Source organism: Phyllobates terribilis, unplaced genomic scaffold (assembly GCF_046119375.1).
Source record: "Phyllobates terribilis strain yellow unplaced genomic scaffold, ASM4611937v1 Scaffold_2__4_contigs__length_985480577, whole genome shotgun sequence".
NCBI lineage: Eukaryota > Metazoa > Chordata > Amphibia > Anura > Dendrobatidae > Phyllobates > Phyllobates terribilis.
Genome location: NW_027362762.1, coordinates 905,085,327 through 905,229,505, shown reverse-complemented (window position 1 = coordinate 905,229,505; position 144,179 = coordinate 905,085,327). Strand labels below are relative to the sequence as shown.

At 43.4% G+C, this 144,179-nt stretch overlaps 1 protein-coding gene across 3 annotated transcripts; it reads left to right on the top strand.

Annotated features, from left to right (window-relative positions):
• The first annotated feature begins 45,931 nt into the window (after positions 1-45,931).
• SAMSN1 (SAM domain, SH3 domain and nuclear localization signals 1) lies at positions 45,932-143,786 on the top strand. Of its 3 annotated transcripts, XM_073668243.1 has the most exons (10): positions 45,932-45,988; positions 47,841-47,946; positions 55,932-56,287; positions 119,144-119,215; positions 123,841-123,996; positions 126,006-126,141; positions 126,617-126,768; positions 128,334-128,534; positions 134,031-134,181; positions 138,583-143,786. In XM_073668243.1, exons 1-10 carry the CDS (start codon positions 45,986-45,988, stop codon positions 138,780-138,782), a joined length of 1,533 nt encoding a protein of 510 aa, XP_073524344.1. In that variant the 5' UTR covers positions 45,932-45,985; the 3' UTR covers positions 138,783-143,786. The 3 variants fall into 3 exon arrangements, with proteins under 3 accessions (XP_073524344.1, XP_073524346.1, XP_073524345.1); XM_073668245.1 differs by lacking the exons at positions 45,932-45,988; positions 47,841-47,946; positions 55,932-56,287 and adding an exon at positions 60,591-60,823; XM_073668244.1 differs by lacking the exons at positions 45,932-45,988; positions 47,841-47,946; positions 55,932-56,287 and adding an exon at positions 98,520-98,796.
• The last annotated feature ends 393 nt before the right edge of the window (positions 143,787-144,179 follow it).

Here is a 144,179-nt window from a genome sequence, read left to right as displayed (position 1 = left end):
AAGTCCCACACACAGCTAGAAGCCCAATATTTTTTCAGAGGTAGATGCAGAAAAAAATATATTCAGTTTGCAACCTGATGGAGGTCTGTATAGATGGATTAATAGAACAAGTCCCACACACAGCTAGAAGCCCAATATTTTTTCAGAGCTAGATGCAGAAAAAAATATATTCAGTTTGCAACCTGATGGAGGTCTGTATAGATGGATTAATAGAACAAGTCCCACACACAGCTAGAAGCCCAATATTTTTTCAGAGGTAGATGCAGAAAAAAATATATTCAGTTTGCAACCTGATGGAGGTCAGTATAGATGGACTAATACAACAAGTCCCACACACAGCTAGAAGCCCAATATTTTTTCAGAGGTAGATGCAGAAAAAAATATATTCAGTTTGCAACCTGATGGAGGTCAGTATAGATGGACTAATGCAACAAGTCCCACACACAGCTAGAAGCCCAATATTTTTTCAGAGGTAGATGCAGAAAAAAATATATTCAGTTTGCAACCTGATGGAGGTCAGTATAAATGGATTAATAGAACAAGTCCCACACACAGCTAGAAGCCCAATATTTTTTCAGAGGTAGATGCAGAAAAAAATTATATTCAATTTGCAACCTGATGGAGGTCAGTATAGATGGACTAATAGAATGATGCTATGCCCTAAAGATTTTACTTCACTAGGTGCAGTAAAAAAAATGGTATTCTATACACAGGTGGTATATCTTGCAACACAGATAGGCTACTCCACTGACTAACACACTCTGCAATAGGCCAAAAAGGATTAGCTTTGCTAGATTCAGCCAAATGCTGTGAAAAAAACTTGCACAGCACTGGCACAGACCTGCCTGGCAAAAACTGATAGGAACTGATGTAACCTAGTCCTGAAAAGGACTCCAATTACAATTAGTCTTTACTCCCACAATCTATCTATTTAAGAGCACAGACCTGCCTGATAAGTCGTAGGAAATGCTGTAACCTAGTCCTTAAAAGGACTGCAATCACAACTATTCCCTACTCCCAAGCTATCTGTAGATTTGTGCGAAAATTGGCTTGAAATTAACAAGGTATAGCGCACACAGCAACAGCGGTGCCGTCTAACACGCAGCTGCAGCAGTGAGAAAATGGTGGCGACGGGGAAAATGGCTGGGTCTTATAGGGCAAGGACATGTGACATACACTGCCAATGACACATGCACTTGCTTGTGTGAAAAAAAGCACTTCGCTCCGTGTGTGTGCTGCTGATAGGCTGACAGATTTCACCTCCCCACTGCAAATGCGGGAAAGAGAAAAAAAAATGGAGATCTTCATTGTTCCTGCAGAGATCCATCCCCTGCCCCTCCCCCCACCCCGCTGTACACTCAAACTGCGTATTAACATTAATTTTCATCATTACTGAGAAAAAATCCAGTTATGATTTTGGTGCACGAACAGTTATCGAACATAACCTCGAACAGCCGAATTTTTCTCAAATTGTTCGTGTTCGCCGAACGGCTCCAACACCGCCCAAAACAGCTCGAATTTGAGATTGGCGAACAGTTCGAGTAGAACAACGCTCATCTCTAGTCAGGAGGGAGTTAAAGAGATGGACCCTCCCTTAAGTGAGTGTAGTTTACTGAAGGATTACTGGGAGTTTGGTTTGGCCATCTTAGTTAGTTGAGGAGTTAGTGAGTACCTGTCAGAGAGGACAAATGTGTGAGGAGCATCGGAGAAAAGAACAAGAGAAGGGTGTGTGTGTCCATCAAATACTGGAGTAAAGGAACAGCGGGGGACAGTCAGAGCAGATTTACTTGAAGAGGCCAATCTCAATAACTAATCATGGAAATGTAGTAAGTGATCCAAAAATTGTATCCATGTGGTTTAAGATGTTGTCAGAATTTCAGTCTTCAGGAGCATGCCGCTCCTATGCATGCCGGATTCCTGCTTGTGGGGGCTGTGCACTCCAGATGATTGCAGGGGAAGAAAGGATATGATCCAGCTCCCAGATTCATATTTCCGCGCTGTGTTAAAACCAGTAGTCTTTTATTATAAACATTTTAAAAATTAAAGGGAAATATGACAAAATTAATAACAGGCGGTGAAACCTCTGGCAAGAGGTAGAGGGGGGACGGAGGCAGAAAAAAAATTATGCAACCAGACGCATTTCAAACGCCAAGCGTTCTTAGGCGTTGTTATCAGATTTGGATAATAGGCCCATGTTCCTCTTCCTTAAACCGTTACCATCTGTTTATTATGTACTGTACATTTGTACAGCTGTGTTGTAATAGTGGTTTTTCTTCAGATAGTTATTATGATCTTTTGGACAGTAACTTCTACCATATGTATCATTTTGTACAGAATGGTGTCCAACTTTATAAAAAGACATCCTCTAAAAAGCCGATTAGCTGATTGCCATGGGTCCGGCTTCACAAATTTTGGAAGCCATGTATGGCAATTCATGCCGTCTACTCAAATGAATGGCTGCTCATGTAATACATAGATACTAGTAAGTCTGCCAGAGCAGGAACTTCTCTCCCTTCTGGTTCAACAAATGATCCATTTGGAGACGCAATAAATATCAACTTGTTACATAAAGTGATATTTGGGCTTTTTCTGAGCCTTGTTCACACGTATCACAAGAGGAAGGTGAAGGAGAGGATGGAGCACATCCAGCGCTATAGACCTCCAAGTTGATGTTGCTCTATGGCCACTGGCAGAGAGGCTTTGTGGAGTGCCTCGATCCATGGACTGGTGGCTGTATGTAGCGGACAATTGGAGATAAGGCACCTCTTTGTTCAGTTATGGTATCATGTATCACATCAGTAGAAGATGTCTATAATCAGGATCCTTTGCCAATGCTGTCTGACCATCTTGATCTACAGTGGGTTACCATATAGTAATATCTGATCAATAACATTTGTGCCCAATATGATTTGGCACAGACCACACTTAAGCCATTAGGACTTAAAAGAGAATCGTGGAAATGTAATCAATAGTGTTGAGCGAGCAAGCTCGACACTGCTTCGTACTCGCCCGAGCATCTCACTATTCGGGATGTTCGGCGAGCACCGAGCATTTCCGGGTTAGTCGGGCGGGAGCTCGGGTCTACGCCCAGCATGTTTGGCGCTCTTTACAGAGCCAATGAAAATGCAAGGTTTGCCAGCCAGTCAATGTAATGCCGCAACCATGTTGTTTGTGGTCATTACAGTGATTGGCTGGCCGCACAGCGTCACCTCGAGTATTTAAAACCGGGCGCCGCCATCTTGGACACAGTCGCTCCGGATCAGACAGTGTAGGGAGAGTGCTGCTGAGCTATTGATAGATTTATACTGCAAAATAGGTAGTGTAGGGTCTCTAAAGCCTGCAAAATGAAACAAACAGTCCTTCTCAGGACTAATATCCATCCTAGATATCAGGCAGGCAGGCTGTATAGGAGACGCAGTGGTTATACCAACAAACACTGCATTACAGTCCTGTGTGCTCCTGCTGGTCAATTTGCTCGACTTATCCCCAGGTCTCAGGGGCCAGGAAAATCCTTTTTTTTTTTTAATCTAAATCCTGTTTTGTTTTTTTTCCCTCAGTCAGACTGTACAAATATGTGTCTTATTAACCTTTTGGTATTCCCCCCCCCCCAAAAAAAAAATAAAATTGAGTGTGTCTGTGAGTGTTCAGACACCAATATATCTGTTTAAAATATTCTGGTGTAGGCCAGAGAAATAGAACTGTGGTTTTCCTCTTCCACGGTTCTAATCTCCTTTTTATTACCCTTTTGCCATTGATAGTGCGAGTGTAAGCTATTTTACTTCATTTACAATGGGCAAGGTGCGTGGCAAGGGATGTGGAACTGTTACGTTCTGGTGATGGTGCGTGCAGAGGATGGGGCCACGGCCAAGGTAAAAATGTGCCACAAACAACAGCCACATCTTCTCGCTCCCAGTTCTTGACCGAATTACTAGGGAAGCACACAACAACAAGACCACTATTGCGAACTGATCAGTGTGAACAGGTTATTAATTGGATAGCAGATAATACTTCCAGTCACCTGGGCACCACCACCTCCGGTCTGTCTTCCACACGGTCAAGTGTTAGTAGCCGTGAGTCTCGACCGCATACTCCTCCTCACCCTGATGCTCCTTCCTCCCACCATGCCGAGTGTCGTCAGACAGCAACTGATCCCACAGTTGGACACTCTGAAGAGCTGTTCACTGGTCCAATACCATATTTGGGCCCCTCGCCTGCTCCGCTTGAAGTGGTGGAAGAGGAGATTCCATGTAGCGATGGCCAAATATTTGAACAGCCACGGCCACAGGAAGGCGACGCTGGCAATTTGTCACAAGAGGTGGACGATGACGAGACACAATTGCCACAAAGTGAGGAGGAGGACCGTGGTGTGGAAGTGGAAGAGGAGGAGGTGGTGGATGATCTAGTAACTGACCCAACGTGGCAGGAGGACACGCAGAGCGAGGCCAGCAGCACACAGAGGGAGGGAGGCAGAGTACCCCAACAGGCAGGAAGAAGCAGTGTGGTGGCCACAGACAGAAGGCGGGCAACCGCTCCCCGTAACACCAACACGAGGGACGTTGCCAGTACAACCGGTAGGTCTTCCAGAGTCTGGAATTTTTTTAAAGACTCTGCTGATAACCCCAAAAAGGCCATTTGTACCACCTGCCAGGCCAGCATCAGCAGGGGTGACAAAACTACCAGCCTGACCACCACCAGCATGATCAGGCACATGTCAGCAAAGCACCCGACTTTGTGGGGCGTACCCCCGTGTCCACGACAAGTGTCAGCGGGTGTCACCACTGCTTCTTCCGCTGTTGTGCATGTAATAGAACCCCCTGTTGTGCGTGCAAGGCAATCCCCTGTCAATACTGCATGCAAAGATGTCCCCTCCTCTCAGTCTTCACTTGTTATGGCAGTTTCTCAAGAAACAGCATCAACGTCCACGTCCCACTGCAGCGTTCAATTGTCCATATCCCAGACCTTTGAACGAAAGTGCAAATTCGCAGCCAGTGCCCCACAGGCCACAGTCCTAAATTCGCACATTTCACGACTGCTTGCATTGGAAATGCTGCCTTTTAGGCTGGTGGAGACGGAATCCTTCCGCAACCTTATGGCGGTGGCCGTCCCTCGGTACTCAGTCCCCAGCCGACACTATTTTACCCGGTGTGCCATCCCCGCACTACACAAGCACGTGTCCCAAAACATCTGCCGTGCCCTCAACAACACAGTTACTGGGAGAGTCCACCTGATAACGGACACGTGGACAAGTGCTTGTGGCCAGGGACGGTACATCTCCCTGACGGCACACTGGGTAAACATAGTGGAAGTCGGGACCCAGTCGGACCTTGGGACGGAACACATCCTCCCCACACTGAGGATTGCGGGCCCTATGTCAGTCAGAGTTGCCCCCACAGTGTACAGCTCCTGCGCATCCTCCTCCTCCTCCTCCTCATGTTCAGCCTCCATCTCATATATCACCACATCAGTTACAATCTGGAAGCACTGCAGTACTGCCTCAGCCAAGCGGCAACAGGCTGTACTGAAACTCATAAGCCTAGGTGATAAACCTCACACTGCTTGTGAGTTGTGGACAGCTGTGAAAGAGCACGCAGATCTGTGGCTGAGACCGCTGAACCTACATCCAGGCATGGTGGTCATGTGTGACAATGGCCCAAAAAAAAAAAACCTCTTTAAATCTCTTAGTTTGCGAGTGTGAACGAGCTGAGTGTGTCCGGAGCATAAGTGCGAACGAAAGTAAGTGTGTGACTTGTTTTTCAGTGACTTTGGATTCAGGGAGTTTGGAAGGGAGGACTTTGGACTGAATTGCTGTCTGTATTTCATTAATTCTTTACTTTTCTTTTTACTTAACATTCTGTCTATTGCAATCCCCATTAGGAAATGAGCTCCATTATTGACAATGCTATCCAGTGTACATCTTGCCACATGTATGTATTCCTTGAACAGTCGGTCGGGGTTGCTTACTGCTGCGCGAGATGTGTGCACGTTGTGCGTTTGGAAGCCCAGATACTGGATCTAAATGAGCAGCTGGCAACACTGAGATTCATTGACAACATGGAAAGGAGTCTGCTGCTCACTGAGCAGCAGCTCACTGGGGTAGATGTGGGGGAGGGTGGTAGTCGGGAGCAGCAGGACAGTGAGGTCGCTAGTTGGGTGACAGTTAGAAGGGGTGGTAGAGGGAAGAGTGCCAGGGATGCTAGTCCTAATCTGGCACACCCCAATAAGTTTGCAAAGTTGGCAGATGAGGGGAGTGACGGTACAGGGGTAGCACTACTGCAGCAAGGCATGTCCCCTGAAAGCTGGAGGAGTGTCAGCTCCAGTAAAGAGGGATATAGGAGAGTAGGGCAGGCCAGGCAGGTGCTGGTAGTGGGGGACTCAATTATTAGGGGAACAGATAGGGCAATCTGTCACAAAGACAGGGATCGTCGAACAGTGTGCTGCCTACCTGGTGCTCGAGTCCGGCACATCGCTGATCGGGTTGACAGATTACAGGGAGGGGCTGGTGAGGACCCAGCGGTCATGGTGCACATTGGCAAAGTTAGAGGTAGGTGGAAGGTCCTTAAAGATGATTTCAGGGAATTAGGCTGCAAGCTGAAAGCAAGGACCTCCAAGGTGGTATTCTCTGAAATACTACCGGTACTACGTGCCACGCCAGAGAGGCAACGGGAGATTAGGGAGATAAATAAGTGGCTCAAGAACTGGTGTAGGAAGGAGGGATTTGGGTTACTGGAGAACTGGGCCGACTTCTCAGTTGGCTACAGACTCTACGCTAGGGACCGGCTGCACCTTAATGGGGAGGGTGCAGCTGTGCTGGGGGAGAAAATGGCTGGAAAGTTGGAGGAGTGTTTAAACTAGGGATTGGGGGGGAGGGTATTCATTTTATAGGTGGGGAAGATAGTGCAGATAGTGACCTGGGCAAAAATAAAGAAATTTCAGGTGGGGTTAGAACAGTCAATAAAGTAAGAAAAAATAGAGGTACAGAGAGATACATAAAATGAATGTACACTAATGCCAGAAGCATCACCAACAAAATGGAGGAATTAGAATTAATTTTGTTGGAAAATAATTATGACATGGTGGGAATATCTGAGACGTGGCTGGACGGGACCCATGACTGGGCAGTTAATTTACAGGGCTATAGTCTGTTCAGAAATGACCGTACAAACAAGCGAGGGGGGGGGGTGTTTATATGTAAAATCACCCTTAATACTTGTCTTGCGGGAGGATATATGTGAATCTAATGAAAATGTAGAGTCCCTGTGGGTGGAGATAAGGGGAGGGGGAAAAAATAATAAATTTCTGATAGGGGTTTGTTATAAGTCTCCAAAAATAATGGAAGTAGTGGAGAATATCCTCGTAAAGCAAATAGATGAAGCAGCGACTCAAGGAGAAGTCATTATTATGGGGGACTTCAACTACCCTGAAATACATTGGGGGACAGAAACATGTAGTTCAAGCAAAGGTAATAGGTTTTTGACAACTATGAGAGACAATTACCTTTCACAACTGGTTCAGGACCCAACAAGAAGGGGGGCACTGCTAGACCTAATATTAACCAATAGGCCAGACCGCATATCAAATATACGAGTTGGGGGTCACTTGGGTAATAGTGATCACAAAATAATACGTTTTTATGTAACCTTTAATAAGATGTGTAGTAGAGGGGTTACAAGGACACTAAACTTCAGGAAGGCAAATTTCCAACGGTTAAGAGATGATCTTAGTGCAATAAACTGGGACGATATCCTGAGACATAAAGCTACACAAAGCAAATGGGAGACATTTATTAACATCCTGAATAGGACCTGTGCACAATATATACCCTTTGGGAATAAACATGCTAAAAATAGGAGGAAGCCACTATGGCTAAATAGAGCTGTAAGGGGCGAAATAAGTGACAAAAAGAAAGCATTTAGAGAACTAAAGCAAGTAGGTAGTGATGAGGCATTAAATAAATATAGAAAATTAAATAAATTCTGTAAAAAAAAAATCAAGGCAGCAAAGATTGAGGCAGAGAGAATCATTGCCAGAGAAAGTAAAAATAACCCCAAAATATTCTTTAACTACAATAATAGTAAAAAACTAAAAAATGATAGTGTTGGCCCCCTTAAAAATAGTCTGGGTGAAATGGTGGATGAGGATGAGGAAAAAGCCAATATGCTAAATGATTTTTTTTCAACAGTATTTACACAAGAAAATCGCATGACAGAAAACATGATTAGTGATAACAAAAATTCTCCATTAAATGGCACTTGCTTAACCCAGCAGGAAGTACGGCGGCGTCTGAAAATCACTAAAGTTGACAAATCCCCGGGCCCGGATGGGATACACCCGCGAGTACTGCAGGAATTAAGTAATGTCATAGATAGACCATTATTTTTAATCTTTAAAGATTCCATAATAGCAGGGTCTGTACCACAGGACTGGCGTATAGCAAATGTGGTGCCAATATTCAAAAAGGGGACAAAAACTGAACTTGGAAATTATAGGCCAGTAAGCTTAACCTCTACTGTGGGTAAAATCCTGGAGAGTTTCCTAAGAGATGCTATAATAGAGTATCTGAAGAAGAATAACCTCATGACCCAATATCAACATGGGTTTACGAGGGACCTTTCCTGTCAAACTAATCTGATCAGTTTTTATGAGGAGGCAAGTTCTGGACTGGACCAAGGAAATGCAGTGGATGTTGTGTATATGGACTTTTCAAAAGCTTTTGATACGGTTCCACACAAAAGGTTGATACATAAAATGTGAACAATGGGAATAGGGGAAAATATATGTATGTGGGTTAAGAATTGGCTCAGTGATAGGAAACAAAGGGTGGTTATTAATGGAAAACACTCAGACTGGGTCTCAGTTAACTGTGGGGTACCACAGGGGTCAGTATTGGGCCCCCTTCTTTTTAACATATTTATTAATGACCTTGTAGGGGGCATACAGAGTATTATTTCAATATTTGCATATGACACTAAACTCTGCAGGGTAATCAATACAGAGGAGGACAATTTTATATTACAGGAGGATCTATGTAAACTAGAAGCTTGGGCTGACAAATGGCAAATGAGCTTTAATGGGGATAAATGTAAGGTAATGCACTTGGGCAGAGGAAATAAAATGTATAATTATATGCTTAATTGTAAAACACTGGGCAAAACTGTAACTGAAAAAGACCTGGGTGTATTGGTGGACGACAAGCTCACGTTTAGTGGCCAGTGTCAGGCTGCTGCTGCAAAGGCAAATAAAATAATGGGATGCATTAAAAGAGGCATAGATGCTCATGAGGAGAACATAATTTTACCTCTATACAAGTCATTAGTGCGACCACACTTAGAATACTGTGTACAGTTCTGGTTTCCGGTGTATAAGAAAGACATAGCTGAACTAGAGCGGGTGCAGAGAAGAGCGACCAAGGTTATTAGAGGACTGGGGGGTCTGCAATACCAAGACAGGTTATTACACTTGGGGTTATTTACTGTGGAAAAATGAAGGCTTAGGGGTGATCTTATTACTATGTACAAGTATATGAGGGGACAGTACAAAGACCTTTCTACTGATCTTTTTACTCTGAGGCCTGAGACGGGGACAAGGGGGCATCTTCTACGTCTGGAGGAAAGAAGGTTTAATCATAATCACAGACGGGGATTCTTTACTGTAAGAGCAGTGAGACTATGGAACTCTCTGCCGCATGATGTTGTAATGAGTGATTCACTGTTAAAATCTAAGAAGGGCATGGATGCCTTTCTGGAAAAGTATAACATTACAGGTTATAAACACTAGATTCCTTGATAGGGCATTGATCCAGGGAACTAGTCTGATTGTCGTATGGAGTCGGGAAGGAATTTTTTTCCCCAATGTCGAGCTTAGTGTTTGCCACATGTTTTTTTTTTTGCCTTCCTCTGGATCAACATGTTAGGCTATGGGTTGAACTAGATGGACTTAGTCTTCCTTCAACCCTAAAAACTATGTTACTATAACCTGTTTGCGGCTCTGAGGCGAGGCGAGATCACACACGTACCATGCCTGGCTCATGTGCTTAACCTCGTGATTCAGCGGTTTCTTAAATCGTACCCCGAATTGCCAGATCTGCTCGTCAAAGTACGCCGCCTGTCAGCTCATTTTCGGAAGTCGGCTACAGCTTCCGCCGCTGTTGCAGCAGCATTTGCAGCTACCGGCACACCCACTGGTGTGTGATGTCCCCACACGTTGGAACTCTACCCTCCACATGTTGCAAAGGATTTGTGAGCAGAAGAGAGCAGTTGTGGAGTACCAGCAGCAACAAGGCCGTCGATATTCAGGTCAGACTCCACACATAAGACCTCAGGAGTGGACCTGGATGTCTGACATATGTACCATCTTGACAAACTTTGAGGAGTCCACCAAGATGGTGAGAGGCGATGACGCCATCATTAGCGTCAGCATCCCACTTGTCTGTCTTTTGCAACACTCTCTGCAGAGAATTAAAGAGGAGTCATTGCAGTCAGAGTATGATGAGATGGATCAAGAAACCGTAGCGGGCGATTACACACAGCCCAGCCTCATCTCATCCCAACTGCATTGGGGGACAATGAGGGAGAGGAGGAGGAGGAAGAACAGGAGCTGGTATCATGCGCTGTAGATGGTAGTACCTGTACAACTGTCATACCGTCGGTTCAGCGTGGATGGCCTGAGGACAAGGGCAAGAGGAGGAGGAGGAGAGCATGATCAGTCGTCATCTTGGTGAGGACACGGAAGTCTTGCCCATTACCAGTCTGGCACGCATGGCTGGCTTTATGTAACGCTGCCTTAACCGTGACCCTCGCGTTGTCAAAATGTTGGGTGACAGTCATTACTGGTTGGTGACACTTTTAGACCCCCGCTACAAGGAGAACCTTCACACTCTTATTCCTGAGGTGCAGAGGTCTTCAAAAATGGGGCAGTACCAGAAGGCCCTTGCTGCAGAGCTGTTAAAAAAATTCCCATCTGAACACGCTAGCGGCAGAGGTCACAGTTCGTTGACCAACCAAGGCGTACAGGCGAGAGAGAAGCAACTCCAATCGAGCAGAGGCAGGGGAACACTGTCAACGTTCTGGGACAGTTTTCTGAGACCCGCCCAGCTTACAGGCCCTGAGGCGTGGGGTACTGTTACAAGGAGTGGAAAGTTTCAAAAGATGGTGAGGGAGTACCTTGCTGACCGTACCAGCGTCCTCCGTGATTCCTCTGTGCCTTTTAATTCTTGGGTATCCAAGCTGGACACTTGGAATGAACTCTCTCTGTACGCCTTGGAGGTCCTGGCCTGCCCTGCCGCTAGCGTGTTATCGGAGCGTGTTTTTAGTGCCGCTGGGGGAATTATAACTGATAAGCGCACTCACCTGTCAACTGACAATGCTGACAAGCTGACCCTTATCAAAATGATCAAGGGCTGGATTGGGCCAGACTTCTCATCACCACCAAATGACAGCAGAGTAACATAAAGTCAAATCCACTGTGTTATTTCTGGAGGTGTATTCCCATGCACCACTTCACACCCACACATGGTTATACGCTTCATTTCGGCTGTTTTTTGCTCTTTTCCTTATCCTCAGCCTCCACCACCACTATACCACCAGGGTGACCGTGGTCCGTTTTGCCAGCATTGCAAGTTTCTCCTTCCTAATTTTTGGCAGCTTTTGCTTGGAAGGCATAGGCAAAGACTATGGGAGACCCACTCCCCAATAATGGAAATAATGTTTTTAATATGCTGTACTGCATGGCTCTTGTAAGGGGCATTAAAATCATCTTGTTAAGCTACTGTGACCTCCACGTCTCTTCCACGGGCATTGATATTGTCTTTTTATTCCACTGCGACCTCCACCACTCTTCCAAGGGGCATTGATATTGTCTTTTTATTCCACTGCGACCTCCACCACTCTTCCAAGGGGCCTTAAAACCATCTTGTTAAGCTACTGTGACCTCCACGTCTCTTCCACGGGGCATTGATATTGTCTTTTTATTCCACTGTGACCTCCACCACTCTTCCAAGGGGCATTGATATTGTCTTTTTTATTCTACTGCGACCTCCACAACTCTTCCAAGGGCATTAAAACCGTATTGTTAAGCTACTGTGACCTCCACGTCTCTTCCACGGGGCATTGATATTGTCTTTTTATTCCACTGCGACCTCCACCACTCTTCCAAGGGGCATTGATATTGTCTTTTTATTCCACTGTGACCTCCACCACTCTTCCAAGGGGCATTGATATTGTCTTTTTATTCCACTGCGACCTCCACCACTCTTCCAAGGGCATTAAAACCGTCTTGTTAAGCTACTGTGACCTCCACGTCTCTTCCACGGGGCATTGATATTGTCTTTTTATTCCACTGCGACCTCCACCACTCTTCCAAGGGGCATTGATATTGTCTTTTTATTCCACTGCTACCTCCACCACTCTTCCAAAGGGCATTGATATTGTCTTTTTATTCCACTGCGACCTCCACCACTCTTCTAAGGGGCATTGATATTGTCTTTTTATTCCACTGCGACCTCCACCACTCTTCCAAGTGGCATTAAAACCGTCTTGTTAAGCTACTGTGACCTCCACGTCTCTTCCACGGGGCATTGATATTGTCTTTTTATTCCACTGCGACCTCCACCACTCTTCCAAGGGGCATTGATATTGTCTTTTTATTCCACTGCGACCTCCACCACTCTTCCAAGGGGCATTGATATTGTCTTTTTATTCCACTGCGACTTCCACCACTCTTCCAAGGGGCATTGATATTGTCTTTTTATTCCACTGTAACCTCCACCACTCTTCCAAGGGGCATTGATATTGTCTTTTTATTCCACTGCGACCTCCACCACTCTTTCAAGGGGCATTAAAACGGTCTTGTTAAGCTACTGTGACCTCCACATCTCTTCCAAGGGGCATTAAAACAGTCTTGTTAAACCACTCTGAACTTCACAGCTCTTCCAAGGGGCATTGAAATGTTTTTAATTACCTCTAACCTCCACGACTCTTCCAACGGGCATTGCATTTCCTCCTAATTTTAGTCAGCTTTTTCTTTTCAATGCATAGGTGAACACTAAGGGAGACCCACTCCCGAATAATGGGTAGAAGGTTTTTAGTATGCTGTAATCCACGTCTGTTTCAAGGGGCATTGCAGTTCCTCATAATTTTTGGAAAGCCTTCCATTCACTGCTTAGGCCAACAGTGTACAGGAGACCCAGTTGCTATAAATGGAATAAACAGCTTAGTTAAGGCCCTCTGACCTCCATGTCACTTCCAAGGGGCATTGGAGTGCTTCAAAATTTTTGGTAGGCATTGCACTCACTAAATGCCCTATAACTGTGTCACCGAACCGCTCCTTTTGGCACAGAAACATATCCTACAAGACATGTGTGGTTGACTGGCCTGATATTGATGTGAATGGTCCCTGTTCCTCCTGCTCTTTCTCCTTTGCCACCAACTCATCCATCATTCAACACTTGAAGCTTTGTTTTAACAGGAGTCATAGAACTGGGATAGTAGCAGGAAAAAATCCAGCAATCCTCGGAGGAGGTAGGATATGCACCAAAACGCTGACCACCTCAGGCCTAGCCGCTACTACATACATGCGCTTGCATTCCAAGGAACAGAAAGCTAAGGAGATGGATGGCCTCATGATCATGAATAATTTACTCGTTGTGTAGGAGGCCGACCACTGCTTCTGTCTACCTTCTGAACTTTGTGTTGAAGCCTGATTGACCCAGGACCCGCAATCCTCTATGTCTGGAGGACGTGTAGCATCCCAGTGTCCAACTGTGTCCAGGCTTCCACAATATTAACCCAGTGTGAAGGCGTCAGTGAGATGGACCATCCCTGGCCACAGTCTCTTGTCCACGTGTTTGTGGTTAGGCTGTCCTTCCAACTAAATGCACTGGGGAGGGCACAGGTAATGTTTTGGTATGCGCGCTTGTGTATAAGGCGCACCGGGACAAATAGGGGCGGCTGGGGACCGTTTATGGACACCCGGCCGCCTCCAGGCGGCTGGGGACCGTGTGTGGTCACTCGGCCGCGGGGCGACTCGGGACCGAGTATGGACACACGGCCGCCAGGCGGCTGGGGACTGAGTATGGATACCAGGCCGCCGACGCAGCCATGACGTGGTGGCCAGATTCCGCCTCCACATGCATAAAAGGCCTCATTTCAAGTGCAAGCAAGCTAGCAGTATGGTATTGCAGCCTGGGGGTGCACACTTACGCTTGCATTCCAAGAAAACAAAGCAGATGCTAACTTCTATCAAGTGCAATTTCAATTTCAAGTGCAAGCAAGCAGTATGGTATTGCAGCCTGGGGGTGGGTGGGTGGCAGGCTGCATACTTGCGTTTGCATTGCAAGGAATGGGGAAGGTACAATTGAACACTGCCCTGGGACAAGGACTTGCACGGGGATAGTTGCAAGTCTGCATCTTCTGATGCGGCAAGGATCACTTCTGATGGGCACACTTTTAGGCAGTGACCTGGGTGTCAGAGATGCTTCCAGGGGTCTTCCCCATCCTGTTCCCATGTCTTTTCAGCACTGTATGCATGTGTTACACAGCACATGGCCAGATAAGGTTGTAAAATGCTAAAATGACATTTCCCGGTGAATGCATTTGTCACGGTTGAAAGCAATACAAAAGTGCAAAAATGCATAAAAAATGCTACTTGTGAACATAGCCCAAGGTGTGGAGGAGTATTTTTGTTTTTGGTTATTTAATTTACCTTATACACAAGTCTTTACCCTGGAAAGGATGTTCCTTAACATATTTCACAGGAAAGCAGTTTCAGTTTAGTTTTTGAACGTTTTATTGTGATCCTGTAAAAATGGCTTAATACCTCTGACCACGTTGTTGACAGCAGTGACCTGGGGGTCAGAAATGCTTCCTGGGGCGATCCCCATGCTGTCCCCATGTCATTTGAGCACTGTCACTATCGTTTTGGGCACTTTTTAGGCTTTCTACAGACTGCCGGGGGTGCCGCCGCAAAAATGCTCGGGTCTCCCATAGACTAACATTGGGCTCGTTGCTCGAGTCGAGCACCCGAGTATCACGGTGAGCTCGGCCCGAGCTTCGAGCACCCGAGCATTTTAGTGCTCGCTCAACACAAGTAATCAGTGATCTAAAATTGTGTCCATGAGGTTAAAGGGAATTTAACAGTAGGATCAACCCTCCTAAGTCATCTACATGGATATACATGTCACAGAAAGCTGAATAAAATGATACCTTGATATCTGCAATCCAATGTCTTATTCCAGAGAAACCCACATTTTTCTTAATACGTAAATGAGCTGTTTAAATCTACAGACCAGACATTGATCTCCCTGAGTATCTGCATTCAGAGCTTATTTTAAATGAAAGGGGGCATTACCAGTATGAGACATGTAATGACTGAAAGTCTGCTCTCCTGATCTACATGTCTCACACTGATAAAGCCTCATTTTATTTAAAATTAGCCCTGGAGGCAGATTCACAGGGAGATATATGTCCCGCCCATAGATCTGAACAGCTCATTTACATATTAATAAAAACGTGGATTTCTCTTGAATAAGAAATTGGATCACTGATATTGAGATATCACTTTAGTCAACTATCTAAAACCTGCGTGCCCCTATAGATGTCTTAGCAGGGTTGATAATACTGACAGATTCCCTTTAAATGTGGTGAAATAGGAATTTATAGCCTGAGAGCTATCCAGGACTGAATGTTTCTAAATGTACAGAAGAAAAAACAGAAGCCAGTTGTAATGTTACATGTAACTGTCAGAACCCATAGTCATAGGGCTGGACTATGCTGAGCAATAGCCTGACCAGTATTACAGAGCATGTATATTATTTTACAATCTATATGTATATCCTTACAGATTATTTTCTGCAAACTCTTTAGTAGAGAGTTAAAGGAGTTTACTTGTGAAAAAAATGGAAATTTGGTGAAAATTTTGAAAATGTAGCAATTTTCAAACTTTGAATTTTCATGCACTTAAATCAGTGAGCTATGTCACACAAAATAAAACATTTTCCACATGTCTACTTTACATCAGAATAATTTTGGAACCAAAATTTTTTTTTGTTCCGAAATTATAAGGGTTAAAAGTTGACCAGTAATTTCTCATTTTTCCAACAAAATTTACTAAACCATTTTTTTAGGGACCACATCACATTTAAAGTGACTTTGAGGGGTCTATATGACAGAAAATGCCCAAAAGTGACACCATTCTAAAAACTGCACCCCACAAAGTGCTCAGAACCACTTTTAAGATGTTTATTAATCCTTCTCGTGCTTCACAGGAACTGGAGCAACATGGAAGGAAAAATGAACATTTAACTTTTTTTTCACAAAATGTTTACTTCAGACCGAATTTTTTTTATTTTCATAAGGGTAATGAGAGAGAATGGATGACAAAATCTGTTGTACAATTTCTCCTGAGCATGCAGATACCCCATATGTGGGGGAAACCACTATTTGGGCACACGGCAGAGTTCGGAAGGGAAGGAGCGCCATTTCACGTTTTGAATGTAAAATTTGCTTGAATAATTAGCGGATGCCATGTCGCGTTTGGAGAGGCCCTGATGTACCTAAACAGTGGAAACCCCCCACAATTGACACCATTTTGGAAACTAGACCCTTCAAGGACTTTATCCAGGGATATAGTGAGCATTTTGATCCCACAGGTACTACACAGAATTTAATTAGGTCGTCATACTGAAAATTTTCATTTTTTTCACGAAAATTTAGTTTTAGCCCCAAATTTGTAATTTTTGCATTGGATAATAGAAGAAAACGGACCCCATAATTTTTTATGTTATTTCTCCCGAATGTGATGATGCCCCATATGTAATCAGAAAGTACTGTTAGGCCACATATCAGGGCTGAGAAGGAAGGAGCACTATTTGGTTTTTGGAGCATAGATTTTGGTGACAGTAGGGTGACATTTGCGGAGCCCCTAAGGTGCCAGAACAGCAGAAAAACCCCAAAAGTGACCCCATTGTAGAAATTACACATCTCAATGAATTCATCTACTGCTGCAGTGACTATTATGTAACATCCACGCCAGGCTTTATTCTGGAGAATTCCAAATATGCCAGCTTAGTGCCCATACATTGTGCCCCCATAAAGTGTAGTGACCCCGTACATTTCTCCTGGTGACACAGACCCGTAAATTAAGTGCTCTCCCCTCTACAATAATGCCAAACATGTGGCTGCTTACTGCGGTTTAGGCACAGTTGGCCTCAGAAGGAGGGGGCATTTGGATTTGAGAGCGCAGAATTTGCTGGATTTTGAGGGGGCAGGAGCTGTCGCTTTTCCAGAATCTTTGTTCTACCAGTAACGTGAGAACCCCCAATAGTTCCAGTGACAGATGACCGACCTGAGAGGGGGCTGGTTTTGTGTAGGATAAATTAGAGGTTTTATTGGTAACATTTTGGGGGTACATCATTTTCGATTGCTTCCAGAATAAGACTGGATCGTCAGTCTACGCTGAGCACTTATGATGGGGTTTCCATGTAAATCCCACAAAAATGCGATTCAGACGAAACCCCCAGCGAAACCACCCACCACAAAAAGGCAGTGTTAGAACCCTCCCGTTTTATTTTTTCCATCTTGTGTTTTGCGGTCACGTGACCATCTGCCTTTATATTCCAGCTCCGCCCTTTTGGCTGTGCTGGACTTCAGTGTTGTTTGACTGTTTTGCTAGCCAGGTGCTTCTGTGCTTCTGTGCTGACTTTTTGTCAGTTTATCTTTTTGTGTTCTGCAACAACTTCTCTGTTTAGGAGGTGTCCCATTTTTGTTCCAGTCATTAGTCCTTTTAGGGACACCTCCCCTTATGCAATAGGTCTTCGTTCAGACTAGCCGAGGACTAAGGCGGGTCTGTTCGCTAGGAACAGGCAGCCCGCGACATCGTAGGGATTCAGCTTAGTCTTACTTTAGGGATAGCTTTCCCCTTTTTTTCCTTAGTACTTGTTGCAGATCATAACAGGCAGATGGAGACACTTTGGTCTCCAGCTTTTTAGGTGCACACAGATCTGTGGTCGTCCACAGTTGTGTGCTAAAAAAAAGCCTAAAATGATGGTACGCTGCCGGAACAGAGACCAGTCCAAAGGGACTCCATCGGCCTCATAAGTGAGTGGCTCCATCTGGGTTTTTGTCTGAATTGCGGTTTTGGTGAATTTACACGAAAACCCCAAAGTGAGCGCTCAGCGGAGAGCGCAGGATAAACTTGAGCCAAGCCTTATTATTTTTTTGAGGCAGAATGAAGAAATAGACAGCAGTACCAGAATAGTTCTTATTTTTATTTTTGTGCGGTTCACTGTGCGATATAAGTTATAAGGCAGATTTTTTCTTCGGGTCGGTGCGATTACAGCGATACGAGATTTATATGGGGTTTTTTTAGGTTTTGTTGCTATCACAGAGTAAAGATGCTTTTTTTTTTATAAAAAGTAGTTATTTCCGTTGCCATATTCTGAGAGCTGTAACTTTTTTATTTTTTGGTGAACAGAGATGTATGATGGCTTATTTTTTGCGAGATGATTTGCAGATTTTTTTGTTACCATTTTGGGGCACATAGCAATTGATTGCTTTTTATTCAGATTTTTCAGATACAGAATGAACAAAAACCATAAATTCAGTTATTTTTATTTTTTGCGCCATTCGCAATGCAGTAAAAGTGATAAGACAGATTTGTTTATCGGGTCAGTATGATTACAGCGATACCAGATTTATATTTTTTTTTATCCTTTGCTATTTTTACAGACTAAAAACAGTATTTTACAAAAAAGAAATTGATCTTGCATCGTCGCATTCTGAGAGCTGTAACTTTTTTATTTTTTTGCCAAATGAGCCATATTATGGCTTGTTTTCTGCAGGACGGTTTGGCGTTTTTACTTATATAATTTATTTTTACATACAACTTTTTGACCGCTTTTTATTCACATTTTTTGTGAGTCAGTATGATGAAAAAGCGTCATTTTTGGGGTGTTTTTTATTAATTTTTTTTTACGGCATTCGCTAAATGGAATAAATAACACAATAGTCTTATAGAGCGGGTCAATCCGGACGTGGTGATACCAATTATGTGTACGTTTTTTTCTTTCATTTTTGCTTTATTACAAACGCTGCGTTTTGAGCAGATTTTAATGATTTTTGTCTGACTATACAGGGACATGGTCTGATCATACCACATCTCCTGGGCAGGGGAGGAAGCAAAAGAGTATACAGACATTACAGCAGGGGATCACAGCTGAATCTTTGAAGTAAAACATTATTTAAAAACAGGCAGTGAAATGTTTTATCACACAAAAAGAATCAGCTGTGATCCCCTGCTGTAATGTCTGTATAGTCTTTTCCTCCCTCCCCTGCCCAGGAGCTGTGGTATGATCAGACCATGTTCCTGCACGGTCAGACACAGCCATTACACAGTACACAGCAGGGGCACATTTATAAGATTATCTCAGCACAGGAACATTTTATTTAAACACATCCAATTGTGGAAGTTGTTATTACTCCAAATGTCGCAGAGTGCATCTTCTTACAGTCACCACTGTACTTACGAGAGTTTCAAACAGCAAGATATCTTGAGTAAACAGTATTTACTTCATACTGGATAAACATGAGATACAATTCAGTGTCACACAGTCCGTGTGCTGCTGACCTAGCACATACAGAGAAAAAAACACACAGGAAGTAAAAACAACCAACAATTGAGAGCTTCCCTCCCCACATTACAGCAAGCATATAACTTTACACACTATCGCCATCTGCTGTCTGGTTAGTATAAAGTCCTCCTTTCACTTATAATAAGTCCTAATCTGTTGCATATGCCAACACCAAAATCTATTGATTTAAAATCAACTTTTGTTTGTGGGAAAATCCCTTTAACTATAACTGAGTCTGTTAGCCACCTTTCTCTGGTACGTTACAGGAAGACAACCCTTTTAATGTTACTTAAGGGCTTAGATTTGAGGTCTACATGGACTTCATGAATTTACATCTAAAAAACTAACCTGGGTCTTATGGTGCTCGGAATGACTAGAATACAAATAGACACGTGGTGGAACTGCTTATTTGTTAAATCTTCTTAGGTGGATCCTCACACAACCCCAAAGGAAGCCTCTCTAACACTCTCTCTATGTCTTCGCTGCTAAACAAGGTGATCCTCAGTTTCTCAGCTGCCGGACATTGTAGATAAGATATATTTTTTGAAGGTAGTTTAGTTTAGTTGTTTGAAGGTAGCGCTGTTGTACCTATTGTGTTTTCTTTGGGAACAAGCAATAGACATTTTGGTGCAATCCTTCAATGTATATTATCCTTGTGAATAACCTCACGGGAGAGTTTGTTCTTTACATTTTCAAGAATGGATTGCTGCAGAATGAAATACTCAAATTTAGTTAGGGCTGGGAATTGGACTGAGTTGTCCAGTGTTATTTCCAAACCCCTCTTTGGCTTTTGGAGGCCATCGCTGAATAACAGATTTTTAGGGCTATGTTCACACGGTGCATTTTTGGTGTGTTTTTTCTCTGCACCAAAACCTGTTCTCTTGGCTGTCAAGTTTGTGCCTCAAAAAAGCATGTTTTCCTTGATTTTTTGCTGTGTTTTTGTCACTGTCCATTTGTCTCTTGCGCATGCTGATAAAGTTTAGTGATAAAAAAATAACCTAATTCAACTTCCTCAGGTTTTGGCACCATAAACGGAGCAAAACCTGATACTTGTGTTTTTGCAGCATTTGTTTTGCCTTTTTTGCAATACCCATTGCTTTCAATGGGTGAAAAACGCTGAAAGAAGTGACATGCTGAATTTTGAAAAAAACGCAGTTCTTTGATAAAACAGTCAGGAAAAAGACCAATGTGTGTGCATGTGATTTCTGAAAACTCATAGACTTTTCGGATACTGTAAAACGCTGCAGAAAATTAGCATAAAAAACACTTAAAAAAAACCGCACCAAAACTGCAACGTATGAACATAGCTTTACAGTGGTGACACGTGACCTGATCATCAGGAATAAAGGTGCAGGCTCAATCATATCAAAAGTGGAGTAATACATATTCTTCAGAATTGGGAATTATTACATTTAATGTATACCTATTATCCCAAGTGAGTTTTCAGTCTGACGCACAAAACAGTAGGACTTTCTTCCAATACAGGAGTTGGGAAGCGACATTCTCACACTGACAGTGATGGGGGGAGGCCACTAGTTATTATTTAGGCCCCTCTTTTGACAGGTCCCCTTTGGATTTTAAACCCAGGATATAATATAAAGGAGGCAGAACCACATAAGCTTCAAGGCTGCGCTGCTGTCTATGACAGGATCTGATCTATAGGATTCATTTCTAGCTTGAAAATGATGGTCACCCTTAAATTTTTCCCTCATGATTGTGTTCCCAGACCACCGCTGTGCAAGGACCTGCAGCATGGTCCTTTTACTTCAAATGGATCTGTGTTGCACTACCCCTGCACATACAGTAGGTGATAGCAGCCCTCTGAGCAGGGAAAAGCAGTCACTCATTTCTAGGATTAGTAGTGGTCACAAAGAGGGGTCTCAATCATAAAGTGATAGCATATTACTTTATACTGTAGCATGCATGTCAAACTCTGGCCCGATGGCCAAATCTGGCTCACAGGGTGGTTTTATTTGGCCTGTGACATCAGAACCACCACTCCTATGTGGGGCCATTATTCTGTATGGAGGACTATGTGGGGCCATTATACTGTATGGAGGACTATGTGGGGCCATTATTCTGTATGGAGGACTATGTGGGGCCATTATTCTGTATGGAGGACTATGTGGTGCCCATTATTCTGTATGGAGGACTATGTGGGCCCATTATACTGTATGGAGGACTATGTGGGCCCATTATTCTGTATGGAGGACTATGTGGGGCCCATTATACTGTCTGGAGAACTATGTGGGGCCCATTATTCTGTATGGAGGACTATGTGGGCCCATTATTCTGTATGGAGGACTATGTGGGCCCATTATTCTGTATGGAGGACTATGTGGGCCCATTATTCTGTATGGAGGACTATGTGGGGCCATTATTCTGTATGGAGGACTATGTGGGGCCATTATTCTGTATGGAGGACTATGTGGGGCCATTATTCTGTATGGAGGACTATGTGGGCCCATTATTCTGTATGGAGGACTATGTGGGGCCATTATTCTGTATGGAGGACTATGTGGGGCCATTATTCTGTATGGAGGACTATGTGGGGCCATTATTCTGTATGGAGGACTATGTGGGGCCATTATTCTGTATGGAGGACTATGTGGGGCCATTATTCTGTATGGAGGACTATGTGGGCCCATTATTCTGTACGGAGGACTATGTGGGGCCATTATTCTGTACGGAGGACTATGTGGGGCCATTATTCTGTATGGAGGACTATGTGGGCCCATTATTCTGTATGGAGGACTATGTGGGGCCATTATTCTGTACGGAGGACTATGTGGGCCCATAATTCTGTATGGAGGACTATGTGGGGCCATTATTCTGTATGGAGGACTATGTGGGGCGATTATTCTGTATGGAGGACTATGTGGGGCCCTTTATTCTGTATGGAGGACTATGTGGTGCCCATTACACTGTATGGAAGACTATGTGGGGCCATTATTATGTATGGAGGACTATGTGGGGCCCATTATTCTGTATGGAGGACTATGTGGACCCTTTATTCTGTATGGAGGACTATGTGGTGCCATTATTCTGTATGGAGGACTATGTGTGCCCATTATTCTGTATGGAGGACTATGTGGGGCCCATTATTCTGTATGGAGGACTATGTGGTCCCCATGAACCTTTTATCAGCACCGCTCCAATCCCGCAGTGCCATCTTATAACTGCAACTTCTGACTGGCCGGAAGTCAGAAACTACGTCACAAGCTCTTAATGTAAGACTATTTAGAGCCAGAACGAGGCTTTCATAGACTTGTATTGAAAAGTGACCTCCGCAAAGCTCCATGAAACACTGGGGTGATCAAGCAGGCCACAAACTGCTGGATACCAACAGGAGCGGCGGTGATAGAAGATGAAGACGGCGGTGAGTGAATATCAGACTAGGTGCAGGGAACTTACAATAGATGCTGTAACATCACTAATGTGAATGGTGGATCCTCTGTTATCTACTGTATACAGATCAATTGTAATCATGTCTGTGATAATGAGATAGCTGAAAAGTGTACAGAACACAAAGTATAAGTCTAGTATTAGGCGTATTAGGCCTAGAGCCAGTGTAAAAGTTGCAAGATTTTTTATTTTCTTTCTCTTATATAGATAATATAGGAAATAAAAAAATGGCATAAAAATTGTAAAAAAAAAATACATTTAGTCTAAAAACGTGATTTAAAAAATTAGTTATTTTCTGATAACACATTCCTTGTAATTTTTTTTTTCTTTTCCACATGTCCCCATGTCTATCTACGGTATATACAGTGCTGTGCAAAATTTTTACTCAGATGTGGAACAAAAAGTACTGCCCAATACTTTTTACACAGGTGTGGAAAAAATGCTGCAAAGTAAGAATGCTTTCACAAATAAAAGTGGTAGTTTATTTTTTATCAATCAACAAAATACAATTATCACTTTTATTTGTCAAAGCCTTACTTTTGCAGCATTTTGTTCCACCCCTGCGTAAAAGCAGTGTACAAAGTATTGAATTAAGTATTTTGAACTTTTATATTGCCACTAGTGATAAGCGAGCATGCTCGTTACTCGAGATTTACGAGCATGCTCGGGTGTTTTCCAAGTATCTTCGGGTGTGCTCAAATTTTATGTTTGAGTCACTGATTGTGCATTATTTACGACTGTTTGACAGCTTTACTACCAGTGAGGATTGCCTGTTTGTTAGGCAATCTTCACATGTATTAAAGCTGTCAAACAGTTGCAAATCATGCACAAGCAGTAACTCATACATAAAATTCGAGCACGCCGAAGATACTCGGAAAACACCCGAGCATACTCCAGTAACGAGCATGAGCATGCTCGCTCATCACAAATTGCCACATAGTTTAATTTAAATCCCCATTCCTCCCACTGAATTTATGCTCTCATTTAGATCTACACATTGATCTCCACATTCTGATCTCCCAGATCTGAATCCACTTGTAAAATACCATCTCAGATCTGACTTTTTGGCGTGGGCGGCCTCTGTTCTCCAGCTCTTTGTCTTATATCTCTGCTCTTTCAATTGGCCAGGAATAAGTAGAGTCATACTGCGATTAACAGGATCTGCTCAGGAGCACGGCCAGATGAAATACCAGCATCTACCACCATCTGGAACCCTTGGATACAGACTAAGCTCCCTATAAGCGCTGTCTACAGAGCCATAAGGTTGCTACAGTCTGGGTTAATTGTCCATTTTATAATCTTGCTATTCTTTCTAATGGAAAATTGAATTCATACATATTCTGCTTGACTCCATTTCCCACTGCTGATACATGGCCCATCACCGAAATAATCAATATCTGGTCCTGGCACCCTCTAAGCTATTGACTACCTGCTGGGTGCTGTAGCACAGATGGGCAACCTTACAGGCAAAGGCTATTGCTGGATTAAAAAAAACTAATAATTAAAAAAACAAAAACAAAACATAATTAACTTATATGAAATAAATTGAATTAATGACATTTTTCCGTAAACTGACCTAGGAATACATACCGAGCAGAAAGCAGATGGGGCTTTGGTGACTTTCATTTAGAATATGTAAGATCTTAATCCCAAATTGCTTTAGAGACCTCTTTGTAAAAGTTGTTAACAGATGTTCAGCATCAGTAAGTTAAGCCGAGCTATACTAGAACTAGAAATAATGTCACCGGGAGAAAATTAATAAGCAGTGTAAGATGAAAAAAAAAAAAGGAATTGCCTAGTTCACAGATGCTTAAGAGCCTTGGTTACCAACCTATTTCTCTCCAGCTGTCAAAAAAAAACTACAATGGGGGTCCATTTTTTTTTTTTTCCAGAAACAGCGCCACTTTTGTTGATAGGCCATGCCTGGTATTACAGCTCACACTACTGTAGTGAATGGTGTTGTGATGCAAACAAACAACTGGAAAGGAAAGACTTTTTTAAAACATATATTTCATCATCAAAGAATAAGTATAAAGTTAATTAAAACAAAGTTTTAAAAATATATAGAACATAAAAGTTTAAATTACACTTCTTTACCCAGTCTATTAATAACAAATATTTGGTATTGACCCATTTGTAGAAATCTGATCTGCCAAAATGCAAAATTAATTTAAAAACATGTAGATGCCAAAGTTAACATCTTTTGATTACTGCCGCTCCTCTAAAAATGCAATAGATCACAATGTCGTACCTAAAATGGTAGAAATGGAAATTATAACTCAGCAAGCAAAAAACAAGCTTTTACAAAGCTCCATCAGAGGTTTTCAAGTCCTTTATATGATTATGTTGATAGAAAAATAAAAAACATATATGGCTCTTCAAAGAAGAGGAGAATAAAACGAAGTGCAAAAACAAAAATAGGCTCTGACAGAAAAGGATTAAAGGGGTTGTCCGGTTTTGAGGTGAAAGTCTGCAGTCACTCTATGTGACTGCAGACTTTTGAATCTTACAGCGCGCACACTGCATGCTGTCAGGATTGTCCAATGTTGCTACCGAAATTGGGCAGTCATGTAACCGCAAGTATGTGATTTGAATATATGTAGTCACATGCTGACTAGACGTGCTCAGCCTCGCTCAATACAAATGAATTGAGCGACGTCAAGCACGTCTAGTTGGAATGTAGCCGTAAGTATGCAAAGCGCATAATTGCGGCCGAGTGAATGCCTGTTTCAATAGTGTCACCGGACAATCCTGACAGCATGCAGTATGTGCACTGTAAGGATTCAGAAATCTGCAGTCACACAGATTTTCACCACAAGACTAGACAACACCTTTAAGCATAAGTCAGCAGTGTCACACTCCTGGAAAACTCTTTACACCTAAATCTTAGAATGGGAAAAACTGACTTTTTGTACTTTCCTTTGTACCCAGTAGATGGTGACCAGGGTCAATGCATTGGCCTTGTTGTTATATCCGTATATAATGTAACCATTATTTTTCTTAATGTTACATTAAATCTTAGTACAAACCTGTTGTAAGTAATTGTCCTTTTTAGGTTTTCCATAGCATTTTCATTTGGTAATTCTTTTGGAAATATAGCTATTTACTGACAATGATGAGTATTGGTAAATGTAAAGGCTCGCTCAGATGAGCGAATAACTCAGATGAGTGTAATCTTATAAAAAAAAGGATTGCACTCGGACCAATGTTATTCGATGAGGCAGTGCACATCTGCGTATTTTTTTTCAGCTGTATTCGGCATGAGTAAAAAAATCGCAGCATACTACGATTTCACTCCGAAATCGGATGGGTGCGAGAAAAAAAATAGGGTCCCATAAGGTCCAGCAGAGTTTCATCCGATACTTATTTATTTGTTTTACTCACTTATATAGTGCCATTAATTCCACAGCTCTTTACAGACAATATCGGCACTGTCCCCATAGGCAATCTAGATTGTGAGCCCCAATCAGTAAGTCTTTGGAGTGTAGGAGGAAACCGGAGAACCCGGAGGAAACCCACACAAACACGGGAAGAACATACAAACTCCTTGTAGATGTTGTCCTTGATGGGATTTGAATCCAGGACCCCAGTGCTGCAAGACTGCAGTGCTAACCACTGAGCCACCGTGTTGCCCTAGTTTTTATGGATACTTTGTAATTCTGTAAGATGGGAAACTGTAAATGAGGCATTAAAGGTGGAGGCCATAGTTTATATTGGGAAAACCTTGTCTTATAGGCAAATAAAATGGATTATTATTGCTTTCAACTTCATTACTTTATTTTACTTTTTCTTTAAAAGGAACTTTCGGACATGAATGCTACTGATGCAAACAAAATGCGTAAAAAGTAAGTGGAGAACAAATGAAAATTACATCCATAGCTGCCATAAATGAATCTGATGCTGAAATATAGGTACAGTATGTCCCCTACTACAGCTGATGACATGATTCAATTTGCACATGACCGTGTACGGCCAACACGGGTTCCATGGATCAACATGCCCCCACCTTCCAGCACTCACCTTCCCCCACCAAATAAAAACACTGCACCTGTATTTCTTTGGATAAATTTGGCCACAGCGGCCATTTTATTAACAAACAACATTAACGTATTAACAGTGTTATAAAATAAATAAGAAGGGAGGGTTCTTGGAGTTAAAATTAGATCTGGCATAAATTAAACCGAACTCGAACCACCATATTACCCTCAGCCGTCCATCACCAGCTCAAGGGCACCAAAAGCTCCCAGGGTAAAACCCCGTCCAGAGCCCAAAACCAAATGCCAGATCATCCCGGTTAATCAAGGCACTGCCTGTGATTATCCAATATTCTTTCCACCGACACTTCTGTGCCAACTCCAAGAACCCCACCCCCCGCCAAGCCACTGCGACAAACCCTCATAAAACTTTACATGTCCTTTTTTAATATAACCCATCGATAATACACAATAGTAATAACTCCTTTATCTCCTCTTCAGTAAAACCACCCTTTCACCATTAACTTCACAGAATACCAACAGAAAGAAGGGGTGGGTGGGTGGGAACTTTCCCCGCTGACTTCCTTCCTGGACTGACCATTTTCCCGCACTTTTCCTTATTATATCTCCCCAGCCCCTTCCAATGCCCGCCCCTCCAGGCTTATAACCAATCCGGATATTGGGATTAAAATTACACCCTCCTGGCACATCCCGGTCATGTGGGGCTTCCTTCTAGTTACACTTGCTTCCAGCCCCCTTCTTGACCGTGTACTGCCAACACGGGTTCCATGGATCAACATGCCCCCACCTTCCAGCACTCACCTTCCCCCACCAAATAAAACACTGCACCTGTATTTCTTTGGATAAATTTGGCCACAGCAGCCATTTTATTAACAAACAACATTAACGTATTAACAGTGTTATAAAATAAATAAGAAGGGAGGGTTCTTGGAGTTAAAATTAGATCTGGCATAAATTAAACCGAACTCGAACCACCATATTACCCTCAGCCGTCCATCACCAGCTCAAGGGCACCAAAAGCTCCCAGGGTAAAACCCTGTCCAGAGCCCAAAACCAAATGCCAGATCACCCCGGTTAATCAAGGCACTGCCTGTGATTATCCAATATTCTTTCCACCGACACTTCTGTGCCAACTCCAAGAACCCCACCCCCCGCCACCAATGAACAGCCCTGACCACCTCAGGCTCGTGAGCGCCCCAACACAGCAAAAGCCCTTTCGATCCCCTCCTGTATGGCCAATGCCCATAAATCAATGCCAATATCATTCAAATGTACGCCGTCCTTTTCCCAAAAATTTTCAACTCCCGCTTCCAGATCAAGATGCCGCATGCTTACTCCCCCGTTCCCGGTAGCAAAAGCTGATATAGCTCTGTCCAACATTATACGTGCCCTATTAATTCCCTTCAATGATTTGGCCTCCCTCCATTTTTCTCTGGGCACAATGTCAGACCACACTGTCAACACCTCAGGAAAAGATGTCCATAACCTTAACCGATCGATTCGAATGTCCCTCATCAATTCCCTGACCGGCCGAGCCCTCCAAATCATTTCCCCCCATATGCACCACCAAAATATCCGGCGCCCGATCCAAACGAGCTGCTTTATGGAATTCTGGCAGCACCCTTCTCCAAACCATCCCTCGAAAACCCGACCACCGAACCACCGCTTGCTCCCTGCTAAAACCCAATTGCCTACCGTCCGGCCTCACGTCCGCTTCACCCCTCCCAATGGACAAAAGAGTGTCCTAGCATCCAAACTAACAACGGGACGCCACCAGCAACAAGACAACCAAAAGGTATTTGAATCTCAAAAGGCAAATTACCTAAGACCGCATACCTAATGCCTTACATAAGACAGGTAACGATCAGAACTCCACCTCCCAATACGTTTTATCACATCCTTGCCTAACCCCAAGCCATCCGCTTCTGATGCCGCACCAATTCTGAATGAATGCGACCCATATACCTCAGGGCTAAGGCCCAGCTCAGCAATCCCCTTTTTAAACACCGCTATGAATTGAAAACGTGACAAAAAGTCTCCATTTTCATGACACAATAATGGGCCCTTCCGCCCTGACCAAACCTACCAATAAACATCTCCTAGGACAAAGAAAAGATCCCATAACCTCACCCAATATTACTCGTTTACCTTTGCCCAATTGATCCGTCTTTTCCCACCTAATCCAAAATTCAATACCCCCATCTCGACCACTCATATCCAAACAAACCCCCAACCTTATTCCTGCTTGGTGCCACCAATTCACCTACTCTTAGCGCGCCAAAAAAAAACGCCAATGAAAAAGCCAACCTAAATAGTGTGGCTTCAAAAACTGAACAACAAATCTTATCCAATACAAAACCCAAACGTTCCAAAATACTAAAGGTTACAGGCCTCCGTTTATCCAACTCTTTACCTCTTGTCCTAAAGCCCTTGAGAGCTTGCTTCACTAAAAAAGGACTTTGTAACATCCTTTATCCCCTGCAATTTAAAACCAAACGCTAAACCTGCAACAAACTTGCCAACTTTTGAAACCGACCATCTGCTCTCCACTGCCCTTCCCATGAGAAACAACACCGCCATCTCTCTATCTCCATCACTCTCCAACACACCCCACTGCATAATCCAACTTTGCCATACTCGCCACGATGCCTCGTATGATGCCCAGGTCTGCCTTGTAATGGACTCCCGTATTAACCGTCCCGCTCTTCCATAACCAGCTGCCACAAACGCGAAGGGCATTCCTGTCCCACGTCCTCTGCCTCTGGAGCTACCGTCCGAAAACGATCCCACTGAAAACGAGACAAGGCATCTGCTATGGAATTTTGTACACCTGGAACATGTACCGCTGTAATCCAAGCATTCAGCTTAAGACAACAATGTACTAGTTCCCTCAGCAACCTAATCACAGGCGGAGACAAGGCTGACAAACTGTTGATGACAGACACCACTCCCTTGTTATCGCAGTAAACCGAATTCTCCTGTTGGCGAAACACTCTCCCCAATTAGTAACCGCAACAACAATAGGAAACAATTCCAAAAATGCCAAGTTCCTCGTAAGACCCCTCACTTTCCACACCTTCGGCCACTCGCCAATGCTCCACCGCCCTTTCCAGTAGGCCCCGTAACCAGCACCTCCTGCCGCATCCGTAAATATCTCACAATCAAAACTGTTCAAGAACTGCTGCTGGATTACTGACCTGCCGTTATAACTTTCCAAAACAATTTCCAAATTTTTAGATCCTCCTTGTGGTCCTTATTAAGGCGAATGAAATGATGCGGCGCGCGCACTCCTGCTGTCGCTCCTGACAACCTGCGACAAAATATTCTGCCCATTGGCATAATCCTGCAAGCAAAATTCAAACGCCCTAACAGCGACTATAGCTCCCTCAGGGTCACCTTGCGCAACTTCCTGATCCTATCGACCTCCTGCTTAAGCAAACTCAATTTATCATCCAGTAACCGACACTCCATTCTTTCGGCATCAATTACAATGCCCAAAAAACTTAAATGGTGCCAGGTCCTTCCTTTTTTTCTTCTGCTAACGGCACGCCAAAATGCTCCGCTACCCACACCATAGTACCTAACAAATTCCTACACAACAACGATTGCGGGGGGCCTATAAACAAGAAGTCATCCAAATAATGAATGACCAACTTAACAGAAGCCAGGTCCTTCACTACCCATTCCAAAAAGGAGCTAAATGTTTCAAACAAAGAACACGAAATCGCACAACCCATTGGCAAACACCTATCCATATAGTACTCCCCTTCCCAAAAAGAACCTAACCACAGGATGCTATCCGGGTGAACTGGCAACAACCTAAAGGCTGACTCGATATCAGTCTTAGCTAGCAACGAGCCTGGCCCGTATCTCCGTACCCAATGCACCGCCGCGTCGAATGATGTATATTCAACCGAACACAACTCCTGCGCAATACCATCATTAACCGAAAGCCCCTTCGGGTACGACAAATGCTGAATTAAACTAGACTTATTCAGCTCTTTCTTGGGCACAACCCCCAACGGCAAGATAATCACCTTGCTAATAGGCAATTCCTGAAACGGTCCAGCCATCCTGCCCAATTCCACCTCCTTAGCCAACTTCACACTAACCACTTCCGGATGAAGGGAAGCCGACGTCAAATTTTTAACTGAAAAAGGGGGACCTCATGATCAGGAGGAGGGATTCTAAACCCTTCCAAAAAACCATCTGCAATGACCTTAGCCTTCAACTGATCCGGATACCTACTTAGAAAGGGGGCCATCGCGTGAACCCTCACCGGAGTCACCCCTTTGACCGGTACCCACTGTCGGCTTTCCCTTACCCTTCTTAAAGCATTTTGATGCTCCGAGCGAACTTCCGTTACAATGGGAGCACACATGTTTAAATTTACAGGAGGTCCTGAACTTGCACTGGCCATCATTAAATTGCCAGCAAGTTCCCGCTTCCTTTTTTGTGCTGTGTGCCCCTTGACTACTTCGCCCGTGTCCTGCTGACTGATTCCCGCTACTGTTGCTCCCGTGAAAGGACTGCCCATACCTCAGTGGGGCCATAACCTTCAACCACAACCCAATGTCCTTTTGATCCCATCTGATCTCCGGGCGGACAGCTTTCCTCTGCCTAACTTGCTCGTCATATCGTAACCACGCCTGACCCCCATAAGTACGATGAGCCTCCCCAATAGAATCAAGGTAGCAAAATAAACCTGAGCAATTATCCGAAGCATTTTCCCCAATAACGCTAGCCAATATTGCAAAAGCCTGTAACCAATTAACAAACGTCTGAGGAATCAACCTCCACCTACGTTTCTCTTCTTCCTCTTTTTTACTATCGTCCTTTTTACCCTTATCCAGATTAAACTTTTCCAGCGGAAGAAGGGAAAAATTTCAACATAGTCATCCCGCCAAACTTTTCCTTTACCTCTTTTTTTTTTTTTTAAGTGTGCCCCCAACGGCCCCTCAAAGCACACATATACCTCCCCTTTTGCCCTATCATGCAGCTTTACGGTATCTGCTTTGTCCTTCTCTGTCTGTACGCAAACCGATGCCCCAGAAGGTGTCCCGGCTGCATTCACCGCCGACCTGGCCGACTCTCTCCCCACCTGCGACAACACCGGTTGACTAGGTACCCTTGCCGCCGCAGGTAACAAACCTCCTTGATTAACTCCACCACCGCCTATTCTAGCCAAAATTTGCGACATGCTAAACAAAATGTCCCTAAGACCCACTACATCTGACCCATGACCTCCCCTAGTATTTTCCCCGCTGGGCCCAGCCAACTGCCTATCACCTCCCCCATCCACTAATGACCCAGCGGGCGACAAACAATACATGGACGCATGCTCACCAAGCTGCGCAGGTGCTGTGTCCCTGCCAGCCGAACGTCCCGAGTCCTGATGAATCCTGGATTTGCTTTGATCCTCGCCACACTCCGATTCGCCAGACTCCTGCTGCTGCTCAAGGCCCGCGCCCCTGGCCTCCTCGTCACCAGGGGGGACCTGAGCACGTGCCGATGTCCCCGCCGATCGTCCCCCGTCAGTCCCGGCTCCGGTCCTCCCCGCCATCCGTGGCACTCCGCGACTTCCAGACCCGGACTCCCTAGCCCGATCCGTGGTGGTCCGTGGGTGACTGCCAGGCAGCCCCATGCTGCTTCCCGCCGCTCCACCGCCCTGGATGTGCTAACTCGAGCCTGGCAGCAGGTCCTCGAATTACTGCTGCCTGCCCGTGCACCTGCGCTGCTGTATCCCTCCGCTGATGTTTTTGGCAGGCACCCCGACTGGTACATCGCCAGGTGCGCCTGCCGTGCTGGTGGTCCCTCTGGTCCCCTCATCCGCTCAGGCACTCCGTTTTCTTATGGGCAAGCGGCTTCGTGAATCGCCGACTCCTGCTGCGGGGGGGTCTGTCCATGCACCCACCGCTCACTTCCTGAACGCCCCTGTCACATGACACCGGGGCCGGAAGTGACGTAGGCCGCACTTCCGGTGAAGCCCCGCCCCCCGGATGATGACGCGGCTGCAGCGCGGGCCTTGCTTCTGGCGCGGCCCGGGCTCTGGTATTGCGGCGCGCCGCCGGAGCAGGCCACACTACAGCTGAGCGGGGCACTTCAGTCGCGGACCGCGACCCGATGCTGGAGGAGCCCGCAGGCCGGCTGGGCGGATTCCTGCCGCGGCGGGCCCGCTGGCGGGGAGACAGCTGGGACTCAAGCCACCCTCCACGCCTGGATCTGGCAGCCTCCCTCAGCCTGGCGATCAGGGAATCAACGGTTTCCATAAGATTGGTAAGTGTATTCCAACAATGGGAAAGCTGTAGTTTTTTTTTTTTTTTGAGTTCTGCAACTTTCCCCGCTGACTTCCTTCCTGGACTGACCGTTTTCCCGCACTTTTCCTTATTATATCTCCCCAGCCCCTTCCAATGCCCGCCCCTCCAGGCTTATAACCAATCCGGATATTGGGATTAAAATTACACCCTCCTGGCACATCCTGGTCATGTGGGGCTTCCTTCTAGTTACACTTGCTTCCAGCCCCCTTTTTGAAACATGGTCTACCAACACTGTGGAAAATAAGTAATCACAATAAATTGTGTATAAGTCATGCACTAAATTTTGATCATTCTGACAGAAGTAATCGCCTCTCAAAAATCAAAATCCATAAGATTGAATCAGCCATTGATAGTTAAAAGTTCAATGTGCACCGATCCATTCTGTTGCTTTTTTATTTAACTATCTCCCTGACCTGCCAGTTCAGACTGGGATCTTGGCCAGTTGATGGGACACATTCTGACTCGTAAGACTATTGTCCTGATTTGTCTGAATTTGTGACAAAGGCTTCGAATGGAGGCTCCAACGAAGACAAACAGATTGTTATGTGTATGGCCAGCTTTTATCATGACGTTTTTCCTACAAGAAATAAGGCAATATTCACACGTCCCGTTGGCATTTCTATTTTTCGATCCGCTTTTGAATGACAAAAACAGAAATAAGATGATCCAGTACAGGACCTGCTCATAGGAGGCAAGGAAGTGTCCTAAAATGTCTAAAACGGCGATAGTCTATACAACTCTATTGTCCAGCCAAAAAAAACAACAAAAACAAATAGCAACTGGGTCAATTTTTTTAAGTATATAGGGAACAGATCATAACTGATGTTTTATTTGTCTTTTTTTTAAAGACACAACCATCCAAAAGCAAACAGTTTGGTTTCTATTTTGCATCTGTTTTTGCTTCGTTTGTAGCAAATGTAATATTTTTGCAAATGGATAACAACTGGACATGTGAACAGAACCTCAGTGATGTTCCTTGCTACTGTCACCATAAATACCTATCTTAAAGCCCCATGCACACACCATTTTTCATGCATTTGTTCTATCCCGTTATAGTCTATGAGGCCGATTGTACAAAAAAAAACAGGAGAAATTTCTGTTTTTGATCTCATTTGAAAATTAATTCAAGTGAATGGGTTGCCAAACAAATGGATAACACCAGGATGCCTTCTGTGTGTCATCTGAGTGCTGTCTAATTTTTTTACTGTCTAATAAATCAGAGAAGCTTACAATTTTTTTTTTAGCATACAAGAAAAATGGATGCCATAGTGATAGTAAAAAGCAGAAACAAAGACCAAGGATGGATGAAAATCCGATACAGCACACCAGTTAAAAAAATGGTTCTTGTTTCTTTCACATGCAAAAAAAGTGGGTATCTAAATAAGGTTTAACTCATCTGGAGCTCGGAGATAATAAGCAAGTATCAATGCTACCACTTTCTAATTATCTTACTTATTTCAGTAGGAACCTTGCATTTAATGGGTGAACATACAATATGTGCAGCTGCACATGACCCCAATAAGTAATATTATTTTTGGGCTCACTGCCCAAAAATTAGCATCTTACTGTCGTAGTGTATCACAGTGTCATGTCCAATGCTGCACCTTATGTAACTTTGACCATAAATCATAGCTATCAAGGCTAATTGATATTCTCTTTATTCAGGTCACTCATACAGAAATCCATATCAGAAAATGAAGCATTTGGTAAGTGTTAATATTTCATTGATTGCTGTGCACAAGATGAACTCTTTTATTAAAAGGAATTACATTCAAGATTGACTAAACTAACAGTGCCAGTTTGATCTCTTCCAATATTAGAGTAAAGCCATCCTCACACTAAAGTTAGCTAAAACCACCAATATTGTCAGGCTCAGCCTAAAGTGCAGGGGGCTTCCTGACTCTCCCAAGACAGATGATGTTAGGGGAGATAAAGATCCAGTATATGTGATTTTGGACTGCCGATCCTTTTGTATTCAGCCAAGATAAGCCAGAGGAGTCTGGTAGTGTCCCTTTCGCAGAGAACACAGGAGTGCTTGGCAGAGAAATTGCTCCTGTGTATGGAGGAATTGGGAGAGTTAGTTGCCGACTGAACCACTGTTCGGCCGACAAATATCTAGTGGGTATGGGATATTTTTACTGAGAAGTGCAAATTTAAATGGGTCACGTACTGCTATTGCCAAGGATTCTGCCGCTTTCGGTGAAGTAACATCAACAGGGCAGTTTCTTTTCTTCTGCTCCGCTTTGTCAACGGTGCGTCACTGCCGACGTCATGCTAACTGCCAACTGCGGGAAGGCGGCTGTCAATCAGCATGACGTCGACAGTGATGCCCTATCGACAGAGCAGCCTAGAAGGTGTAGAGCTACTCTTTTGATTCTGTGAGGTCTAATGAAGCACCATGATCACTGCTTGAACTGGTAGAGATCATTGCCAGGCAAAACAGGCAGGTAGTTAGCAACCTGCCTGCAAGTTCTTACCTCCTTATGAAAAAAATAAGCCCTTCAAGTCATTTGTTGATCACCAAGTCTTTGAAACAATGGCATTGTATAGACAGTATTACTAGATACGATCAATACATCCATGTAATACTCGTCAATGTATGGATATCTTCACTGTTATGAACGTGATCACACTCACACCAGGGAAATGCTGCACCTACACCCAACTGGTCCCTGTACAGACTAGAAAGGCCCTAGCCACACAACTATAAAAAAACACCTTGGACCTGGCTCCCTAAAAGACCGTCAAGGGGTTTTTCGTACCTCCTGAGGAACCAGAAGGGAGGACGCAAAACACTACCAACAAGAGAAAAGTAAAGTGTGAGGAAAAATATAAGAAACCAAGGTGAGAAACAAAGACACATACAAATAAGATAGAAGGGTGAAAGTTAATGAGTACCAAAAATAAAAGGAATAAGAAGGACCTCACAAAAACCTAATAGTGGTAAAAGAAAAGGGTGCTTGGAGGGAAAGCAAACCAACTTGCAGCAAAATACAACTGGAGTTTACCCAGCAAGGTAAACCCCTAAGATAAAGAGCTGGAACTCCTAAGTATACATCCACCAGGAAATATAGCCAGCAAGGTAGTGCAGAGAAGGGATACTATATAAAGCCCCACCCAGACTGTGATAGAGCAAACCAAAATGGGAAAATGGAAAATAGCTGGAAAGGAGCAACCAAGAAGGGAGAATACGGACAAAGAAAAAAACAGCATTTGGATAGAGAAGGAAAAGAGCCAAAGCTGAACAGGAAGAACCAACTACAAAAGTAACAGGTCACGGGATCAAATCTCCAAACCGAGCCATGACATTCACAAATATATAAGAATAGTCTGCAGAGGGACTAAAGGTGCAGCAACACTAAATAGTTTAACATTATGCTCACTATGAAGCAGAGTCCTTAGAATTTCTCACGGCTGAAGCCATCGATATCTTTGAAGAAAATACATTTGAATCATGTAGTGATTGCAACTTTTGCCTCTTTGATGCCAGACAGGAAAGTCGGGACAACAGCACATTACCTTACCTCCAGGAGACCTGACCATGATTCCTACCTCAGAAGGCACGGTCCCATCGAAGGTAACATGTTCATAAGTGTAATGCCATAGGTGTCCATATGTACTTCTTTGTGATCGCCCAAAGACTCATCATCCACCTATATTTTTAGTTTCTGTATATTTGCATACAGTACTCAAGTAATGCCAAGTTCAAACTTAGGTCAAATGGGCCCTTAAGGTAAATGATTCTGCAATCCATCCCTGTCTATGCAAAACGTCTTCATTCATACTGTTTTGTAATCTAGGGGGCAGATTCATCATTGCTTTTGCTCATTTGTTTCTGCAGAAAAAATAGTGACTTTTTTATTTGTACGTTATTCCTTATGTAATTTGTGACTTTGTACGGTTACTCTGTACTCGATTTCTTCAGTTTTTTTCACAATTATGACCTTGGTTTTGGTTGTCCTGTGCCTAATTCATTGTTTGCCACTTACTTTGTGCAGTTGTACTTCAGTAACCAAGTGGAGTACAAAATCTGTTTAAATTTTATTCTTTGTCCAGCTGAAGACTGTCCAGTTTATTGAAAGGCGCAAAAAAGAAAAAAAGTGGCCAAAAGACTCTCTGTGCATCTGCGCCAATTTATATTACACGGCAAAAAAATGATTTAAAAAAGAAAGCACACATAAGACATATAATCAATAGTATCATTCCCTAAGAAATAGACCCAAGATGCTGGGGACTGGCTACAAAATCAGTTCCAAATGGGATTGGCTTATACTGGACTTTTGGATCAGAACCTGGGCCAATCAATAATATGAACGACATAACATATAGACAAGGAGACATTCGTCTGTGTAGCGGGTGCTATCTGATCTATCTCCTGTAAGTCAATATTGGAGCCCAATAAACCAGCAGCAGTCAATGGTATACAAAATATCAGCACTGCTCCAGCCTGTGATATGTAATCTCTGAAGCGTCCCTTCACCCTGGGACTGAAACAGGACTGAACATTTATCGTGTTTAGTCTCCCCACATGGCACCCTCCATTTACCTCCCGCTGCCTTCATTACTCAGATCGGCGTTCCGCTTCCTCTGCTTTCAGGATGTCCACCACAGCAGTATGGGGAGTTCAGTGGTAAGTCTAGACCATGCCTTCTCTGCCTTTCCTATCTTGGCTGTGGAATAAGGAAAGGCAAGGAGACGTGGTTTAGACTTAGCCCTGCTCTCCCCATGCCATCCAGAAAGCAGAAGGAGCGGAACGTCAGCCTGAGCGGAGTAGGCAGGGAGTGGTAAATGGAGGGCGCCAGGTAGTGCAAGTCATTTTTCAGTCTCAGGCTTAGTGCCCACGATGCAGAAATGAAGCAGAAATTTTCCTGAGCATTTCTGCATCTCCTCGGCAGAAAAACATGCGTTTTTTACATGCGTTTTTGACGCGTATTTGCATGCATATTTGCCATGCGTTTTTCCAATGCATTGTATAGGCAGATACACATGCAGAAGCGCACAAGAATTGGTCATGTCCGTATTTTTTCTGCGAGTAAAATCTGCGCAGAAAAAATACGGACCATGTTGTGCGTTTACGCGCTGCAAATACGCACCAAAATACGCACCAAAAACGCATCGTGGGCACACAGCCTCAGGGTGGAGGCTTTAAGCTGTAAAAAACATTTAGGAAGTAAACTTTACTCTCTATATTGTAGATCTCAGTGAAGAAGAATTTATGATGGGAGACAGAAATACTTTACTTACCCGCAGGAAAGCTGAAGAAAATCTCTGCCAGGTAAAAAAAAGTTCCTAATAATAATATACAGTTACATGGACTGGTGGTCAGAAGAAAAAAACATTCCATAGTATGTACAGTACATTGCTTTTTTTCCTCAACGTTGCATGGAAATTTTTATGAGGTTTGTCTTTAAAAGGGGTTGTCCCAGGTTTGGGATAAAAGTCTGCTGCCTCTCAGAGTGTGTACTGCATGCTGTCAGGATTCTCTGGTGCCGGCAGTAGGACCAGGTGGTCACATGACCGTATGAGTGTGATTTGCGGCCACATTCCAACTAGACGTGCTCAATACAAGGGAATTCGATGAGGCCAAGCACATCTAGTTTTGACACATGACCGCATGTATGCAAATCGCCTACTCGCTCTCGCTGCAGGCCCGGAAGATCTTTACAGCGTGCGGTGAGGATTCAGAACTCTATGTGACTGCAGACTTTCATCCCAAACCTAGACAACCCCTAGTTGCGAGCCTGATAGTCATTCATTAGGAATTAGGATTATTTCATGAAAGACATTTCTGGCAAATCCTCTGGAGACTACCCATTTAACCTTTACCATCCAGAATCTGTTTCAAAAGGGGTTGTCCACCACCTATCCACCCTCTTAACTAACTTAAGCTAAAGGAAACACTTTTCTAAATAGATTTATGGTTTTTCCTTCTTGCCTCCAGCCTTTGACATAGTAACGTCACTCGAGAGGCTAACTCAGCAGGCCTAAAGAAGTCCACACATGCACGCCTCATTGACAAAGCCTATCCAGTGACCTCACTAAGGCATTCCAACAGATGCTGCAGAAAGAAAGTAGAAACCCCCAGACAAGATCATGTGATCGCTACCTGCACAGCGAGATCAAGGAAACATAAGTAGATAAATGTATATAGAAAAGTAATTCATTTGCAAGTGAATAGTTAATAGAGAAGATTGTGGAAGCTTAGTAGACAACCCCTTTAACTCCTCAACTTAAAGCATTATATAGGATTTGAAAACAATATGCTTTATAAGGAAATCCAAAAACATTTGCTCACCTGCTAAATCTTGTGCTGTTCCAGCCATGCCACTCTGGTGGAGCCAACCAGTCTTTATTGATTTTCCTGTAGTAATGACGTGCTGTACATCTACGCGACTACTTCATCTAATTACTGACCTCTGTGGTTTTGTGCTGAGCATGCTAACATGACAGCTGAAGACAGTGATTGGCTGCACTGGTCAATTGGATTTTGCCAGTTCAGGAAATCAACAGTGAATGAGAAAATGGTGGCATTGGGGAAGCTGGGTAGATTTATCAGTTGTCTATGTCGTATACATTGATGACCTAATCATTAGTATAGGTCATCAATATAATATCGGTAGATAACTGACATCTAGCACCACAATTGATCAGCAATTTGCAGTTGCCATTGTGGATGGATGTACACAGTGTACAGAGCTGGAACAGCACAGCTCCTGACACTACATAGTGGCCATTCTTGGGTGCTATAGCTTAGCTCTTATTGAAGTAAGTGGGAGCTGTGGTACCCAATAATGCCAGCTACCCAGAGTACAAAGTGTACAAAGCCATGCTGTTCTCACTGTGTATACTGTGTATTTTTTGTTACATTGCGAGCTTAAAGCAGATGTTCGGTGGCAGTGCTGGGTGTGTAAGTTCTAGACAAACGCTTTAATTATTTCGTTCTTGGTGAACTATATGGTGATCATTTAAGCCATGCATTTCTTGGTTGCACTGGGTCCCCCAGAGTGGAATAAACTGTTACATTATGATGTTTTTTATACTCTAATGCTATCCAGGAGACTTGGGTGACCCTAAGGGCGAAAAGGATGAAGGAAACATTATGTTAGTTATGTTTTTCAATAAAGGAAATTAGGCTTCAAAAAGTTTAGGAAGAATTGACTTATAATGACGAAGTGCATCACAGATACAGTCATGGCCGAAAGTGTTGGCACCCTTGATATTGTTCCAGAAAATGGAGTATTTCTCCCAGAAAATTATTGCAATTATACCTGTTTTGTTATACACATTTATTACCTTTGTGTGTATTGGAATAACACAAAAAGAAACAGAGAAAAAACATCAAATTGGACATAAATTCACACAAAACCCCAAAAATGGACCAGACAAAATTGTTGGCACCTTTCCAAAATTGTGGGTAAACAACTTAGTTTCAAGCATGTGATGCTCATTCAAACTAACCAAGTAACAGGTGTGGGCAATATAAAAATCACACTTGAAACCAGATAAAAAGGGGAGAAGTTGACTCAATCTTTGCATTGTGTCATGGAGAACAGAGAGAGGAGAAGAGAACTGTCAGAGGACCTGAGAACCAAAATTGTTGATCAATATCAATAATCTCAAGGTTACAAGTTCATCTCCAGAGAGCTTGATGTTTCTTTGTCCATGGTGCGCAACATAATCAAGAAATTTACAACCCATGGCACTGTAGCTAATCTCACTGGACGTGAACAGCAGAGAAAAATTGATAAATATTGCAATGAAGGATAGTCCTGATGGTGGATAAGCAGCCCCAATCAAGTTGCAAAAAAATTCAAGCTGTCCTGCAGGCTCAGGGTGCATCAGTGTCAATGCAAACTATCCGTCAACATTCGAATGAAATGCTATGGTAGGAGGACCCAACTGCTGACACAGAGACATAAAAAAACTAGACTGTAGTTTGCCAAAATGTATGCGAGTAAACCAAAATCCTTCTTAGAAAGCATCTTGTGGACAGATGAGACCAAGATAGAGCTTTTTAGTAAGGCACATCATTCTACTGTTTTCTGAAAACGGAATGAGGCTTACAAAGAAAAGAACATGGTACCTTCAGTCAAATATGGTGGAGACACTGGGTGTCTTGACTGTATGCAAGGCATCATGAAATCTGAAGATTATCAAAGGATTTTGAGTCGCAATGTAGTGCCCAGTGACAGAAATCTGGGTTTGCGTCCTAGGTCTTCCAGCAGGACAATGACCCTAAACATACTTCCAGAAGCCCCCAGAAATGGATGGAAACAAAGCGCTGGATAGTTCTGAAGTGGCTGCAATGAGTCCGGATCTAAATCCCATTGAACACCTGTGCAGAGATCTTAATATTGCTGTTGGGAGAAGACAGCCTTCAAATATGAGAGACCTGGAGCAGTTTGCAAAAGAAGAGTGGTCCAAAATTCCAGTTGAGAGGTGTAAGAAGCTTGTTGATGGTTATAGGAAGCAACTGATTGCAGTTATTTATTCCAAAGGGTGTGCAACCAAATAGTCAATTGAGAGTGCCAACAATTTTGTCTGGGCCATTTTTGAGGTTGTGTGTGAAATTATCTCCAACTTGCTTTATTTCTCAGTTTTTGTGTGTTGTTCCAATACACACAAAGGAAATAAACATGTGTATAACAAAACATGTGTAATCGGAATAATTTTATGGGAGAAATACTTCATTTTCTGGAACAATTGCAAGTGTGACAACACTTTCGGCCATGACTGTAAATGTTGGGCCTAACCACTTAGGACCCCCATCCACTCTCCCTCCATGCAAGGATGGCCACGGTTAAGAATGAGTTAAATTATTCATAAGATGACACCTCACTTTCTTCATCCTTCCGGGTACAAATGGGGTTTATCCATTCTGGATATCTGTGTAGGTCATGTGGCTAGGTGATAAATATTAATATCCGGAGCACCGCATCAATCACCTATGGCTTATTAGCAGCCACTAATTTAATAAGGCGATTGAATGTAGAGTTTAATGGTTTTAAGTTAGATGACAATAAAATCATATTTTGATGTTCTGTTTGTCCCATTTGTAGAGATAACGTTAGAAGATGGAAACGGAAGTCCTGGTTATCTATCGATCTTTATCGTTATTTTTTTTGTCTTGTGTTAGTGTTTCAGATTAACCATATTAAGAGGCATGAAGTTCATAAATAACTATAAGCGGTAGATCTATAAATTAGAGATGCAATGCCTATAAACAAGAATAACTCTTTTGGGCATTTTCATCTATTCATGTGTATAACAGTGTATTAGAATGGATTAAATGTTCTCAGTAATCTTACCAGAAAGAGTTTTTAAAGGGGTACTTCGGGGAGATATAAATAATATATTCACATTGACATAAGGTACCTTCAAAAACAATAAAGGCTCGCAATCATAATAGTGCTTTCAATGTTCACAGTATATCCTATGTAGAGCTATTTACTGTGACAGACGCAGCTCCTGAGTGATCCCCCTCCTTTCTAGGACGCTACATCTCAGATCGGGGAGCGAAGCTTGCTACTGCCTTCTAAAACAAGCCAGCCCCCTGATAATACCTCCTTCTACCCAGTCACAGATCAAGTGGTGTGGTTTGCATCTTGCATGTAATTCAAGCTAGCCTCCTGACCAAGTCTGATGTCTTGTGTAACATCCCTGGCGGCGTGCTTGCATAGTGCACCACCTCCCACTATGCAAGACCGCAATCTTACCTGTCAATCCAGCCTACAAACCTTGCTCCAGTTCATGCTGTGTGCTTGTCTCTTGACTGACTGACTGCTTAGGGCGGCGGCCCGGTTACTTCCTGATTCTTATAGCTGCTGTGGGAGCACCCCTAATGCGTCTCCAGCCTATTGCTGTGAGTCACTGGATATTTAAACCCCCTCCACCCAGAATGAGGTGCCTGAGCAACACCTTCACTCAGTTAGTCTTTGCTACTAAATTGCCAGTTCCTGTCCTGTTTCTAGTCTGTTTCCGCCACGCTGGGGGCTGCATACCCAAACCTGTTATCTCTGACTTCTAATCTGTTTCCGCCACTCTGGGGGCTGTATACCCAGGCCTGTTACCTGTGACTTCTTGTCTGTTTCCGCCACTCTGGGGGCTGTATACCCAGGCTCATTCTTGTATCTCATTGCAGTAGCAGTTCCTGTCTGAACTGTATCTTAGCCTGTTACCTGTTTGTCTCTATGTCCGTACCTTCCCTTTTCCTGCAGTATCTGAACCTGCACCTAACTCCAAATCATTGTCTCTGTACTTCTGTTTGTGAGTTTTGTGTCCACTCGCTACTTCATAGGAAGTACCTTGTGTGTATCTGGTTCTGCTTGTCTCTTTTCCCTTCCTCCGTATCTTCCTCCTGTGTTCTAGCCATCATCTTGTATTTTCCAGTCTGTTCCATGTGAACAGAGCCCTGTCCTCTCTGCCTTGTCCACCGCACCTGCGTTTTTTCTTCGCTCTGTCTTGCCCACCGCTTCGGCGGTTTCTCTCTGCTCTGACTTGCCCACCGCTCCGGCGGCTTCTCTCTGCTCTTCCTTGCTCACCGCACTAGCGGTTTCTCTCTGCTTTGCCTTGCCCATCGCTCCGGCGGTTCCGCTCTGCTCTGCCTCGTCCACCGCACCTGCAGTTTCTCTCTGCTCTGTCTTGTCCACCGCTCCGGCGGTTCCGCTCTGCTCTGCCTTGCCCACCGCACTTGCGGTTTTCGCTCCACTCGGCTTGCTCACCGCACCAGCAGTTCCTCTCTGCTCTGCCTTGTCTCCGCTCCGGCGGTTTCGCTTTACTCTGCTTGTCTACCACATCTGCGGCTCTGTACCTGTCTCCCTGTCTGTACTGGACCCTATCCAGCCTGTGCTCCAACCTGCTAGTACCTCCCTGTCTGCACTCCAGCCGTGCTTGCCAGTATCTCCCTGTCTGTATACCAGCAGTGCTTGCCAGTGCCCATCTGTCTGCATACCAGCCGTGCTTGCCAGTGCCCACCTGTCTGCATACCAGCCGTACTTGCCAGTACCCACCTGTCTGCATACCAGCCGTACTTGCCAATACCCACCTGCCTGTATGCCAGTCTAACATGCCTGTTCCTGCATTCCCCTGTGTGGGTCTGACCTGGAGTCGTACCTGGTCCCTCTGCTCGGTTCCTCCTTGGTCCACGGAGTCGACTAAGCCGCCGTGCGACCTTGGTCGGATCGGGTTGATACTTAGTTACGCCCCTCCAGGCACTCCCCGGTTCATGGTACAGTGGGATCACTGATCACGCTCACGCCAGTCTGTCCGGGCGCGAGCGTAACATCTTGAATGCGGGCTTGTAATTTCATTCAATCGTTTGTGCGCTGCCTAGGTCTATGAAAGCGTCTTCACAGCTTATCTGTGACAGTCATAGTTTCCTCTACATTCCTTGAAATGTCACAGACAAGCTGTACAGCTGCTGCCTGTATCCCTCCCATAGTACATTTCACGCCATCATCAGCACGGCCCCCCTGTATACTCCCTTGGTAGTTTTACACCCCCTGCAACCTCTTTATGGCACTCTTACCACTCCAACTTCAGGACGTCTGCTGCAGCATCTATCAGACATGGTATAACCCCCAAGTTGCACTCACCAAATTCCACAGGAAATTCACCTTCCAGCATGACAACAATCCTAAGCATTCCCCCAAATAAACTAAAGAATGGCCATATTAGAAGATCAAAATTTGGAATGGCACAGCCAAAGCCCGGACCTGAATCCAATTGAAAATCTGTAGGTGACCTGAAGTGGGTGCTGTACTCAGGAGATGCCCTCACAATTTGACAAATTTGGAGCACCACTGCATGGAAGAGTGGGCAAAGATTGCCAATTCTAGATGTCCCATGCTGATAGACTCCTACCCAAAAAGACTGAATGCTGTCATAAATTCAAAAGGTACATCAGAAACGTATTAGTTTAGGGGTGTGCATATTTATGCAACTGTTATTTTAGTTCATTATTTTTCTTTTTCCACCCAAAAAAAGTTTTCAGTTTATTTTTCAATTGAACTGTACAGATTATGGGTGACAATGAAGGTGGAAAAAGTTCTGAAATTTTGTTCTTGGCATGTTTTTTTCCTACATGACATTATATTTTAACAGGGGTGTGTAGACTTTTTATCAGCACATTAACTCATCAGTTTTTCTCATTTTTTTTTAAATACGGAGAGAGCTCAAGGATTCATGGAGTTTAATGGAGCTGTTTTTTACGGATCCTTGTGTTTGTAAATTTATACTCTGTGCATATCTTATTTTCATTCCATTTTTGCGAATCAGAACCGGCCATTAAAGTCTATAGGAATCCACTAAAAATGGGTGGAAGACCATTTGTTTTAACTGTATTCTCATTGGTAAAAATTAGTAAAAATACCAGTTCAGGCAGTTTATCTTCTTTATTGTAAACCGGTTACCACATTAGAGGAAAGTTGTCCATTTTTGGAGACGAAAAATATGGAACCTGATGTGTGAATGTGCTCACAGAAGAATGATTTCTCCAAAAAGGTTATTCAGACATTATTTTGTACAGAATTTAGGATATATTTAGATGTCATCTCTGAAACTATCTAATCTGTAATATCTGACAGATCCCATCACACGAGCCATGGAACCCAACACGGAACCAAGGGTCATCTGCAAATACTAATGAGATGGTGAGAACACATACGTGGATACAATAATATTAAGATTTCAAGATAAGTGTATGGAATTATTTTTGTTTGACTGAGCACAAAAAGTCCAACCCCTCAATAAATGCCAATAAATCTTTTTATTGACCTGAGAAATAAGACAATAGCATCCCTTCCCGGGTGAAAATGCAGCAGGTGCCAGATTTATACTATAGCTGTCACCCGGCTGCATTGCCCACAATCTGAATTGGCTCCGATCATGGCCATTTAACCCTCAGGATGCTGCTGTCTATGTTGACAGCAGCATCTAGACTGTTAGCAGGGGGAGGGAGCTCCCTCTTTAAATCCATTGCATTTCTGTTGTCCCAAAGGTTGTCATTGCAATCTGCTGCCAAGTTATGGCCTCAATGTATACCAGCTATGGTGGACTGTTAGGAAGTTAGCAAGTTAGCAAAATTTTAGTGGAAAAAATATCATTTTTCATTCCATTTGTTCCATTTGGTGTTGGTTCCTGTGAAGAATCAAAAGGGTTCTGAAGAGTTTTGAATATTTTAATATCAGTTTTAGGGGTTGTCCAGTATGAAGGCCCCTCAAATCCTCACTTTAAAACTCGATAGCTCTCTTAAAGTTTAAAAAAAAAATTTTCTAACCTCTCTAACATCCTAGCAAAATAAAAGGACATTTGAAAAATTGTGTTGACGTAATATAGACACATGGTAAATGTTATTTATTAAAGGGAACCTGACACCTGATACAGGCTGCTCAATCCACGGGCAACATGTATCAGACACAGGCTGTATGATGTCAGCCATCCATGTTTGACTCTGAAACACTGTGGTATTTCAGAGAAAAACATACTTTAAATGCTGCCGAGGATCAAGACCATGTGGGAGACAAGATGGACAGGGGCTCCCCAGTGGCTTCTCCACACCCGACCTTCTTAAGTGACAGGTTTCTCCTCCCTGATTATGTGCATTGGGACAGACCTGTCAGTCATTGGCAACAGGCGGGGAGAAACTGCTGGGGACCTGCCAGACTAGCTGAATCCTTCTAATCTCTATGTAGAAACAGGAGGTCAATTTTCCCTGTATGAGTCATGAGTCACTGCAATAGTCCCAGGCAGGTGGTGGAGGGAGCAGCTGGGTCAGGAGTTGAAGAGGGGTATGATAAATGTAGGGACAAGAGACTTCCTGTTTCTACATAGAGCAGAGAACTGAGAAGAACTATCTGGGTAGAAAGGCAAAATGAGCAATTGTAAGTACACAGTGCTATATAATATGATGACTGCAATATATTAAGAGGATAAAAACTTTGATGGGAGGGGTGCTTTAACTACTTAGAGTGGTATGACTAATTTAGGGGTATAAGCACTAAAAATGTGAAAATTGATTATTTTTTTACATTTTCATCGAACTTCCGATATTGTCATAAAAAAATGCAATTATATCAATCTAAATGTACCATTACCAAGTAGAATATGACATGAAAAAAACAATATCAGAATCATTGGGATATGTTGAAACATTGCAAATCAATGAGTCCATTGAACCATCGGACAGAACTAAGATGACATCTGAGCGCAGTCTGATTTTCATGGACAGACAGAATGGAGAAGATGGAGAATTTTTTTTATCCATCTTCATCTCATCTGAGAGAATCGAATCACACTATGATCACACTCTGGTCAATCTCTGATAAGAGTGTGATATGCATAATCGGCCTGATTCTCTCGGATGAGAAAAATACATTGGTGTGACCCTAGTCTAAGTCTTGCGAATATGCCATAATTACCTGAGACGGAGATGCCCCCTTTAACGAGTGAAAAATACTCCATAGATATGCAGTGCCCTTACATTGCTTGTTTTTTTTTTTACAGGAGATAGATGACAGCAAATCCAAGTCGATGGGGACATTAAAAAGATTGCAGAAGATAGTCCGAAATAAAAAGGCCACTGATGATGTGAGACACTCTCTGATACAGTGTAAGGACCTCATGTGATATATTCAGATCTAACCTGTACCCAGTGTCAGACGGGGGGGGGCAAGAGCCCACCAGTAACACTGACGTGGGGGGCCCACTGTTCAGCTTCATGCAAATATTACACTAACCTCTTCCACAAGTTTACTTCTGCTTCTATATAAAAATAAACTAGGTAGTTTGTTGAATGAATGATGAAATCCTGGTTTTGTCTGTATACAGTGAATTAATGCATTGGCCAACTACTGATCATGTTGGGGGTAAGTGGCTCACTCTTGCATAGGAGCCCACCGGAGGTTTCTCCTGTTCTCCTGTGGGCCAGTCCAAGCCTGCCTGTACCTATAGATTATTTCTGTCAGTGCTGTCTTTGGCGGGTTCCCTTTCCATTCTTAGCATAGAATTTTAGTCCATATCCAAAAAGTACAGATACTCTGAGCTTAGTACATAGTATAGAAATGAGTGCATATAGTCTGTGAATGGAGCATTACTGGGGAAGCAGAGTATAAAAATACTAGCACTATAGGAGGGACTGGAGACGTATCGGCATATGTTACCAGGTCTGTGTACACGGCTGCAATGAGGAGCTTCAGATATATTTATGCATGTAGCTCATCAATAGAAATGTATACAAAGAAACATTACATGAAAATAAACAACTTTGTAATATATCTTTATCAGAGACATCTGCTTATTTCTTCTGTTCGAGTAAAATCTGTATTCAGTGATTTTCCCATTGCTGAGAAAGGAGTTGACAGTTGGTGCTTTTAAAATTCTATGGAGGAGGGAGGAGCTAGAGGCGGAGACAGATATTCTGTTCCAAGTTCCATAAAAGTTTATGAGCACCACCTGTTATCTCCTATCTCAGTAATGGGAAAGTCTGAAGACATTGAAGACAGATTTTACCCGTGAATTGAGAAATTGGAGAATAAAAGATCCGCCCAGGCGGAGGAAGAAGCGGATTTCTCTAATAAGTGATCTGACAACGTTTCTTAATTCACATGTACTATTAACATAAAAAAATGTAAATAATGGTTACTCTGTAACAATCTGTAAGTGGCACAAGGCAATGGGGAGAGGATCCTGCTGCAGAGAGTTACATTTTACAGTTAGTCAAAAGATTCAGAAAAGGAGGGGGAACGTGGCCAAGGTTAAGGGACACAAATACAATTTGTTAAAATATTTTCTTTAGTTTTAATTGCAGCATAAAATAAAATGAGATCAAAGTAACAGCAGAAATGTAAGGGAAAGATTGCTGAGAAGGGTTTTTAATTTTTTGTATATTTTCAGTTTAGTGTTTTGTAAGTGACTTACATCCTGTTTTTTCATTTGTAATCATTTTGAATGAAAATTTGTTTATCACTTTATACTCAGACTTTACTCATCTGTGCAATTCACTAGAGCATTACTCCAGCAGCCGTAATTACAGATATTGCAGTCATTTTATATAATAGTTAAAAAAAAAAAGAAAAATTCAAAATCTTATTCCAACAGTTAAAGGGGGATTCTAGTTTTAGAAAATACATATTTATACAGCACAGACCAAAAGTTTGGACACACCTTTTCATTTAAAGATTTTTCTGTATTTTCATGACTATGAAAATTGTACATTCACACTGAAGGCATCAAAACTATGAATTAACACATGTGGAATTATATACTTAACAAAAAAGTGTGAAACAACTGAAAATATGTCTTATATTCTAGGTTCTTCAAAGTAGCCACCTTTTGCTTTGATGACTGCTTTGCACACTCTTGGAATTCTCTTGATGAGCTTTTTTACCATTTGGTAAATTCTAAAAAGTTCATTTTTGTTCTCATTAAAGTGCACTCTGCAACCCATCTTGACTGAAAAAAACAGAAATGTAGAAATTTTTGCAAATTTATTAAAAAAGAAAAACTGAAATATCACATAGTCATAAGTATTCAGACCCTTTGCTCAGACACTCATATTTAAGTCACATGCTGTCCATTTCCTTGTGGTCCTCCTTGAGATGGTTCCACTCCTTCATTGGAGTTCAGCTGTGTTTAATTAAACTGATAAGATTTGATTTGGAAAGGCACACACCTGTCTATATAAGAGCTCACAGTGCATGTCAGACCAAATGAGAACCATGAGCTCAAAAGGAACTGCCCATGGAGCTCAGAGACAGAATTGTGGCAAGGCACAGATCTGGCCAAGGTTATAAAATAATTTCTGCCTTACTCAAGGTTCCTAAGAGCACAGTGGCCTCCATAATCCTTAAATGGAAGAAGTTTGGGACCACCAGTAGTCTTCCTAGACCTGGCCGTCCAGCCAAACTGAGCAATCGCGGGAGAAGAGCCTTGGTGAGAGAGGTAAAGAAGAACCCCAAGATCACTGTGGCTGAGCTCCAGAGATGCAGTAGGGAGATGGGAGAAAGTTCTACAAAGTCAACTATCACTGCAGCCCTCCACCAGTTGGGGTCTTTGTGAGAGAGTGAACTGTGATAGCAGCAGGAGAGCATTAGGACCCTGTGACTTTTGCCGGGCTGAGCTCAGAGCAGGGGCAGAGCTGGAGACCCTGTGCGTTCTGAGAGTGTCTGCGGTGTGAGAGGCGAGACAGGAAGTCTGTGAGAACTGAGCTACAACAAGACGCTGTCTCTACATGCTTCCCTGTGGAGTTTATTAACCCCTGTCCCTGCTTAAGAACAAGTGCTGAGCTGGGGAAAGCTGTGTGGCTCTGTGGAGTTTTGTGGAAGTCCATGCTGAGTGGACTAGAGACTTTGTGCTGAAGGAGCCAAGTGTCGAGTGAGAAGGGAAGAGACTGAGGAATCCATTTCTGTGACTGAACACATGGTCGGTGGTCTGGAAAAGAGTGAGTGACTGCAAGAGGAAAGAAGGGGTCCGGTGCCATTCCCATTGAGAGGATACTGACAAGCCTTGTGAAGAGATCTTCCCAGACCTTAACTAAAGTCCCCGGCGTGTGGGCTCGGCATCGGCCGACAAGACAAGGAACCTTTGCTGTTTTTGTGAACGTTGCTTTTGTTTTGGCGCCAAACTTTTCCAGGACTAGCTGCAGCCACCGTGATTCACAGGCCTGTGATAGACTACATCTGAGGTTAACGGTACCGTAACTTTAAGATACCCGGGTATCCTTGTAATAGGGGTATAAGAGCAATTGGTATAGTTTCATGCATTGTTATTGTTAATAGTGATAGGATTGTACTCAGTGTGCCATCTCAGGGGATCCCCATAGACCGCCCTCACTAGACTGACACTGTGTTTAGGTAAAATTGTCCCTAGAATAATTCACATAAGCTGGAAACCTTGAGATTGGCACATTGATTTCAGCTTTTGCTGATTGTGTGTATTTAGTAGGGACAGTGTCCCAGGTAGAACCTGAGGCTGATTCATGCAATACTGAATTTTAGTCTTATCCCTGTTTTAGTAAAGAAAGTGTTGTTTATTTCTGTCTCTGTCTCAGTTCGTGACTCACTGGATCTCTCTCGGACCTCCGGTCATTACATTTTTGGCGTAGTCGGCAGGATCCAGTGCTTGTCATGGACGGAGGTGAGGGAAGAAATTACTCTGCCGCACCAGCAGTCCCCCGCTGGTAGTGGAACCCCTGGCAGCCGCGACGACTGTGGGAGGATATGTGCCCGTAGGAGCTTTACTCCAGCACATGCCGAAATACGACGGGCGTAACATGCCGTTGCAGGATTGGGCTAAGAGGGTCCGGAGTGTCCTGCGGATGTGTAATCTGGCCCCCACATTGCGAGCAGAGTTGGCATTAAATGCACTAGAGGGCGACGCTAGGCGGATGGTGATGGTACGTCCAGAGTCAGAGAGGAGCACGTTAGAGAAAATCTTGGAGCTGTTAGAAGGGAGTTCAGGAGGCCGGGCTCGTGTGGCCCAGCTTCGTTCCTTGTTTTTCAATCGGCCCCAAAGGGAATGTGAGACTTTGATGCAGTACTCGAACACTTTACAGGAAACGTTGAATGAGGTGCAGCGACTAGACCCAGGGGCAATGGGGGCATTCCGAGAGGTAGACCACTTGCTCCGGGATCAATTCATAACGGGGTTAGCCAATAGACTCCTTCGAGACAAACTGATGGAGATGTCCCGAGCTACCCCGGAATTATCCTTCTGGCAGATTTATCGGGCCACAGTGGAAAGGGAGGAGGAGTCTACTCTGGTGGCCGAGGGGGCAGCTGACAGTGCACAGCTGGAGGGAGATCCGGCGCCAGTTTCAGGAGGGGGAGGACTGGTAAACATTGTACAGGCTCTGCATGCCGAACTGAAGGAGCTAACGCTGGAGGTGTCTAAACTCAGAGCTGGGCCGGTCCCTACTCCTACGGAAGGGCCACCCGCCCCATCCTCTGGAATGGTGGTTCCACAGTCCGCCAGGTAGCCCTACTCGAATGATCCAAGTTCTCATCCACGAGGAGCAGTCACTTGCTGGAGGTGTGGGCGTCGGGGACACATCTCCCGGTACTGCCGGATGTCTGCAGCCCCGGTGCCTCCTTAAACTCCCAGCCGCTGCCATGAAAAGGCGAGCAGCAGCGGCCCACCCCCCACAAAGCCCTCGATGGGAAGAACAAGATTTGTTCGCATGCAGTCCAGTGCTGGAAGTAGAGTTTGAAGGGCAGAAGATGAGATGCTTGGTTGACACAGGATCCGAATGTACCATAATGCCCTTAGAGGTGTACGAGAGGCACTTCAGTCAACTCGTGGTTCCCGAGGACGGCCGAGTGATAAGGCTTACAGCCGCTAACAATGGCCAACTGATGGTGTAGGGGATCGTGTGGATGCAACTGAAATTGTTTGGTCAAGAGCTGGGTCAGAAAGGGATAGTGCTGGTGGACCACCCTCATAAAAGAGGGATGGAGGTGACGCTCGGAATGAACATTCTGCGAGATTTAAATCATCAGATGTATGCCAGTGAGGGACCCCGATGCTGGGTGCGTGCTACCCACCATCGACCCACCCAGAGAATGTGACACCGTCTAGTGCTGAGTTGCGATCTCCTGAAGAGTGCGGTCCCTGGGGGTCGTGTGGGCCTGGTCCAAGTGCCATCACAGACCACGATCTCGCTAGCGCCCCGACATGAAGAATTCTTAATGCTACCGGTGGGGGCTGCGCAGAGACTAAATGGGCTTGAAGTACTCATCGAGCCAGCCCCAGAGAAGTCCTCGTTCGCCAAGGCGCATGTGACCCGGTCTCTGGCGATTGTGAAGAGTGGACGGGTGCCAGTCAGATGTATCAACGTTTTAGATGAGGCTGTTACAATTCCTGCTGGGACCATTCTGGCTGAACTGTTCGTGCCAGCAGGGAAGGTGCCTGACAAGACAGTGTTCGAACTTCGCCCAGATGAACAGTCTCCATGGACATTCGCGGTTGAAGTAGGCCAGACTGAACCTCCTACCGAAGAATGGAATGGTCGTGTAATCATGGACCAGATGGGATTGGATCGGGAGGAACTGACCCCCGTGCAATTGGAGCAGCTGGAGAAGGTCTTGTGGGAACATCAAGAGACCTTTTCGCGACATGCGGAGGATTTCGGCTGTTCCCGGACGATTGAGCATGAGATTCCCACGGAGGATACTACTCCAATTAGGGAACGTTATTGTCAAATTCCCCCAACGCTCTATCAAGAGGTGAAGCGCATGGTGGCCAGTATGCTTGACAACCAAGTGATCCGAGAGAGACAGAACCCCTGGGCGGCCCCTGTGGTTTCGGTGCGGAAGAAGGATGGGACCCTTCGGTTTTGTGTGGACTATCGCAAATTGAATGCTCACACAGTGAGGGACGCATATCCATTACCTTGCATAGAAGAGTCTCTGTCGGCATTGGGTAGGGCCAAATATTTCTCGACGTTGGATTTAGCAAGTGGCTATTGGCAGGTACCAATGGCCGAAAAAGATCTATGAATTCAACCGGATGCCCTTTGGGCTCACTAACGCCCCGGGAACTTTTCAACGCCTGATTGAACATTGCTTAGGCGATCTGGATTTTGAATCAGTCCTGATATACCTAGATGACATCGTGGTGTTCGGGACCTCATTTGAAGACCATCTTGAGAAGTTACGTCAAGTTCTCTGGCGGCTCAGTTGTTATGGCCTAAAAATAAAACCAAAGAAGTGCCAATTGTTACAGAGTCAGATTGAGTATTTAGGCACTGGATCTCTCTCGGACCTCCGGTCATTACACCTTCATGGCAGAGTGGCCCAATGGAAGCTTCTCCTCAGTGCAAGACATATGACAGCACGCATAGAGTTTGCTCAAAAACACATGAAGGACTCCCAGACTATGAGAAATAAGATTCTTTGGTCTGATGAGATGAAGATAGAACTTTTTGGTGATAATTCTAAGCGGTATGTGTGGTGAAAACCAGGCACTGCTCATCACCTGCCCAATACAATCCCAACAGTGAATCATGGTGGTGGCAGCATCATGCTATGGGGGTGTTTTTCAGCTGCAGGGACAGGACGACTGGTTGCAATTGAAGGAAACATGAATGCGCCCAAGTACAGAGATATCCTGGATGAAAATCTCTTCCAGAGTGCTCTGGACCTTAAACTTGGCCGAAGGTTCACCTTCCAACAAGACAATGACCCTAAGCACACAGCTAAAATAACAAAGGAGTGGCTTCAGAACAACTCTGTGACCATTCTTGACTGGCCTAGCCAGAGCTCTGACCTAAACCCAATTGAGCATCTCTGGAGAGACCTGAAAATGGCTGTCCACCAACGTTCACCATCCAACTTGACGGAACTGGAGAGGATCTGCAAGGAAGGATGGCAGAGGATCCCCAAATCCAGGTGTGAAAAACTTGTTGCATCATTCCCAAGAAGACTCATGGCTGTCCTAGCTCAAAAGGGTGCTTCTACTCAATACTGAGCAAATGGTCTGAATACGACCATGTGATATTTCTTTTTCTTTTTTAATACATTTGCAAAAATTTCTACATATCTGTTTTTTTTTCAGTCAAGATGGGGTGCAGAGTGTACATTAATGAGAAAAAAAATGAACTTTTTAGAATTTACCAAATGGCTGCAATAAAACAAAGAGAGAAAAATTTAAAGGGGTCTGAATACTTTCCGTACCCACTGTATATAGCGCCATTAATTCCATAGCGCTTTACAGACTTTATTGGCACTGTCCCCATTGGGGCTCACAATCTAAATTCCCTATCAGTATGTCTTTGGATTGTGGGAGGAAAGCGGAGAACGCGGAGGAAACCCACGCAAACATGGGGAGAACATACAAACTCCTTGCAGATGTTGTCCTTGGTGGGATTTGAACTCAGGACCCCAGTGCTGCAAGGCTGCAGTGCTAACCACTGAGCACCCTAATGGTTTTTAATATCTTTGCTTGCAGTTTTATATAGAAGACTGATGATTGCACGGATCATTATGAGACTCAGCTCTGACAACTGTACTATAAGGAACCAGCGAATAATCACATGACTAGGATTGATTTGATAGATTTCAACAGGAAGCAGAAATCTTACAGAATAGAAAAATTCATACAGAAATCTTTATTTATACAAATAATATTTATTTGGTTACAACTGTTAATCCTGAGGCTCCAGGGTCATAGATATATTGCTTTACCTATGGTCGGAATTTCTGAAATATTCACATAGGCAGAACTGTGTAGCGATAAGTGGGGAACAGGAAAAAAATATGTAAATATCTCAAAACAAGCTTAACTACCTTATTACTGGACAGTGGCTATCCTCCAGAGCCATTAACTAAGCTGGGGGTGATATTTGGTAGTAGTTTTATAAAGTGTTCTGAGTTGGGGAACTCTAACACCCCCACTACATAGCAAATTGCATTGGTACAAAACTCATGGTAAAATTGCAGGAATATCATATCTATGACAACCTCCCAAAATTGCCAACATCTTTACAACATTCAAAAAATAATCCAACCATTTTGTTTCATTTTTGCTTTGTTTAGTTTTACAACCAGGCAGAATCCTAATTATAGACATAGAATCATGGGGGCAATGTTTCATTCACAGCTCCTACCCAGGACATTGAAGAGGAGGAAGAAGAGACATTAGTAACATGCATGAAGCTATCGAAATCCCAAGACAAGAAAATGGTCAGAAAAAAACAAGAACCAGAGCAATATACAGAGCACAATGGCACTTCCTTAGACAAGTCTATCAACCTCAAATGGAATCCTGCAAAATGTATGGTCCCATCTCTAGAGAGCCATACTTACTTCTTCACTGACTGGAAATCCTTTCCTGATCACTTTGATCCCTTGATTTTCTCAACATCACACATAGAAGAATGGGAAACCTGCATTTGTTGTAACCACCAGGCCCAACTCCCGTATTCCTTCACTGACACAGATCTTCCATATGCTTGGGTAAGTCATCTCAAAGTTTGTTTTGAACCTTTTTTCCAGGGTGTTAATGTTAGCAAACTGTAGATGATAAAAGTTATGATTATCTTTAAAAATATAGCTGGATATGTGTGTTCGCTACCGCGCTGAGGCAGGTGGACTGCTGCCAAAAGGATGGGATTGAAAAACCAATTAAAGAGCTTCGAACCGCCCCAAATAAACAAAATATCATCAATAAAATGTCACTAGAATATTAGCTCGTTCTGTAAACGGCCTTCAGAGTAGATCATTGACTCCTCCCACCTTCCTACATACAGATTTGTGTAGCTTGGGGCAAATTATGTCCCCATGGCTGTACCCCATTTTTGTTGCTAGAAATGTTTATTGTAATTAAAAAAAAATCTAGGGTTCATTGACTCCTTATTTATCCTATATGTGGAATTATTGTTTTTATCACTAAATCTCCATTCCAGCGTGTATTTGACACCAGTTGTATTTGACAACTGGTGTATTTGACACTGGTTGTTCCCTGCGATATTGCAGTAAACCTATTTAAAGGGAATCTGTAACCCCCTGGGACGTTTTTACCTATTAACATGGGCATACAGGTAATAGAATGGTTAAACCGATCATACATGTATGCCCATATCTGTTCTTGATGTGTAGAAATCGTCTTTTATTTCTTTATGCTAATGATTTGTTCCAGGCTCCGAGGCGTAAGGTGCCTGGAAAAAATCCCTGCCTCCTCTCTTCATTATAATACCACCCCCCCCACAGTGCCCTGTGACGTGCATTTCTGGTCCCGGGAATCATGTGCCTACGCCCTGCAATCGCGCTATTATACTTACCATTTCCTCCCTTCTATGGGCATTGGCATCATCGTTCTTCTGCGCAGGTGCCGGCGAGTCACTGTTACTGTGACTGCGCAGAAAAACAACGATTTCATTGCCCATAGAAGGAAGGAAAATAATGAAGAGAGGAGCCGGGGATTACCGGTATGCCCATATTAATAGGTAAAATCGTTCCAGGGGGTGACAGATTTCCTTTAAAAAAAACACAGCAGTCAACACATGCAATCCAAACCAACTGCACATGAAGGCTAGTCCGTCTGTAGGATAGTCTATACACACTATATATCGATACTGGCACTTTAATCAGTTTCTCAATTTCATCCTTTTGGCAGCAGTCGATCTGCCTCAACGCAGTAGAGAGCACACATGTCCAGTTAGTCACTCATTGACGGATCAGCACACAGAACCTTTTTCCTTACCAGTAACTATCTATATTCTCCAGTGTATTAGGTAAAACACCAGTGTTTTAATATATTTCTTCACATATCTTTAAAAGTAATTTGTCAATGAGTTTTTAGTATGTAATCTCAGAGCAGTATGATGTAGGGGCTGAAAGCCTGATTCCAGAGATGCTGTCATTTTAATACAATCACAGTTTTCTCTATTGTAGATTGAGCAGCACTCAGAATGCTGAGCTCTGTGTAGCCCCACTCACACCACATGTACATTGTCATAAAGCTGCTAATCAGTGGTGTGGGTGGGGATACGCAGAACACATCGACCAGGAAGCACTAGGCAGCCAGTCCTGTAGTGGTAATCTCCTGCTGATAAAACACTGATTTTATAGAAATAGCAAAACAAAGCCTAGTAAGTGACACATCACTCAAATCATGGTCCCTGTCCCTACATTATGCTGCTTTCAGATTACATAGCAAAAACCTGGTGACAGATTCCCTTTAAGAGCTCTGGCCCCAATTGCTCATTGCGTTACCGCCATTTTTTTTTGTCATGAATACGTCTCAACTGGTGAATTTTTGATTTGCAACAAATTCATCAAACGACTTGCGCCTTTTTTCAAGTTGTCTTTTATGGTTTAGCTAGTTTTCTAATTTTCTTGATGTTTTCCAGATTCATGAAATGTGACTTTTTATTTTTTTTAAAAAGTCACAAAATTTATCAAAACTCTACTTCAGTTTTGCCCAGGAATGATTTTATGTACATGTGAGGTTTTTTTTGCACTTTTTTTTTTGCGAAACGTGCAACTTTTCTGCTAACAAGTCGCAAAATGAGTTAGAAACAGAAAAAAAGAAAATTTTGGCCTTTGAGCAAAATTCATGAGCCACATGTGTCATTTTGATGAATTGGGCGAAAAAATAAAATAAGCAAAAACTACAAGTCAAAAAAGAAAAGTGACTTAAAAATTGCCACAAATGATGAATCTGAAACATTGTCTCACAACTAGAAGGGACCAATTATAAAACTAAAAGAATAAAATTTTCTAAAGCAATAAATAAAAATAAATAACAATATAGTTCAAATATATTATCTCCTTTTCCAGAGACAAAATGAACATATACCCTGCTGTAAGTAAATAAGTAAAATCAATAGTGCATATAAACATAGTAGGGTACTTAGCAAACGCAGGTTTTGATCAATAAAAGTGCAAAAGCCATTCTACCAGCGTCAAGGTGTACTCAAATCGGGATGGTCCTAACCTCTAGTATTAAAACCTTACCATGCGTCATAGTGATGTCAGTGTGAATAAGGGCCGAGCAGGACCAGGTCCTGAACATGGACACACAGCAAATGGGAAGCTATATAAATGTAATGTCCAGCTCAAAGGAAGGGAGGTCACACTTTTACCTGCGCTAAATGCAGAAACACAAATCAGATCTTTTCAGAAAGACATTCTAAGAAAACAAAAGAGAATTAGTTGTAAGTGTAAGAATGTGAACGGATGCAACGCACAGACGAGCACAAGGCAGGAACAGGCAAGAAAATTATTTATTACTTACGGTATGGTGAGCATTTTTGGAAATGGAGAAGCAGTTTAACAATAGAAAACATCACAAACAAAAGTGTTTTATACAATGTGAAACATACAATAAGTCTTACAGTTCAATCAGAATAATCAGAGAAGTCTCGTAAAGGATTATTCTAGTGTCCCTTTAACAGAGATGGTACATCTGTTCCTGGGAGAGTAGCTACGCTAGCTCCTCTTGACACAATGGCCCTACCAGGGGTCACCTGGTATTCCCGCTATGCCGCAAGTCCTCTTAACGTAGTCTATTAAGGAAAGCTGAGCCTCCTTTGCTCCAGATGAACCCCACCTGCTGTCCTTACCCAGGCCGACCCCTGTACTGTATGTTGGTGTAAGAAGTGAAGGCCCGTCTCACTTGTGTCTCCCTCCTGTCACCGCCACAGGCGTTCTCCCCCGCTCAAAGTCTCCTCTTGGATCTTCAATGCTTGATCGACAGCGGGGATTTCCTAGGTCTAGGGGAAAGAGGACTGGGCTCTGGTTCCCGGCTGTCGTCATCTGGCCTCCGGACCTTGACCGGTGCAGATCGGGGATTCAGTCCTTGACCGGCGCATTGTAGGATCTGGGTTTTGACTGGCGTAGATATGGTTCTCGTCGGGTCTTGACTGGTGTAGTCGGGTCTATGGATCTCACTAGGCATCTCGCGGGCTCTGTCTGACAGCGGCCAGCACCCTGCTGGCACACGCTCGCCGCTGAGGCCTATCACTCTGAATTCATCGTCATCTCTGGCCCACGTCCGCACCTTTCCTTTCCTTGGCGCCAAATGACCCCGCAGTTTGGCACGTATGAACTTTATATCTGGAAACTTCGTCATCCAAGGCACCTAACCGGGTGCCACGCTTGAACTCGTTCACCTTACAACTCTTCCGGTTGGTTCCGCATGGTCCCTTCTAGCCAGTAGGTGTCAGCCTTTCCGCACTAGTGACATATCATGCAGAGGCTCTTCAGGGGTACCAGTGCCTCCTCTTACATAAGGATGCAGCTCTCCAAGTTTAAAAGAAATTGGGCTGATGGGAGCAAAAAAGACAAAGACTGAGCAGCATTGACCAAGTGAAGAGGATTTGGCAATCCTGGACCTGTGAAAATGTGCCTTTCCTACACAAATTTCTATTCCTATGGTTGATAAACTCCTAGTAGATGATCATTTGGAGGGGAGGTACAAAAAGTAAGATAATATACGTTAAAATTCATTCCCAAAGGTTTTATCCCAAGATGGAGAAGTGTTATTTATTTCTGCAAATTTGTGTAACAATACAGACAGTGATATATGAAATTTATGGTTGTATAACACCAAAATGGTCAAAGTATGTGAGAAAATCCACTTAGGAATGTAAGAAAAGTCATCACACAGTGCGCCACACACAACTTTTTATGGTTTTTGATGTTTAGTAGAGATATGCATCTGTTAGATGAAGATTATTGTGCAGTCTCCTCCACCATCATCTTATCTCCAGATTCATAATCTTAAAAAGTAAGCTTTTTGTATATTTTTTGCTCAAATCATGTTAGAATAGTATGCATTCTGTAGCATGATAACCAAAACCTCATGAGCTACCTGAATTTTATGTGTTTATTTGAACCTCTGGCGAACTTTAATTTTTTGCGCTTTTGTGTTTTCCTCCCTTTTTTAAAAGAGACATAACGTTTATATTTTTCTGTCAACATAGTCATATCAGAGCTTGTTTTTTCTTTAAGAAAGCTAAGAAGGTGGATCCAGGCAGCTACCGTTCGGTAAGTCTGACATCAGTAGTGCGCAAAGTTTTTGAAGGCATCATAAGAGATGACATGTAGAAATATATTGCAAAGAAAAATATAATAACTGATAACCAGTACGTATTCATGAAAGATAAGTCGTGTCTAACCATCATGTTAGGTTTCTAAGAGCAAATGTGGATGTTGTTAATAAGTCTGATATATCTGGATTTTGCAAAGACATTTGGCACTGTACCACATAGCAGCCTTACACTGAAGCTCCATAAGCCTGGACTAGGGGACACTATATGCAGATGGGTAAAAAACTGGTTAAGATTAAGAGACAGAAAACAATCGTTGTAAATGGTACATTTCCTAAATGGGATAAAGTCAGTAGTGGGGACCACAAGTATCTGTACCAGGAGTAGTGGGGACCACAAGTATCTGTACCAGGAGTAGTGAGGACCACAACGATCTGTACCAGGAGTAGTGGGGACCACAAGGATCTGTACCAGGAGTAGTGGGGACCACAAGTATCTGTACCAGGAGTAGTGAGGACCACAACGATCTGTACCAGGAGTAGTGGGGACCACAAGGATCTGTTCCAGGAGCAGTGGGGACCACAGAGATCTATTCCAGGAGCAGTGGGGACCACAGATCTGTTCCAGGAGGAGTGTAGGACCACAATGATCTGTACCAGGAGCAGTGGGGACCACAAGGATCTGTACCAGGAGCAGTGGGGACCACAAGGATCTGTACCAGGAGCAGTGGGGACCACAAGGATCTGTTCCAGGAGCAGTGTGGGACCACAAGGATCTGTACCAGGAGCAGTGGGGACCACAAGGATCTGTTCCAGGAGCAGTGTGGGACCACAAGGATCTGTACCAGGAGCAGTGGGGACCACAAGGATCTATACCAGGAGCAGAGTGGAACCACAAGGATCTGTACCAGGAGCAGAGTGGGACCACAGGTATCTGTATCAGGAGCAGTGGGGACCACAAGTATCTGTACCAGGAGGAGTGTAGGACCACAAGGATCTGTACCAGGAGCAGTGGGGACCACAAGGATCTGTTCCAGGAGCAGTGTGGGACCACAAGGATCTGTTCCAGGAGCAGTGGGGACCACAAGGATCTGTACCAGGAGCAGAGTGGGACCACAAGGATCTGTACCAGGAGCAGAGTGGGACCACAGGTATCTGTACCAGGAGCAGTGGGGACCACAAGTATCTGTACCAGGAGGAGTGTAGGACCACAAGGATCTGTACCTGGAGCAGTGGGGACCACAAGGATCAATGTTAGGACCAATTCTTTTTATTCTCGTTATTAACGACCTTGTGGAAGAGATTTAGAGTAAAGTGTCAGTCTTATGGCACAAAACTAAGTAGGATAATAAAAATTGAGCAAGATTGTATAATATTACAAAATAATATGGATAAGATGTCTGGATGGACAAACTTACGGCAGATGAAATGTATCCCTTCCCTGCTCAGCCAATTTTAATTTTTGTGTTTTCATTTTTAAATGGCCATAAGACATAGACAAATGAGGTCTTGTTTTTTTGCAGGACAAGATGTCGTTTTGAATAACACCATTCATATTGTCATATAGACTAAGGGAAAATGGCCCCCAAAAAATCCAAGTGTGGTGAAATAACGCAATTTTGACATGGTTTTTACTGTGTTTGTTGTACAGTACAAATGACTTGGGAACATGATTCTCAATTCTCTATTTTTTACCAGTTCCCTTAGGGGACTTGAACCTGATAATCTATGCAATATATAGCATATATACCACAGTATTTCTAAATATAGTGAAAATCAGAGTCTTCTATGATGCCCATCAATCACATGACAGCCATCTATCAGCTCCCTGCTGTCGTATTGGGATGGCTTTTACGCTTTTTTTGATCAAAAACAGTGTTTTCTAACTACCCTTTGTTATTTATATGCACTATTGCTTATTACTTATTTATAGCAGAGTATATGTTCATTGTGTTTCTATTTTAGTTTTTGCATAACGAGTTGTAGTTTTGAATTACTGAATTCATTTTACCATGTAATCATGAAGAAAAGTGCAATTTTGCCATTTTTCTCTGGGTTTTGCTTTTTTAGCACTCATTGTGAGGCAAAAATGACTAGCGTAGCCAAAAAATGGCAATATTATTCTTCAGGCCAATATGATTACGGCAATACCTAACTTTCAAGGGTTTATATACTGTATGTATACAGTACAGACCAAAAGTTTGGACACATCTCATTTAACCCCTTTACAACCCAAGGTGGTTTGCACGTTAATGGCCAGGCCAATTTTTACAATTCTGACCACTGTCACTTTATGAGGTAATTACTCTGGAACGCTTCAACGGATCCCCCTGATTCTGAGACTGTTTTTTCGTGACATATTGTACTTCATGATTGTGGTAAAGTTTCTTCGATATCACTTGCGTTTATTTGTGAAAAAAATGGAAATTTGGCAAAAAATGTAAAAATTTAGCAATTTTCAAAATTTGAATTTTTATGCCCTTAAATCAGAGATATGTCACACAAAATAGTTGATAAATAACATTTCCCACACGTCTACTTTACATCAGCACAATTTTGGAACCAAAATTTTTTTTTATTGGGGAGCTATAAGGGTTAAAAGTTGACCAGCGATTTCTCATTTTTCCAACAAAATTTACAAAACCATTTTTTTAGGTACCACATCATATTTAAAGTCACTTTGAGGGGTCTTTATGACAGAAAATACCCAAAAGTGACACCATTCTAAAAACTGCACCCCTCAAGGTGCTCAAAACCACATTCAAGAAGTTTATTAACCCTTCAGGTGCTTCACAGGAATTTTTTTCACAAAAATGTTACTTTAGACCCAATTTTTTTTTATTTTCGCAGGGGTAACAGGAAAAAATGGACCCCAAAATTTGTTGTGCAATTTCTCCTGAGTAAGCAGATACCCCATATGTGGGGGAAAACCACTGTTTGGGCACACGGCAGGGTTCGGAAGGGAAGGAGCGCCATTTGACTTTTTGAATGTAAAATTTGCTTGAATAATTAGCGGACGCCATGTTGCATTTGGGGAGCCCCTGATGTGCCTAAACAGTGGAAACCCCCCACAAGTGACACCATTTTGGAAACTAGACCCCTCAGGGAACTTATCTAGATGTGTGGTGAGCACCTTGAACCCCCAGGTGCTTCACAGAAGTTTATAACATTGAGCCGTAAAAATAAAATTTTCACATTTTTCCCACAAAAATGTTTTTCAGCCCCCACTTTTGCATTTTATAAGGGTAACAGAAGAAATTGCACTATGCAGTTTGTTGTGCAATTTCTCCTGAGTTAGCAGATACCCCAAATGTGGGGGAAAACCACTGTTTGGGCGCGCGGCAGGGTTCGGAAGGGAAGGAGCGCCATTTGACTTTTTGATTGTAAAATTTGCTTGAATAATTAGCGGATGTGCCCCTGATGTGCCTAAACAGTGGAAACCCCCCACAAGTGACACCATTTTGGAAACTAGACCCCTCAGGGAGCTTATCTAGATGTGTGGTGAGCACTTTGAACCCCCAAGTCCTTTACAGAACTTTATAACATGGAGCCGTGAAAATAAAAAAATCAAACTTTTTCCACAAAAATGATGTTTTAGCCCCAATTTTTTTATTTTCACAAGGGTAAGAGGAGAAAATGGACCCCAAAAACTTTTGTGCAATTTCTCCTGAGTAAGCCAATACCCCATATGTGGGGAAAATACAGTGTTTGGGCGCACGGCAGAGTTCAGAAGGAAAGGAGCACTGTGTGACTTTTTGAACGCAAAATCGGCTGGAATTGAGAGCGGACGCCATGTCGCGTTTGGAGAGCCCCTGATGTGCCTAAATAGTTGAAACCCCCCACGAGTGACCCCATTTTGGAAACTACACCCCTCAAGGATTTTATCAAGGGGTATAGTGAACATTTTGAACCCAGAGGTACGACACAAAATTTGATGACATTAGGTCATCATATTGAATAAGTTGTCATTAGTCTTGAGCGCGAGTGCTCGCTACTTGAGTTTGCATCGGGTACTCAGGTATGCACCATGTATCACGGGTGCTTAAGTGAAATGCTCGAGTCCCCGCCTGCATGTTTCACGGTTATTAGACACCCCAAAAAAAACATGCTGGGATCGCTCGTGCATGGCAGGCAATCCCCGCGAGGTTTTTTTGGCCGCAAAGCATTTAGGGCGGAGACTCGAGCATGTCACTCGAGCACCCACCATACTCAATGCATACCCGAGCACCCGATGCAAACTCAAGTAGCGAGCACTTGCGTTCAACACTAGTTGCCATATCGTCACCTTTTTTTCTTTTTTTTTTAATTTATTTATTTTTTTACTTTTGAAAAAAAAACAACCCCAACCCTAACATTAGCACAACCCTAACCCCAACCCCAGCCCTAGCGTTTATTATTTACGCCGTTCCTAGTGCGGTATAAGTGATTAGACAACCTATCGGGTTTTTATGATTGACAGCTGTCACACACTAAAAGACACATATTTTGTAAAATCTAGTTTTTGCATCGCCATATTTTGAGAGCTATAATTTTTCCATATTTTGGCCGACAGTCATGTGACGGCTTGTTTTTGAGGGATGACTTGACGTTTTTATTGGTGCCATTTTCAGGCATGTGACATTTTTTGATCGCTTTCTATTCCAGCTTTTGGGAGGCAGAATAAACAAAAACCAACAATTCAGGAATTGTGTTTTTTTACATTTTTTTATTCTACTCCGCGTGTGGTAAAATTGATAAGGTAGCTTTATTCTTCAGGTCAGTACGTTTACAGCGGTACCACATTTATATCGTTTTTCTATGTTTTGGCGCTTTTACACAATAAAAGCTATTTTATAGAAAAAATTATTTTTTTGCATCGCTTTATTCTGAGAGCTATAACTTTTTGATTTTTCGGATGATGAAGCTGTATGGCAGCTTGTTTTTTGCAGGACAAGATGACGTTTTCAGCGGTACCATTTTTATTTATATTCGTCTTTTTGATCGCGTGTTATTCCATTTTTTGTTTGTCAGTATGATGATAAAGCATTGTTTTTTGCTTCGTTTTTTATTTTTTACCGTGTTCACTGAAGGGGTTAACTAGTGGGACAGTTTTATAGGTCAGGTCGTTACGGACGCGGCGATACCAAATATGTGCACTTTAATTGTTTGTTTTATTTTTTTTCATAACAATATTTATTGATGGGTACATTATATTTTTATTTTTGGTGGATTATTTTTTTTTAAATATTTTTACAAATTTTTTTTTTTTTTTTTTTCACTTTGAGAGTTTTTTTTACTTTTTTACTTTGTTCCACTATGGGACTTTCACTTTTTTTATTCTGATCGCCTGCATAGCATAGGGATGGGGCACCATCCCTGTGCCATGCAGGCAGTCAGCGCTGCACAGTGAGAAGATTGTTTGGTCATGCACTGCGCATGACCAAAAAATCTTCCTGCTGTCTGGTGACCCTGATGTTGTCATGACGACATCGGGTCGTCATGGTGTAGCGCCCCGAGGGTTCGGTCGCTACAGAGGTATTGCATCTCACCCAGAGGTGTGATATCTCACTTCCAGGTAAGGATGGAGTGTGGCTCAGGACCCTAACACCCACATGCACTACACCACATTTACGGGGGACAGGGCGACAATGCTCCCAAGAGTGAGCACAACTGCCCCTGTCCCTGGCTGGAGTGGGGGGAGGGAACACCTAGAAAGGGGGAACCCGGTAGTGTGTGGGTGGGGAGAGTAGATTCAGGGTGCACTGGAAAGGGGAGTATATAAGGTGGGCACCATCTTGGAGTCGGAGAGAAGAGAGAGAAGAAGACTGGGAGCAGGGGCTCTGAACGGGCTCTGCTCCGCAGGGAGGCCAAGTCTCAAGGCCTCAGCCTGGAGAAGAGAAGAGTTGCTGAGTTCAGTCAGAGAGGAGAGGAGCGGAGGAGGCTCCAGGAGTGGAGTGAAGGGACCCCAGGGGTGCGGACCGGCCAGTCGCCACCGTACGCCCACCGCTACCAGAGTAGGGGGGTCACACCAAGAAAGGGAACTGGATCCCTCAGCTAGTGGAGGAGAGCAACTACCCTCAGCTAGTAACCGGAGGCTGTGGCATTGTACGTGTCACGGCCCCTCACTACACCCATTAGAAAGGCACCATATAGGGCCCAGGGAAATGGAACATACGTTTGCCCGCCAAGGCCCGAGGCAGGTGGACAGAAACGTGGTCAATTGTGGGGTACGATGGGCCAGAGGAAGGACACACGAAGGGGGTCCTGAAAAGCATTCCAAAGGTACCTGGGAGTTGGCCAAGCCTCTCACCTGGAGAGCACAGTACGACGTGGGCAGCCATTACCTGCAGAAGTGGCTTGGAGTGTAAAAACTGTGAGTAAAGACCCTGGACTGCATCACTGGACTCTGAGTCATTACTGTTGCTCCCACGCACCATCACCCCCATCATCTGCACTCACTGCCCTGAGGCTATACTCCTCCCGTGGGGAGTTATACTACCTCCTGATGCACACACAACATCAGCCTCAGCGGTCTGCCCCGCACCGGCGGTTCTCAGTGACCGCAATCCATGGGTGGAGTAGTCGGACATTTCAACAATAAAAACCAAGTAGACAGATCCGCCACTGGTTTGACCATCCTGAGCCACGGGACCGGGTTGCCGCCACGGAGACTACAACCCCCAGCATTACACAGAGACCCGGCTCCGGGTATTCCCCCGCACACGGCCCAGGGGGCGCGTCAATGGCAACACCCGGGAAGCCGCGGCAGACAGCGCTGGAGGCCGGAAGAGGAGGTGAGTATTGCGATCACCTCCCCTTAGCCACAGCAATGCTGCGATCGACTTCGATCGCAGCATTGCGGGGGTTAATGTGCCGGGAGCGGTGCGGGACAACTCCCTGCACATAGTACCGGGTGTCAGCTGTGACAATCAGCTGACACACGGCGGCGATTGCGCCCGCACAGCCTGTGTGCGCGCGCAATCGCGATGACGTACTAATACAGGTCAAGCTCTTAAGTCCCAGGGCACAGACGCGTATTAGTACGTCATGGGCTTTAAAGGGTTTAAAGATTTTTCTGTATTTTCATGACTTTGAAAATTGTACATTCACACTGAAGGCATCAAAACTATGAATTAACACATGTGGAATTATATACTTAACAAAAAAATGTGAAACAACTGAAAATATGTCTTATATTCTAGGTTCTTCAAAGTAGCCACCTTTTGCTTTGATGACTGCTTTGCACACTCTTGCCATTCTCTTGATGAGCTTCAAGAGGTAGTCACCGGAAATGGTTTTCACTTCACAGGTGTGCCCTGTCAGGTTTAATAAGTGGGATTTCTTGCCTTATAAATGGGGTTGGGACCATCATTTGTGTTGTGCAGAAGTCTGGTGGATACACAGCTGATAGTCCTACTGAATAGACAGTTGCAAAAACCATCAAGCGCTACAAAGAAACTGGCTCACATAAGGACCACCCCAGGAAAGGAAGACCAAGAGTCACCTCTGCTTCTGAGGATGAGTTTATCCGAATCACCAGCCTCAGAAATCGCAGGTTAACAGCAGCTCAGATTAGAGACCAGGTCAATGACACACAGAGTTCTAGCAGCAGACACATCTCTTCAACAACTGTTAAGAGGAGACTTTGTGCAGCAGGCCTTCATGGTAAAATAGCTGCTAGGAAACCACTGCTAAGGACAGGCAACAAGCAGAAGAGACTTGTTTGGGCTAAAGAACACAAGGAATGGACATTAGACCAGTGGAAATCTGTGCTTTGGTCTGATGAGCCCAAATTTGAGATCTTTGGTTCCAACCACCGTGTCTTTGCGCGACTCAGAAAAGGTGAACGGATGGTCCTTACATGCCTGGTTCCCACCGTGAAACATGGAGGAGGAGGTGTGATGGTGTGGGGGTGCTTTGCTGGTGACACTGTTGGGGATTTATTCAAAATTGAAGGTATACTGAACCAGCATGGCTACCACAGCATCTTGCAGCGGCATGCTATTCCATCCGGTTTGCGTTTAGTTGGACCATCATTTATTTTTCAACAGGACAATGACCCCAAACACACCTCCAGGCTGTGTAAGGGCTATTTGACCAAGAAGGAGAGTGATGGGGTGCTACGCCAGATGACCTGGCCTCCACAGTCACCAGACCTGAACCCAATCGAGATGGTTTGGGGTGAGCTGGATCGCAGAGTGAAGGCAAAAGGGCCAACAAGTGCTAAGCATCTCTGGGAACTCCTTCAAGATTGTTGGAAGACCATTTCCGGTGACTACCTCTTGAAGCTCATCAAGAGAATGCCAAGAGTGTGCAAAGCAGTCATCAAAGCCAAAGGTGGCTACTTTGAAGAACCTAGAATATAAGACATATTTTCAGTTGTTTCACACTTTTTTGTTAAGTATATAAGTCCACATGTGTTAATTCATAGTTTTGATGCCTTCAGTGTGAATGTACAATTTTCATAGTCACGAAAATACAGAAAAATCTTTAAATGAGGTGTGTCCAAACTTTTGGTCTGTACTGTGTGTGTGTGTGTGTGTGTATACAGTTATATGAAAAAGTTTGGGCACCCCTATTAATCTTAAGCTTAATGTTTTATGAAAATTGGTGTTTTTGCAACAGCTATTTCAGTTTGATATATGTAATAACTGTTGGACACAGTAATGTTTCTGCCTTGAAATGAGGTTTGTTGTACTAACAGAAAATGTGCAATCTGCATTCAAACAAAATTTGACAGGTGCATAAGTATGGGCACCCTTGTCATTTTCTTGTTTTAAATACTCCTACCTACTTTTTACTGACTTACTAAAGCACTTTTTTTGGTTTTGTAACCTCATTGAGCTTTGAACTTCATAGCCAGGTGTATGCAATCATGAGAAAAGCTACTTAAAGTGGCCACTTGCAAGTTGTTCTCCTGTTTGAATCTCCTCTGAAGAGTGGCATCATGGGCTCCTCAAAACAACTGTCAAATGATCTGAAAACAAAGATTATTCAACATAGTTGTTCAGGGGAAGGATACAAAAAGCTGTCTCAGAGATTTAACCTGTCAGTTTCAACTGTGAGGAACATAGTAAGGAAATGGAAGAACACAGGGACAGTTCGGTTTGGTTGTCATTACGATTTAAAAAGAGAAAACACAGTAGTTTGACAATAAATGGCTTCACCCAACCAATAACCTTGAGTGAAGAAAAAGTCTTTTTGTTATCATTCATATTCTCTGAAACAAGACCAAGAAAGGAAAAGTTCTGCTGGGGTATGTAAACTTTTGCGCACAACTGTGTAAATATATATATTTAATGTTTAAGAAAAATTGAGAACTTTATAAGAAAAAAAAGTCATGTCATCTTTTTCTGAGGCCTTTTTATTCTTCCATCGATAGACTTGTGTGTGTGATTGTGGAGGGGATTGTTAAATGTGTGCCAAGCTCCCATTTTTATTGATACTATTTTGGGTACAGACAACACTTTGATTGCATCTTATTGGGGGGAAGTGCAGCAAGTGATAAATTACAATTCTACCGTTCTTCTTCTGGGATAAATATTTAGATATTCTAGTAGCTCAATTACACATGCAGCAATACCAAATATGTTCTTTTTTTTTGTTTCATTTCACTATTTACGTTTGAGGAAAAGGGGGTTGATTTAAACTCTAAGATTAGGAGGGGGGTTAGAGTTTTTAAAAATATTTTTCTTTACTTTTTCACATTTTTATCAGTCCGAATAGGGGACTTGAACCTAAGATTGCTTGATCACCTATAAAATGCACTGCAATACCTTAGTATTGCAGTGTATTGTGAAACTGAAACTCTTCTCTGAAGCCCAGAATAAAAGTGCTCAAACTGGGAATCGGTGGGAGTCTCAGACGTCCTGGAAGTTTCCAGAGGTCGGAATCCCCCCAATTTGAAAGTCAAAGAGGTCGGAATCCCCCTAATCTGGAATCTCCCCCCAATCTGGAAGAGGGGATAACTTTTTCCAACCAGAACACACTGTTAATTTGAGCATATTAGTAACTTGCCTTTCTTGTTCCTTTATACGTTTTAAAACAACCTTTTTTGCTGGACAGACCCTTCAAGCAAAGTCTTCTTAAAATAATACAAAGAAGCCCAGGAAAAGTAAGGGGTACTATTAATTTCAAGAGAAATATATTAGGATTTTATGTAAAGATGATGCCCAAGCAGGATAATTCCTTATTTCCTTATTATTACATGTAGAAAAGATAGTTAAATGTTTTATACTTTTTACATGATCTTGTCTGAAGAAATGATAATAGGAACCTCTAAAACTGTACAACAGAAATGACTATCGAGGGGAGAAGATGATAAATTTCCTTTACGATAGCGATAAGCGCTCAGTGACAGGAAATGTGGCCAACGAGGCTCCGGCTGCTGAGAAACCATCAGATACTTCTTCATCTGCTGCTTTCTGTTTCCACTACACTGGTTTATTGCTTTCATAGACTCCTGTAATATCAATGGCGTCATTACAGAATTTGGATATTTTTGCAAGGTCATAGGAAATATGAGTCATTATTTGATAAGTGATCAGCCGACCTAACTGGTGACTGGCTGGGAAGTCAAATAAAGTGGTTTAAAGTGCTCCTCCACCTGGGACATGAAAAGTGCCTACACATTTCTCATATCTAGGTACCCTACCTGGCGCCCTCCTTCTGCCTCCCGTTTCCTCCTCAGATCAGATCGCCTCCCTCTTCCAAGATGGCTGATGCATTTGCATAGGGGAGTCTAAATCACGTCTCCTCACCTTTTCCCATTCCACAGCACAGAAAAAAAATTTGGGGGCGTAGTTCAGACTTCCCCCATGCCAATGCATCGGCCAATACTTCAGGAGGAGTAAAACGCCAATCTGATCAGAGCTGGAACATCACAGCTCGAACACTGTATAGTGACTGTTCCTTAGTGCCTAGGTCCTATTGAGGTGAAACGGCCACTATACAGTGAACAGAGAGGTGCTGTTCTGGTTCGGTATACTGTTCACATCCAGCAGCCACCAGAGGTGATTAGAGCTGATCTGTGATGGTGCCGGGTGTTAGACCTCCACTAATGTGATATTGATGACCTACCCTAAAGATAGGCCAGGACTAGTAGCGGACAACAACTTTAAAGAGTCCACACAGTACTGCCATATAGTTCTCATTGGACGCTGCACTGTAATTCCCCGGTTATACCAACATGCGCTGATACACCATGTTCTCCCATTCTCAGGGCCCCCGTAGTAACAGGAGGCCTGTGCTAGTGTCGAGTTTGTCACCCCCCTAATCCATTCTGAAAAAAAAAAACAGCTTAAAAACAAAGCAAAATTGTGTACTATATCTGGAGAGAAAGTAACACAGCGGATTGACCGGACTGTGACTAGGAATCACTCACTTGTATATAGGATTACAATGTACGATCACTAGTGTTGAGCGAGCATGCTCAACACTGCTCGGTACTCGCCCAAGCATCTCACTACTCAGGATGTTCGGCGAGCACCGAGCATTTCCGGGTTACTCGGGCGGGAGCTCGGGTCTCCGCCCTGCATGTTTGGCGCTCTTTACAGAGCCAATGAACATGCAGGGATTGCCAGCCAGTCACTGTAATGCTGCAGCCATGTTGGTTGTGGGCATTACAGTGATTGGCTGGCCGCACAGCGTCACCTCAAGTATTTAAAACCGGGCGCCGTCATCTTGGACACAGTCGCCCGGGATCAGACAGTGTAGGGTCAGTGATGCTGAGTTAGGGAGAGATATATAGTGCGAAATAGGCACTGTAGGGTCTCTAAAGCCTGCCAAATCAAACAAACAGTCCTTCTCAGGACTAATATCCATCCCAGATATCAGGCAGGCAGGCTGTATAGGAGACACAGTGGTTATACCAACAAACACTGCATTACAGTCCTGTGTGCTACCGCTGCTCAAATTGCTAGACTTTGCCCAAGGTCTCAGGGGCCAGGAAAAATTATTTTATTTTTCATCTAAATCCTCTTTTTTTTTTCCTCAGTCAGACTGTACAAATACCCGTCTTATTAACCTTTTGGTATTCCCCCCCCCAAAAAAAATAAAAAATTGAGTGTCTGTGAGTGTTCAGACACATATATGTTTAAAAGAGTCTGGTGTAGGCCAGAGAACTAGAACTGTGGTTTTCCTCTTCCACGGTTCAAATCTTCTTTTTATTACCCTTTTGCCATTGATAGTGCGAGTGTAAGCTATTTTACTTCATTTACAATGGGCAAGGCGCGTGGCAAGGGACATGGAACGGAACGTTCTGGTGATGGTGGGTGCAGAGGACGGGACCGTGGCCAAATTGAAAATGTGCCACAACCAACAGCCACATCTTCTCGCTCCCACTTCTTGACCGAATTACTAGAGAAGCACACAACAGCACCACTATTGCGAACTGATCAGTGTGAACAGGTTATTAATTGGATAGCAGATAATACTTCCAGTCACATGGGCACCACCACCTCCGGTCTGTCTTCCACACAGTCAAATCTTAGTAGCCGTGAGTTTCAACTGCATACTCCTCCTCACCCTGATGCTCCTTCAGCCCACCATGCCGAGTGTCATCAGACAGCAACTGATCCCACACTTGGACACTCTGAAGAGCTGTTCACTGGTCCATTTCCATATTTGGGCCCCTCGCCTGCTCCGCTTGAAGTAGTGGAAGAGGAGATCCTGTGTAGCGATGGCCAAATATTTGAACAGCCATGGCCACAGGAAGGCGACGCTGGCTATGTCACAAGAGGTGGATGATGACAAGACACAATTGCTATGAAGTGAGGAGGAGGACCGTGGTGCAGAAGTGGAAGAGGAGGAGGTGGTGGATGATCTAGTAACTGACCCAACGTGGCAGGAAGACACGCAGAGCGAGGCCAACAGCACACAGGGGGAGGGAGGCAGAATACTCCAACAGGCAGGAAGAAGCAGTGTGGTGGCCGCAGACAGAAGGCGGGCAACAGTTCCCCGTACCACCAACACGAGGGATGTTGCTAGTACAACCGGTAGGTCTTCCAGAGTCTGGAATTTTTTTAAAGACTCTGCTGATAACCCCAAAAAGGCCATTTGTACCACCTGCCAGGCCAGCATCAGCATGGGTGACAAAACTACCAGCCTGACCACCACCAGCATGATCAGGCACATGTCAGCAAAGCACCCGACTTTGTGGGGCGAACCCCAGGGTCCACGACCAGTGTCAGCGGGTGTCACCACTGCTTCTTCCACTGTTGTGCGTGTAAGAGAACCCCCTGTTGTGCGTGCAAGGCAATCCCCTGTCCATACTCCATGCAAAGATGCCCCCTCCTCTCAGTCTTCACTTATTATGGCAGTTTCTCAAGAAACAGTATCAACGTCCACGTCCCACCGCCGCGTTCAATTGTCCATATCCCAGACCCTTGAACGAAAGCGCAAATTTGCAGCCAACGCCCCACAGGCCACAGTCCTAAATTTGCACATTTCACGACTGCTTGCGTTGGAAATGCTGCCTTTTAGGCTGGTGGAGACGGAATCCTTCTGCAACCTTATGGCGGTGGCAGTCCCTCGGTACTCGGTCCCCATCCGACACTATTTTGCCCGGTGTGCCATCCCCGCACTACACAAGCATGTGTTCCAAAACATCTGCCGTGCCCTCAACAACGCAGTTACTGTGAGAGTCCACCTGACAACGGACACATGGACAAGTGCTTGTGGCCAGGGACGGTACATCTCCCTGACGGCACACTGGGTAAACATAGTGGAAGCCGGGACCCAGTCGAACCTTGGGGTGGAACACATCCTCCCCACACCGAGAATTGAGGGCCCTATGTCAGTCAGAGTTGCCCCCACAGTGTACAGCTCCTGCGCATCATCCTCCTCCTCCTCCTCATGTTCAGCCTCCATCTCAGATATCACCACATCAGTTACAAGCTGGAAGCACTGCTGTACTGCCTCAGCCAAGCGGCAACAGGCTGTGCTGAAACTCTTAAGCTTAGGTTATAAACCTCACACTGCTTGTCAGTTATGGACAGCTGTGAAAGAGCAGGCTGATCTGTGGCTGAGACCGCTGAACCTACATCCAGGCATGGCCGTAACCTGGTGGCGGCTCTCAGGCGAGGCGAGATCACACACGTACCATGCCTGGCTCATGTGCTTAACCTCGTGGTTCAGCGGTTTCTTAAATCGTACCCCGAGTTGCCCGATCTGCTCGTCAAAGTACGCCGCCTGTCAGCTCAATTTCGGAAGTCGGCTACAGCTTCCGCCGCCCTTGCTGTGTTGCAGCAGAATTTGCAGCTTCCAGCACACCGACTGGTGTGTGATGTCCCCACACGTTGGAACTCTACCCTTCACATGTTGCAAAGGATTTGAGAGCAGTTGTGGAGTACCAGCTGCAACAAGGCCATCAATATTCAGGTCAGACTCCACACATAAGACCTCAGGAGTGGACCTGGATGTCTGACATATGTACCATCCTGACAAACTTTGAGGAGTCCACCAAGATGGTGAATGGCGATGACGCCATCATTAGCGTCAGCATCCCACTTGTCTGACTTTTGCAACGCTCTCTGCAGAGAATTAAAGAAGAGGCATTGCAGCCAGAGTATGATGAGATGGATCAAGAAGCCGTAGCGGGCGATTACACAAAGCCCAGCCTCATCTCATCTCAACGTGCATTGGGGGACAATGAGGGAGAGGAGGAGGAGGAGGAAGAACAGGAGCTGGTATCATGAGCTGTAGACGGTAGTACCTGTACAACTGCCATACCGTCGGTTCAGCGTGGGAGGCCTGAGGACAGGGGGGAGGAGGAGGAGGAGAGCATGGTCAGTCGTCATCTTGGTGAGGACACGGAAGTCTTGCCCATTACCAGTCTGGCACGCATGGCTGACTTTATGTTACGCTGCCTTAACTGTGACCCTCGCGTTGACAAAATGTTGGGTGACAGTCATTACTGGTTGGTGACACTTTTAGACCCCCGCTACAAGGAGAACTTTCACTCTCTTATTCCTGAGGTGGAGAGGTCTACAAAAATTGGGCAGTACCAGAAGGCCCTTGCTGCAGAACTGTTAAAAAAATTCCCATCTGAACACGCTAGCGGCAGAGGTCACAGTTCGTTGCCCAAAGAAGGCGTACAGGCGAGAGAGACGCAACTCCAATCCAGCAGAGGCAGGGGAACAATGTCAACGTTCTGGGACAGTTTTCTGAGACCCGCCCAGCTTACAGGCCCTGAGGCGCCGGGTACTCTCAGAAGGAGTGGAAAGTTTCAAAAGATGGTGAGGGAGTACCTTGCCGACCGTACCTGCGTCCTCCGCGATTCCTCTGTGCCTTTTAATTATTGGGTATCCAAGCTGGACACTTGGAATGAACTCGCTCTGTATGCCTTGGAGGTCCTGGCCTGCCCTTGTGCTAGCGTGTTATCGGAGCGTGTTTTTAGTGCCGCTGGGGGAATTATAACTGATAAGCGCACTCGCCTATCAACTGACAATGCTGACAGGCTGACCCTTATCAAAATGAACAAGGACTGGATTGGGCCAGACTTCTCATCACCACCAAATGACAGCAGAGTAACATAAAGTCAAATCCACTGTGTTATTTTGGGAGGTGTATTCCCATGCACCGCTTCACACCCACACATGGGTATACGCTTCCTCATTTCGACTGTTTTTTGCTCTTCTCCTTATTCTTAGCCTCCACCACCACTATACCACCAGGGTGACCATGGTCCGTGTTGCCAGCATTGCAAGTTCCTCCGTCCTCATTTTTGGCAGCTTTTGCTTGGAAGGCATAGTCAAAGACTATGGGAGACCCACTCCCCAATAATGGGAATAATGTTTTTAATATGCTGCACTGCATGGGTCTTGTAAGGGGCATTAAAACCGTCTTGTTGAGCTACTGTGACCTCCACGTCTCTTCCAAGGGGCATTAAAACCGTCTTTATAAACCACTCTGACATCTACGTCTCTTCCAAGGGGCATTAAAACGGTCTTGTTAAACCACTCTGACCGCCACGTCTCTTCCAAGGGGCATTAAAACTGTCTTGTTAAACCACTCTGAACTCCACGTCTTTTCCAAGGGGCATTAAGACTGTCTTGTTAAGCTACTGTGACCTCCACGTCTCTTCCAAGGGGCATTAAAACCGTCTTGTTAAACCACTCTGACCTCCACGTCTCTTCCAAGGGGCATTAAAACCGTCTTGTTAAGCTGTGACCTCCACGTCTCTTCCAAGGGGCATTAAAACAGTCTTGTTAAAGCACTCTGACCTCCACTTCTCCTCCAAGGGGCATTAAAACCATCTTATTAACCCACTCTGACATCCACGTCTCTTCCAAGGGGCATTAAAACCGTCTTGTTAAGCTACTGTGACCTCCACGTCTCTTCCAAGGGGCATTAAAACCATCTTGTTAAACCACTCTGACCTCCACGTCTCTTCCAAGGGGCATTAAAACCGTCTTGTTAAGCTACTGTGACCTCCACGTCTCTTCCAAGGGGCATTAAAACCGTATTGTTAAACCACTCTGACCTCCACGTCTCTTCCAAGGGGCATTAAAACCATCTTGTTAAGCTACTGTGACCTCCACATCTCTTCCAAAGGCATTAAAACCGTCTTGTTAAACCACTCTGACCTCCACGTCTCTTCCAACGGGCATTAAAACCGTCTTGTTAAGCTACTGTGACCTCCACATCTCTTCCAAGGGGCATTAAAACCGTCTTGTTAAACCACTCTGACCTCCACCACTCTTCCAAGGGGCACTAAAACCATCTTGTTAAACCACTCTGAACTCCACGTCTCTTCCAAGGGGCATTAAAACTGTCTTGTTAAACCACTCTGAACTCCACAGCTCTTCCAAGGGGCATTGAAATGTTGTTTTTAATTACCTCTAACCTCCACTACTCTTCCAACGGGCATTGCATTTCCTCCTAATTTTAGTCAGCTTTTGCTTTTCAATGCAAAGGCGAACACTAAGGGAGACCCACTCCCCAATAATGGGTAGAAGGTTTTTAGTACGCTGTAATCCATGTCTGTTTCAAGGGGCATTGCAGTTCCTCATAATTTTTGGAAAGCCTTCCATTCACTGCTTAGGCCAACAGTGTACAGGAGACCCAGTTGCTATAAATGGAAAAAATGGTTTAGTTAAAGCCCTCTGACCTCCTTGTCACTTCCAAGGGGCATTGGAGTGCCTCGAAATTTTTGGTAGGCATTGCATTCACTGTATGCCCTATAACTGTGTAGCCGAACCGCTCCTTTTGGTACAGAAACATATCCTACAAGACATGTGTGGTTGGCTGGCCTGATATTGATGTGAATGGTCCCTGTTCCTCCTGCTCTTTCTCCTTTGCCACCACCTCATCCATCATTCATCACCTGAAGCTTTGTTTTAACGGGAGTCATAGAACTGGGATAGTAGCAGGAAAACATCCAGCAATCCTCGGAGGAGGTAGGATATGCGCCAAAACGCTGACCACACGCAGGCCTAGCCGCTACTACATACATGCACTTGTATTCCAAGGAACGGAAAGCTAAGGAGATGGATGGCCTCATGATCATGAATAATTTACTCGTTGTGTAGGAGGCCGACCACTGCTGCTGTCTACCATTTGAACTTTGTGTTGAAGCCTGATTGACCCAGGACCCGCAATCCTCTATGTCTGGAGGACGTATTGCATCCCAGTGTCCAACTGTGTCCCGGCTTCCACAATATTAACCCAGTGTGAAGGCGTCAGTGAAATGGACCATCTCTGGCCACATTCACATGTCCACATGTTTGTGGTTAGGGTGTCCTTCCCAATCCTTCGCACTGGGGAGGGCACAGGTAATGTTTTGGTATGCGCGCTTGTGCATAAGGCACACCGGGACTAATAGGGGCGGCTGGGGACCGTTTATGGCCACCCGCCGCCCCCAGGCGGCTGGGGACCGTGTCTGGGCACCCGGCCGCAGGGCGGCTCGGGACCGAGTATGGATACCAGGCCGCCGACGCAGCCATGACGTGGTGGCCAGATTCTGCCTCCACATGCCTAAAAGGCCCAATTTCAAGTGCAAGCAAGCAGTATGGTATTGCAGCCTGGGGGTGTGTGGGTGGCAGGCTGCATACTTGTGCTTGCATTGCAAGGAATGGGGGAGGTACAATTGAACACTGCCCTGGGACAAGGACTTGCACGGGGATAGTTGCAAGTCTGCATTTTCATAATGCGGCAAGGATCACTTCTGATGGGCACACTTTTAGGCAGTGACCTGGGTGTCAGAGATGCTTCCAGGGGTCTTCCCCATGCTGTTCCCGTGTCTTTTCAGCACTGTATGCATGTGTCACACACCACATGGCCAGATAAGGTTGTAAAATGCTAAAGTGACATTTCCAGGTGAATGCATTTATCACGGTTGAAAGCAATACAAAAGTGCAAAAACGCATAAAAAATGCTACTTGTGAACATAGCCCAAGGTGTGGAGGAGTATTTTTGTTTTTGGTTATTTATTTTACCTTATACACAAGTCTTTACCCTGGAAAGGAAGTTCCTTAACATATTTCACAGGAAAAACGTTTCAGTTTAGTTTTTGAACGTTTTATTGTGAGCCCGTAAAAGTGGCTAAATACCTCTGACCACGTAGTTGACATTTGTGACCTGGGGGTCAGAAATGCTTCCTGGGGCGATCCCCATGCTGTCCCCATGTCATTTGAGCACTGTCACAATCCTTTTGGGCACTTTTTAGTCTTTCTACAGACTGCCGGGGGTGCTGCCGCAAAAATGCTGGGGTCTCCCATAGACTAACATTGAGCTCGTTGCTCGGGTCGCTCGCTCAACACTAACGAGCACATGTACACAAACATCTACTGCATGATACATAATAAATACACAAACATTCAACACATGTAGAAATACAGCCCTTACAAAGTAAGTTTGCTCCTATTGAAGCCCCTTAGTGATCCCCATACTGTATCATGGCTCTCACACCGTATAATGGCCTGCATACAGCCCTCCATACAGTATAATGGCTCCCACACAGCCCACCACACAGTGTGATCACCCCAATGATGTACTCATTCATTAAAAAACCTACTCACCTCTCCCCATTTTTCCACTGCTCCTGTCTCTGTAGTATGATTTCTGAAGCTCCGCACAGCGAGTGCGATGTAGTGACGTCATCAAGCCCACTGCACTGAGACATTTGAGCTCAGACACAAAGGGAAGATGATGGAAGAGGGAGACTTAGCTCCCTGTTCCATCATTGCTTTCAACTGTATCTGCATCCAGGAAATGGTGGGCAGTTGAGGGTCTGCCGCTATTAGCAGTACATCATTGTTACAAGCCTATTATCCAGTGGCCAGAAAGTACTGATCTGGTGAATGGACCTACAGTGGGTACGGAAAGTATTCAGACCCCTTTAAATTTTTCACTCTTTGTTTCATTGCTGCCATTTGGTAAATTCTAAAAAGTTCATTTTTTTTCTCATTAAAGTACACTCTGCACCCCATCTTGACTGAAAAAAAAAACAAATTTTTGCAAATGTATTAACAAAGAAGAAAACTGAAATCTCACATGTTCATAAGTATTCAGACCCTTTGCTCAGTATTGAGTAGAAGCACCCTTTTCAGCTAGTACAGCCATGAGTCTTCTTGGGAATGATGCAACAAGTTTTTCATACCTGGATTTGGGGATCCTCTGCCATTCTTCCTTGCAGATCCTCTCCAGCTCCGTCAGGTTGGATGGTGAACAGCCATTTTCAGGTCTCTCCAGAGATGCTCAATTGGGTTTAGGTCAGGGCTCTGGCTGGGCCAGTCAAGAATGGTTACAGAGTTGTTCTGAAGCCACTCCTTTGTTATTTTAGCTGTGTGCTTAAGGTCATTGTCTTGTTGGAAGGTGAACCTTCGGCAAGTCTGAGGTCCAGAGCACTTTGGAAGAGGTTTTCATACAGGATATCTCTGTACTTGGTCGCATTCATGTTTCCTTCAATTGCAACCAGTCGTCCTGTCTCTGCAGCTGAAAAACACCCCCATAGCATGATGCTACCACCACCATGTTTCACTGTTGGGATTGTATTGGGCAGGTGATGAGCAGTGCCTGGTTTTCTCCACACATACCGCTTAGAATTATCACCAAAAAGTTCTATCTTCGTCTCATCAGACCAGAGAATCTTATTTCTCATAGTCTGGGAGTCCTTCATGTGTTTTTGAGCAAACTCTATGCGGGCTTTCATATGTCTTGCACTGAGGAGAGGCTTCCGTCGGGCCACTCTGCCATAAAGGACCGACTGGTGGAGGGCTGCAGTGATAGTTGACTTTGTGGAACTTTCTCCTATATCCCTACTGCATCTCTGGAGCTCAGCCACAGTGATCTTGGGGTTCTTCTTTACCTCTTTCACCAAGGCTCTTCTCCCACGATTGCTCAGTTTAGCAGGGCGACCAGGTCTAGGAAGACTTCTGGTGGTCCCAAACTTCTTCCATTTAAGGATTATGGAGGCCACTGTGCTCTTAGGAACTTTGAGTAATGCAGAAATTCTTTTGTAACCTTGGCCAGATCTGTGCCTTGCCACAATTCTGTCTCTGAGCTCCTTGGGCAGTTCCTTTGAGCTCATGATTCTCATTTGGTCTGACATGCATTGTGAGCTGTGAGGTCTTATATAGACAGGTGTGTGCCGTTCCAAATCAAGTCCTATCAGTTTAATTAAACACAGCTAGACTCCAATGAAGGAGTAGAACCATCTCAAGGAGGATCACAAGGAAATGGACAGCATGTGACTTAAATATGAGTGTCTGAGCAAAGGGTCTGAATACTTATGACTATGTGATATTTCAGTTTTTCTTTTTTAATAAATTTGCAAAAATTTCTACATTTCTGTTTTTTTCAGTCAAGATGGGGTGCGGAGTGTACATTAACGAGAAAAAAAATGAACTTTAGAATTTACCAAATGGCTGCAATGAAACAAAAGAGTGAAAAATTTTAAGGGGTCTGAATACTTTCCGTACCCACTGTAAGTCCCCCAAATCGATCTGCCCATCTCTACTTTTTGTGCATAAATAGCTACATATACACCCCATTTATACTATACTATAAATGAATATCCATTTCAGATCTATGCCCTCTTTTAACAACTTATAGCCTGTAAAAAAAGCATGTTTTGGATGCCCTTATTCCTCACAACAAGTTCAAATTGCTTCTGGTTCACATACTATACACTTGAGATTTGTCTACATTGTAACTTGCCATTCACTCTTTGAGTGGAGCAATTCGTCTTTGTAAGCATTCTGTCAGCACTCTAGGTGCAGGGACTTAGTTTTCATTCACTCCCCAGCACTCTCTGCTCCTGCCTGAATTAATTTGAAAGCCTCAAACTCTGTTATACCTGTATGCAATTTGACTGCAAGGAGAGGAGAAGTAAGGCGAAAAATAATCGCTCCCTCTTCCTGTAGTCCGTCTTGTGCCTCTCTTGCTGAAAGTAGACAAGTGCAGATTGCCTTCCTATATAGTTAATAGCACCTCTTACGGGCAGTTTATCTGCCTGTGAGCAGACAGATACAACAGACTGTCCGCCCGACAGAGGAAGGATTAAATAAAAGCTAACACCTTAATTACAGTTAGGTCCATATATATTTGGACAGAGACAACATTTTTCTAATTTTGGTTCTAGACATTACCACAATGAATTTTAAACAAAACAATTCAGATGCAGTTGAAGTTCAGACTTTCAGCTTTCATTTGAGGGTATCTACATTAAAATTGGATGAAGGGTTTAGGAGTTTCAGCTCCTTAACATGTGCCACCCTGTTTTTAAAGGGACCAAAAGTAATTGGACAATTGACTCCAAAGCTATTTCATGGACAGGTGTGGGCAATCCCTTCGTTGTGTCATTCTCAATTAAGCAGATAAAAGGCCTGGAGTTGATTTGAGGTGTGGTGCTTGCATTTGGAAGGTTTTGCTGTGAAGTAAACATGCGGTCAAAGGAGCTCTCCATGCAGGTGAAACAAGCCATCCTTATGCTGCAAAAACAGAAAAAAAAACATCCGAGAAATTGCTACAATATTAGGAGTGGCAAAATCTACAGTTTGGTACATCCTGAGAAAGAAAGAAAGCACTGGTGAACTCATCAATGCAAAAAGACCTGGGCGCCCACGGAAGACAACAGTGGTGGATGATCGCAGAATAATCTCCATGGTGAATAGAAACCCCTTCACAACAGCCAACCAAGTGAACAACACTCTCCAGGAGGTAGGCGTATCAATAACCAAATCTACCATAAAGAGAAGACTGCATGAAAGTAAATACAGAGGGTTCACTGCACAGTGCAAGCCACTCATAAGCATCAAGAATAAAAAGGCCACACTGGACTTTGCTAAAAAACATCTAAAAAAGCCAGCACAGTTCTGGATGAACATTCTTTGGACAGATGAAACCAAGATCAACCTCTACCAGAATGATGGAAAGAGAAAAGTATGGCAAAGGCATGGTACAGCTCATGATCCAAAGCATACCACATCATCTGTAAAACACGGCGGAGGCAGTGTGATGGCTTGGGCATGCATGGCTGCCAGTGGCACTGGGTCACTGGTGTTTATTGATGATGTGACACAGAACAGAAGCAGCCGAATGAATTCTGATGTATTCAGAGCCATACTGTGTGCTCAGATCCAGCCAAATGCAGCCAAACTGATTGGTCGTCGTTTCATACTACAGATGGACGATGACCCAAAACATAAAGCCAAAGCAACCCAGGAGTTTATTAAAGCAAAGAAGTGGGATATTCTTGAATGGCCAAGTCAGTCACCTGATCTCAACCCAATTGAGCATGCATTTCACTTGTTAAAGACTAAACTTCAGACAGAAAGGCCCACAAACAAACAGCAACTGAAAACCACCACAGTGAAGGCCTGGCAGAGCATCAAAAAGGAGGAAACACAGCGTCTGGTGATGTCCATGAGTTCAAGACTTCAGGCAGTCATTGCCAACAAAGGGTTTTCAACCAAGTACTAGAAATGAACATTTTATTTACAATTATTTAATCTGTCCAATTACTTTTGGTCCCTTTAAAAACAGGGTGGCACATATTAAGGAGTTGAAACTCCTAAACCCTTCATCCAAATTTAATGTGGATACCCTCAAATGAAAGCTGAAAGTCTGAACTTCAACTGCATCTGAATTGTTTTGTTTAAAATTCATTGTAGTAATGTCTAGAACCAAAATTAGAAAAATGTTGTTTCTGTCCAAATATATTTGGACCTAACTGTATATACCTGTGACCAGAAATATCAGCTTCTCCTCCCTCCTCCCCCTCTGTGTATAGTGACTGCTGTACATTAAATGGAGTATGCCCACAGCTCTGTCACATAAAACTAATGGGGTTTTCCCATAAAAGGCATTTATTATCCATGATTTACCATTATGTGTGACCACTGAGGGCCTGACTGCTGGGACCTCCACAGGTCACAAAAATGAAGGTCCTGTTTCAAATCGAAAACGGTGATCATTTGTGTGATACAGTGTACGTAGTAAATGAAGCTTGTCTTGTCAGTTTCTGCTTGCTGTTAGTCATACTGAGAATCAGATTAATTCTCAGAAACCCTAAAATGGTAGATTTTAACATGAATATGATATGAATAGAAGATGCGTGTCACTTAAATGTGAAAAATATTAAAAATAAAAATAGATGTAAGGCAAAAAGTTGAGTTAATAGAATGACAGAATGTTAGAGTTGGAAGGGACCTCCAGAGTCATCGTGTCCAACCCCCTGCTCAATGGAGGAATCACTAAACCATCTCAGACAGATGTCTGTCCAGTCTGTGTGAAGACTTCCATTGAAGGGGAACTCACCACCTCTCGTGGCCACCTGTTCACTCATTTATCTCCCTCACTGTCAAAAAGTTTTCTCTAATATCTAATCTGTATCTTCTCCCATTCAGTTTCATCCCATTGCTTCCTGTGTTTCCATGTGCAAATGAGAATGAGGATGAGCCCTCTACACTGTGACATCCCTTGAGATATTTGTAGACAGCTATTAATTTAAGTCTCCTCTTAGTCTTCCTTTTTGCATGCTAAACATTCGCAGATCCTTTAACCTTTCCTCGTAGGACATAGTTTGCAGTCCGCTCACTATTCTGGTCGATCTTCTCTGAACTTGCTCCAGTTTTTCGATGCCTTTTTTAATTTGTGGTGCCTAGAACTGGACACAGTATTCCAGATGAGGTCTGACCAAGGAGGAGTAGAGGAGGATAATTACTTCACGTGATCTAGACTCTATCCTTCTCTTAATACATCCCAAAACTGTGTTTGACTTTTTTGCTGCTGCATCACACTGTTGACTCATGTGCAGTCTGTGATCTATTAGTATACCCAAGTCTTTTTCCCACCTGCTGTTGCTTATCTCTATTCCTCCCATTCTGTAGATGTCATTTTTCTATTTTAATCTTGCATTTTTATTTTTTTTGCATGATATGATATCATCTATTTAAAGAACAAATGAAAGAACAAAAGTGTTCCATATACCGATATCCCAGGGCCAAGTCAGGCCATGTGGATGCTTCAGAACAAAATATTGTGTAGGGAGTCAAGACTTCTTCACAAAATTTAATAATTCCATTAGGTTCATGCAGCACCCAAAAAAATGGCCTCATGCACACTAATTCCTAAACAATACAATGCAAGTACAGTGAACTAATGAATGCAAATTACATGTTTTGATGATTTCACTGCATTCTGTCTGTACTTATGGCATGCCTCGAATGGGTCCATAGTCTCATATTGCTCTCAGGGTGCTTGAGTGATCTAATTGCTCTTTCTATTTTGCAAGAACTAAAGTTTAACCAAATGTGCAAATTACTGACCTTCGTGCACCTTTGGTGTGGCCAAGATCCTTAGTGTATCATTCTGTCCACTCGTTTTGCATGTCCCTGTCTTCCACTGGTGATTGATGATCACTGACTTACCTGAGCTTTCACTGCAGACAGTGTTTGCCTCTGGCAAGCCAGCGCTATCAATCACCAGAGAGCAGTAGGGTGCACTGAGCCTCTTGGCCACACCAAGGGTGCTCCAGGGACCCTAATTAGCATATTTGGTTAAACTTCCATTTTTGCAAAATTTAGGCAGCAATGAGAAGACAAAATGTGCTATATCCCCTATAAGGCTATGTGCTTAATTTATACTGTCAATTTGGGCTAACAAACTCCCTTTAACATTTATTAAGAAATTAATCAGCACTGAATTTTGGATCAATAATATTGGTAATGTGTGCTATCTTTAAAAATGGTAAACACCATTCATTCATTCTATTGGCGTTTGTGTAGAATATGGACCTTGCATGGTACTTGCTTCTGGCTCAGCGACGTAGAGGAGGCCTTTTTTGGGAGATGATTGATGCCAGGCACGTGCGAGTGGGGGAACATCTCTATGAGCTGCTGAAGCAGGAGGAAACGTGCTCTCGCTCCAGAGCTTCTATTTTCTGCTGTCTGGTTAGAACATGTTTTGATGTTTCCATTCATGTATTTCTACCAGAAAATCAATATTTCTCATTGTTACTTTGTTGAGGGTTTGTAGGATTTGTATATATTAATTTATCCTTGGGAAAAAAAGAGGAAAAAATTTTCTTTATCTTACGTTCATCTGTCACCTTCGCTTTTAAAGAGGACGTTTCGGCTCTGCTTGTTATCCCTATGAAATAATAATTCCGTTGCGCCTCTTCATAACTGTGCATTGGTCCGTTCCGCTGTTACTGCACCTGGAATTACATTGAAAAATTGACAACCAAGTGTAAATATTTTTCTTGCTAACAGGGTTTATATAATCTCTGCCCAGTCTAATACTGTCAGCTCCGATCTGACAACCCGCTCCATACTTACCCTGTGACCATGTGATGTAAATTAACGTTATGTGGTCATGAAGGGGTTAAAGGCATTTTTCCATGCTTACTGTATTGATGACCTATCGGATCCTTAGGATATCTGTGGATGTAAGCAGGGAACGGAGTCATACAGCACCGTGTAGTGGCCGCACTCAGGTATTACATCTGAGCACCTATTGAAGTAAATAGAATCTGAGCTGCAGTACTGGAATTTGCCACTACACAGTGGATGGAGCTGTGCTGTCTTTAAAGGGAATCTATCATCAGGTTTGTGCTATATAATCTATGAGCAGCATAATATAGGGACAGAGACCCTGATTCCAGCGATGTATCACTTTCTGGGCTGCTTTTTGTAGTTTTGATAAAATCATTGATTTTTCTGCTGCAGTTCTACCAGTTCTCTGAATGCTGAGCTCTGTATAACCCCGCCCACACAACTGATTGGCAGCTTTCTGTGTACACTGTGCATAGGCAGAAAACTGCCAATCAGTAGAGGGGCGAGGTTACAGAGAAGGAGGACTACACGGCACATGACAGCTAGTCCTTTAGTGGTAATCTCCTGCTGATAGAACACTTTTTATTGAAACTACTACAAGCAGTCAAGAAACTGACACATCGCTGCTTTCAGATTAAATGGCAAAAATCTGCTGAGAGGTTCCCTTTAAGTCTTTGCTTGATTTTCACAGCAAGAACAGCGCTACCTGAAGTGGAATGATGGAATTGTCCACTGAACCTCTGACACAAAAGCGAGCATAGCCTGTAAAAATGTATGTGCACTTGATGTCTTTTTTAGGCCGATTTCACCTGGAACTCACCTAAAAAAGAACTAAAAAAACAACAAAAAGAGTAAATATATGCACTGTTATGTAAAAACAACTTGCTGTGCATATGTTCCATCTTTTATAACTTTGAATGCCATGGAGCGGCTACAAGAAGTGACCGTTCCATTCACCATATGGCTTTTACTTGGAAGCTGTCATTATAATATACTTGTAATAAAGCAAAAAAAGATTTCGGCGGCAAGGCTGCTGCAAAAGTCATCCAAAAAGACATCAGAAAAGACGCTCTAGGGAAAACTGATGTTTTCCTTAAGCATCTTTTGCTTAAAAATTATGCTGGTACGCCAGTGTATAAAAGACACCATATGAATATACTCTAACACTTTCTTAAAGGGAATGTGTCAGTAGATCACAGAAGGTTGAATAAAATGATACCTTAATATCTGTGATCCAGTATTTTATTCCAGAGAAATCCACCTTTTTCTTAAATAAGCTGTTAAGATCTATGGGCCGGACATAGATCTCCCTGAGAATCTGCCCCCAGAGCTTGTTTTAAATGAAAGGAGGCATTACCAGTGTGAGACATGTAATGACTGACAGTCTGCTCTCCTGATCTACATGTCTCACACTGGTAACGCCCTCATTCCATTTAAATGAATCTCTTGAAGCAGATTCTCAGGGAGATCTATGTAAATAAAACAAAAACATGTGTCTCCTAATCTGGCCCAATCAATTAATATTCTGTAGTCTGCACCTGACAATAACCCTGGGGTAGATTTGCCCCATTGCTTTGGATCTGCGTATTCTTATAGCTATTACTTAATAAGGGATTTTTTTGCTCTATTGTATAACAAGAAGACTTCCAATTTACTCTTATGCTTTAAGCATCATTTCCTTCCTGTTTTTCAAGACTTCCAGTTATAAATATTTTAACGAGTAGCGGTAATTGGTCACTGTACTTTCTGACAATTTAGTAATTTGAAAGATCATGTGATAAGTAGACAAATCTGCAGATCACAAATACTGAAAACAGACTAAGGGACCTTTTTAAACTTTTCGGAAGCCTTTGCAGGTGGCTTTTGTTAAAATAATTATTCTAATTTACTGAGTTAATGACTTTTGTGTTTTCATTGTCTGTAAGCCATAATCATCAACGTTAACAGAAATAAACACGTGAAATAGATCACTCTGTGTGTAATGACTCTATATAATATATGAGCTTCACTTTTTGTATTGAAGAACTGAAATAAATTAACTTTTTGATGATATTCTAATTTAGTGAGATGAACCTGTATGTCACCTTACCTCTGCAAAATAACTCCAAAATGCCCTTCTGTCCGCTGCCTGTTGTCAAATGTAGTCCATCTCTAAAAGTAAAGTCGAGACCAATTGCAGGAAGTGGGAGCAGGTCTTTGTCTCCCAGCTCCTGCTCTCCTGCCTATGAAATTCAGGGCTACAACCCATTGGACAATGCCAAAAGCAATACATGCTGGAAAGTGAGCTAAAAGAAGTTCCTGCACCCATAGTGCTGGCAAAAAGCTGATGAGGAGGAAATGCCCACCCATAAAAAAAAAAGAATGGCAAGTTATAGAGCATGGGAATTAGGAAGGTAACAATGCTTTTCTACAGGTTTCTGTAAAAAGGTAGTCACACTACATTTTTCTTGCAATTTCAATATTTTTGTTGGTCTAGGACAGTGAAAATGTTAAACCGATGAACTGAAAATTTTTATTGCTCCTACAGTTGCATCCTTGTTAGGTGTCCTAGTAATTAGGAGCTCTGGGCAATTGCCTATTTTGCCACACCCTAAATCCATACATATTGGGGTTATTTTGCGTTCCAGGCCAAAAAATAACTGTTACCCTTAAATTAATGGCAATGTGAACATTCTAATGCTCTTAAAGAGAAATCAGAAATAAACAGTCTCTATTCTTGCAATAAAAAGTCACTGAAGTGTGAACAGAGCCAAATTATTGAAGTCTCCTATTCAATGACCGCAAACCCGAAATTTGAAACTTTATTTTTTTTATTAAACAGTAGTAAAAAAAAAAAAAGTTTACTTTGCAGGATTTGTATGGACTCGTATGTATAAATCCCCTGGAGAGATTACCAATAATGACAAGTCCTCTGTGTGAGATACAATCCACAGTCAGAGGGCATTAAGGTGTCCGTAAATGAAAGATTTAGTGAGGATGCCGGAGATAAGTAGATACCCACAGGTTTGGGAAGAGGCGCATTAAACCGGCGACGTCTGCGGAGTGCACGCATTTCATGCATGAAATGAGAACATTTTCAGACATGAAAGAAAATAATCTCCTTCTTTTGGCTTTGATGAGAATATTACTGAGGTGTCATTTAACTTTATGCATTTTATTTTTGCTTTCGTGGAAATTTGTTTTCCCTCTATCATATTTTGTGCGTGGGCAAAAAAACAAACAGTTTTTCACATTTCTAAACAGATCATTTACATAAAGACTGAAAGAAACTATATATTTATTCTGGCGTCAGCAATAACCAGAGGAAATTAATTTCAGGATTTTTTACTTGGAATTTATTATTTTTCTCTATAAAATGTTTCTCATTAGAACTGACTGCTGTTCTTGTACTAGCGCAGGCCTGGATAATATACAGCACCCAGGCAGTCCGCTGAAGGGTGTTGTGTGGCCTGTGGAGCTGTCCAGGATCCGAAGGCTCCTTCCCATATTATAATATATTCACATCTTTCAGTGGTGGTTCTGGAGATGCATTCATGTACTAGTGGTTGTTTTGGTGCTGCATTCATGTACTGACGGTGCTTCTAGAGCTGAATACATGTACTGACGGTGTTTCTGGTGCAGCATTCATGTAATGGTGGTGTTCTGGCACTGCATTCATGTACTGATGGTGATTCTGGAGCTGCTCTCATGTAATGATGGTGGTTCTGATGCTGCACTCATGTCCTGATGGTGGTTCTGGTGCTGTACTCATGTGCTGACAGTATTTCTGATCTTGTGCACATGTAGCAATCTACAACGTGTTTCATGACTATGTTGAAACTTAAAAAGTTTGAAAACTTAGAGATTTGAAATCATGAGGAGGATTTGGCGAGTTTCTGCTCCAAAAAACTCGGTTTAAGTTAGCGTGTGTTCACACTGACCTTTTGGAGCATGAAAAGAATATCTACAATGAGAAAATAGGTTTCACAATGTGATTTTAATTAGTAAAAAAAATAATGTAGTTGATATGTTCCCAGTGTAGTGATTTTCTTTCGATCCTTTACAGCTGAAATATGAGATTTTGAGTGAAAAATTGTCAAAGTAGTACACAATCTATTACATTGCTTGGGTTTGTTAATATAAGTTAACTTTCAGTAAATCTAAGACTGGTGAGAAGAGCGGGGATACACCACACTATATTGTATGTCACAAAGTAACGTCACTGTTTCCAGTGGAAAAGATTGATTATATTTTCATGAAATCAATTCTGCAAAGAAAAGTGCTCAGTTCATGCAAAGAAGGCACCGAGTTTACTGTATGGCACAACCCGAAGGGGAATTTGCACCTAAAATTTACCAGATTTAAATGCATCATTATTACTTAGTCTCCTATTGTGGTAACCACTTTGTTAATGTTCAGTCTTTCAAAATATCATACACGATCAATCCCTTCATGAGAGGGCAATTTTTTGGTTTTGCACTACCATTTTTCTTGCCTTCTTCCAAGAACCATAACTTTTTGCTTTTCCATCAACATAGCTGTATGAGGGCTTGCTTTTTTGTGGGGCGCAGTGTAGTTATGAATGACACCATTCCTTTTACTACATAATGTACTCAGAAATATTAAAACAAATTAGAAGTAGAATCACATGGCTTTAGCAGAGATAATCAGGACTATCGTAGTCTGTATAAAAGCTGAGACAGGGAATGCAGCAGCCATTTTGATATAAATCTGGATAGTCTGAGGACATCACAGCCTAGTGATAGAGATGGGGAGTCAAAGCCATAAATACTGAAAAAACTGTACAGATGGCGTGTAAAAGCACACCAGTGAAAAATAGCTACCATCTATTTAACCACAGCTATATACAGTGCTGGCCAAAAGTATTGGCACCCCTGCAATTTTGTCAGATAATACTCAGTTTCTTCCTGAAAATGATTGCAATCACAAATTCTTTGGTATTATTATCTTCATTTAATTTGCTTGCAAGGAAAAAACACAAAAGAGAATGAAGCAAAAATCAAATCATTGATCATTTCACACAAAACTCCAAAAATGGGCTGGACAAAAGTATTGGCACCCTCAGCCTAATACTTGGTTGCACAACTTTTTGCCAAAATAACTGCGAACAACCGCTTCTGTTAGCCATCAATGAGTTTCTTACAATGCTCTGCTGGAATTGTAGACCATTCTTCTTTGGCAAACTGCTCCAGGTCCCTGATATTTGAAGGGTGCCTTCTCCAAACTGCCATTTTGAGATCTCTCCACAGGTGTTCTATGGGATTCAGGTCTGGACTCATTGCTGGCCACCTTAGAAGTCTCCGGTGCTTTCTCTCAAACCATTTTATAGTGCTTTTGGAAGTGTGTTTTGGGTCATTGTCCTGCTGGAAGACCCATGACCTCTGAGGGAGACCCAGCTTTCTCACACTGGGCCCTACATTATGCTGCAAAATTTGTTGGTAGTCTTCAGACTTCATAATGCCATGCACACGGTCAAGCAGTCCAGTGCCAGAGGCAGCAAAGCAACCCCAAAACATCAGGGAACCTCCGCCATGTTTGACTGTAGGGACAGTGTTATTTTCTTTGAATGCCTCTTTTTTTTTCCTGTACACTCTATGTTGATGCTTTTTCCCAAAAAGCTCTACTTTTGTCTCATCTGACCAGAGAACATTCTCCCAAAACCTTTTAGGCTTTCTCAGGTAAGTTTTGGCAAACTCCAGCCTGGCTTTTTTATGTCTCGGGGTAAGAAGTGGGGTCTTCCTGGGTAGGTATCCTACCATACAGTCCCTTTTCATTCAGACGCCGACGGATAGTACGGGTTGACACTGTTGTACCCTCGGACTGCAGGGCAGCTTGAACTTGTTTGGATGTTAGTCGAGATTCTTTATCCACAATCCGCACAATCTTGCGTTGAAATCTCTCGTCAATTTTTCTTTTCCGTCCACATCTAGGGAGGTTAGACACAGTGCCATGGGCTTTAAACTTCTTGATGACACTGCGCACGGAAGACACAGGAACATTCAGGTCTTTGGAGATGGACATGTAGCCTTGAGATTGCTCATGCTTCCTCACAATTTGGTTTCTCAAGTCCTCAGACAGTTCTTTGGTCTTCTTTCTTTTCTCGATGCTCAATGTGGTACACACAAGGACACAGGACAGAGGTTGAGTCAACTTTAATCCATGTTAACTGGCTGCAAGTGTCATTTAGTTATTGCCAACACCTGTTAGGTGCCACAGGTAAGTTACAGGTGCTGTTAATTACACTAATTAGAGAAGCATCACATGATTTTTCAAACAGTGTCAATACTTTTGTCCACCCCCTTTTTTAGGTTTGGTGTGGAATTATATCCAATTTGGCTTTAGGACAATTCTTTTTGCGTTTTTTCATTGAAGACAAATTAAATGAAGATAATAATACCAAAGAATTTGTGATTGCAATCATTTTCAGGAAGAAACTGAGTATTATCTGACAGAATTGCAGGGGTGCCAATACTTTTGGCCACCACTGTATGCGTAGGTCATTTGGACATTACTATGGCTGTGTCTATGTTAAAAAGGTTAAAAGAGTCCAATGCCCTCTTTTTTCTTTTGTTTAAATGGACTAAATGAGCCCCTCCTCCTCACTTCAACCCACCCTTCTACATGTTTCATTAGTTAGACCAGCTTCTTAAAGGAACATAGGAAAAATGACATGGTACTGTATTTAAGTTCATCACTATTTAAGTGAATGATGAAATACCAATCATGCACAAAAAAATCAGATACCCCTTTAAAAAGATGAAAACAAAATGCAGCACAGTACTTGTAGTACCGGTAGAAAGCAGTACTTGTAGTTGCAGGAAATTCTCAACAATTCTGTCCAATATTTCATGTGGCTTATTCTCCCATAGGGAAATATTTAGGTTTCAGTTAATCATGACTGCTTCTGACCAAAAGCCTCAGTGGCCACAGTTAGTGACTGCTAGATCTAATTTAATGCCATGTTGAATGTGCCTTTGTTTATAGATGCCTATCTCAATGATAGATTTAATTTGTCTGTGCATAGTCATCCATAAGCTTCCTGCTTGCACAATATTCTGCAATTAACGCCTAATAAAGAATAATAGTCTTCAGTGCTTGATATCTGCAACTTCTTTGATTCTTAGAATGACAAAACCTCAAGTAACCCACATATATCAAAGAATGATACTGTGAAAGAAACATAATAGAGAGATCTGAAACTGATGCATTGATGCCTACTACCATGATTTTAATTTTTCCCAGTTTTTAATTTTTATCCTAGTAAATGTGAAGTTTTAGAATTTTTTTTTTTTGTTTTGATATAGCGGCTACTGGATGAACACCCTTTGCTCCTGCATGAAAAATATATGAATGTATCTATGCACATAGTCAAATACAGGCACAAAATGTATGTGAACTTACAGTACATATAGACCAAGATGGTACCAAGATTATTTCATTGGAAAGTACCTGTATGAGAGAGGGAGGAAAAAATGCATATTACCAAAATAATATACATCCTGAAATTGGGAAGCCACCCACCACCTGACGTGCGTGTCGCTTCGTCTGGGGGTGGGTAGATTCCCAATCTTCAGTGTGCCTTTGTTTTGGCAATATGCATATACATAGTCCATCCTTAATGCAGCAGCCAGGGTCATCTATCTGGCTAATCGTTACTCGGACGCTTCTGCTCTGTGCCAGTCATTGCACTGGCTGCCCATACATTATAGGATTCAATTTAAATTGCTTGTTCTCACCCACAAAGCTCTACACAGCTCGGCACCCCCCTACATCTCCTCCCTTATTTCTGTTTATCGGCCTACCCGTTCTCTAAGCTCCGCAAGCGACTCCACACTAATCCGTACCTCCCACTCCCGGCTTCAAGACTTCTCCCGAGCTGCACCTATTCTTTCGAATGCTCTACCCCAAGAAATTAGGACGAACCACAATTTACACAGTTTTAAGCGCTCCCTAAAAACACATTTGTTTAGGGTGGCCTTTCACGTTCCCTATTCAAAGTCCTTTTATATTGTCAGGAAAACTTGGTCAGACCTTGCAGCCCTCTGGTGCCCCCTTATCCTGCTGGTCAAACACGGTATTATCCTGCTGCTCTCATTTATGTCGACTATTGTGGCACGTGATGTGACAGGACATATATATACCACCAGTTCCTTCCAGGAACGTATATATACCTCAATCCAGCCACCCTTAACCACAATATCACATAAATACACCGTATGCTGCCACCACCGATCTCTTAACAGGTGGATCGGGTACCCGTTAGGTAACGTGAATTAGCGGGTGAGGAACGTGTTTGCTCGACATAGGACAAGAAGAACGAACCTGGTAAAAAATAATAATTTACTCCCGAAAGTTGGCAGTGTTTACAAAAGATATACAAGATATTATAAAAGAGACCATTTACATATATGCATAAAACAGTTATTAAAATAAAAGGGGTAAATAATAGCAAAACCTGCGCCACAAGGTGATGGTCTCAGATCCTGTGGGGAGGGGGCGGCTCCCCGGAAATTAGGTGTGATTCCTCCATGCAGCGAGGAGTGCTTGCGTCTGACGTCCCTGGGTTGGAATAAGCCAACATGGACGTTCTGGTTTTTAGTAAGGAGGCAAAACACTAGGACACACCCATGTTGTTTACCTCACACGGGGGCTCGGTTTTGTGAACCCACCCAGCTGCACAAGACATAAAAATCCTTCATCTTCCATATCTTGGTATGGGGGGGGCCACATCCAAGATGGATGTTTGCCGTCACCAATATTCACGAAGATTGATATCAAATATGATATTTCTATGACGTTCAGAAGCTCAGAACCCATTTCCTAGGGTTCTGGTGGTTTCCCAGTTATGAAAGATACAGCATCATAACTGGAAAAAGGTGAGCATCCCAAAAATGTGGTCCATGTGTTTGTGACAGTCATGTGCGTTATTAAACTCAACATTAAAAGTTTGTTCAGTTACACAATAGGACTTTGGAGGGGAAATCCAGTGTAGACCAGTATGCTTGCTTTTGGTTGAGGTTTATGGCGGCTATAAAAATTCCTTGTTTGGGGGAAGCAAGAGTAGAGTTCTATGGAGGTCCTTCCAAGTGAATAGAGGGCGGAGATTTAAGACATCTCTGGCTGTCCTTTGAACATTTTTAAAACTAGGACAAAAATACATTTTGCCTGACATATATTGTTACAGCCCATTCATTGTTTCTCCAAACATAAGTCTCCACCAAACTCCATCGCACCCAAAAGCACTATAGATACTGGCCGGTGATGACCTCTTGGAGCCTTTATCTATCCCTCAACCCCTCATGATGGGTGAGCCATCATTGTAAATAAGCCCCTGTATTTTGTGTCACCCCCACCTCATTGTAGATTGTAAGCTCTTATGAGCAGGGTCGTCATTATTTTTGCTTTAGTTATTAGATTATTTTTAGCTATGTTACTTATGACTGTTGTATATGAACCTCTGAATTGTAAAGCGCTGCAGAATATGCGGAATATGTTGGTGCTATATAAATAAAGATTATTATTATTATATTATTATTCATTCTCTCTCTGGTATAGGCATTTTCCAGTTATTTGTTCTTAGTACTACTTGGCCTACATATACTTTATATTGACAAAAATGTTGTGCTTGTGTTTGTGTGACGCTCACAGCCCTCCCTGGGAAATGGGGTACTCGGAGCCGGGTCAGATGTTGGGGAGGCAGTCGTGGCCTGGACCCGTTCCATGCCCAGGGCCCTCACATTAAAAGTAATGGGCTATCAGGGTTGAGTGGTATTTATCGACTACGCCATCTGCGGTGTCTGGTGATGCGCCACCAGCACTGCTAGCAGTCCTCTGAGGCTGGATGTAGTGGCAGCAGGCGATGTTATAACTCCCCACAGGCGGAGAAGGGCCTCAGGGCAGATGTGACAGGAGGATGGGGAGAGTAGTCCTGGGTCACTCAGGTGCTGTGTGGTGCAGTGCAGAAATGAAGGAACCAGAGGCCATAGGGATAGTCTTCCAGGTCTTTTACTCACAGTTCTTTTAAGCAGCGGCAAGGCTTCTCCCTGCTCCTCACGGATCACTGCGGCCACCAGGGATGAGGGCTCAGCGCACCCAAGTTATTCAGGTACCTCGATCAGGACCCTCCGAGTGTTCCTAACAGTCCCCTTTGAACCTCTCCTGTCCCTGTGCGTGCAAAGGCTGGGTCTCCCTCTGGACTATGCACAGATATAGGGTAAGGCGGCAATTCCGTTCCGCCCGTCACCCGACGGGACCCACTGTAGCCTACCGGGCTTCTCTGACAGAGACGTGAAGTAACAAAGTCAGATATCGGGGGCCAGTACCCCTCTTGCAGCAGGAGTCCCTCTGGCCAGGCCAGAATGGAGAGTACAGGTGGCGCACGACGCTCCGTCCGTGCTCCCTGGGATCCTTTTGCTCGTGGAGCTATTTCACTATAGCTCACGACCTTCTTCAGCAAGGGAACTTGACCGGGGTATAGACACTGTTAACTCATACCCGCTCCTCGTGTCAAGGTCAGAGCACGAGGACCGTGCATCTTCAGCACACTGCAGGCTCCTACACAAGGCCACTGTCAGCTGCAAAGACCACAATCAAAGAACCTTGTGCTTAAGATGGCTGGCTATTATATATGAAATTATGTGTGTAAACTGAAACTGTGTTCTACCCTTCACCCACTACATGATTCCCCTATCTTTTGGTTCCCATCACTTGTGATCCTGCTGAGGCAGCACTATGGTGCATACTTGCCTCCCATAGGTCAGGAGTGTGTAGTGTTGAATGTAGATTCAGGGTCCTGACCAGTCCACCTTCCTTACCTGGGTGAGGAGACACTACACCTGCTGAGAGGCAGCAGAACCCCCCCTTGTGGCGACCGAACCCTCAGGGGTGCCACATTTGACTATGTACATATACAATAAGAAAGCACAGCAGTACACTGTAAGACATATGCAAACACTGAGAACATAAGAGCTAAACCGCATCATTGCTAAATAAAATGTACTTACAAAAAATGAAGGCTCTTAGCGCATAAATTGGCCAATTCATGTATGCCCATCAACCACGGCAAGGAGGCCTCCGCATGATGGGTATCTCTCCTCCTAAACATGCCTCTCTTGGGCTACAAATTTAAGTGGGCAGGTAGAAACCAACACTAATTAAAACCCTTGGGCTGATGGGTGGAGTGCAGAGTCAGAAATTGCAGTGTGCACCTGTTCACACTATATAGAGGTGCTGGTCAGGTTTTTTGTTTTCTTGAAGTTTACCATGGAGGTTTTGACTGCCTCATTTTCTGACTCTGCACATGTCTTGGCCCTTACAGTGTGCTGCTGTGCTTTCTTATTGTATGCTATGCAGTCATTGCATCTGTTCACACTATATGGAGGTGCTGGTCAGGTTTTTTGTTTTCTTGCTATGTACATATACATTCATAGATTTATATTGACTAGTGTATACTGGGATCGGACTGTCTCTCTTTCTTTTCCCACTTATTTGCAGTGTCCTTTTTTTATATATGTATTTTTTCATCATTTACAGTAAAGATTATTTTTTATGTCTAATAGTTTTGGGTCTTACACCATTTCTATGAGATATCATCTTTATATCTTACCCCAAAGAAATGCAAAACAAAATTTTATTAATCAGTTATGGGCCGACTTTCACTGTAGTTTATGACAATTTCTGGAGTAAATTAGTGTACATTTTTTGGGTAGCAGGATGCCCCATACTTCCTATGTACTACTGTCTACTTGTATTAATTTTTTAAAAAATATGCAAGAGCAGCTGGAAATGGAAAAAAAAGAAGAAAATTTGCACCCAAATTTGCCACTATTTTTCCACTGTAATTCTGATGCCTATCTCATAATAACTCCCCCTCCCCCATAGCATACTGTGCTATGATATGGGGAGGGGGATTGACATTAAACCGCCCTCACCGCCCATCAGAATCGTAGCTCGTGGCAAGACTCTTGATAATTCCACTGAAATGTGATAACTTTCATGAACGGCTCATCAGGGCGACAGGAAGAGGAGACGTTGCAAAACAGCAGCTTGTGCAGCGCGGCCGCGGCGGTGTCACATCCTCTGACTTCAGGAAGCCTGAGGTAACGGACAGAAGCTCAATCTCACACTCACCGCTGTCTGTGAAGCTGCTACCTCGCACAATGCTAAAAAGAAAACCCTCAAATGTCTCGGAGAAAGAGAAAACGCAAAAGCCGAAGGTAAAAATGTGTATTCTGTATCCAAAATAGCAGTGTCTTATAGATGTAGCAGAGAGGAATTTGTCACGTTACTCTTTGGACCTGTCTGATCACACTTACTTTGTAAGTTAATAGAAGATTCGCAGTCCTATGTAAAAAAAAAAATAGTACATGGTAACAAGTGCCAAGTGACATACTCAGCTCAACTGGATTTCTAAGGATAAGTTCCCACTCATGGTTTTTTTTTTGTTGTTTTGACTAAAATTAATCCTGTTATCTCCGATTTTAGAAACATTTCAGTTTCGTGCATTATTTACAATGCATATAGCGAAAGAGGTATTCTGTATGTGCAGCATTTCATACTTTTTATACAAGCAATGTAAAAAAGAAAAAGAAAAACATAATATTGTATCACAAGTTGATTGCAAAATAACCAGTGTTACATTTGCAAAAACTCAGCTCTGCTGCATCTAAGGCCATGGCCCTACTATCAGTATTTGGTCAGTATTCAGTCAGTATTTTTTCTCAGGAGTGGGAGACAAAACCAGGTGAGGAACAATCAGAGAAAAGGTATAATAGAAACAAGTCACCAATTCTGCATTTATCACCCACTCCTGGCTTTGGCTTCCACTCCTGAGAAAAAATACTGACCGAATACTGACCAAATACTGATATGGGGCCATGGCCTTACACTCAGATCTGCTGCTTCTGGACGCAACATATTTGTAATGTTAATTAATACATATAAAATGTTCATCCTTTATGATAAATGTGGAATTTTAGATGATGTTTTTGTTTCAGGTTTTGTAGTATACAGTGCCTGAATAAGTATTTATAACCATACACGGTGAACTTTTCCACATTTTTTTCACATTACACCCACAAACTTAAGTGTATTTAATATTTGTCCTGTGGACATATTCTCCCCCCTGAGATGTGGATCTCTGCTGCTCCTCCAGAGTGACCATGGACCTCTTGGCTGCTTCTCCAATTAGTGCTCTCCTTGCTTGGGATGTCAGTTTAAGTGGACGGCCATGTCTTGGTAGGTTTGCAGTTGTACTCCTTTCATTTTTGATGAGGGATTGATCAGTGCTCTGAGAGATGTTCAGAGCTTGGGCTATATTTTTATAGCCCTAACCCTGCTTTACTCTTGTCCGCAACTTAATTACTCACCTGTCTGGTGTGTTCCTTGGCTTTACTCTTCTCCACAACTTTATCCCTGACCTGTTTGTTGTGTTCCTTGACTTTACTCTTCTCCACAACTTTATCCCTGACCTGTCTGTTGTGTTCCTCGACTTTACTCTTCTCCACAACTTTATCCCTGTCATATCTAGTGTGTTCCTTGATTTTCATGATGCTGTTTGATCCCTAATGTTCTCAAACAACCCTCTGAGGCCTTCACAGAACAGCTGCAGTTATACTGAGAATAAATTAAACATAGGTAGGCTCAATTTACCAATTATGTGACTTCTGGAGGAATTGGTCACTCAGGACTTTATTTAGGGGTATCAGATTACAGGGGGAGCAATACAAATGCACACCACAATTTTCAGATATATATTTTTAAAATACTTAGAAAACCATGTATCATTCCCTTTACACTTTACAAATACTTGCTACTTTGTGTTGGTATATCACATAAGATCCCAATTAAATCTATTTAAGCTTGTGGGTGTAATGAGAAAACATGTGGAAAAGTTCACGGGGTATGAATACTTTTTCAAGGCACTGTATGGAATTTGAAGGGACTTTGTTAAAAGGAAAAAAATAATTTATTAGAACCTGCTTAGAAGAGATTGTCGAATAAAGAACATTTGTACATTTGCTTACAAGCGTCTGACTCCGTGTGAATAAAGCACTACTGAGCATGTGCAGCCACCACTCTATTAAAGGGGCTTCCAAACTCAACATAAATTCCTTTAGTTAGTCTATGTGATTGGAGATTGCCAAATCCTATATGCCCACTGTCAGGATTCCTCTCTATTTCTACCCGGATCATGCGATCACATGACAGTAAATATGTAATCTGCATACTAACGGTCACATACTGACTAGTAACTTCTCTGGCTTTTCTCATTGTTCTACTGAGAGTAGTAGATGAGAGGCTAGTAGTCATGTGACCGCCAGTATGCAAATCACATACTTGCATACATACACAGCAGAAAAGGTAATATCATGATATTTGGCAATGCGGTGGGGTACGGCTGCTAACCCAATATTGTGACTTATGCAGCAGATGAAAAAAATAATTTGCCTTCACCCTGGAAGTGAAATTTATTTATATGATTTGTTAAAAAAAAAAAAAAAAGTGTTACGGAAAGTAGGAGTGTCTGTTGACACAGGCACCATTCACTGAGCGATGTCCGTTTCACGGTAGGATGAGGTTTGTCTGGCCACCCCTATTTTTTACATGCATGGCGATTACTGCTCCTCTGAAATAGGCCTGTGGACATTGGTGCCGGTTTTTTTCATCTCACTTGCTGTAATTAAGCAAATTATTGGTAATCGTATGTGGATACTGCGTGTCCTGGTGCCAGACATCATATGGTATAATGGTATAAATATGTAAACCATTAGTATTGCTACTATTATTCACTGCCTGTTCACATTAGATCATTGTACTTTGTTTGAAGAACCTGTCAACCTCAACAACCAAACTATAAAATCTCCAATTGCTCTATATCCATGCCTATGTGGTTCCATGGTAACAGACTACAAATAATCCCCATGCAGTCTGGTAATGGTGTGGGTTTCTGCTATGGGTGAATTACCCCCTCCTTCCCAAGAGCACAAGAGGATCCTCAGGGGATCCCAGGCTGTGACACAGTAAGAGTTAACTTCGAAGCTAATTACTTGTCACTAGAGACTTTTTTTTTGTGGGAGACCAATGAATAATGTGAGCTTAAAGCGCAGCTATCAGCAGGATTGTGCTCTGCAACCTACATACACTGTCAGGTGGGCGACATTTCACTGATTAATATGATACCTTGGTTGATGAAATCCGTCCTGTGGTTCTTGTGTAATCTTTACTTTCAGTTTGGAGATAATGATATGCCTGTGCTTCGGAGCGGCCTGTGGGGGGCGCTCTATCTGGTGCTCTGCTTACATATTCATCTGTATGCTCTTATGACAGGTTACTGTGCCTTCACTGACCTGCCTCCCATTTTACATAACGCACAAATGGAGCAGTGGCACTGGTCACGCATGCACAAATGGATCAGTGGTCACACATGCACAAATGGATCAGTGGTCACACATGTACAAATGGAGTAATGGTCATGTATGCACAAATAAAAAAAAAATACAAGCAAACAATCTAATAACCTCAATCTGCAAGGGCAGCAAAGTGCTGTTTTGGAAAAAGACATTGTGTATTTGCAATTTATTGCAGATTACATATTTCCTAGTTCCATTGCATAAATCTGTCACTATTTTATCTTCTAAAAATGTATCTTCCAAAAATGTAAAAAAAATAAATAAAAAAATACTTGAAGCATCAGGATCACAAAGTCTATAAGCTTCCAGATATTAACTGCTACTGTTGAACTCAGAAAACATAAAGCATGCAAAAAAAAGAACTTTCTGTCAGTTTTATTATGTCTCCAAAGGTTCCCCTTGAAAGACAAGAGTGACCTTGATATGCTGAGTTGGCACATGCCAGTGAATTAATGGCAGGACGTAGCTGGAGGGAGGCTTGCAGAAACAAAACAGCGCCAAGGGCTGTGTTCTGCTCTGATCATTAACTAGATGAATCAAAGTGATACATCAAATACACTAATCTGGTGGTGGCCTTTTTACTTTGTTCAAGACCTCTGATATGGAGAACTCTGCTGTTTTCTGCGTCTCGGAACAGAGCGTGCTGCAAAATAAGGGTGTGCTGAGATTCTAATCCCAGAACATGCCGCTTTCTTTTTTTTTTTTTTTTTTACCCAATGTCTTGAGATGTTTGCCAAGTATGATAGCTTGCTGACACATCAAAAGCCACTTCTGTCTTTTTAGAGGCAAGCAGGAATAGAGATGGAAGTGACAGTGGTAAAGATAATGAGTGAAGATTAGCTCCTTCTGCATCAGGCGGTGTCATCTATAAGCATTACTGGCACGCGGACATGTTGCCCCTCCCGGTCTGGCTAGGACTGGGTAATCTGACATCTTTACAAATATAAGAAAAAATGTTTTTCTTAGGTTATTCATAGTAAAAAATACTTAAAAGACTATTTAATTAATTAAAGGGAATCTGTCACCGGGTTTTTGCTACCTCATCTGAGAGCTGCATAATGTAGAGAAAGAGACGCTGATTCCAACGATGTATCACTTAGTTTATTTGGTGCGGCATTTGTGATATAATCAGAGTTTTTAGATGTCACATGTAGCAGAGCTGAGAAAGCTAACCATGCCCACACCCCAGCTCTCTGTGTACACTGTATATTGACAGTAAGCTGCTAATCAGAGTTGGAGGTGTGGCTAGACTAGTCCCGCAGTGATAATCTCCTTCTAATAAAATACTCATTGTATTGAAACAACATCAAACAGCCTAATAAGTGACATTCACTGAATTCAGTGTCTCAGCCCCTACCTCCTGCTGCCTTCAGATTACCTAGCAAAAAGATCCCCTTTAACAAATTACATAATGTAGCACAGAACTTCATAGTAAAGTGCCAACCATGTGTGCCAAGAGCGTAGTGTTCTGAGCGGATGTCACTTCCTTTCTAATATAGGAAACCTATAACATACTACATGTAGTCGTATATCCAAGCAGCATGCTATGTTGCAGGAGGAACAGAACATATTGATATATAGGTTTGGAGGAAAAGATTAATGTGAAATAACTTATAGTTTGTTCATTTTAATCCCTCTTTCTGCTTAGGAGTCCAGTGGGCGGTCCTATCCAGTGACTCACTGCCTTCCCTCTTTGAATATACAGAGGGAGATTTCTACCACTAAGTAAAACCACCCACAGGACTTCTAAGCATAGAAAGACCTGAGGTTTAAATGCTATGTACCTTCGCATAGTTTTTTTCCCCTTGATTATTGGTTTCTTAGATGCAAAGTTATGGTAAGCAACTTTCTAAAAAGTCTTCATTGAAACATTTCTACTGTTTACCTGCCGTGGAGTGTTAATAAGTCTTTTATGTAGCTAAGTGATTTGCAGAAATGTTAAAAATCAATCAGAGTTCCTGCTTGTGGCTCTGATGGCTTCTCTGCTCCTTCTCCTTCCCTTCTCTCAGTGTTAGAGATAGCAGTAGGAAATGTGAGGGGTGGTTCCCAGAGGTCCAACAGTGTGCAGAGGGGAGATATGCACAGTCACAGGGAGGGCAGTGAAAACAGGCTGTAGAAAAAGAGAAAAGCACATGATGAGCTAATTGCAGAATAGAAGCTGTGATAAAAGATAAGCTAGTGAAATATTCAGCATCTTTTATACATACAGACATCACATCCAGCCTACATTACTGGGAGAGACACTCTCACAAGAGAAAAATAGGAAAATTGGATAAGACTGCAAACTACACTGCTCAAAAAAATAAAGGGAACAATTAAACAACAGAATATAACTCCAAGTAAATCAAACTTCTGTGAAATCAAACTGTTCACTTAGGAAGCAACACTGTTGTGCAAATGGAATAGACAATAGATGGAAATTATTGGCAATTATCAAGACACACTCAATAAAGGAGTGGTTCTGCAGGTGGGGACCACAGACCACATCTCAGTACCAATGCTTTCTGGCTGATGTTTTGGTCACTTTTGAATGTTGGTTGTGCTTTCACACTCGTGGTAGCATGAGACGGACTCTACAACCCACAGAAGTTGCTCAGGTAGTGCAGCTCATCCAGGATGGCACAGCAATGCGAGCTGTGGCAAAAAGGATTGCTGTGTCTGTCAGGCTGGAGGCACTACCAGGAGACAGGCCAGTACACCAGGAGATGTGGAGGGGGCCGTAGGAGGGCAACAACCCAGCAGCAGGACAGCTACCTCCGCCTTTGTGCAAGGAGGAACAGGAGGAGCACTGCCAGAGCCCTGCAAAATGACCTCCAGCAGGCCACAAATGTGCATGTGTCTGCACAAACGGTTAGAAACCGACTCCATGAGGGTGGCATGAGGGCCCGACATGCACAGATGGGGGTTGTGCTCACAGCCCAACACCGTGCAGGACGCTTGGCATTTGCCACAGAACACCAGGATTGGCAAAGTTGCCACTGGTGCCCTGTGCTCTTCACAGATGAAAGCAGGTTCACACTATGCACATGTGACAGACGTGACAGAGTCTGAAGACACCGTGGAGAGCGATGGGCTGCCTGCAACATCCTTCAGCATGACCGGTTTGGCAGTGGGTCAGTAATGGTGTGGGTGGCATTTCTTTGGAGGGCCACACAGCCCTCAATGTGCTCGCCAGAGGTAGCCTGACTGCCATTAGGTACCGAGATGAGATCCTCAGACCCCTTTTGAGACCATATGCTGGTGCGGTTGGCCCTGGGTTCCTCCTAATGCAGGACAATGCCAGACCTCATGTGGCTGGAGTGTGTCAGCAGTTCCTGCAAGATGAAGGCATTGAAGCTATGGACTGGCCCGACCGGTCCCCAGACCTGAATCCGATTGAGCACATCTGGGACATCATGTCTCACTCCATCCACCAATGTCACGTTGCACCACAGACTGTCCAGGAGTTGGCGGGTGCTTTAGTCCAGGTCTGGGAGGAGATCCCACAGGAGACCATCCGCAACCTCATCAGGAGCATTCCCAGGCATTGTAGGGAGGTCATACAGGCACATGGAGGCCACACACAATACTGAGCCTCATCAGGAGCATGCCCAGGCGTTGTAGGGAGGTCATACAGGCACGTGGAGGCCACACACAATACTGAGCCTCATTTTGACTTGTTTTAAGGACATTACATCAAAGTTGGATCAGGCTGTAGTGTGTTTTTCCACTTTAATTTTGGGGGTGACTCCAAATCCAGGCCTCCATTGGTTAATAAATTTGATTTCCATTGATGATTTTTGTGTGATTTTGTTGTCAGCACATTCAACTTTGTACAGAACAAAGTATTCAATGAGAATATTTCATTCATTCAGATCTAGGATGTCTTATTTGAGTGTTCCCTTTATTTTTTTTTAGCAGTGTATATTTCAAGGCGTCTGAAATGTAAGAGGGAAGGAAGATAACAGACTGAAACTTTGCAATTGTTATTTAATTTAGCAAAAGGCAACCACTAATAAATATATTTTTTACTTAATGGATAGACAGTTGTGTTTTATAGCACCAATAGGTCAGGTTTTCAGGGCTTTGTTAGAATAAAAGAGGGGATTATTATAATATATTATCAGACCCTTAGGAATTACTTGTGTTTTCATGACCCATTGGGGGTAATTTAAGACCTGCGTTTAGGAACATTTGAGCGTCTACTCAAATATATGCAAATGTGATCCCTTCCAAGAGGGCTGGAAGTTGGCTCCCTAGTGCCACCTATTGGAGGAAGCCACCCTATAAGTCAATGATAATCCTATAACAAGCTTTGACAAAAACATTAGGACGTTCTGCCAAACCACAGTCTTCTCAAAAATAAAATGATCTTTATCTGCAAACGGCTGTTTTAGGGTTGCTGCTCCTCATCAGTGCAGATAAGGATACTGGTTGTCTATTACAGGAAGTGTATAATGTGAAGCATCTCCTCGAGGAGAGAGCTTTATAGACCAAGCAATACTCCCTGAGAGAAAGGTGTGCACATTAGCCGTCTTCCAGGAGAAGGAAGCTGTCTGTCTGGTTCTTCTTGCATAAAGAAGTTCACGTACAATACCGCCAAAGTGGCTGACATCCATCATTAAAGGATCAAGGGGGCAAATATAATAACATTTTATTGCCTTAGTTCTGGCCACATTTATTATGTTTTGCAAAAAAACATTATTATATTGGTCTTTTCTAAAATGTTATTGTATCATAGGTTTTTAAAGGTCGAAAATAACAAATGGAACTTTTACTTACCATTTCTGGGTCCACCGCTGCCTCTTGACTCAGTTGATTGGCTGCAGTGGTGAGGTCACGTCTACAGCGCTCATAACCGCTGCAGCCGATCAACAAGAAGACGCAGTGCTGGACTCAGGGAAGGTAATTAGCAGCTCTGTTTATTATTTTAGACTGCGGTAAAGATAATGAGTGAAGATAATGTGTGAAGATCGTTGCTTCTTCACCTCTGCTTCAGTCTGTTGATTGGCTGCAGTGGTGAGGTCACATCTTCGGCGCTCATAACCTCAGCCTTATGGTACAATCAAATTTTAAAACTGACAACCCCTTTAATGTTATGTGCAATTTTTTAAGGGGCAAAATACTTGTTAACAAGAGGTGTCCTAAAGAAGGAAGACGAGTCCAAAATGCACCACCTATTCTTCTGGGTTCAGTCTAGAGATCGTAGGAGTTAATGGAAGCCTATACAGACTAATAGCAGGCAGAGTTACCACTAAAGTACTGCAGTGTAGGGATGTGATGATAAGTGATGGATATTTTATTAGAATCCACATGTTTCGGCCTCGTACCGACCAGAGATGTGGTGATAAAGGATGGATATTTCATTCGAATTCGGGGTCAGTACAACACGTTGATTCTAACAAAATATCGATCTCTTATCATCACGTCTTTACACTGAAGTACTTTAGCGGTAGCTCTGTTGTCTATTAACCTATACAGGCTTCCATCAACTCCTACGATCTCTACACTGATCTCCATACTGAGGCCGAGCCACACCGGATCAGAACCAGCAAAGCTATCACACAGGCAATCCTAGGTGTTCTGTCCTCAACACAACACACCCAGGAGAGCAAAACTGACATTGGGGCATCCGCACCCCCTTTACAGATGCATCTGTATGTACCATTACAGTGGTGCCCTATGAGCGCTTTTCTCTTTGTTTTTTCGATTTAGGTTTAATCTAACTACATTTGACCCAATTTTCATGGTCCTGCCCCGATGATCTTGCCTTTAGCCTCTATTATGACATTTACAGCTATAGTTATGCCCATGCTATGTCGTTTAGTGCTTTGCAGAACAGATGATCCTGCTCAAAAATTTTGAAAACATGGGGGAAAAAAGCCATCTATAACCAATAACTTTTTTTAGATTGTCCCTTGCGCCATGTTTACTTCTTGATCGTGTACGGCCAACACGGGTTCCATGGATCAACATGCCCCCACCTTCCAGCACTCACCTTCCCCCACCAAATACAAACACCGCACCTGTATTTCTTTGGATAAATTTGGCCACAGCGGCCATTTTATTAACAAACAACATTAACATATTAACAGTGTTATAAAATAAATAAGAAGGGAGGGTTCTTGGAGTTAAAATTAGATCTGGCATAAATTAAACCGAACTCGAACCACCATATTACCCTCAGCCGTCCATCACCAGCTCAAGGGCACCAAATGCTCCCAGGGTAAAACCCCGTCCAGAGCCCAAAACCAAATGCCAGATCACCCCGGTTAAGCAAGGCACTGCCTGTGATTATCCAATATTCTTTCCACCGACACTTCTGTGCCAACTCCAAGAACCCCACCCCCCGCCACCAACGAACAGCCCTGACCACCTCAGGCTCGTGAGCGCCCCAACACTGCAAAAGCCCTTTCGATCCCCTCCTGTATGGCCAATGCCCATAAATCAATGCCAATATCATTCAAATGTACGCCGTCCTTTTCCCAAAAATCTCCAACTCCCGCTTCCAGATCAAGATGCCGTTCGCTTACTCCCGCGTTCCTGGTAACAAAAGCTGATATAGCTCTGTTCAACTTTATACGTGCCCTATTAATTCCCTTCAATGATCTGGCCTCCCTCCATTTCTCTCTGGGCACAATGTCAGACCACACTGTCAACACCTCAGGAAAAGATGTCCATAACCTTAACAGATCGATTCGAATGTCCCTCATCAATTCCCTGACCGGCCGAGCCCTCCAAATCATTTCCCCCCATATGCACCACCAAAATATCCGGCGCCCGATCCAAACGAGCTGCTTTATGGAATTCTGGCAGCACCCTTCTCCAAACCATCCCTCGAAAACCCAACCACCGAACCACCGCTTGCTCCCTGCTAAAAACCCAATTGCCTACCGTCCGGCCTCACGTCCGCCCTCACCGCTCCCAATGGACGAAAGAGTGTCCTAGCATCCAAACTAACAACGGGACGCCACCAGCAACAAGACAACCAAAAGGTATTTGAATCTCAAAAGGCAAATTACCTAAGACCGCATACCTAATGCCTTACATAAGACAGGTAACGATCAGAACTCCACCTCCCAATACGTTTTATCACATCCTTGCCTAACCCCAAGCCATCCGCTTCTGATGCCACACCAATTCTGAATGAATGTGACCCATATACCTCAGGGCTAAGGCCCAGCTCAGCAATCCCCTTTTTAAACACCGCTATGAATTGAAAACGTGACAAAAAGTCTCCATTTTCATGACACAATAATGGGCCCTTCCGCCCTGACCAAACCCGCCAATAAGCCAATAAACATCTCCTAGGACAAAGAAAAGATCCCATAACCTCACCCAATATTACTCGTTTACCTTTGCCCAATTGATCCGTCTTTTCCCCACCTAATCCAAAATTCAATACCCCCATCTCGACCACTCATATCCAAACAAACCCCCAACCTTATTCCTGCTTGGTGCCACCAATTCACCTACTCTTAGCGCGCCAAAAAAACGCCAATGAAAAAGCCAACCTAAATAGTGTGGCTTCAAAAACTGAACAACAAATCTTATCCAATACAAAACCCAAACGTTCCAAAATACTAAAGGTTACCGGTCTCCATTTATCCAACTCTTTACCTCTTGTCCTAAAGCCCTTGAGAGCTTGCTTCACTAAAAAGGACTTCGTAACATCCTTTATCCCCTGCAATTTAAAACCAAACGCTAAACCTGCAACAAACTTCCCAACTTTTGAAACCGACCATCCGCTCTCCACTGCCCTTCCCACGAGAAACAACGCCGCCATCTCTCTATCTCCATCACTCTCCAACACACCCCACTGCATAATCCAACTTTGCCATACTCGCCACGATGCCTCGTATGATGCCCAGGTCTGCCTTGTAATGGACTCCTGTATTAACCGTCCCGCTCTTCCATAACCAGCTGCCACAAACGCGAAGGGCATTCCTGTCCCACGTCCTCTGCCTCTGGAGCTAGCATCCGAAAACGATCCCACTGGAAACAAGACAAGGCATCTGCTATGGAATTTTGTACACCTGGAACATGTACCGCTGTAATCCAAGCGTTCAGCTTAAGACAAGAAAGTACTAGTTCCCTCAGCAACCTAATCACAGGCGGAGACGAGGCTGACAAACTGTTGATGACAGACACCACTCCCTTGTTATCCCAGTAAAACCGAATTCTCCTGTTGGCGAAACCCCCAAATAGTAACCGCAACAACAATAGGAAACAATTCCAAAAATGCCAAGCTCCTCGTAAGACCCCTCTCATTCCACACCTTCGGCCACTCGCCAACGCTCCACCGCCCTTTCCAGTAGGCCCCGTAACCAGCACCTCCAGCCGCATCCGTAAATATCTCACAATCAAAACTGTTCAAGAACTCCTGCTGGATTACTGACCTGCCGTTATAACTTTCCAAAACAATTTCCAAACTTTTAGATCCTCCTTGTGGTCCTTATTAAGGCGAATGAAATGATGCGGCGCGTGCACTCCTGCTGTCGCTCCTGACAACCTGCGACAAAATATTCTGCCCATTGGCATAATCCTGCAAGCAAAATTCAAACGCCCTAAAAGCGACTGTAGCTCCCTCAGGGTCACCTTGCGCAACTTCCTGATCCTATCGACCTCCTGCTTAAGTAAACTCAATTTATCATCCGGTAACCGACACTCCATTCTTTCGGTATCAATTACAATGCCCAAAAAACTTAAAATGGTGCCAGGTCCTTCCGTTTTTTCTTCTGCTAACGGCACGCCAAAATGCTCCGCTACCCACACCATAGTACCTAACAAATTCCTACACAACAACGATTGTGGGGGGCCTATAAACAAGAAGTCATCCAAATAATGAATGACCGACTTAACAGAAGCCAGGTCCTTCACTACCCATTCCAAAAAGGAGCTAAACGTCTCAAACAAAGAACACGAAATAGCACAACCCATTGGCAAACACCTATCCACATAGTACTCCCCTTCCCAAAAAGAACCTAACAACGGGATGCTATCCGGGTGAACTGGCAACAATCTAAAGGCTGACTCGATATCAGTCTTAGCTAGCAATGAGCCTGGCCCGTATCTCCGTACCCAATGCACCGCCGCGTCGAATGATGTATATTCAACCGAACACAACTCCTGCGCAATACCATCATTAACCGAAAGCCCCTTCGGGTACGACAAATGCTGAATTAAACGAAACTTATTCAGCTCTTTCTTGGGCACAACCCCCAACGGCAAGATGATCACCTTGCTAATAGGCAATTCCTGAAACGGTCCAGCCATCCTGCCCAATTCCACCTCCTTAGCCAGCTTCACACTAACCAATTCCGGATGAAGGGAAGCCGACGTCAAATTTTTAACTGAAAAAGGGGACCTCATGATCAGGAGGAGGGATTCTAAACCCTTCCAAAAAACCATCCGCAATGACCTTAGCCTTCAACTGATCCGGATACCTACTTAGAAAGGGGGCCATCGCGTGAATCCTCACCGGAGTCACCCCTTTGACCGGTACCCACTGTCGGCTTTCCTTACCCTTCTTAAAGTATCTTGATGCTCCGTGCGAACTTCCGTAACAATGGGAGCACACATGTTTAAATTTACAGGAGGTCCCGAACTTGCACTGGCCATCATTAAATTGCCAGCAAGTTCCCGCTTCCTTTTTTGTGCTGTGTGCCCCTTGACTACTTCCCCCGTGTCCTGCTGACTGATTCCTGCTACTGTTGCTCCCGTGAAAGGACTGCCCATACCTCAGTGGGGCCATAACCTTCAACCACAACCCAATGTCCTTTTGATCCCATCTGATCTCCGGACGGACAGCTTTCCTCTGCCTAAATTGCTCGTCATATCGTAACCACGCCTGACCCCCATAAGTACGATGAGCCTCCCCAATAGAATCAAGGTAGCAAAATAAACCTGAGCAATTATCCGGAGCTTTTTCCCCAATAACGCTAGCCAATATTGCAAAAGCCTGTAACCAATTAACAAACTTCTGAGGAATCAACCTCCACCTACGTTTCTCTTCTTCCTCTTTTTTACTATCGTCCTTTTTACCCTTATCCAGATTAAACTTTTCCAGCGGAAGAAGGGAAAAAATTTCAACATAGTCATCCCGCCAAACTTTTCCTTTACCTCTCTTTTTTTTTTTTTTTTTTAAGTGTGCCCCCAACGGCCCCTCAAAGCACATATATACCTCCCCTTTTGCCCTATCATCCAGCATTACGGTATCCGCTTTGTCCTTCTCTGTCTATACGCAAACCGATCCCCCTGAAGGTGTCCCGGCTGCATTCACCGCCAACCTGGCCGACTCGCTCCCCACCTGCGACAACACCGGTTGACTAGGTACCCACGCCGCCGCAGGTAACAAACCTCCTTGATTAACTCCACCACCGTCTATTCTAGCCAAAATTTGCGACATGCTAAACAAAATGTCTCTAAGACCCACTACATCTGACCCACGACCTCCCCTAGTATTTTCCCCGCTGGGCCCAGCCAACTGCCTATCACCTCCCCCATCCACTAATGACCCAGCGGGCGACAAACAATATATGGACGCATGCTCACCAAGCTGCGCAGGTGCTGTGTCCCTGCCAGCCGAACGTCCCGAGTCCTGATGAATCCTGGATTCGCTTTGATCCTCGCCACACTCCGATTCGCCAGACTCCTGCTGCTGCTCAAGGCCCGCTCCCCTGGCCTCCTCATCACCAGGGGGGACCTGAGCACATGCCGATGTCCCCGCCGATCGTTCCCCGTCAGTCCCGGCTCCGGTCCTCCCCGCCATCCGTGGCACTCCGCGACTTCCAGACCCGGACTCCCCAGCCCGATCCGTGGTGGTCCGTGGGTGACTGCCAGGCAGCCCCATGCTGCTTCCCGCCGCTCCACTGCCCTGGATGTGCTGACTCGAGCCTGGCAGCAGGTCCTCGAATTACTGCTGCCTGCCCGTGTACCTGCGCTGCTGTATCCCTCCGCTGATGTTTCTGGCAGGCACCCCGACTGGTACATCGCCAGGTGCGCCTGCCGTGCTGGTGGTCCCTCTGGTCCCCTCATCTGCTCTGGCACTTCCGTTTTCTTATGGGCAAGCGGCGTCGTGAATCGCCGACTCCTGCTGCGGGGGGTGTGTCCATGCGCCCACCGCTCACTTCATGAACGCCCCTGTCACATGACGCCGGGGCCGGAAGTGACGTAGGCCGCACTTCCGGTGAAGCCCCGCCCCCTGGATGATGACGCGGCTGCAGCGGGGGCCTTGCTTCTGGCGCGGCCCGGGCTCTGGTATTGCCGGAGCAGGCCGCACTACAGCTGAGCGGGGCACTTCAGTCGCGGACCGCGACCCGATGCTGGAGGAGCCCGCGGGCCGGCTGGGCGGATTCCTGTGGGGCTCCGCTGCCTGCGCCTGCTGCCCGTACTAACCATCTCCGGGCAAAGCCTCTCGGGGGGGGGGGCGCGTCCTCCTGCCGCTTCTTCCGGATCCCGACGGAGAATCTTCTGCTCCGGCATTCCCCAGCAATCCAGACAGCTGGGACTCAAGCCACCCTCCACGCCTGGATCTGGCAGCCTCCCTCAGCCTGGCGATCAGGGAATCAACGGTTTCAATAAGATTGGTAAGTGTATTCAAACAATGGGAAAGTTGTAGTTTGTTTTTTTTTTTGTTTTGTTTTTTTTTTGAGTTCTGCAACTTTCCCCGCTGACTTCCTTCCTGGACTGACCGTTTTCCCGCACTTTTCCTTCCAATGCCCGCCCCTCCAGGCTTATAACCAATCCGGATATTGGGATTAAAATTACACCCTCCTGGCACATCCCGGTCATGTGGGGCTTCCTTCTAGTTACACTTGCTTCCAGCCCCCTTCTTTATGTTGTTTCTAAGGTACATACTGTCTTAGGTCTTTCACAATCCAAACGTACAGTCTAAATGAAAAAGTATGAGGGAAGGGTGCTAAAATGTCATTGCGGACGTGTCTATTTCTACAGGACTGTGGTCAAACGTTGCTGTGTTTGGATAAACAAAAACTTTTGCACGTATTTAGTTCAGTCAAATCTTAGCAACAGTCTTAAAACTGCCACAAAATGTAATTTTGCAGTTTAAAAAGAAAGGAAAAATGGCGCAGGGCCATGGACCACCAATATGTAGGAACCTCCTATTGACCCTCTCAGGACAATTTTCAATGAATGGGACTCTGCCGTTTGCGCACACTATAGCAATATTATTATGCACTCTTACTTGGACACTGTATGGTATGTAATTTAGCTTACCTCCATGGAGCATTTCCTGTAAATATGTCTCCATACATTGCTGCATCTCTTTAATGAGAGCCAGTATCGGCCCCTGGGCATTGCATGGTGTTGTTGTCTAGGGGCTGTAGGGCATTGTTCTTTGGCCAATGTATGGTGTTAAAATTAAAGGTTTCTACATTAATGCACACCAAAAGGAAGCTTCTGGGCATAGACAGGTTGGCCCAAACCCTCCAAATCAAAGACATGGGTTGAGTTCTTTAAAACAACAGAGTATCGTACATAAGTGACCAAGGAGTGGTGATCCCGGGGGAACCAGAACTCATGATGGTGGGACCGCCACTGAGGGAGGCACTTGGCTTTCACATATGCGAGATAGCTCACTTCTCTTTAATTGACCTTCTTCCTAGGTTGATATGATACAATTTTCATTTTCTGATGGATGTCAAGCACACAACTCTGTTTATTAGGTTATTTTTACGTCACAAGTATTCTTCAGGGTCTGGTTTCCTCAGATGTTCCTCTTGGAGATCTTGGGGAAATACCATTAGGTTTCTCATCCCTCCAAAACCAAAGCCCCATACTGAAGCTTTCAGTGGACACTGCGGTGGCAGCCCACATGGAATCTGGGAGCATGATGGGCTGCAGTTAAGGAGGGCCACCTGTCCATGACATTTCTGGGGGTTGGAGGATGGAGTATGTTTGTTGGGGGCCTTCTCCTTTCATAGAGGGCTTTAGATTGACTGCATCATTGTGCATTTTTTCTGTGGCATTCTGCATTTTTTCCAACTTGCCCGAAACGGGGTGACGTTCTCCAGCTTTGAAAATATTTGGCCTAAATACTAGTGTACAAAGAACTGTTGCCATTCTGGATTTTCTTCTTACCTGCAGTTTGTTTTCTTATTTTTTATTTTTGCATTAAAAAAAGAGATTGGAAAGTTTCCTTAATGTTTTGACTAACTATTGTAGACCTCAGTCTAGGATGTACCTCTATAGTCTTGGTTCATCGGGGCTGATGTAATTTTCACACTCAAAGCTTCAACTTCAAACTCACTGAGCTGGTCAGAAATATCTAATGTTTGATTTTATACCCATTTAGAATAGGTACAGCTAAAATACCTGATCTCAATATTTTGGATATATATATATTGGTTCAGCAAGCATTATTAGAGCATAAACATGTTATTTTGAGAGAATTATCATGTGCATTGAAGTACGGAGTCATTGCATATCTCTTAAAACATTTATGCGATAACACTCGGAAGATCAAGAAGATCTCAAAATGAAGTGCACACATGACTGACTCACTCTGGCCCCTGGCCCATATAATGTGGGTTTTAGGAAGTCTAGTTTTCTGCAAAATAATAACGCCATAAATGTCATTACAGTTTCAGATTGGCTAAAAAAAAGGCTGACATTTTCCATATTATTTCACCATTGTCCTAACCCACTCATGGCACTGGTCCATTGGTTTTTTTTACTATTCCAGCAGATAATCATCAAGAGGGTTTTTTTTTTAGCAACTTTAAAAGGGGAAATCCACCTTAAAGGGGTTTTCCCATGAATGAAAGTTCATTTTAATCAATAGATCTTGGAGTAATAACAAGTTCCACAATTGGATGTGTTTCAATAAAATGTTCCTGTGCTGAGATAATCTTATAAATGTGCCCCAGCTGTGTACTGTGTAATGGCTGTGTCTGACCGTACAGGAACATGGTCTGATCAAACCACAGCTCCTGGGCAGGGGAGGAATAAAAAGAGTATACAGACAGTACAGCACAGGATCACAGCTGATTCTTTCTCGTGACGTAAAACATTTCCTGCCTGTTTTTAAACAATGTTTTACTTCAAAGAAAGAATCAGCTGCAATCCGCTGCTGTATTGTCTGTATACTCTTTTGCTTCCCCCTTGTGCAGGAGATGTGGTATGATCAGACCATGTTCCTGTACGGTCAGACACAGCCATTACACAGTACACAGCAGGGACACATTTATAAGATTATCTCAGCACAGGAACATTTTATTGAAACACATCCAATTGTGGAACTTGTTATTACTCCAAGATCTATTGATTAAAATGAACTTTGTTTGTGGGACAATCCCTTTAAGGATGTTTGCACATGACGCCTTTTTCAGGCGGATTCCGCCATAGAGACCGCCTGACAAACCTCAGAAAATGCTCAAAAGAATATAAAAATTATTTGCTGTGCAGATATTCAGTCTTTTGAACATCTTTTAACCATTTCAGGTTTCTAAAAAAGCCAAGTGGTTATAAGAAGTAACATGTGCATTCTTCTGGCGCTTTCCCCGCCGAAGATGCTTTTTACAATACAAGTCAATGGAAAGGCTTAAAATACACCCGGACATCTTTTCTAGTGGATTGCCATTGTTGTTCTTAAAAACAAACGTTAGTGGTTTCTTCATTATTCAATAGGATGAAAAAAAAACATTGGAAAGTATAAAAAACTTCATAAAAACCACATGCCACGACCATCAGAAAAAGGCTCAGGAAAAGACCGAAAAAAAATTACCAGTAGTGTTTTCTACTCTGTGGGTGTAACTGAGTTTAAAAGACATTATGGGTACATACTGTACCCTACACAAGTAATCTCCTAGGCACTTGTTTTCATGGGAAAAATAGAGCTCGGGACACAGATGTGAACAGAAATGAGCAGGTGACAAGTTAACACCGATTTACTCGATAGATAACTGTTAGATCAGTGTGGATGTCACCTCAGAGATGTCCAGCCATCACCAGAATGTGCCACCTCCGATTCCCCTTCTCCCACTGCCTCAAGTCCACAGCCAGGATGAGTTGAATGATGCACAACCTCGTGCCTGTGCCTGGCCGCTCTGGTTGACTATGGCCACGGCCCAGAGGAAAGGGATGAAAGGGGAACACAATCCCTTCTTTATGGTGATCGGTAGAGGTCCCAGTGGTGGAAACCCAAAATGATCTAACAGTTGTAATCTATCGCTGTTCCTACTACTGCAGTAGGGATTGACTGGGGTGAAATGGTTATGTAGCACCCCGAGGACTCGGCTGCTACAGGGGTATTGCACCTCAGACCAGAGGTGTGGTATTCCACTCCCGGGTAAGGATGGAGTGTGGAACTGGGCTCAGTTAGCTTCATGCACTACACTCACCCCATTTCCGGGGGACAGATCAACGGTACTCCCACCAGATAGATGTGCAGGTACGACAGCTTCTGTCCCTGGCTGGAGTGGGGGGGGGGAGGAACATCCCAGTGGTGTAGGAGCAGACAGGGGAGGGACTCTGGGCATAGGTAGGAGCCCATTGGGTGCTGGTCACCTGGGCTCGGGTGTCAGAAGGGAGTATATAAGGTGGGCACCATCTTAGATCAGGGTCTGTTCAGAGAGGAGCTCAGCCAGAGAGGGCTGACAGGGAGCTGTGGCTCAGTCTGGGCCCAGCTTCAGAGCCAGGCCTGGAGTGGAGGCCTGAAGCAGAGAGAGAGAGAGAAGTAAGAGGAAGAAGGAACAGAAACACCAGGAAAGGCCCAGAGACGCAGGAAAAGAGGGAACCCTAAGATCCCACGGAATAACGGGTGAAGGGTTGGCAGAACAGGGTGCCGGATCCCAAACTGGTGGAGGCCAATTATCCTTAGCCAGGAACCGGAGGTCGTGGACAAGTTTTGGCGCGACCCCTCGCCATATCTACCAGGAAGGCATACCATATAGGGTCAGGGAAACCGGGAAAGGTTTCACCACTAGAAGGCCCGAGGGAGCTGGACAAAGGTGGATCCCTGGTGGGGACGGCCAGTAGGAAGGAAGAGAGGGGAGCTCAGGACCACGCTCTGGAACTGCCTGGGAGTTGGCCGAGTCCCGCACCTGGTGGACGCAGCACGGCTCGGGTGGTCCTAACTGTGCACAAGGGACCTGATAAAGAACTGTGAGTAAAGCTGTGAAAACTGCAATTGCAAGTCTCAGTGATTCCTTGTCGCACCGGTACCATCAGTGCTGGGACATACACACCATCTCTCCCAACATCATTCTCATCCTCTGCCCTGAGGCCATACCCCTCCCGTTGGGGGTTATACCATCCACGCTGCACATCCGTACCACCGGCCTCAGCGGACTGCCCTGCAGCGGCGGCTTCATAGCCGCATTCAACGGGTGGCGTAGTCGGACACTAATACCATCATACCAATAACTGCCACTTAGTTTGACCACCCTGGGCACGGACCGGGTCACCGCCACACGAAGACTACTACCCCCATCGGCTCCGGGTATCCCCCGCGCGCACGCGCGCCGCACTGCAGCACTGGCCCAGGGGGCGCGTCAGTTACACATGCGCATTACTGCTCCATTCATAGACTAAGGGAATGATGGACATAGCTGAGGACTGTTGGCCCCATTTTTTAGTCCCCTGGCAGTTGTATAGCCTATAACTGCTCTAACTTCAACACTGTGCATATGGGCACATAGGACCCAATTCATTATTGCATTTGTACCTTATTTGACTATTTATTTTATCTTTCTAGCCTGTTTTCCATTTGCGTCAAATTCTTTTATTCATTTGCACCTTTTGTATATTTCTTCATTTATTTGTTTGCTTTTTCATGTTCACCAATGTGGATGTAGTTTTACAAAAGAAGAAAAGTGACTTGAAAAAACTGCAAATAATGAATCGAGCCAATTGTGTATCCATACACGCCTCTGCCTACAGAGGAATAACGGAAACAATCATCTTCTAAGCAAAGGTGTAGTAGGAATGCCAACACACCATGGTGCGCCAATGACTTCTGCGCAGTATTGCATATGCCGCCACATAGGCTCTGTGTAAACAGCTCTGCAATGTGCATGATCCTTAATTCGTAGGTCATTAATTTCAGTTTTCTGGTCGGTTCAGGCTGACGGAGGTCCGTAGTCAGTCTTGATTATCTCCCTATGTCATTATAAGATATTTTTTTTTAATTTCCCATCCTTTCTGTTTGCAGCGCACCAGCAGCTTTGGGACCTTTGATCGGTTTAAGAAACCCTCGATTTCCAAGCCAGAAGATTTAAATGAGGTCTGTGTACATCCCCGCTCCTCACTGCATCGCTCTGTGCTGCTGTATTAATAATGATTCATCTGATCTCAGGATGATTTTTGGAAATGATAACGTGCCGATGTTATTTCATCTATTTATGGCAATGTCTAGTTAGCGGGGTTTATGCAGTGTATGAAAGGAAAGGAAGATGAAAGGGCTTCTGCTATGCTAAAAGATCAGTGGGGAGCTTCTGCGCTCTGTTTTTTTTCACTCCTCTGACCTTGAGGCTCCTCTTGAGAATTTTTGTCTCCTGAACACAATAATGACTGCAAAAACATGTAGGGATGCAACAATTAACACACAAAAGACTTGGCGTTAAATGCTTTTTAATGAGGCAAACAGGCAGGTGGAAAAATAGATTGTGTTCATTGATGATGCCCTACCTGTGTCAACACATAGTAAAGGGTTTGCACATTTTTTGCAACCAGCGTTTTATTGCTGCAATGCATCTAAATCAAAAATACAGCTGTTAGTCGTACAGTCTTAAAGAGGACATTGACCGGGTCAGAAGTGCCCAGTTTTTGTTCTTATTACATTCCCACTGCTCACCTGAGTATGCCATTTTTTGTTCTTCTAAAATCCACCATACGGCTCCAGAGATTTGAACCTTTTTATTTACTGCTCATTTTTATGGTCTTTTACCAATGGGGCGTGGCTTACAGGATTCCGTGGGGGTGTATCTTTAGGGTGCTCTGCATTGTAACGCTGTGAGCCACGCCCTCTTAGAAAAGATCATAAAAATATCAGTAACTTTAAAGGCTCATATCTTTGGAATTGTTTGGTGGATTGCAAAAAGAACAAAAAAAAAACTGAATACTTAAGGTAGCATCATCAATATGTAAGAGCAAAAATTGGTCACTTTTTTCCTTTTGCCACATCTTTGTTAGCGTGAACCCTATTCATGGTTAAGTGAAGGAAAAAATAAAAACGATACTTCCGGAATAGGCGCCGTTCCTCCATGCACTGTGCTGCGGCCATTGTTTGACTGCAGAGTTCACAGTTCATCTGAGTTGAAGAAACACCCTGAGACAAAATGTGAGCACTTCAGTCGAACAGCAGCTAATGACTGGCTGCAGCGTTCACGTGCCACCAGCCCCCTGGATGTTGCTGCTAGTAGACGGTCAAGAAACACAGTGCTGACTACAGATGAGATGTGCCGAATCAGGAGATATCTTTTTTTTTCACCGCACAGGGCACATTAATAAGGGGTTATTCGGTAATGGAAAACCCATTTACACTGTGTTCCAAATTATTATGCAAATAATATTTTCTCCGATTTACCCAAATTACCTATATGAATTGCAGTCATTGTAATTTTCCAGTCAAATAACTATTAGAGTACAATTGAAAGATTTTGTACAAGCTGCCTATGATAACAGTATATTTTTAAAAAAAACTCAAACTGCACTCAAAATGCATGTTCCAAATTATTATGCACAGCAGAGTTTTCAACCTTTTCATTTTAATAAACTTACTAGGCTCAGAATGTGCCATCTTCTCTCCGATTTTTATTTCTAACCATAACTATATAAAAAATGGCTTCATTTCTTCGTATAGGTGCATTGAAGCAGAAAAAATGTTTGCAAAATCAAAGTGTATATGCCCTTTTGACCAGGGGTCTCAAATATGTGGCCCCTGAGGCTCCATTGTGCCGCCCTTAGGCCCCTGAGACAATCGCATCCAGCAAGTCAGGGACCGTTGAAGTCAGCGCTTCTTTTCAACTAAATGTGGGTCCCCACCAAGGGAGCGAGGTCAGGTGAACATTGTTTTTGTGTGTATGTAAAGAGCAGCAGAATGGGGGACATTGTTACAAGAAGGGGATCATGGGATGAGGGACATTATTACAAGCTTGGGGACATTATTACAGGAAGAGGGACCATTATTACAGGGCGAGGGACCATTATTACAGGACAAGGAACCATTATTACAGGACAAGGAACCATTATTACAGGACAGGGATCATTATTGCTGGATGAGAGACATTATTACAAGCTGAGGGACATTATTACATGATAGGGGACCATTATTACAGGACAGGGGACGTTATAACAAGCTTGGGGATATTACTACAAGATAGGGAACACTATTACATGACAGAGACATTATTACAGACTGATGGGCATTGTTACAGGACAGGGACATTATTACAGACTGAGGGACATTATTACAGACTGAGGGACATTATTACAGGGTGAGGGGCATTATTACAGGGTGAGGGGCATTATTACAGGGTGAGGGGCATTATTACAGATTGGTAATATTATTACAGGACAAAGGACAATATTATAGTACAGGGGACATTATTACAGCATTTGGGACATTACTATAGTACAGGGGACATTATTACTTGATTGGGAACGATATTATAGTACAGGGGACATTATTACAGGATTAAGGACATTATTGCAGGATGGGGGCCAGAATTACTATATGGGGCTAATTGAAAAACTATATTACTGTATGGGGTCTATTGGGTGTCAAAAAAGGGAAAACATATAAAAATAAAATAACGGAATAATATTTGGCCATCAAAATTGCTGTTTTATGTAAAAATTGAAGTGAAAGGAGAAGACCTGTACCATAACCCATACGATAAACACCATTAAAAGAATAAAAAACACACCAAAAAAAAGATGATGATCAAACAGTCATATAGAAAAATAATGGTATCACCGAAAACATAATATTCTCCCACATAGAACGAGGCCCTTCATATTCAAATTTTTTTCTATGTTCGGCTCAGTGTGAGACCCCTGCTTTAGATCTTGCATAGATGTAATATATTTTCAAATCATGTTTCTACTTATTTTGCAGGATTTTTTTTTTTTTTTTTACTACGATTTGTTTTTTAAAAAACCTGTCTCTACAATGATAGGAGGTTTATTTTAATTAGAAATAGTGTGAAAATCTAGGACAGGTCTGCTTATAATCTCAGGAAATGTTCAAAAAATCTGATTAATGTATAGGAAAATGTAATACATGCATACGCTAATTAGGAGAGAGCATGTTTGTTAAAAGGAAACTGTCAGCATTGTGTTCCTTATTAAACTAATTCCACAATGTTACAGTGAATTCCTTTTTAATGATGACCCTGTAGATGTCAGCAGTTTTACTAAGAGGAAAAAATGATGTTCTAACACTGCCGCACGTCCATCTCAATAGTCATCTGGGCGGTGCTGCAGCAGGGACTAGCCCACTCTTCCTTGATTGATGTCCTGCTCAACACAGTTAATGCTGACTTTACGGGTTCACGTATCCCTGTAATTTAAATTTGTGTTTAATGGGGAGAGTGGAGTAAGCCAATGCCAGACAGCTCCGACAAGAGGGGTTTCGGACAAGGTGTGGAGGGGCTTGCTTAATAAATTGTCTACACAGTCATATTAGTCAATTTTAGTTGAAGGTGAAGCTTAAAGGGAAAGGTGACTGTCCTGCAGGCAAGTGTTGTAGAGCAGATTTTGTGGGAAGAATGTTAATAAAACTTGCATTTTATTCATTGAAATCCTTGGTGTTTGTATTCTTGATTAAGGACGTCCATTTTTAAAATCCAAAATATTTTTATTTAGAAAAAAACATATTAAAAATATTGCAGCTACATATCTCTATCTAAAAGCAGACGGGTTTCAGACGCAACCGTCTTTAGTTATTCATTGCATTTGTATTCTTGAGTCCAGTGGGTGATCCTACCCAGCAGAGTCGGACTGAGATTGAAATTCATCCCGGGCTTTTGAAAGCAAACAGGCCCACGCTGCCTCCCTAACCTTTCTTCTACAGATGGAATCCTTCTATTACAAATATTATCCTGCCTGGAGAAAATCAAGATTTACTACAAGACCCATTTTACCAATAGTACTGCTAAGATCAAATAATATATCTACACCATTACTACATAATACCACCAAATAGCGACAGAATAATGCCATCATACTGTTCATTAAAAGGGTTGTAAATTTTTGGCAAGTAGTAATGCAGCTTGAAAAATTCTAACAGTGTGTAATATATATACCATTAGGATTAGACTCCTCTTGCCGGTTACAACAGTTGTCATGTGATCACAGGTATGTGATTTACACACTCGTGGTCAAGTGCCGACTAGAGTCTCAGCCACTCCACTCAATGTTCTAGTCTAGTCGGCATGTGACTGCAAGTAGGCAGATCACATACTGGTGAGCACGCAACAACTGCTGGAACTGGTCAAATCCGAATGGTGTGTAATATATACACTATTAGGATTCGTTCTGAGGACAGTTATACTGTTAAAGGTTTTGCAGACGGATGTGTCTCACTGCCTTAGCCAGATTTACCGATGGTGAATCCAGGTCTGCTATTTAGTCTTCCCTGTATCACTGTGCATGCAGAGATAGCTGTCAATCACTAGTAGGACCACCCACTGGACTCCTATGTATATTGAATCTTTTCCAACAACCAATAGATTATTCTGCGCAGCTTCTCCTTCTCTACACCATGTTGCCCAAAGATCGGACTGCAGGTACAAAGTGACAGGTTCCCTTTAACTTTAATTCTCTATATAGCGGTAAAGGTTCTTCCGTAGATCTAGATATAGTGGAGAATTGACTACATGTGACCTGTATACTTCATATTAACAGATGGGTGATACCGAAGGTGTTTTTGAAGCCGGAGGAGGAGTCTCAGATGGCGACAAAGCGTCAAACAATGCTGGAAGTATAAGTAAGAAAATGAAAGCCATATCACTGACCATGAGGAAAAAGATGGGGAAAAAGTATATTAAAGCTCTTTCCGAGGTATGGAATGTATAAATATTCATCAATTTATATTGGGCTGATTTATCAACTTTTAAAGTAAAAACTACATAAAAATTAAAAAAACGCAATATTTACTGACACCAATTTTTCTTCAATTTGTGTTTCGGGGCTTATACTGTCCTTGCCACCCCGGAAATGCCTGCTCAGCCGATCACTGGTCACAGCAATGAAATGCAAGAGCTGAGGAGACATATTTGGCCAGTTCCAGCGTGTTAAGGACAGGACCAAGGAGCAGAGGCTTTAGTGCAATTGAAGAAAATTTAAGGGTGGACACATCCGTAAATTATGTTTTAACCAAGTACAAGATATTCTTAAGGTATATCAACATAGGAAATATCTTCAGTATCCAATTGACAGGTCATCATTAAAAAATCATGTTGTGTTTAAAGCTTCCATGAAGATCTAGGTGTCTCCATGGTAACAGACTACAAACAAACCCAGTGTAGTCTGATCATACAGAAAGAAAGAGCAGAATGTGAGCTAAAATAAATAGCTCTGTACAGAGATGTATTGGAATACTATACCTCTGCTATACAACAGAAGTTTTGTATGTATAGTTGGCATTGGAGCATAAAGGAGCAATCCTTAAACTACTACCCATAAAGTGGTTTTCTATGACTATGGACTGATGTCCTATCCTTGGGATAGGTTGTTATTTTGAAGGTAATGGGGGTCTGACCTCCAGGACTGGAATGAGAAGCAGCACCAGGTATAGCCCCATGCAGGGATGTCTATAACAATACTGTATGGGCGCCATTGCTTGCTGGGGCCTCTGATTTCTGCTGATTAGTTTGTGGCTGTAGGGGTCAGACCACTGCTCACAAGTTGATGGCTTATCCCAGAGGTGGCCATAGGCCTTAGCTCTCTGTACTATGCTGTTTAACAGATGATGGCTATTTCTACAAGCTAATCATGAATGTATATGGAGGAGTCTGGAGAGAGACAGCTATGGGCTGACAGCTTTCTCTCCGACCTTCCAATACACATTCAGCTCAGGTGAGGATACATGTGTTTTCAGTGGAGTAAGCCACTGCCATAAACACTCTCTCATGGCCTCTTATCTGCCAGAAAAATAAAAGTATTGTAAATAAACATGATGTGAGTGGCTTGTGATGCCTCCTTGGTCAGAACCGCTGAGCCCAGTGATTGACTGCAGCGCTGCAAACAATAACAGACTTTGGGAGCAGCAGTGATGACTCGGCACTGGATCTGTGGTGGGTGAATAAAGATTGGTTTGTTTAAAGATAAATAAATAAACTGTGACTGGGGACAGTGGTTTTCTGAAAATGGAAAATACCGTTATTGTGCATTATTATCCTTAAAGGGGTTGTTCAGTACTTCGACAACCCCTTCTCATTCACTATGTTTCCCCCCCAGTAAAATAACAACATCCAAACTCACCTCCGGTGCTGGCATTGTTCCAGCGATGTTGGCACTGGCTCTCTGGGCTTGCCTGACATTATGTCACATGATCCCTGTGGCCAATCATTGCTGACTTCACTCTCCCATCTTTTTGGACAGATATTTGGATGAAGTCAGAGCTGCAGCCGCAGGTCTCACTTCTTCCAGTTGTCAACTACGTCCAAAGGAGAGGAGAGTAAAGCTAGCACCAATTAGTTGCAGGAAGAGCCAGTGCCGACACCACTGGAATGGTGTCGGCACTGGAGGGGAGTATAAGCGTTGTTATTGTACTGGGGGGAAACATAGGGATTCAGAAAGGTATGTCTGACTAGTGGACAACCGCTTTAAGCAGTACTATCCTATACCCCTTAAAGGCATACCTGGAAAACCCCTTTAAACTAAGAATATAACACTTTTTTCTTGGATATACAGAGTAAATGATTTATGTATCTACCTTGTTTCTGTGTGTTTTACTATACCAAAGTCAACCATCTAAAGTTTATAGACATAATCAAGGTTATAAGACTAGAAAATAAAAATGTGAACTTCCATTTTATTACATATCACTTTATTTCTTTTATATTTAGAGTGAAGATGTCGAAGGGACATTTTCTTACCGAGACAGCGACCCTACAGGAGGACTCGCTGCAGAAAAAGTCACTCTGAGAGCCAGTGAATCTGTCGAAAGTCTTTATAGTCTCAATAGTGGTCAGAGTTCATCCAGTAAGTGTCCATAAAAGTCTTTTAAACGGGGACATAAAGAAAGGAATTGTGTCCAAATTGTGGATTTAGGTCAGTTTTAGGTTGTATTTTTTGCAGGGGCTGTGCACTTGGTGTAAAAATACATTAGATTAAAAGTATTCATGTATTCTTCACTTCAGTTACCATGTACTGGAAAAAAGTAACTTTATATCACACACCTGATGTATCAATAAAGGCAATCGATTTCCCATATTTGCATTATGGTAACAGAAGTCGATCGTTGGATTTATGCAATAAACAAGTGCAGTGATTACATGATTTATCCATTTCTTCATCTCTTCCCACTTTTGTGCATGCACCAATACAGGCAGCGAGCACTGGACACATGCACATTAATGGGGAAGTGTCATGTTGATAAATCATTTGTCAATATGGCAAAAAAAAAGTATCAAAATGAAACAGAAACCTATAGAAATAACTGCAAACCTTCCTCTAGGTGGTGTCACCAGCTGCTCTGATGGGACCAGTAACAGGGACAGCTTTAGACTTGATGATGACATTCCTTATACTGGTCCATTCTGCGGTCGAGCAAAAGTCCATACTGACTTTATCCCCAGCCCGTATGACGGAGAGTCGCTGAAAATTAAGGTAAAGCACCAGCCGAAAATGGAATAAGCTGCTAAATGCATCAGACAGGGTCTTCTTGCAATACATTATAGCAGAATTTAGCATTTGATTTGTACCAACTTTATGGCACAAAAAGTTGCAAATTCTAGCACACACCATAGTTGCCTATTTACCTCCCGCTTTTGAAAAGTGATGAGAAAAGTGACCTGCAGTTATTGGGAAGGTGAGTGGTCAACAGCAGTCGGCACATTTGTTAAAGTTGTTGTTCACTACTTTATAACAATTGCTAATGATAGCAATTGTGGTAGAAAAATAAATTAAAAAAAAAAACCTCACCTACCGCATTGGAGCCGCTGCTCTCTTCTGCCACTGGCATCACCCACTGTACTTCCTATTTTGACGGGCGGGGGGGGGAGGTGTCACATGATCATTGCAGCCAATCAGAGGGCACTGATTGGCGGCAGCCTTTACATTCCATCAAACTAGGAGAAAATTCTGATTGGGTGTAGTAGTCACATGAAGCTTCTTGCCAGAAGAGGAAGCCAGGAGTCCAGTAGAGATATTGAAAAGACTCCATAAGGAATAAAATAGTTTTATTTTGGGACGATTACAATCGTAAGAAAAGAATATCTGTTGGTGAAAATGGCTATGGCCGGCCATACACATTAGATGGCTGTTGGTCGAGCGATGCTTTGGCCGATCATTCAACTGACAGCCATCTCAGCCGCCTTCGACATCTCAACCAACCATCAGTCGACCCTATACACCTTAGATGGTCGCCCGAGCCCGCCAATATGGGTTCAGCCGACATTAGTCTCGTGTGTATGGGGGCCTTATAGGCACATTTACACAGCACAATTTCAGCCCGTAATCAAGCACCGATCAGCAATATACAAGCCGATCGGCACTCTCTTGATGGTCCGTTCGTGTGGACCAATGGCACATACTGTTTGTGGACATATGATCATTAATCCTCCTGATTTTTATCCCAATCACAAAAGAGCATTTTGGTTGCCCGTCAGCTGATCGGCGGCATGTTTAACCAGGCCGAGGATTGGGAAGGAGCATTTTTATTAATGCTGATTCACTTACTACCTGCTTGTGTAAACAGGACCTTAACTCAAACCAATTTCATTATCTCTAAGGGATTGTGCGCACAGCGTTTTCACACAGATCTTAAGCAGAAGATTATTCAGGAAAATGCTGATGGTGTTTTCCCTGTTGTCACTTCTGACATCTTTTAAGGCTGCTTCGCCGACGTGTTTTTTTAATTCCATAAATAACATAGCGGCAGTTTCCAAGCAAAAGCCGCCAGAAGAATGGACCGGTCACTTCTTTTAGCCGCTTCATTGCTTTCAAAGCCTAAGGCCATTAAAAAAAGTTACAAAAGACAGAACATATACACAGCAATTCGTTTTGACATTGCTGTACATGAGTTCATTCTTTTTGGCGTTTTTAGCGCTTTTTCATGGGGGTTCCAGGCAGCATCTGCCTGAAAAAGGCGTCGTCTGCACATACCCCAAGACTGATCTGATTAGAAATCTGTTTGTAATCCCAGTTTAACTCTCTTTATCATTGTTTTCTAGAAAGGCGACATCATAGATATCATCTATAAAACCCCCATGGGCATTTGGACTGGCATGCTGAACAACAAAGTTGGGAATTTTAAATTTATATATGTCGATATCATATCTGAAGAGGAAGCTCCCAAGAGAATAGTAAGAAGGAGAAGTAAGCGACCAAGGCCAAAAACATTGCTAGAACTTCTGGAAAGATTCAATTTACAGGTAGGAAGAGCAGCATAACATAAGAACTCACCTGCTTATAAATTCTTATATTTTGGCAATCCAGAAGTTAGCCTGACACCTATGTATTTAAGAGATGCATATGTGCCGATGCCGAAGAATTTAAAGGGGTTATCGGTGATTAATTTGTTTTTTTACTCTGTTCCAAAGAACTAACAGGCAGGTAGCTTCTATCTACCTGCCCGCTCACCACCAATCCCTGCTGGCTCAGACCAGTCACAGACCGTTCCTTCCAGTGATTCAGAGGCTTCTGCTTATGTCACGTTGACAGGGCAGCGGCTTCTCTTCCTCTCTGCTCCACTGATGGGACGTGACTAACTGCAGAGATTCGGCTGTCAATCAGCATGATGTCGGCAGTCACGCTTCGTCAACAGAGCAGCCTGAAAGAGGAAGAGCTGCGTTGTTGACATGAAGCAGCAGAATTGCCGGCAAGAGCTGTCCATGACCGCTCTGAGACGGCAGCTGGTAGAATAGGCAGGTAGTTAGCATCTACCTGCCTTTTATTTCCTAGAACCATAGTAAAAAAGAAAATAGTCCCAGACAACCCCTTTAAAGAGGTTTTCCAAGTTTCCAAGCAATGTAAACTAGAAAGTAAAAACAAGTTTCTACAACTTCTAATGTTCTTTGAGGCCGATTCATTAAGACTGGCAATGAAATGCTCACTGGAATACGGTGCGCCTAATTCATTAAGAGGTGCATGCCACTTAATTAATTTGGTACATCTTTTTAGTGGCATGCACCTCCATAAGCCTTACCAAAAATGCTATTCCAATCATGGACTGGAGAAGAACTTCTGACGTTAAAGATACAGGCACTTTTGGTGAATTTGATGGTTGGGCATAGCCACGCTCTTTCCCGACTCCTCTCCAGCTCTGCCCATTTTTGCGGAGCTGCTTCAAACTGGACAAAATGCCAAAGAGCACAACATATTTGCACAACTCATTTGAAACTTTTCAAGGCATTTTACGCCAGTATTTTGGCATAAAGGATTTGAAGAATCGCCCATTTACAATACAGACCAAAAGTTTGGACACACCTTCTCATTTAAAGATATTTCTGCATTTTCATGACTATAAAAATTGTACATTCACACTGAAGGCATCAAAACTATGAATTAACGCATGTGGAATTATATACTTAACAAAAAAGTGTGAAACAACTGAAAATATGTCTTATATTCTAGGTTCTTCAAAGTAGCCACCTTTTGCTTTCATGACTGCTTTCCACACTCTTGCCATTCTCTTGATGAGCTTCAAGAGGCAGTCACCGGAAATGGTCTTCCAACAATCTTGAAGGAGTTCCCAGAGATGCTTAGCACTTGTTGGACCTTTTGCCTTCACTCTGCGGTCCAGCTCACCCCAAACCATCTCGATTGGGTTCAGGTCTGGTGACTGTGGAGGCCAGGTCATCTGGCGTAGCACCCCATCACTCTCCTTCTTGGTCAAATAGCCCTTACACAGCCTGGAGGTGTGTTTGGGGTCATTGTCCTGTTGAAAAATAAATGATGGTCCAACTAAACGCAAACCGAATGGAATAGCATGCCGCGGCAAGATGCCGTGGTAGCCATGCTGGTTCAGTATGCCTTCAATTTTGAATAAATCCCCAACAGTGTCACCAGCAAAGCACCCCCACACCATCACACCTCCTTCTCCATGCTTCACGGTGGGAACCAGGCATGTAGAGTCCATCCGTTCACCTTTTCTGCGCCGCACAAAGATACGGTGGTTGGAACCAAAGATCTCAAATTTGGACTCATCAGACCAAAGCACAGATTTCCACTGGTCTAATGTCCATTCCTTGTGTTCTTTAGCCCAAACAAGTCTCTTCTGCTTGTTGCCTGTCCTTAGCAGTGGTTTCCTAGCAGCTATTTTACCATGAAGGCCTGCTGCACAAAGTCTCCTCTTAACAGTTGTTGAAGAGATGTGTCTGCTGCTAGAACTCTGTGTGGCATTGACCTGGTCTCTAATCTGAGCTGCTGTTAACCTGCGATTTCTGAGGCTGGTGACTCGGATAAACTTATCCTCAGAAGCAGAGGTGACTCTTGGTCTTCCTTTCCTGGGGCAGTCCTCATGTGAGCCAGTTTCTTTGTAGCACTTGATGGTTTTTGCAACTGCACTTGGGGACACTTTCAAAGTTTTTCCAATTTTTCGGACTGACTGACCTTCTTTTCTTAAAGTAATGATGGCCACTCGTTTTTCTTTACTTAGAATTTGTATTATGGCAAGAAAAAAGTAGTCAACAGTCTATTCAGTAGGACTATCCGCTGTGTATCCACCAGACTTCTGCACAACACAGCTGATGGTCCCAACCCCATTTATAAGGCAAGAAATCCCACTTTTTAAACTTGACAGGGTACACCTGTGAAGTGAAAACCATTTCCGGTGACTACCTCTTGAAGCTCATCAAGAGAATGCCAAGAGTGTGCAAAGCAGTCATCAAAGCAAAAGGTGGCTACTTTGAAGAACCTAGAATATAAGACATATTTTCAGTTGTTTCACACTTTTTTGTTAAGTATATACAGTGCCTACAAGTAGTATTCAACCCCCTGCAGATTTAGCTGGTTTGATAAGATGCAAATAAGTTAGAGCCTTCAAACTGCAAACAAGAGTAGGTTTTATGAACAGAAGCATAAATCTTACAAACCAAAAAGTTATGTTGCTCAGTTGAATTTTATTAAATTTTAAACATAAAAGTGTGGGTCAATTATTATACAACCCCTATGTTTAATATTTTGTGGAATAACCCTTGTTTGCAATTACAGCTAATAATCGTCTTTTATAAGACCTGATTAGGCCGGCACAGGTCTGTGGAGTTATCTTGGCCCACTCCTCCATGCAGATCTTCTCCAAGTTATCTAGGTTCTTTGGGTGTCTCATGTGGACTTTATTCTTGAGCTCCTTCCACAAGTTTTCAATTGGGTTAAGGTCAGGAGACTGACTAGGCCACTCCAACACCTTGACTTTTTCCCTATTGAACCAGGCCTTGGTTTTCTTGGCTGTGTGCTTTGGGTCGTTGTCTTGTTGGAAGATTAAATTAGGACCCATCTTAAGATCCTTGATGGAGGAGCGGAGGTTCTTGGCCAAAATCTCCAGGTAGGCCGTGCTATCCATCTTCCCATGGATGCGGACCAGATGGCCAGGCCCCTTGGCAGAGAAACAGCCCCACAGCATGATGCTGCCACCACCATGCTTGACTGTAGGGATGGTATTCTTGGGGTCGTATGCAGTGCCATCCAGTCTCCAAACGTCACGTGTGTGGTTGGCACCAAAGATCTCGATCTTGGTCTCATCAGACCATAGAACCTTGAACCAGTCTGTCTCAGAGTCCTCCAAGTGATCATGAGCAAACTGTAGACGAGCCTTGACATGACGCTTTGAAAGTAAAGGTACCTTACGGGCTCGTCTGGAACAGAGACCATTGCGGTGGAGTACGTTACTTATGGTATTGACTGAAACCAATGTCCCCACTGCCATGAGATCTTCCCGGAGCTCCTTCCTTGTTGTCCTTGGGTTAGCCTTGACTCTTCGGACAAGCCTGGCCTCGGCACGGGAGGACACTTTCAAAGGCTGTCCTGGCCGTGGAAGGCTAACAGTAGTTCCATAAGCCTTCCACTTACGGATGATGCTCCCAACAGTGGAGACAGGTAGGCCCAACTCCTTGGAAAGGGTTTTGTACCCCATGCCAGCCTTGTGACCCTCCACGATCTTGTCTCTGATGGCCTTGGAATGCTCCTTTGTCTTTCCCATGTTAACCATGTCTGAGTGCTGTTCACAAGTTTGGGGAGGGTCTTAAATAGTCAGAAAAGGCTGGCAAAAGAGATCTTTAATCCACACATGTGAAGCTCATTATTCTTGGTGCCTGAACTACTTCTTAATACTTTAGGGGGACCAAACAGAATTCTTGTGGTTTGAGGGGTTGAATAATAAATGACACTCTGAATTAACTTTTAACGTTTTAAAAAAAAAACAAAAAAAAAAAAACAAAAACAAAAAAATTTGCTGCAGTGCATTTCCCACTTCCAGGCTGATCTACAGTACAAATGTCACAATGCCAAGTTAATTCCACATGTGTCAACCAGCTAAATCTGCAGGGGGTTGAATACTACTTGTAGGCACTGTAATTCCACATGTGTTAATTCATAGTTTTGATGCCTTCAGTGTGAATGTACAATTTTCATTGAAAATACAGAAAAATCTTTAAATGAGAAGGTGTGTCCAAACTTTTGGTCTGTACTGTATCTTCTCATTATTTTCAATAAAACAACATCAAGACCAAAGTCTATTAGGGGTGGTGAGAATTTGGAAAACTCCTGTATGGCTATGTGCACACTGAGTCTTTTTGATGAGTTTTTTTTTTAACAGAAACTCAAAGATTTGGAAGAGAATTTGGAGAGTTCCTGCACAGTTTCTGCTAAAAAAAACTCATTGAAAAACTGTGTGCACATAGCTTAACCACTAGGCTTCAATCAAGTGCCATGACAAGTGCAGAATAATACTTAGGCAGGTTTCACCCGTCCATGAAACAGACTGTGTTCACATTGGAATACCCCGCCTGTCCTGAGGTTACTGCCTTACAGGCATATACTGGGTAGTTCGCTCAGACCCGGTGGTCGGCCCGGGTATTCCAATCCATGTGGCAGGGAGATGTGAAACCTGCCTTATAATGAGGTGCCAAAAAAAACTGATTCTGGTCTAGACTTTAGGCCTCGTTTAGACGTCTGTGATTTTTCTCATACATAAAAACATGGACTGTTGTTCATCAGTGTTTTGGATCCAATTTCATCAGTGTCAGTTTTTATCATCAGCGCTTCCTCAGAGATTTCCATGAATGTAAAACACATAAATAAAAGACACAGCTTTTCCTGTACATTGGAATGGTAATCACGGGCAGCACACGGACTGTACACTGATGCCATCCATGTGCTGTCCGTGGTATTCATGGACCCATAGACCTGTATGGGTGACTTTGATCCATGACACCGATGAATAAAAATGGACACGTCTCCGTGTTTTTTTTTGCGGACACAAGAACAGCCCCATAGGCTTTTATGTGTATGTGTTCGGATAGAACACGTATGTGATTCACTGACGTCTGAATGAGGCCTTTCGTACCGTAGTTAGTATACAGTACATTGGTGACCATTCATCAAGATTGACGCTTCCTACCCCAGTCTTGAATAGAAGTTTGGTGTAACACGCGCCAAAATCACTAAGAGGAGGGCGACTCTTAATGACTTTGGCACATTTCTGACCAGCCTGGGCACCATAGACAAAAATCTACAGCAGTGATGAGCCTGTGTATATTTCTGCTAGAATTTAAGCTACATTCCAGAGTAAATGATACTGTATCTGGCGGACTGTTATTAGCCCCACACGCTATTAAAAAATCTCAGTAGTCACTTTGCACAAAAATGTGCAACTTTTTGGATGATCTTTTCTTGTTTTGTTTTTTTTGTAACCTCGCTGCTCTGTCACACAGGATTATATGTCAAGCCTTCTATTGAATGGATATGAGAATCTGGAAGATCTAAAGGACTTGAAGGACAGTCATCTCTGTGAGCTCAACATCACGAACCCTGAAGAACGAATGAGGCTACTGATTGCCATCGAGAATTTACAAGATTGTGACTGTGAGTTACTCTATGTTGCGTTTCTCCTCACAGATGAGCACCAGTGATGGATATGGATGGCCATAGACTGTCTTTTGGCCGACAAATAGATATTTGATTTTCTCATTAAAGGGGGTTGTCCGCAAGGAAAATAAGGATCGTGCTGCTGTATTTCTGATCCCCTCTCCTGGTCCCAGAACCTAAACTTTCATAGCGCTCTAGTAGAGGCTGTGTCTGTGAGATTCAAGGACCAAGGCACCAGACGTCCTTCTTTAAGCAACTTTATTGATACAGAAGAATCACAACGTTTTGGCCACCCAGGGTCTTTATCAAGCCATAAAAAAAGAGATATGGTTTGATAAAGGCCCAATGTGGCCGAAACGTTGTGATTTGTCTATATCAATAAAGTTACTTACAGGAGGACGTCTGGTGCCCTGGTTCTCTTCGTACTGTTACAACCTTGTTGAGGGTTGCACCAAGTGTCCACAGACAACAGAGTGGTGTACGGGACTCATCTATTGCAAGTACAGAGGCTCTGTCTGTGACGTGATGAAGGGGACTAAATTGTCTGGTTCAGTTCAATATATAAACCAGCCCCCTTCTTTGTCTCCGAATCAGCAGGGCAGGAGAAAAGGGCTAGCAGAGAGCCTGTCCCTTTATCACGTCACAGCCTGTTTCAGAACGAAATAGAAAGTGGCGGGACAAGAAGAAAGAGGGGATCATAAATACAGTAGCAAGTTGTTTTGTGTGAAAGATGAGCGGCAGAGAGTGAGAACTGGCACCACTTAGAGAAGAAGTCAACTTGTTCCACAACAGCTGTCATGTAATGCTGGCCATAGACAGAAAATAGTAGTCGGGTGACGTCTATCCTTCCAGACTCTTGTACATGGGGGTCAACATCTTATCTGGTCTATTAAAGGTTTGGCCCAGCAGGAGATGTCTGGGGTATCTTTGCTGTCCTGTTGGTAAAGGACAAGGTTGGCTACCACCTAAGTACCAAACATCTATGGTCTGTAGCCAATATGGCACAGCCCAACTCCACTAGTATTTATCTGATATGTACAGTATATGCAGAACAGGCTGTTTCCCATTTAGTTTACACTGCAAATGTTTTATGAAGACTGAGTGAAGGATAAAATACGTGCACGTACAAATATGTATTCATACAAACCCTAAAAACTTGCACACGTGCCATTATCTTCAGGTGCTCCTTCTCAGCAGGATCCAAAGCGGCTCTTGCCTTTGAAAATACCCACAGGATTAGACTTTATAGGTCACAGCTTCATAGGAGTTTCAGGTAATCCCAGGAAAGTTAATATAAGGACAGGCTGGAAACATTAGGAAGGTTCATGGGATTATAGGTGCCGAAAAAATGTCAATTTTAAGAGTTTTTACTATAGAGTAATATGTGTATGAGTTAAACCTTAAGATATTAATTTTTAAATGTATAATTAAAGTATATAGGCTCAGGATGGTAAAAAAAAATAATAATTTGTATTCTTTTCATTAAAAAAAACATCATGGGGACTAAATAAAAAAATTCTACATTACCACGTTGACCCATATTAAAAATAATCCAGCTGGGAAGTTGCTCAAAAATAGTGAAACATTTGCAGTTTTCACGCCAGTCCCAACCACTTTAGTATCATAACTTAGTCCAGAAATGTACTCCTGTCTCTGACTGTAGTCACATTTCTGGCAGGAGGGCATACTGGGTAACAGATGCACCTAATTCATTAAATGGTGGGTGTCATTACAACAGGCATGCACAACGCTAGTCTTAATATATGTGTCCCAGCTGACTAGTGCAAGAGGCAGGTCTTTGGCGGCTTCTCTCCACCCCACTCTTTTACACTGACAGGTCCCTTCCTATGTGTGTATAGAGATCCATCAGTCTAGGCAATTAGAAAATGGAGAAGCTGCTGGGGAACCACCAAGGCAGCAAAGTCCAAAGCCATTTTTTCAAGGTTTGCAGTGAAATGCAGCAGTGTTTCTGTTATGATAGTATAGCAACTCATTCAGGAAAATAGGTAACAGACTAAAACTTCAACTGACCCTGCCAGTTCCTGTGCAGACTAGAGATCCTGACTCCGCAGTCCCTAGTAGTTCCAGCGTGAGCTGAGATAGCCCTAACCACGGACTAGACTATGGCTACTTGAACCTATGCTGCCTGAAATGCTGTTGAACACTTCACGTGCCTCTTAAAGAACCAGGGAGCAGAGCAGAGTGCAAATTACTTACAGAAGGGAAAGTGTGCTGAAATAGAAAGAGATCCCAAAGTGAGTAAAACAAACCACGAAATACAAAATACAGGATTAAGTACATACTGTCATAGAGTAAGCCGCCTACTTCCTAAAAAGAAACAGAAGATAAATGCAGGGTAAAGAACATAAACAGCAAAGAGATAAACCCTAGCTAGTATTTCACTGACTGGCTTAAACTACAGCAGTACTGCTGGACATCCAAATGAGACTATTTCCAGCAGGAAATTGCAGCAAGGGGAAAGTATATAAAGCTGCACCCAAAAGGTGATAGGGCAGACAAATGAGTAAATGAAAACACCAGTTACCCTAAAAATATTGAAGCAAGGATAACAGAAACTAAACACCCACAGAAAAAGATGTTTCTGCTGTGGCTCAGCAGACAGAGAAGCCAACTACAAGGCACAGACTCAAGGGTTCGAACACAGACACATGACAGTTTCAGAGTGAAACATACACATGGCTGTAATAACACAGTCAATCTCTGATTCATGTGGTCCGTTATTCAGACAAGATGAATCGACTGTCAGGTTCCCATTAAAGTTGATTTGTTGGAAGCAGCAAAGATATGCATCTGTGCAACTTTGACAAAGGAAAAACTGAGATAGATGGAGGACCAGGTCAGCGCAACTCTGAAACATCAGGTCTTGTGGGGTGTTCCTAGTATACAGTGGTCAGTACCTTCCCAAAGTGATCCAAAGAAGGTCAACCGGTGAAATAGTGATGGTGTCATGGGCTCCTAAGTTTCACTAATGTGTATGGGGAGAGGTTAGACAGTCCAATACCACAGAGGATAGACTGTAGGATAGATGGCTGAGAAAGTTAAAAGGATTATCCAGCTTCTCTCATTTCCAGCAGGAGGTGACTGGCGCTGCGGACCTGTTGTCCACTGCCCCTTGGCAGATATGAGCAGGTCTCCTGCACACAGAATTCTGTAGGTATTCTAATCTAATTAGTAGGGCAGGTCCACAATACCTGCCGGCCACGCATGACATCTGCTGATATCTGGGAAGTGGCCGCCGACACCACATCAGCAGGACATCCCAATACGGGAGTGAGAGACGCAGCACAAAACCTTCAATGCTGTCTACGATAAGGCTGTGTGCCCACAATGCATTTTTGGTGCGGTTTTAGGTGCGGATTTGCAGCGCGGAAATGCTCCTGAAACGCATTGCATACCTTATCCCATGACATTCTTCAAGTTCTGTGCACAGTCAGGATTTTTTCTGCGCGGATTTTACTCGCAGAAATAATCCGGACATGACCAATTCTTGTGCATTTCTGCATGCAGATCTGCCTATACAATGCATTGGAAAAACGCATGGCAATTGCGCATGCAAAAACGCATCAAAAACGCATGTAAAAAACGCATGCGTTTTTCTGCCAAAGAGATACAGAAATGCTCAGGAAAATTTCTGCTTCATTTCTGCATCGTGGGCACTAAGCCTTAGTGTCAGACCGCTCTGCATCGCAGCGTCTTGTGATTGGCAACAGTAGGTGTAAAAGCACACGTTGCGTATTTAGTGCAGATTTTCCTGCAGTGTGTATGCAGTAAAACCCACAATTATGACATGTGTTGAGGAATTGCCGCAGGTTTCACCCTTCCTAAGGAATGAAATCCATGCTGAATTCAGCACAAAATTCCACAACTCGTGTAAAGTTCTGTTCAGGAAGTTTCAGCAATGTGTAAATTAGATCTGTAGGAATCTTATCTATGCAACTGGTAATGTGCGACACTGTGGATTTTCTGCATGCAAATTTGTGTAGGAAATCCACACCAAATACGCAGTGTGTGAACGTACCCTCAAAGAGCCCATGATGGTCCCTCACCGCCACCAAAAGTGCGTACAATGGGCACGAGCATCAGAACTGAACGATAGATGGATAGATAGATAGATATGGGATAGATATGGGATAGATAGATAGAGGATAGATATGGGATAGATAGATATGAGATGGATAGATAGATAGATAGATAGATAGATAGATAGATATGGGATAGATAGATGGATAGATAGATAGATATGAGATAGATGGATAGATATGGGATAGATAGATGGATAGATAGATAGATAGAGTACTATATCCTCTCAGTGCCGGTACATTTCTGCTGTATTTCAGGACATGTCGCTGAGAAGACTTTCTCTTTCTGTTATGACAGGTGAACATGAAGCTGGCAATGACTCGGTGCCACAGACGCTCAGCCCTGACACCGCTGCGAACAAATGTGAACTAAGTGACTGTCCAAGAGATTCGGGATGTTACATTACATTGGAGAATTCAGAAAACAACAAAGATGATGTCGAGTCAGAAAAATTGTGTGAATCTGTACAGAAAATCACCATTACCGAATCCCCCTAACGAGCAGTCACTGGGACATTTGTCAGAACCTGCGCCGCTGAGGCACGAGCCTGTTTTCACAGTTTCCACATGGTCGGTTCGTCAGATTCTTGAGTGTGAAGTTCCTGTGGCAGATTTCCTTTCTGTTAGTATTTATTAGCGATGTATAAAGCAGCGGACAGGGCTGGGAATGGCGGATCGAAAGGATCTCACGGGGGCGGGCGCAGTTTCCATGTTACGACAAGAACCTATGACCATGGCCGTGTACTGCAGGACGTCCGCCATGATCTGTCCAAATCTTCAAGGAACTCATTACTGTTACTAGACAAGCCAAATCATTTACAGGAAATGCTTTTAGTAGGAAATCAGTGACAAACCCAACCTCGTGGTGACCTTAGCCCCTATTTTAGTGCCGGAGTTTCGGCATGTGTCCCACCACCCCTGGGTCCTGGCATGGTAACTCTTTGATAGACAACTATAAATTTTAATTTCTTTGTGTCTCCCGCTAGTGATCACTATACAATCCACCTTTGAGTTTTTTTTGCTTCGTTTTTTTCTCCCGTTGGTCCAAAAGCCATAACCGTTTTGTTTCCATCCACATACCGATATGGAGACTTGTTTTTAGAAGGAGCTGTGATCTTGAATGACATTATTTATTTTGCCATACAATGTACTGGAAAACAGCAGAGGTGAAATGCAACTAAGTTATTGATTTTTAGGCTTTGTGGAAAAATGACCTGACAACACGATTCTCCGGATCGGCACGATTACGGCAAAGCCAAACAAGTACAGCTTTTTATTTAAGAGGTGAAAAAATTTCAGAACATTGTTCTGTGCCGCCATTTTCTCAGACCCGCAACTTTTTGTATTTTCTTTGTTGAGGGCTTGTATTTTGTGTGGCGACCTGTATTTACTATTGTCACAATTTCCGGTTACATAGAAGCTTTCGATCTCTTTTTATTGGATTTTTTTGGGATATGGTGGGTTGATTAAAAATGGCAGTATTGTCATTTTTTTACCCCTTCCCCGAACAGGCACACAACTAATATCACGCAACTTAAAGAGGTTATCCGGCCTTAGGGTACAAGTCTGTAGTCACCTTATCGCGTGCTGTGAGTTTTCTCCAGCGCCAGGAGCCTGACCGTACGTATGCAATTTGCATACATCTGGTCACATGCCAACTAGATGTATGTGGTCTCATTCAATGCAAGTGTATTGAGCAAGGCCGGACACATCTAGTCGGAATGTTGCCAAAAGTAAGCAAATCACATACTCACGGCCACATGATCGCTGACACCGGAGAATCCTCACAGCACGCAGTGTGCGCGATGTGAGGATTCACAAGTCTTCAGTCACATAGAGTAACTGCAGACTTGTACACCAAGGCCGGACAACCCCTTTAACTGCCACTGCCTAAGACTGATAGTGGCAAACAAGCTCAGATAGCTGGTGTTAGTGTGGGATTGGCTCCTGGGCCTGCTCCATACACGTGCACCCGAGATTGGATGTGTTAATACCTCTTATGTCAGGAACGGCCTAAAGTCAAAGTACTATTTCTTATTTAACTCATAAATTGCCCCTATTTCTTTTCTCAACAACACCTTATGAGAATAACTAATCTTATTACCCCTCACCCTGGCTCTGACCCCTACACATTATGGATAGCTGGAAACTCTGCTGTAAATACATGTATGTGTGCCTTTACTGTGATGTATATATCTAGATTGTATACTATGTATCCTCTGTCATATTAGTAATCAATACTGTAGCATCGCAGTCCTGTAGTAACCTACAATATAGATCATACATGTCAAACTCTGGCCCGTGGGCCAAATCTGGCCCGCAGGGTGATTATATTTGGCCCACGACACCAGAACCACCACCCCTATATGGGGCCATTATACTGTATGGAGGACTATATGGGGCCATTATACTGTATGGAGGACTATATGGGGCCCTTATTCTGTAGAGAGGACTAAGTGAGGCCCATTATTCTTTATGGAGGACTATGTAGGGCCATTATTCTGTATGGAGGACTATGTGAGGCCCATTATTCTGTATGGAGGACTATGTGGGGCCCATTATTCTGTATGGAGGACTATGTGAGACCCATTATTCTGTATGGAGGACTATGTGAGGCCCATTATTCTGTATGGAGGACTATGTGAGACCCATTATTCTGTATGGAGGACTATGTGAGACCCATTATTCTGTATGGAGGACTATGTGAGGCCCATTATTCTGTATGGAGGACTATGTGAGGCCCATTATTCTGTATGGAGGACTATGTGAGGCCCATTATTCTGTATGGAGGACTATGTGAGACCCATTATTCTGTATGGAGGACTATGTGAGACCCATTATTCTGTATGGAGGACTATGTGAGACCCATTATTCTGTATGGAGGACTATGTGAGACCCATTATTCTGTATGGAGGACTATGTGGGACTGTTTGGCCCGCGACTTTGTCCAAGTTTTTCAATTTGGCCCTCTGTGTGTTTAAGTTTGACATCCCTGCTATAAATAGTGTGCAGGGAGTGGACATATTATATGTGCATCCTATGGGGCTGCACAGTGGCCCAATAGGGTATTGTTATTTTACAAAAAAACATATATGTGAATTCTCCACACCTCATTCAAGTCAATGGGGAAAATCTGCAAGTACAAGGCATATTTACGGCAAGACAAATTGACATGCTGCGAATTTCAAAAACGTATTGCAACGCAAAGCACAGTGGTCACGAGATGTACACTACAGTTCAAAAGTTTGGGGTCAGACAATTTTGTGTTTTCCATGAAAACTCATACTTTTATTTATCAAATGAGTTGCAAAATGAATAGAAAATATAGTCCAGACATTGACAAGGTTAGAAACAATGATTTTTATTTGAAAGAATAATTTTCTCCTTCAAACTTTGCTTTCGTCAAAGAATGCTCCCTTTGCAGCAATTACAGCATTGCCGACCTTTGGCATTCTAGCTGTTAATTTGCTGAGGTAATCTTGAGAAATTTAGCCCCATGCTTCCTGAAGCCCCTCCCACAAGTTAGATTGGCTTGATGGGCACTTTTTGAGCACCATACGGTCAAGCTGCTCCCACAACAGCTCAATGAGGTTGAGATCTGGTGACTGCGCTGGCCACTCCATTACAGATAGAATACCAGCTGCCTGCTTCTTCCCTAAATAGTTCATGCATAATTTGGAGGTGTGCTTTGGGTCATTGTCCTGTTGTTGTAGGATGAAATTGGCTCCAATCAAGCGCTGTCCACAGGGTATGGCATGGCGTTGCAAAATGGAGTGATAGTCTTCTCTATTCAAAATCCCATTTACCTTGTACAAATCTCCCATTTTACCAGCACCAAAGCAACCCCAGACCATTACATTACCTCCACCATGCTTGACAGATGGCGTCAGGCACTCTTCCAGCATCTTTTCAGTTGTTCTGTGTCTCACAAATGTTCTTCTGTGTGATCCAAACACCTCAAACTTTGATTCGTCTGTCCATAAAACTTTTTTCCAATCTTCCTCTGTCCAATGTCTGTGTTCTTTTGCCTATATTAATCTTTTCCTTTTATTAGTCAGTCTCAGATATGGCTTTTTCTTTGCCACTTTGCCCTGAAGGCCAGCATCCTAGAGTCGCCTCCTCACTGTAGACATTGACACTGGCGTTTTGCGTGTACTATTTAATGAAGCGGCCAGTTGAGGAGCTGTGAGGCGTCGATTTCTCAAACTAGAGACTCTAATGTACTTGTCTTGTTGCTCAGTTGAGCAGCGGGGCCTTCCACTTCTCTTTCTACTCTGGTTAGAGCCTGTGTGTGCTCTCCTCTGAAGGGAGTAGTACACACCGTTGCGGAAATCTTCAGTTTCTTGGCAACTTCTCGCATGGAATAGCCTTCATTTCTAAGAATAAGAATAGACTGTAGAGTTTCACATGAAAGTTCTCTTTTTCTGGCCATTTTGAGAGTTTCACAGAACAAACAAATGTAATGCTCCATATTCTCAACTAGCTCAAAGGAAGGTCAATTTTATAGTTCTCAAATCAGCCAAACCGTTTTCAGCTGGGCTAACATACTTGTGCAAGGGTTTTCTAAACATTCATTAGCCTTCTTACACAGTGAGCAAACACAATGTACCATTAAAACACTGGAGTGGTGGTTGTTGGAAATGGGCCTCTATACACCTATGTAGATATTGCAATAAAAACTAGACGTTTGCAGCTAGAATAGTCATTTACCACTTTAACAATGTATAGAGTGTATTTCTGATTCATTTAATGTTAGCTTCATTGAAAAAAAAATGTGCTTTTCCTTCAAAAATAATGAAATTTCTAAATGACCCCAAACTTTTGAACGGTAGTGTATATAACTCCCATCTACTTTCCTGGAACTTTAATAAACTTGTTTTTTTTGTGCATATAAATACACAGCGGAAAATACACATCAAATAACCATCGTGAGAACTTATCCTTAGGAGGTAGAGACCAGGGATGAGCTGACCCATGGAAGTTAGAGTTCGCTCATTTCTAATAGAGAACCTAGGGCTTGCTCCTTTTGCTCTTTCTATAATCCAGTTCACATATTACATTTTTGCGATTTCTAGGTTTTCCATGATTTTGCAGAAAATATGAGGTTGAGGGGGTAAACGGTAAATAAAATAATGCAAGTAAAGAGGACATGACTGCCCTGTATGATCGCTGGCGATGGAAGTGGAATTATTCTCCAGCTTTGTGCATCAATTAGAAGTTTGTACACAGATATAATCTACATGGTCAATTAGGTAACTTTGTAAATACATTTAGTAACTACACGAAAAGAGAAAAAGGGGTGACCTTTAAATATTAACACATATATCTCAAAGTGAGTGAATATCCACTTGTATGATAACAATAATACTACTCAGATGTGAATAGACACAGCATCCGGGATGATGCTCAATAAAAATATATCTTTATTAATGCATAAGACATAAAACTATTAAAAATGGAGCAATATAATATGCAGAGAGGACAGATTTTACACAGGGAATATCACAGGGAAACGTAATAGTAAGTGGGTATAATCAGTAGAGATTGTTCATATCCCAAAATACATAGTTTAAAGTAAAAATATAGCAGCGGTGTGAGTAAATATACATATTGCAAAAGAATCCAAGTGGATTAATAATTAAGTTATACAGACAAGGAGTATACACGGTACTCCTTGAGAAAGCCACCTGGCGAAACGCGCGTTGGGAGTTCTGGAGTGTTTTGATTTGGTGCTATTACCTATTATATGGTATGTTTATTCTATGATATCTGCTTGGGTGTCTGTATAACCTAATTATTAATCCTCTTGGATTCTTTTGCAATATGTATATTTACTCACAACATACTTACAACAAAATAAATAAACTATATATTTTGGGATATGAACAATCTCTA

Bases quoted from the DNA above. Each gene is read 5' to 3' on its own strand.
- SAMSN1 (XM_073668243.1), top strand. The intron at 128,535-134,030 runs GTAGGAAGAGCA...TCTGTCACACAG, and splicing joins TGGAAAGATTCAATTTACAG to GATTATATGTCAAGCCTTCT. The intron at 134,182-138,582 runs GTGAGTTACTCT...CTGTTATGACAG, and splicing joins GAATTTACAAGATTGTGACT to GTGAACATGAAGCTGGCAAT.